Source organism: Rana temporaria, chromosome 1 (assembly GCF_905171775.1).
Source record: "Rana temporaria chromosome 1, aRanTem1.1, whole genome shotgun sequence".
NCBI lineage: Eukaryota > Metazoa > Chordata > Amphibia > Anura > Ranidae > Rana > Rana temporaria.
This window is the reverse complement of record NC_053489.1, coordinates 269007846-269152024: the sequence shown is the minus strand read 5'-3', so window position 1 is coordinate 269152024 and position 144179 is coordinate 269007846. Positions and strand designations below refer to the sequence as shown.

Genomic DNA, 144179 nt, shown 5'->3' with positions numbered 1-144179 from the left:
TCTAATTTTTTATTCTATTTTATTTAAGCCTCATTTAGATTTATCAAATCATGTACTGTGATGACCTGCCTGATTAGATGTAAATGAAATGCCTTGTTTAGGTATGCTCTCACATTCCATACCTGCAAATAAAGCTGACTACACGTCTCAGATTTTATCAGATTCCTTCTGAATAATCTGTTAATATGCGAGGTGTGGGTGATCCTCCAGACCATACTGATAATGTAATATACATCACACTTATCTCTTTCATGTGTATATTGAAAAAAATATTAAATCTTACACACCCCAATGGGCCAAAAATGAGATCTGTGCTATGTTTTCAATGCACCCAATACAAGGTCTTGGCCTTATCGATTTGCTACTCTTGAAGTTATGTACAATGATTTATATTCTCTTGAGCAATGGAGATGTAACTTTCATTAGGGATCATATTCTCTGTTTTTTTTTTTTTTTTTTTTCATTTTTTACTCTTGTTTTTTTTAACAATGTTGAAAATAAAATATTGAAATTGTAATATTTGTGTCATCCCTGGTACCAGTAAAGTCCTATTACATTTTTTGATGTTAGATGTTTTATATTGACTGTGTTACATATGTTGCCAGCAATATTCTCAGAATTGTACTGTACACATGGAACAAAAATTGGACACTTTGTTAACTTAAGGCCCATACACACAATCGGATTTTCCCGACAACAATGGTCCGAAGGACGTGTTTTATCGGACAATCCGACCGTCTGTATGCTCTCTCGGACAATTTTGGTCTGAATTTCCGACAACAGATGTTGGCTGTGCATGCTCTCAAATTGTCTGACAAAACATGTGTTCCGTCGGATCATCTGATCGGGTGTACACAAATCCATCGGACTAAAATCCAAAGTACAAACACGCATGCTCCGACCCAATGATAAACATCAGACAACAATTGCAAAAGTTACCCAAAGTGTGGCGGTAAAGAGCTGAAAAACCATGTGATTTGGTGAGTGTTGGCTGAAAATGTTCTGCCGTGTGTATGCAGAACAAGTTCACGGCCAACGCCCATTCGCACAAAAATCCACAGACAAGTCTGATAGAAGTCTGATCGTGTGTATGAGGCATTACAATAAAAATGTTCTAGCTTGCATCTTTGTTTTTTTTTCATCTGAAATGTTGGAATCGGCTGTGAAAAAGCACTATTCTAAGGAACAGATAATCAACCAATCGTTCGTCCTGCGGAAATTTGTGTCCAATTTTCTTATCGTATGTACTGCCCATTTGAAAGTGTGTTAATCTTTCTAATTAGAATTGGCTCTATACAACGTTTATTTTCTATTTGCAGTAACGAGAATATTGGAAGGAGCAGGATGGAAAGTTTTTCTTGAATGAACAAATGTCTAACAGTTTATGTGGTGTTTGTTTGGTAAAGTCCATTCATTCTAAAACTAAATCTTTTTTTTTTTTTTTCATCCATCAGGCATGACAGTTAGGCCCCGTACACACGACCAAACATGTATGCTGAAACTGGTCTGCGGACCAGTTTCAGCATACATGTTCGGTCGTGTGTAGGCGCGAGCGGGCCGAATTCCAGCAAACATTTGCCCGCCGGGCCTTTTCCCAGCAGACAAATATTCCTGGACGTGTTTTAAAACCGTCCGCTGGAATCCTGCCCGCTCGGACATGTACGGTCGTCAGTACAGACCTACCGTACATGTCCGAGCGCCCGCCGTCCCTCGCATGCGTCGAATGACTTTGACGCATGCGTGGAAGCCTTTAAATGGCAGGCCCGCCCACGTCGCCGCGTCGACGACGTGGACACGCCCCGCGTATTGTTTACGCGCGGACTTCTGTACGATGGTTAGTACAGCCATCGTACAGAAGCCCTCTGGCAGACATGTACGGTGAAAACGGTCCGACGGACCGGTTTCATCGTACATGTTTGCTCGTTAGTACCCGGCCTTACAGTTACAAGAACAATATATAGTAAGCAACAATGTGAAACTCTTGCGGACGCAGCCGCCACAACATATTCAGAGCAGTAGAGGGTAATTGAGAATAAGATAAACATAGTAGACAGAGCGGATGCCAACAGACTATAATGCTATCAAAAGGCAACTAACGCAACTAGCGGAACCGATGGGTAACTTAAAGCCCTTATTTTCCAAGGTGTACCCCCCCAGTGTGACAAAGCATGGAATAAGTCTGGTGGGGTGTGCGGATTCCCGCTTAAGACATCGTGGGTTCTCTAACATGGGAATGGGGTTCCCGGGGTAAACATACAGTTATCCTTGCCAACAGCCCCCAGATAGGTCTGCAGTAACCCCCTGCCGATCCCGGCAACCGGTCCGTTATTCTACGGATTCATGCGATCAGATTCCGGACTTAGGGGTAGGGTGGGGCAGGCGGGGGGAAGAAGGCAAGGGTCTGGACATAAAACTAAATCTTTTTAACAACAAATGTTCTGAGAATTGTCATACAAAGTTTCATAGGACTTTTTCTAAGAATTTTTGCTTGAAATTCTATCCATCTATGGGCAGCTTCAGGGCCTGTGCATTTTTGCTGTGCTAGACACACCTGATCAGTGCAACAAAAGTGCATGAAAAATAGCCCCCATAGCTGTGTTACTGTTCATAGCTGTGCTTTTATAAAGTGTGCTGTCCTTCTGAAAAGTCCTGCTTGCTGCATCTTCAGTACATTTTTTGAAAAATGTGGCAAATACCCATCTCCCATTATACATGTAGCGCCTATGTACTTTATAGTACCGGTGCTAGTTAAATTTAAGGGTAGATCAGAGTGTAGTTAAACTCTGATCCAGATTGTCAAATGCAAAACAGGGTCTCTGTCTCAGCTTGGCTGTGCTGTGGGCTATTTTGTCAAACTAGGGTGTTCTTCCAGCCCCAGTGCTGCAGGTGGCAGCAGTGGAGTCAAGGTTCGGGTGCTCTTTCCCAGCAGCCAATCAGGAGGGTTTGTCCTCGCTGTGTATGCTGGGGAGGGGTATTTATGGGGCAGACGCCATTGGTTCTGGGTCTTCTTCGTCCAGTGTGGCACCCACCTTTAGGTAGGCTATGGCTTACCTGGCCGCGGCGTGCGTGCTACGTGGTGTTCCTGGTTCCGGGACCATGCTGGCCCGGAGAATCTGCGACGGGGGCCCAGTGAGTGACTGGGTTGCCACTTCTAAAGATCCCAAGCTGTACTGCTGCTCGGTTGGTCTGAGGTGCGCCATTGAGGTGGTCTGAGGTGCGCCATTGAGAGGCTGGTGGTCCAAAAGGGCTTGGACGGACCACCGGGGAACAATGTAGCCGGACACCGAGGGATTGATCACCTGTCAGTCGGTACCTGGGCGACAAGTTGAAGGAGATCCAGGCGTAACTCATCTAAGGAGGGATATCTCCAAGAATTCAATCCAGAGAGGACCTGTGGCAGAGGTATCTTTCTGAGGCTCACCGAGGGGAGTCTGTGGCAGAGACTCTTTCTCAAGTTCAAGTTCACCAAGGAGGGTCTGTGGCAGAGACTTTATCCTACAATTGTCCGAGTGATACTCCGGCTGCCAGGTCAGTGAGAGAGGCCTGTCCGGGTACACTAAACCCACTCCGGTGGTAGTGGTGTACAGAAGGGTTACGTTTGGGAGCAGGGCTGTTTCTTATTATAACGCCTGAATCTGCTATTCTCCATTCTTCTTCACCTTTACTTTCCTCACCACAAGTTTACTGTTTTTACCCGGCTGGGTAATAAAGAGCACAGCAAAGAGCACCTGTCGTGGACATTCCTTTACTTCTACTATATGCAATATGCATCATTCACCCCTAGGAATTTTGGAGGAGCCATGAGGTAATACGCCGCCCAAAAATCCAGCAGCTCCTCCGGGGGTAGTGCTACATACACAATAGTAACACACCAAAAATGCATCATGTGTTTTTATTAGCGTGTTTTTGGAGTCGCATGTTCACTTTTTCCTGGTTGCTGGAAAAACACAGTGAGGGTTGTGTTAAAATTCAACGCCATGTATTTTACAACATATAGATGTGAACAGGCTCTAGTAGTCTCCAGAGTATCCTGTTTGATGAATAGCAATTTAAAATGAAATATTTCCCTTTCCTTAGAAGTGTGTCTGACACTTTGGATTAATATTAACCAACTTCACCACCTTTCACACTGCTTTGTCCATACTTCTCTGCCAACACCCTCTGCAACAGGACACCATGACCCCTCAATAGGGCCACCATCAGGGGGGGACAGCCCATAAACATGTATGGGACCTGGGCATCACAGAGGAGCCCGGGATAAATCCCGGAATCTGTGTTGTGGGAAAAGCAGCACTGTCATTGCCAGGCAGTGTATGTATGTAGAAGATCTGAACATCCTTTCCATAGCAATCTCCTGCACTCTGATCCTCCTCTCTTCCAGCCACCTAGTTTTTTTTTTTTTTACATCTGTCCCTGATATGTCCAAAACCGACATGCTTTTGATGTGAAAATCCTGAGATTTTAGCTGCCCCGCATCTGCACTGCCTCCTGGCGTGGTGGCCATCTGTAAGCCCGGGGGGCCCATAGTCTTCTATTACTCGGGGGCCCCATGAGTTGTCAGTCCACCCCTGGGGGCCTTAACCCTGATGTCCAAACTTTGTAAAATGAAAAGTGTAAACTCCTTACATAAACATCTCACTATAACTGTGTCATTGCTGTGTAAGGGGCCATAAAATTGCTTCGTGGCTGCTCTCTCTCACCTATTATGACTACATCGCCGCCTATTCCCGGCGGCTCCGCCCACTGCTCTCTATAACATAACACAGAGTCACGCGCTAGGCAGTCACATGAGGCCGCAGGGTAGAACCCGCCCCGTTTCCGCTGATCGGCCAATGGAAGAGCGCCTGCTTATTTTGTAGGCAGGGCCGCCTGTCCCCTTTATAAGCGCGCCGGCTTCTGGCAATGCCTGTAGTTTCCAGCTGGTGATCCCTTTGTGAGGTTTGTTGGGAAGGGATAATGGCGGAGAAGGGGGCCAGGGAGAGGGGAGCGCTGAGGAATGTATGGAACGTGCTCGGTTTCTTGTTGGTGAGCCATGGCGGCCTCCCTAATGTTGTGTGTGAGTGTTGAGGGAGCGGAGACGGCTGTCGGTATTCCATGCACTGTGCGCGCCCCGGGCTGTGTCCATTCCTGTGTGCTTCGTGTTCATCCTGCTGTATTGTCTCCTCCCTGGTGACTCAGCTGTTCTGTGTACTTGTTTACGCCGGATGTATGTCCTCTCCTTGGGTGGCTGATCTTTCCACACTCTGTAATGCCATGCACTGTGTAGGAATCTTGCATTTCTCCCATAATCCTCAAATTGTGTATGCAGTAGGGAATGACCACAACCCTGTGAGAATTCACACTATAGGGGAAAACATGAACATATGTACTTGGCAACCAATCAGCTTCTAGCTTTTGGGTGTTTTAGATAAGCTTTAGAAACCAAGCTGGAAGCGGATTGGCTACTTTTGCATAGCTGCTCCAGTTTCCTTCTAGTTCAGCTGAATAAAGCTCCATTATGTTCTTTGTCTCCTAGTTGGCATACTTGTGTGATGGTGTTTACACTAGCATGTGGCTGATGTGACCAAACCCTTAGGGTCACACATGGTGTATACATCTATGGCGATAGTTCAAATCTCTACTATGGAAGTGAGATGATCCACCCCCCAACATGGGTCCCAGTTGAGTTTTGCCTTATGTTATGTATAATTCTCCCTATTTTATTCAAAGCTATAATGACGGGGCTGTATGTATGTATGTATGTATGTATGTATGTATGTATCTGGCACTAACCTATTCATCTAGTGTTCTGGGTTTGGGATCTTCAAATATCTTGGGTCCCTTTTCACATGGGTGATCCTATAGGGTACACCTATCATTTTTGAGGCTGACCTGATCAGACCACCCCCGCTGCCATCTGACAAATCCGGTGGATGGTGGATTTTTTTTTTCCCGTCTGTTTTCTTCCAATTGTCCTGTAGAGGATGGCAGTCTGTCTGCAGCGCAAACAGACCTATGATCTGTGGGATCAGCTGAGATCTTCCTCTGAGCAAGCGGATTCTGCTTCACAGATGTCAATGTTAAATGGGCATTTATGAACTGTGTGCATACGTGGGAGTGGTGTCATCACAGGAGTTCATTGCGGTACTGCGGGTAGTGTAGTAAACTGTAATGGACAAATGTTGCATTTAGATGTTTTGCATGTATTTAAAGGGGAGAGTTCACCTTTACAGAACCTGTAAGGTTAAACTAGCACTGTACCCCCCCCCCCCCAGTCCTGTTGTACCTAAAGCTGGCAATCACCCCACACATTGGGTCACTGCTTTACCAGTCCAGGGATTTGCAACCCCCCCCGTAACTTAATCTCCTAAACATAACTTGTATAGGAGACCTTCAGAACCCGCCTAGTGCGTCCTGTCAGCAGGAGAAGCAGAGAAAGCTGTGGGGATTTCATATCCCAGGGCCAACAGGGCAGTTGTACAGAAGTCAATTGGTAGATCAAATTCTGTACAACCTCCTCTGCCTATACATGGATGAATTTGGCTGGTCCCTGCTGAACCAGTTGTGATCCATGTATGCACCTTAACTCAACGTTCACTTTTTTTTTTTTGTGCAGATTGCAGAAATGCACTACAGTCCATTTTACATGGTTTCCTATGGTAAACGTTCACATCTGTTTTTCAGCTGGTGTATTTTTGGAAAAGGTCGGACATTTTCCCACAGCAAATTGTTTTGCATGTAATGGACTTGCACTGCAAGTGTTGCATTTCTTCTTTTTTCTTCATAGCACTGTATAGTTGGTTAAGGAGCAGACTGGGAAGCTGGCTGCCATGTCCTAAAACGATCAAATGAAGCTGAATGTAGAAACAAGCATTCAGGCAATTTAAAAAATAAAATGGGCTTGGTGTCCCCCAATCCATACCAGGCCCCTTGAGTCTGGGATACATTTTGAAGGGGAAACCCCACTCCAAAATGTAAACAAAGCATGGACAAGTGAAAACAGATCTTGTTTTGCTAGATGAAAAAACTATTACTATTGCCCTTATTAGGGGCCTTTTGGGCATTCATTGTCTTGCAAGCATTAAGGGGGGGGGGGGGACCGACTGCTCCTGTTTAAGGGTCCTTTCACACTAGCGGACCGTTAGTCCGTTCATTACAAGTCCGTTAACGGACTTGTAATGAATCCCTATGGGATTGCGTCCGTTAGCGGATGGAGCATCCGCTAGCGTCCGTCGGGATCCGCTTTTGCGAACGGAAGAAACCCTATTTTTCTTCCGTTCGACGGATTGGATGAAGACAGACAGACGGTCTGTCTGCATCCGATCTCCCCCCCCCCCCCCCCCCCATAGGGGAGAGCGGAGCAGAGACAGGGCGGTCTCTGCACTGTGTGCGGGGACCGCCCTATCCGCCGACAGCTCAGCGGGGATCCCCGCTGAGCTTTGGCGGACACAAACGGTCTGCTCCGTGTGAAAGGACCCTAACTCGGTGGTGCGCCTTGCTTTCATGATCCTTTTGCCCTTGTACCTTTTTTTTTTTTTTTTTTGACTAGTACAGTATTCAATAAATGCTGCATAACTTGGGTGTCTTGCGCACTAAACAAGTTTACAACTTCTTGCTCTTTATTTGATCTTCCAAACAAGCACCCAAGGCCCTCTTTTCTAGTCAGAACTATTATTGACTTTGTTATCTATTACCTGTGCCTAACAGATTTATTTTGTACCTGCAGGTTAGAAATCATGATGTGGCTTGTAGTTGCTTCCCTGTGTTTGGCATCAGTATTTGCTCTTCCTGTACACGACCCAGCTTTGGATGAAACGTGGAACTTGTTTACTTCTTTCTATAATAAAAAATATGAAAAGGTACTTTATTTTTTTTCATAAACTGACGTTTTTATAGTGGTAATTATCTAAAGCATTTCTGTAAGATACCTAGACTGGAATCTGCTCCAAGGGCAAATATTTTTTTCTTAAAACTCTGGGGGAGATTTACTAAAACTGACGCAGCTGTGCATAGTAACCAGTTTTACTTCAGCTTGTTCAATTAAGCAGACAAGCAAACTGGTTACTATGCACAGCTGCACCAGTTTTAGTAGCCCCCCCCCCGCCGGAAACAATCCACCCTACCCCTCTAGGTCTGGCTCAGAATCGGTGAAAACATAGACAGAACTCGTTGTCCAATGCATTAACATGGCAAATTTCACCACATGGGGGGGGTTCTATTGGATAAACTTCAAAAGCTCCCCAATACTGCTCTTCTAGTTATTTAATCCTATTCCAGCCACCTCCCTTGTAGACAGTAATTTTATCACTTTTTTTTTTTTATTTATTTTTTTAAAACACTAATGCGGATTTGTTCTGCAGCCTTCATTAAGTGCTAATTATGTTGGTGAATAAAAATTTTGTTTGGGTTTTAACTCAATCATGGTGATTAGAAGTAAAGCATACACAGTATAGGTGAATATTTGCATGTAGCGTGGGTTGCAAAGGCAGGCCTGTTGACTAAGTAGGTTTTCGGTAACCAACCCTCACTATCAAAACCTTTTATATATTGTGTTTTTTTTTTTTTTTTTTTTTTTTTTTCCCCACTCAGCCTAGGTTCACATTGGAGCGATTTGAGAGATCAAGTCGCAGCCTATTGGCGGCAATGGCACTGTTACAATCGGTGCGACACTGATTTTGCGGCGCGGCACTGATTTTCAAAAGTAGTTCCTGCATTACTTTTGCCGATTTCAGGTGCGATTTCTATAGACATCTGTGTATGAAGCCACAGAAAAGTCTCAAGTAGCACCTGAAATCGCGCTGACCTTGCTACTTTGAAATCGCGCTACTTCAAGTAAAGTAGCACGATTTCAAAGTAGCATCGGTGTGAACCAGGGCTTAGGCTAGGTTCACACTGCTGCGAATTCAAAATCGCGATTTCGCGGCCGCGGTTTAAGAGACATCTGTGCAGTGTTCAATGTAAATCGCGGCCCGAAATCGCAAAAAGTAGTACAGGAACTACTTTTTGAAATCGGTGCAGCGGCGTCGCACTGATTAGGACAGTGCCATTGCCGACAATAGCCGGCAAATGCCGCCGATTTGACATGTGAAATCGCATCTCAAATCGTACCCAGTGTGAACCTGGGCTCAATCTGAGAACAAATGGCAACAAACATCAGGTGGTCTTGAGCTCTAGCATTAATGCTGGGTGGGTCCATTATGAAAGCTTGTGTTGGCTGAATCTTGTCTTTAAAATGTCTAACCCTATTTTTTCCCCTCTTTAGGATGACGGTTTGTGGAGGAGGTTGGTATTCGAGGATAATTTCAGGACAATCATGAAACACAATATGCAATATGCTGCAGGAAAACACACTTACAGCCTTGGCATGAACCATTTTGGGGACATGGTAAGTGTACATGGAACCTTTTGAGCATAAGATGGATGGTGGAACAAAGCCTTCAGTTAAATGCAAGACGAGACATGCTGTCTCCAAGAAAACTAACTTCTCAAATGTACACAAAGCTGCCCATGCACAGCATCATTCTGAGCCAGGGTGCTTTGATTCTGCATGTGTAGGCTCAAGCTATACAATACATGGAACATACAACATTCTGGGTGTCAATGGAAAAGCATGTACATGTAGTGTACAAAAGTTAAGCATATCAACATACGTGTTGTACCCAGGTGAAATTCACATCTATAATACAGAATCCTGTTTTTACAAAACAGCTTCACCTAGGAAGCTTGACTCTTTTCAAAAACGCCTTCAGGAGCGCATGTGAACACATGCGGGGGGGGCGTTGGTTTACTAAAACTGTTGCAGCTGTGCATGGTAGCCAGTAAGCTTCTAACCTCAGCTTGTTCAATTAAGCTTTGGCAATGGAAGCTAATCTGTTTCTCTACAGAAGTAAGCCGGACATTTGCACTCCCATCTTTAGTAAATCCCATGATGTCCAGAACAGGGTCAATATATAAACATTGTTAAAAACCTGGTCTTGTACACTAAAGTGCCAGTGAGTCTGCAACATGGTGGGAACAGCAGGGAGCATGTAGTGGATCATGGGTGTATGCATGTGGCACCAGCAGTTACTGACAATCACCCCATATAAATAGAATGTGTATGCAAAAAGTTATCAACTGGCATCCAGATAACACGACCCTCCAACAGTGGTGGCGCACACTGGTCATAGGTGAGAATTGAAGTGTTTTTTTATTTGGTGTCAAACATCCATCATGGCAGCTGCTCATGAAAGAGGTACATGTCATAAAAATTGCTTTCTGTTGGGGTATCTATCACATGTTGCTGCATGTTTACAAAAGTAGTGTTCCTGAACATAGCTTGGATATTAACAGAATGAAATGACAATCTTCTACTTGAATATAGATTGTTTGGTTTCTACAGAGCTTGTTAAAGAGGCACTTCACTTGTGTAGTTAGAAACATGGCTTCCTGTACTGTGGGATTTAATGGGGATATGTAATTCACACAAACCCATTTTGGTTCTAGACTACAGAAGAATTTAAACAACTAATGAACGGATACAAACATAAACAGAAAAAGACACAAGGTGCAACATTCCTGACACCAAATAACTTTGAGGCTCCAAAACAAGTTGACTGGCGTGAAAAAGGCTACGTGACTCCAGTAAAAGATCAGGTATACTACATTTTCTACTTTTTGCAGATGTTGGCATAAAATATCAAGTAGATCTTGACTATGCTTTGCCCAATGGCTCTAATGCTGAAAGCTGCAAATTGTTTATCCTTTCATTTCAGGGTCATTGTGGTTCATGCTGGGCTTTCAGCTCAACTGGTGCTTTGGAAGGTCAACAGTTCAGGAAGACTGGGAAGCTTGTGTCCCTGAGTGAGCAAAATCTTGTGGACTGCTCTGCAGCAGAAGGCAATCAGGGTTGCAATGGAGGATTGATGGATAATGCCTTTCAATACATTCTTGACAATAGTGGCTTAGACTCTGAGGAATCATATCCATATGTTGCTGAGGTAAGACCCTTTCCTGCAGAGTAAAAAGCATAATGGGCTAATATGCATCTCACTATGCCATTTTTGTGGCACTTGCCTGCAAACTAAGCCCATGGTGGCCACATCCATCTTTGCCCCTCTTCCCTCCGGGGCTGTGGACTTTGGCTCTGACTGTCTGTAGTTGCGTGACGTCAGTCACTGCACTTGCTAGTGAAGAAACGGCACAGAGGGCTGTTTACAGCGCATGTGCCAATGACGGCACACTACAAGGTAAATGTCTAACGAGGCACGTTTAGGAGATACTTGCAGTACCTCTAGGTGGGGGTAAACCACTTTTCAAGACAATATCTGCAGACTGACTCAATAGGTGGCCATAATCATGTTTCTGGGGTGGACAACTATTGGGCCCCATATTTTGTATTTGGCAGGGCACCCAGTGCATGTGGATGGATTTTTTTTTTTTATAGGGTGAAACCAATTGAATTTCTTGACACCATGGTTGTATAAGGGTGACATCTGCATCCAATGAGCTTCCTGGCAGTGGATATTGCTTCCTGAAAGATGAGTTCAAAATAATCATATGCATCTAGTGGGAGGCCTAATGGGTAGGGTTTGGGGTCAACTGAGATGAGTTCCCACTTTTTTTTTCATGCAGAAACTGGACTATTTGTGTCCAGTAAGCGTGTATGGTTGGGTTATTTCCCCAGCATATGGAAAAGTGTTCCTTGGGTGGCCTGTTAGATTTTCATGTAGATTGAAGCAATGAGACATATAATCTTCATTACTTGTCTTTTATAGGATCAAGACTGCAAATACGATCCAGCCAACAGGGCTGCCAATGACACAGGCTTCATGGATGTTGAATCTGGTAATGAAAAGGCTCTAATGAAAGCTGTGGCATCAGTTGGTCCAGTCTCTGTAGCCATTGATGCTGCACATCAATCATTCCAGTTCTATCAACATGGTACGTATTGCTCTACTAAATCTGACTTAATTTTTTAAGACAAAACATTGTGTACTAATGTAAAACTACTTGCAGGAATTTACTATGAACCTGAATGCAGCAGTAAAGACCTAGACCATGGTGTGCTGGTTGTTGGCTATGGATTTGAAGGAGAGGATGTAGATGGCAAGAAATACTGGATTGTTAAAAACAGGTATGTTTTCAAAATGTACACTAAAATACAGGTTGGGGAGATAAGGGCTCACACAGCTTTTTGCTGAAACTTTCCTCATTATCTGAGTCGCTGACCTTGGGTGAAGCTGGCACTAGCTTTCTCGACTGTTTTTTTTTTTTCAATGGGGCGGGGGGTTAGAATTGCCAACTTCAAGCCCATGGCATATTGACTACAGTTGCTGTAAGAATTTTGGTGTGTGTGTTTGTTTATATATATATATATATATATATATATATAAACAATCTATCCCCTCCCCAAGGCAGCATAAATGTGTATTTCAAACATTTGCATGTGTGCTTAGCCTTCAGGCATTTGCTACCAATGGGAAGTAGGGGAGGGGATGAGTTTTTTTTTTTTTTTCCCTTGTTAAACCCTATTATACACATCTATTTTAAAAATGGTAGGATTTCTGTGGTTTTACAGGCTCTCACCTTCAAACTATGTGGCCAAAAAAATGCTAAATTCTGCCTTCAAAAAAGCTCATGTGGATTTTTCCTACCACCTAAGTTTTGAGTTTTGCACCCAATGCTCTGGTGTGACTAGAAGGGGCTTACACAGACCATATTGGAGTATCTTCTATAAATTGCCTCATGTTATGGTAAACATGTTTGTACAACATGCAATGGCTTTAACAACTCCTTAAAGCGGTTGTAAACCGCATAAACTTTTTTTTTTTCCCCCCAAACCTGCAATGCAAAAGGCATAATAGGCTAGTATGCATCGCATACTAGCCTATTATGAAATACTTACCTCGGAACGAGGTGTGTACCACTTACCTGGTCCACGCCGAGCAGGATGTCATCTTGCTCCGGCGTGTCTTCCGGGTATCGCCGCTCCAGCGCTGTGATTGGCTGGAGCGGCGATGACGTCACTCCCACGCGGGAGATTTAAAATCGGCAGGGTCCGGCGATGCCGGTCCTTCAGCCGTGGAGTCCCCCCTGCGCATGCGCCGCCCGCATTGCGGGGGTAATATCTCCTAAACCGTGCAGGTTTAGGAGATATTATCCTTACCTACAGGTAAGCCATGTTGTAGGCTTACCTGTAGGTAAAAGTCCAAATAGTGGGTTTACAACCACTTTAATGCACTGGAGGAATAAATGTTGCTATCCAGGGACAGGAAGTGGTGGTTGCAGGTTTACCAGGTGAAAATATGTAGGGGCTAAAACTAATGCAGGCATCCAAGGGCTAGTAAACTGCATATCATTTTGGTTTGTGTGACTTCTACAATAGAAAATGTGTAAACCCTGCTGTGTTAGGTGACTTGTATGCCTGCAGTACTTGTCGCTAATCTGGAACCGTTTTATACTGAAGTTCAGATTAACTGGTATGCTTGTCAAAGTTGGTGACCACTTCAAGCCAGAAGTCAAGATTTCAAGGAAAATATACACATGTGCAAGTCTTATCTGCAATACAATTTTTGTCTTTTTAGCTGGGCTGAGACGTGGGGAGACAAAGGATACATCAAGATTGCCAAAGACAAGAATAATCATTGTGGAATTGCTACAGCTGCCAGCTATCCTTTGGTTTAGGAGCCAATAAAGACTTTTATATTCAAACTAAAAGCTATAGAATATCGACTACTCTGACCTCACATCTAAGCTGGACTGTTAGATTTTATTAATGTAATTTGTTTTAAATGTTGCACTTTTATTGTATTTTTTAAAATAAACCTGTTTTACTCCCAATGTATTGTCGTGTGGCCTGATGAGCTGTGTAATAAGTGACGAATATCCTTTAACATGTAAGTTGCCTAGTTGACACCCACTGCAGTACTTGGCACTACTGAAAATGGAGTTGTGATTTACCCCTTGCATGGGTAAGTGATTCAGGTAGTCACAGGGCCAGCTAACCCTCCATTTAAGGGTTTGCTTGAGTGGGGTGCTGCTGTGCAATCTTTGTCCATGCAGCGCTCTAATGGCTTTTAATCTGACATGGGGTGTTTCCTTTAAGGGCAAGTTCATCTTTTGGAACATGTTTTGGGGTGTAGTATCTGCAGCCTCCTCCATTGCAGCTGATGGCCTGTAGTTGTAAGTGAGCCCCTCACTATAGATTTCAGCAGTGCACATAAAGAACAGCCACTCCTTGTTACAAGGGTGGTCTTCAGGAGGCCATCATTGCGGGTTTGGTTAATCTAGCACTTCTGAGGGACCTCGCTGTGGGGATGGGTACCTGTTAAACAGATAACTGCTTTCTCCCCTGAAAGGTGCTAAATGTGACTGGGGGGAAGCAAACGGCTTTTTATTTTTGTGTGTTTTTTTTTTTTTTTTTGGGTTGGGCTTTGATTTCAAATGGTAATGCACTTGCAATCTGCAGCGATTCCATCCTCCAGATAATTTATGACAAATGGGATTTGCCCCAGAACAGAACCCTAGGGGACCCTGCTTTCTAGGGCTAAAACATCAATGAAAATGGTAATCGCTTTAATCAGCCAGTAACAAAGGAGTTTTTTTTATTTATTTTTTGCCCAAAAGCAAAACTTGTGGCAAAACACACTGCAGAGTCGATTGGAGATTTTTCTCCTTAACCATATACTGGTAGTTGTTTACCACTGCTTAGACTTTATTTTTTTTTTCTCTTTACAGCCTAAATTATACGCCACACTTTTTTAAGGTAATTAAACGGCCAACTAATCGATTATGAAAATTGTTAGTTGCAGCCCCCTACTGCTTTCCAGACCATGCTGTGTACTCGCAATTTATCACTACCCTCAAATTGCCCCTGTAGCCAGTTTTCAATCCATGTACTCACCCTATGGTCTTTGGTTTGTACAGTAAGTGTTTATGGAGAACAGTATAAACGCCTTTTGCAAAATCCATACACCATCTATGGGCCTTTATCTAGGTGGCAGCTCACACAAGGTTAATAGATTGGTTTGGCAAGACCGCCTTTTCATGGATCCATGCTGATTACTGCTAATTTTCACTAGAGAAATCTTTGTGTGTATATAGTACCTTATCCCCCCCCCCCCCTCCAAGCATTTGCATACTATTGATGTTGGGGTAACTGGTCTGTAATTGCCAGGGATGTATCTTGGCTGTTTTGTTAAATATTGGTTCTACATTGGCTTTTCTCCAATCAGCTGGTACAATTCCAGTCAGTTTGTAAAAACATTAGAAACAATGGTCTGGCAATTGCTTGACGGAGTTCCTTAAGTCACCAGGACCAGATGACTTGCACCTGGGGGTCCTTATCAATTCCCCCACCCCAAGTCTATTTCTAATTCTATCCTCTGTTAGCCATGAGGGTGCTTCCTATGAGGTGAAGAATAAATGCAATACCTTCGCCATCTCTCCATCCTTGGTAACCAGATTCCCCTTCATAATTTTTTGTGGGACCAATATGATCTGACCCTTACTATTTATGTACTTAACCACTTGAGACCCGCGCTATAGACAAGACGTCCACAGCGCGGCTTTTAAGTGCATTACCCGTGCGCCACTGGGGGGCGCACAGCGGGTAAACACTGTCCCGGCGCATCGCTGAAGAGCCGATGCGTGTACCTCACGGCCGCGATGTCTGCTGGTTACACGCGATCGGCGGGAACACAGCAGGGACGTGGAGCTCTGTGTGTAAACGCAGAGCTCCACATGCTGTCATCTGTGTCCCTTGTACATAGGGACACAGCATCGGTCAACCCCCCCCCCCCACACAGAACACACCCAGGATACACATTTAACCCCTTCCTCACCCCCTAGTGTTAACCCCTTCCCTGCCAGTCACATTTATACAGTAATTGGTGCATTTTTATAGCACTGATCGCTATGTGAATGGTCCCAAATTTGTCAAGTGTCCAATATGTCCGCCGCAATATCGCAGTCCCAATAAAAATCGCAGATCACCACCATTACTAGTAAAAAATCATTCTGTTCCCCATTTTGTAGGCGCTATAACTTTTGCGCAAACCAGTCGCTTATTGCGATTGTGTGTGTGTGTGTGTGTGTGTGTATGTATGTATGTATGTATGTATGTGTGTATATATATATATATATATATATATATATATATATATATATATATATATATATATATATATAGTGTGTGTGTGTGTGTGTGTGTATATATATATATATATATATATATATATATATATATATATATATATATATACATACATACAATTGTCGCTCTTATTTATAGCGCAAAAAATAAAAACCGCAGAGGTGATCAAATACCACCAAAATAAAGCTCTATTTGTGGGGGGGGGAAAGGACGTCAATTTTGTTTGGGAGCCATGTCGCACGACCGCGCAAATGTCAGTTAAAGCGACAGTGCCGGAAGCTGAAATTTCACCTGGGCACGAAGGGGGGGTTTATGTGCCCAGTAAGCAAGTGGGTTAAACGTTTTTTTTTTTTTTTTTTCCCCCCCTCTCCTCTGCCTTTCGTGTTCTATCTTGGCTGCCCTGATTGCACCCTTACATTTCTTGTTGCATTCTTAGGAAAGCTGATTCCATCAGCCTTCTTTGTTTTTACGTTGGAGTTAGGCCACCCAGGACTTTTATTGGCTTTTTTGCAGTGGCTAATGCCCTTATTTAATATGCTCTTAAAGCAAACCCATTTTTCCTGTGTTCTTTAAGATTTTATCCTATTATGTACCTTCTAGCATGGATCGTAGTTTAGCTGCTTGCCGACCAGCCACCGCAGTTCTACGGTGGCAGGTCGGCTCTGCTGGGTGAGAGCACGTAGCTATACGTCACCTCGCCCAGCAGCCAATAGGGGTGCTCGCCCCCGACTCCCGTGCCCGGCAGGCGTGATCACCACCGGGCACACGCGATTGCTCGTTACAGAGCCAGGACCGGGAGCTGTGTGTATACACACAGCTTCCGGTCCTGTCAGGGAGAGAAATGCCGATCTTCTGTTCATACAATGTATGAACAGAAGATCAGTAATTTCCCCATGTTAGTCCACCCCCCCTCCAGTTAGAACACACCCAGGGAACATACTTAACCCCCTTCCCCGCCCCCTAGTGTTAACCCCTTCACTGGCATTTTTATAGTAATTCAATGCATTTTTATAGCACTGATCACTATAAAAATGCCAATGGTCACAAAAATGTGTCAGAAGTGTCCGCCATAAATGTCGCAGTACCGAAAAAAATCGCTGATCACAGCCATTACTAGTAAAAATACCCCCTATTTTTGTAAACGCTATAACTTTTGCACAAACCAAACGCTTAGTGTGTTATGTATTCTACATTTTTTTTTTTTTTTTTTTTTTAAGAAAAATATCTGCCTAAACTGAGGAGACATTTTTTGTATATATATTTGGGGATATTATAGCAAAACAATTTTATTTTTTTTCCTTCAAAATTGTCGCTCTATTTTTGTCTATAGCGCAAAAACCGCAGAGGTGATCAAATACCACCAAAAGGACGCCAATTTTGTTTGGGAGCCACGTCGCACGACCGCGCAATTGTCAGTTAAAGCGACGCAGTGCCGATTCGCAAAAAGTGCTCTGGTCTTTGACCAGCAATATGGTCCGGGGGTTAAGTGGTTAGGGAAGTTGGCTATTAGGAAACAAGGGGAATATAAAGACACAATTTCAAATTGTGTGATTTATACAGACACTAATTGACCTGTGATCGCTGTTTAATAAATGGGCTCCTTACTTCCACATCCGTGATCAGGTCTGTATTGTTGGTAATCCTTAGGTCTAGTAATGCTTTGTTTCCCGTTGGTGCATTTACCATCTGGCCAATGAAATTGTCCTTCAAGACATTTAGGAATTGGCAAGCTTTAGATGAATGTATGGTTCCTTCCGCCCAGTCTGTATAATTAAAATCCCCCATTATGAATAGGGTTGCCACCTTTTCTTCAAGCCAAACCCGAACATTTTAGCAACACGGGGCACATTTTTTGTACACTGTAGGATTATAAAAGATATGGGACACCTCTGGGTGCCCCAAGGAGAGTGGTAATGCAGTTACGCTTTGAACAGTGGGTGTGGCATTATGTACCGCGCTGACTATCTCTACCTCCTGGTAGATCTGCTCCCTCATTTACCTCCTCCTGCACCCTCCTCATTTTGGTGCAGTCTGTCCTTGCTAAAGAGCTGGTAACTGACTGAGAAGTTGGCCCAGGAACCCAAACCCCTCATTTCTACACCAGTTTCTCAGCCAATGGTTTACTTTCCTAATCTTCCTCTGCTGTTCTGGTGTGACACTCCATCTTCCTCTGACTTTGTCATTGTTCCCAACACACACCATGACAGCCGGGTCTTCCCCAGCCCCTCCCAGTAATTTTGACCACCAGAACCCGAGTGCCCAATAGATAACATAGTTTGGCGCTTCAGGTCTTTGTGACAGATTGCCCTCTGTCCTAAGAATTGAGTCCCCCTGCCACAAGAATCTGTCTTTCCTTTTCCTTGGCTTTACTCCTACCCTCCATTGGAGGAATTATTCCCCTGGCAGCTAGGGGAGTCGCTCGGCTCCAGCAATGCTGGTCCCTGGCACTTCCCCTCTACCCTCCCTGGCACTTCCCCTCTACCCTTCCTGACTGTCACCCATCTACTCTGGTGCCTGCCACTCTTCATCTCCACCTGCCTCTGTGCTGGCACCTGCCAGGAATGATCCCAACTCTCCTTTAGTATGGAGAGTCTTCTCAGTGTTGATAATTGCTTCCCTAGATTCAGAACCTGGGCTTCCAGGGAAACAACGGCCCGGATTCAGAGAGCAATTGCGCCTGCGTAACCATAGTTACGCAGCGCAATTGCTTACTTGCGCCGGCGTAACGAATGCTCCTGATTCAGGAACCTTGTTACGCCGACTGCAGCCTAAGATATGCGTGGCATAAGGCTCTTATGCCCGCATATCTTAGGCTGCATTCTTGCGATGGCCGCTAAGTGGCGTTCCCGTTGTGCTCTGCGTATAGTATGCAAATTGCATACTAACGCCGATTCACAACGTTACGCGAGCCCTGCGTACGCAGTTTATGTCGTTTGCGTACGGCGGTTTTCGCGCAATGTTACGTATACCCGTCGTTCCCGCGTCGCGAAATTTAAAATTTATGTAGTTTGCGTAAGTGAATCATGAATGGCGCCATTCACGTTCACTTTGAAGCAAATTACGTCCTTGCGACGTCATTTGCCGCAATGCACGTCTGGAAAGTTTCCCGACGGAGCATGCGCACTACGCTCGGCGCGGGAACGCGCCTAATTTAAATGATTCCCGCCCCCTATGGGATTATTTAAATTGTGCGCGCTTACGCCGGGCAATTTTAAAGAGCGCACACGCAATTTACGGAGCTACTGCTCCGTGAATCGCGGGTAGCGCAGAAAATTTGCGGGGGGGCAGGGCAAAAACGTTGCCCTGCACCTCCGTAAAAAAAGTGCAAATGTACCTGAATCTAGCCCAACGTGCTTACATTTTGCACAGCAGTATTTGCCCTTGATCGGATTATCAAGGAATGCATATATGCCACAAGATGTACACGAGTCATGTCTCCACACCCGACGGGCATCATACCCACTAATTTAACTGTCAACTAGCTTCCTGACACTAATACTCCACAGTACAATACACAGGTACTTGCAGCACACATGCACTCGCAGTTGCATCCCAAACCCTCTTTCTGCTCACAAGACCAAAGTAGTACAGGGACTTCTTTGAAGTCGTACTACATGCATACTTTAGACACCCCCCAGGTACTAAATTTAAAGGAATATTTAACTTTTATTGTTTCACTTTGAGCATTATTAAAATCACTGCTCCCGAAAAAACGGATGCTTTTTTTTTTGCATTGATACATGTCCCATGGGGCAGGACCCAGGTCCCCAAACACTTTTTATGACAATAACTTGCACACTAACCTTTAAAATTAGCACTTTCGATTTTTTATGTTCGTGTCCCATAGACTTTAACGGTGTTCGCGTGTTCGAATACATTTTTTGCCTGTTCGCATGTTCTGGTGGGGTGTTTGGCTTATCCCTACCCCCTATGCTTATTTAATTCTTTGTAACAGTGTGCCATGTAAACGTATTTACAAACATAATGTAACTGTTTCCCATTATGGCTGATAATGGTTTAACTGACTTTTTCTAACCATTAAACATGCCCCTGGGCTGACCAGTCTTGGAAATAAGGGGAAAGAAGAGGAAGACATAATTGTGCAGAATAGATTTTATATGGATCACTATTATTCCCTTATATAATGGATGTCTACACAGCTGTCGTTGCAGGGGAGTCCATCCAGTCTAAAAAGTTTTTCTAGAACAGTGGGCATTAAAGTGGATGTAAACCCGAATATTTTTTTTTTTTTTTGCTGTCACAATGTAGAGTAAAATATTTCCTATCATCTGTGCCCAGTCTTGCCACAAAGAGTTAATCCAGCTCTGAGCAATCCTCTTTTATTGTTCAGTAAGATAAAACGGACTTACAGAGAAAAACCTTGGTCCGTTCCGCCCCCTTGCTGTGAATGACAGGTTATTTACATATCTCATGCACTAGCCTGGAGACAGGCATTATTTTTTAATTCCCACCCCCACTCCTTTTCTGAAATCATGTGGTTACTTTTCTGGATTTTGACTGGATATTAGTGATCATAGCAGAATTCAGTGTAAGTAATACACAGGACAAAATGCATGTTGACAAGGGGAGTGTAGAGGAGGGTGGGGAGTCTACTGACATCACGACTCCACCCACCGAGCTCCAGACAACAGACCCACCCACAGAATCTGCAGTTTTTCAGTTCTTATAGCAGACAGAGGGGAGACATTTGACAGGTAAGGATACATGCAGGAGACATCTATATCCTTATAGATCAACACTATGGCAGTAGTTTAGAAAGGATGAGAGTGGGTTTACATCCACTTTAATGCCTAAAGACAATTAGGCAGGAAGGATTCTCTTCAACCACTTAAGGACCGCCTCCTGCAGATACGGTATACGTCGGCGGAATGGCACGGCTGGGCACAAGCACGTACCTGTACGTCCTCTTTAAGTGCCCAGACGTGGGTCGCGGGCGCGCGCCGGCGACCCGGTCCGAAGCTCTGTGACCGCGGGACCCGCTGACCCGATCGCCGCTGGAGTCCCGTGATCGGTCCCCGGAGCTGAAGAATGGGGAGAGCTGTGTGTAAACACAGCTTCCCCATTCTTCACAGTGGCAGCTTCATTGATCGTGTGTTGCCTGATATAGGGAAACACGATCAATGACGTCACACGCACAGCCCCGCCCCCCTACAGTTAGAAAAACATATGAGGTCACACATAACCCCTACAGCGCCCCCTAGTGGTTAACTCCCAAACTGCAATTGGCATTTTCACAGTAAACAATGCATTTTTATAGCATTTTTTTGCTGTGAAAATTACAATTGTCCCAAAAATGTGTCAAAATTGTCCGAAGTGTCTGCCATAATGTCGCAGTCACAAAAAAAAATCGCTGATTGCTGCCATTAGTAGTAAAAAAAAAATTAAGAAAAATGCAATAAAACTATCTCCTATTTTGTAAACGCTATAAATTTGATGCAAACCAATCGATAAACGCTTATTGCGTTTTTTCCCCCCAAAAATAGGTAGAAGAATACGTATCGGCCTAAACTGAGGAAAAAAATATATATTTTTTTATATATTTTTGGGGGATATTATAGCAAAAAGTAAAAAATATAGAATTTTTTCAAAATTTTCGCTCTATTTTTGTTCATAGCGCAAAAAATAAAAACCGCAGAGGTGATCAAATACCACCAAAAGAAAGCTCTATTTGTGGGAAAAAAAGGACGCCAATTTTGTTTGGGAGCCACATCGCACGCGCAGTTGTCAGTTAAAGCGACGCAGTGCCGAATCGCAAAAACTGCCCAGGTCCTTTACCTGCATAAAGGTCCGGGTCTTAAGTGGTTAAAGAAAATCTTTTCCAAAGGTTTGTTTGTTTAATTTTGTTACTCTGAAAATTCCTTCATCCTATCTTACAAATGCAACTATTTCCCTTGGTTTTTGAGCAAGATCTAAAGTGGCAACAAGACCAGCTCAGAGGATGCAGGCTTGCCCCACCCATGATCACAACCCAAAAATGGGAAAAAATAGTGGGTAGGGGGGAGAAGAAGGTATTGAAGGTGTAGGAAAACAAAAAGGGCGAGGTGAAAGGAAGGGGGAGGAATGTAAAGAATAGACAAAAAAAAGAGAAAACCTATTCATCATACATACATACATACATAACACCCCAATCAAAAATCAACCCCTTGTCTTAATGCATTTCCTGCATTAAAGCGGTTGTATACCGCTGGACAGTTTTTTTCCCCCCTGCAAGGTAAAGTCATAATGTGCTAGTATGCATCACATACATTATGTGAAACTTACCTGGAAATGAAGCTGTACCAGCACTGCAATGTCAGTAATGCAGCCACTTCCATCTTCACCTGTTTTGCTTACGGGTTCGCGGGCTCCGGCTCCGTGACTGGCCGGAGCTGCGATGACGTCACTCCCACACATGGGCGTTCCTTCAGAGTGCATGTGCAAGTGATTTTACTGGCTGAATGTAAACATCTCCTAAACAGTACCCGTTTAGGAGATAATTACAGAACCTATAGGTAAGCCTGAGGCCTCGTACACACGACCGAGGAACTCGTTGGAAAAGACACATCGTTTTCCTCGACGAGTTCCTTGTTAGGCTTGTGGAGGAACTCGACAAGCTTGCTTTGCGTACACACTGTCAAGACAAAATCTTCTCGTTCTCAAACCCGGTGACATACAACACATACGACGGCAGGGGAAGATCGATTTCACTGGCACAACTCTTGGGGCTGCTTTTGCTAATTTCATGTGTTTGCGTGTTAAATAAAAGTTTGGTAAGAGACGATTTGCACTTTTCAGTCTGGTACAGCTTTAAAAATGTGTTATCTCCATTACAAACGCTACTTTTATCTCATGCTTTATTCTGAGCATGCGCGGGTTTTTTAGCATACACACGCTCGAGTTTCTCGTCGAAAACCAGCCCGACGAGGAACTCGACGAGCAAATTCAGACTCCCGTCGAGGAAAAAGAGAACTTGCCTCGATGAAAAATGTACACGCGACCGTTTTCCTCGGCAAAAAAGCTCTCCCACCAAGTTTCTTGATGGATTCTGCCGAGGAAACCGGTTGTGTGTACGAGGCCTGATTATAGTGTCTGCACTGCAAAAGCACAGTCCACTATTGCTCTTTTTTACAGGTAGTCAGATGTAAACAGACCGCCTGTCTGTTTACATCAAATTGTCATTTGATCGGATCCGCCATCCGTTTGTCTTTAGCCAATAGAATCGGATGTCGACGGGTGTAAATGGATACATGCCCATTTACATCCACCATCCCATAGAGGGCAATGGATGGTCCAATCTGGTCTGCCTAAAAAACTGATGAGCAGAAGAACCAATTGGTTCTTCCATGTAATAGGGGCCTTACCTAAGTCCTCTCACTTTCCAGCATTGTCCTGGTTGCAGCACCACTCTCCTCTCTTCCTAGTCTCACCGGAGACACTGCTGCTGTCAGTAAAATAGTAGTAAGCATATATATTTGGTTAAAGCGGAGGTCTGGCGGTAAAATCTTTTTTTTTTAAAGTCTGCAGCTACAAACTTTTAATAAGCACACTTACCTGTCCAGGTTGCCCGCGATGCCGGCCGCCCGATGCCAATCCGTCCCTCGGACTGGGTCCTGGTGTCGCCATCCTCACTAAGGGAAACAGGCAGTGAAGCCTTGCGGCTTCACTGCCCATTTCCTACTGCGCATGCGCGAGTTGCACGGCTTTTTGTGAATGGGCACACCGTCTTGTGTGTCCCAGAAGGCAGCGCGCCTCTATTTCCCAGGAGGCAATGTGAGGAGAGGAACACAGAACCTCACCGTGGACGAGAAAGAGGCAGCTTAGGACGATCTGCCTAGTAACAGCCTTTTCTGGTAAGTATAACATTTTAATTTTCTTTTTTTTAGCCTTTTTGGCATTTTTTTGAACCTCCACTTTAAGTATTTTGTGGTTACATGCAGTTGGTGCCTTGCTTTTGGTTATTTTAATATTTTGGAGGCCAACGGGTATCAGGCACTTTTCTATTTGGCTGTGAGCCTCGTGTCTCCTGTTTCAGGTAAGCGGTGCCACTCTCTCATCTTCTGTCCTGACAGAATCTTGGAAATGAAGTTAACAGGTAAACATCTTAGGTTCTATGATGTGGCCTTATTTTATAATTGAGGTGCTCTAGATCAGAGATATTTCTTGCTTACATTCTTATATTGAACAATCTTTGTAAGAAAAATCAAGAGTTTCCATGTACAGAAATAGTTATTTGGTCGGGAGTTTTATAGCCATCCCAGCCAATATGAAAACACTGTTTTTATGAGTAATTGATGTCTCAGAGGTCTGTCACACTACACTCTGCGGTATGTAATATTTTAGTGGACGGTGCTGGAGAATACCTGCAGAGTTTCCAGGATTCAGAAAAAAACACATACGTTCATTTCCTTTTGCCTGACAAAGCATTAAGTTAGCTGCTGCTGTTATTGTGGAGTTTCCGCTTGTCACTGTCATATGGTCAGTATGGGCTGCAGGCTTCGAAACCGATTCTCTGTTTTACCATTCTTCAAGCAACCTCAGATCTGAAATAAGCTGTCTTATTAGATAAGTTGTCTGATACTTATACTTTCAATTATTTTTAATTATTGTTAGAAAATTGACAATCAGATCAAGATAAATCACAAGAAACATCAAAACAGCCAGAACCCTGGCACAAGTTTACAAAAACAGCGAATGGTGAACACAAACACTTGTAAGGCATTGCAATATAACCTAATGGAAGAGTAGCAAGAGACATGGCAATCTTCTAAATATAAAAAGAGTAGCAGGGACTCCAACTATAATATCTTACGGGAGAGGAATCCCGTATATCATAGATCTCAGGCATAGCAGGAAAGAAAGAAATAAGAAAAGCAAAGAGTGGAGAGTGAGGAGAGAGGAAGAGGAAACGGAAAAACCAGGAAGAAGGCAAGGAAGTGATTCTCCCTGGAGACAGACTTAAAGTGGTTGTAAAGCCACTTTTTTTTCTTTCTATAGTTCCCTCTGTTAGATAACATGATGTTGCCCAGGGTATGTGATTTATAAAAATATGCTGCCTAATACCTTATTTATGCGAATCGCTCTGCGCTCACGTGACTGCCCGCAGGTCTCCTCTTTTCCGATCTGATAGCTGCAGGGGAGTTGCTGAGTTTCCCCCACTGACGTCAACCGGGAAGAGGAGAGGAGAGGAGGAGACCGGCGGGCAGTCAAGTGAGTGCTGAGCAGCGCTCTGAAATAATGTATTAGGCAGCATATTTTTATAAATCGCATACACTGGGGAACATTATGTTATCTAACAGAGGGAATTATGGAAAGAAAACACAGTTATTTTAGCAGCAGGAGGGGAGTACTGAGGGGTGGACAGAGCTGACAGCAGGGAGGGACGGGGGGAGAGGACAGAGGAGAGCTGTGGATGACGAAGGCACTTAAACTGACCACAGTGTCAAGGCTCAGCAGCCATGATGAACCATGGTCAGTTTACGGGTGGAGGGTGGAACCAGGCAGGATCAGACAGGTATTTCAGGTGATACAAGGGGCCAAATTACACAGCACAAGCACTGTGCTGTATAACAGGCTTTAAAATAACAGGATCTACCACCCCATATATACAGTGGATAGAGTCATGCATAGCGGGTCACCGGACATATGAATTAGATCTGCCAGTTTTTTTTGTTTAAGAACCTGATTAGAGCCATAGGCTCTAATAGGCTTCAAAATAGGGTGGACTTAGGTTGCAGAGCATTGCGTCTGGAGCCCACCCATGCAACAGTGAATACAAATTCACTGTTGCAACACTGATCCTCCTCTCGGCCATTCAGGAAGCAGGTATGAAACCTGTTTCACGATTGGCCAAAACTTTAGGCGATCCGTTTTTGACACCTAGAGCCGGGAGGAGGAGAGAGGAGACACTGCATAAGCTGCTTCTGGAGAGGACATGAAACAGCTTTCCCTGAGCCTGCCACGCTCTTACCACCTGCATCCAGGGTAAGGACAGCGTGTGGTGGTGGGCTGTGTGGCTCCACAGTCAGCCCGAAAGGGGGGTTGTTTCCCACCCACCCCAAAAAAACACCAGCCGCCACTGTTTTGTAGTGTAATTAATTACGCTAGCAATTTGCACATTGAGCATAATCCAAGATACCTTTCATCTGTACAACGACATGCTCACAGAGGCCTTCTTCCATGGATGAGCTATAAAAAAAGCTTAACCGCCCAGCAGGAGGGGAGTACTGAGGGTTGGACAGAGCTGACAGCAGGGAGGGAAGGGGGGAGAAGATAGGGAGAGGACAGAGGAGAGCTGCGGATGATGGAGGCACTTAAACTGACCACAGTGTCAAGGCTCAGCAGCCATGATGAACGTGGTCAGTTTATGGGGGGAGGGCAGAACCAGGCAGGGTCAGACAGGTATTTCAGGTGATACAAGGGGCCAAATTACACAGAACAAGCACTGTGCTGTATAACACGCTTTAAAATAGCAGGATCTACCACCCCTATATACAGTGGATAGAGTCATGCATAGCGGGTCACCGGGCATATGAATTCAGAGCGGACTTTTTTTTTTTATGAACCTTGCGGCTTCACTGCCCATTTCCTACTGCGCATGCGCGAGTTGCACAGCTTTTTGTGAATGGGCACACCGTCTTGTGTGTCCCAGAAGGCAGCGCGCCTCCATTTCCCAGGAGGCAACGCGAGGAGGAGAACACAGAACCTCACCGTGGACGAGGAAGAGGCAGCTTAGGACAATCTGCCTAGTAACAGCCTTTTCTGGTAAGTATAACATTTTAATTTAATTTTTTTTAGCAAATTTTTTTTTTTTTTAGGGTGAACCTCCACTTTAAGTATTTTGTGGTTACATGCAGTTGGTGCCTTTGGTTATTTTTATATTTTGGAGACCAACAGGTATTAGGCACTTTTCTATTTGGCTGTGAGCCTCGTGTCTCCTGTTTCAGGTAAGCAGTGCCACTCTCTCATCTGCTGTCCTGGCAGATTCTTGGAAATTAAGTTAACAGGTAAACATCCTATGTTCTATGATGTGGCCTTCCTTTATAATTGAGGTGCTCTAGATCAGAGATATTTCTTGCTTACATTCTTATATTGAACAATCTTTGTAAGAAAAATCAGGAGTTTCCATGTACAGAAATAGGGGTAGATTTAGAAAGAAGTTACGCTGGCGTATCTATTGATACGCCGCGTAACTTCTAGGATGCTACGGCGTATCTTTTTTCTGTATTCAGAAAACAAGATACGCCAGAATTTTGCTAAGATCCGACTGGCGTAAGTCTCTTACGCCATCGTATCTTAATTGCATATTTACGCTGGCCGCTAGGTGGCGCTTCCGTCGATTTACGCAAGGAATATGCAAATTAGGTAGATACGCCGATTCAGAAACATACGTCCACCCGGCGCATTTTTTTACGTCGTTTACGTTAGGCTTTTTCCGCCGTAAAGTTACCCCTGCTATATAAGGCGTATCCTATGTTAAGTATGGCCGTCGATCCCGCGTCAAATTTTGAACATTTTACGTCGGTTGCGTAAGTCGTCCGTGAATGGGGATGGATGTAATTTACGTTCACGTCGAAACCAATACGTCCTTGCGGCGTACTTTGGAGCAATGCACCCTCGGATATGTCCACGGACAGCGCATGCGCCGTTCGTGAAAAACGTCAATCACGTTGGGTCATGATTCATTAACATAAAACACACCCCCTGTTCCTCATTTGGATTAGGCGCGCTTACGCCGGCCCATTCACGCTACACCGACGTAACTTAGGAGGCAAGTGCTTTGTGAATAGAGTACTTGCCTCACTATCTTACATCAGCGTAGTGCAAATGGGATGCGCTACGCCTGCAGAAAGATACGCCGCCATACGTGAGTCTAGCCCATAGTTTTTTGGTTAGGAGTTTTATAGCCATCCCAGCCAATATGAAAACACTGGTTTTATTAGTAATTGATGTCTCGGAGGTCTGTCACACTACACTCTGCAGTATGTAATATTTTAGTGGACGGTGCTGGAGAATACCTACAGCGTTTCCAGGATTCAGAAAAAAACACATACGTTCATTTCCTTTTGCCTGACAAAGCATTAAGTTAGCTGCTGCTGTTATTGTGGAATTTCCGCTTGTCACTGTCATATGGTCAGTATGGGCTGCAGGCTTCGAAACCGATTCTCTGTTGTTTTACCATTCTTCAAGCAACTTCAGATCTGAAATAAGCTGTCTTATTAGATAAGTTGTCTGATACTTATACTTTCAATTATTTTTAATTATTGTTAGAAAATTGACAATCATATCAAGAGAGATCACAAGAAACATCAAAACAGCCAGAACCCTGGCACAAGTTTACAAAAACAGCAAATAGGCTCTAATAGGCTTCAAAATAGGGTGGACTTAGGATGCAGAGCATTGTGTCTGGAGCCCACCCAGGCAACAGTGAATAAAAATTCACTGTTGCAACACTGATCCTCCTCTCAGCCATTCAGGAAGCATGTATGAAACCTGTTTCCTGATTGGCCAAAACTTTAGGCGATCCTATTGGGCACCTAGAGTCGGGAGGAGGAGAGAGGAGACACCGCGGAAGCTGCCTCCGGAGAGGACACGGAGCAGCTTTCCCTGAGTCCGCCACGCTCTTACCACCTGCATCCAGGCTAATGACAGCGTGTGGTGGTGGACTGTGCGGCTCCACAGTCGGCCGGGAAGGGGGGTTGTTTCCCTGCCCACCCCAAGAAAACACCAGCCGCCACTGTTTTGTAGTGTCATTAATTACGCTAGCAATTTGCATGTTGAGTATGATCCAAGACACCTTTCGTCTGTACAACGACATGCTCACATAGGCCTTCTTCCATGAATGAGCTATAAAAAAGCTTAAACGCCAAAAGCAAAAAAAAAAGATCAATCGCTGTTTAGAGTGAGGCAGGCGTTCAATAGGTTAATTTAACAAAGCAATACGTGGTTGCTGGGGCACTGCAACCTTTGAAACGTTCCATATCAGAGCAAAAACCCTGTTCCAGAATCCTCGTAACTTTGGACACTTATGTGAAACATACTGCCAAGTTCTTGGCATCCTCGAAAGCACAGGGGCAAAGAAGATGGTTAAAGCCTTGATAAGCGAAGAGGGACCAGATACCTTCAGGTCATAACCTTGACATTAGCCTCCATTAGGGAAATGTTCAGCACGCCAAAGAAAAGACAAATGCCAATGGTCAACATCATTATCAGAAGCCACATTCAAGTCGTAAGCCTACATGTAGGCAGTAGTGTATTTAGGATTTGTGCTGCCCTAGGCCTGACGAAACTCGTGCACCCCCTAATTTAAATATGACCCACCCCTTCCTGTCAAGGCCACATCCCTTTCTGTTAAGACCCGTCCTGAAATTTTTGAGTGGATACACTAGTTCTGAGGGCCTGGGGGGGGGGGGGGGGATGGATTCCCTTAATTTGCATAGATTTCCTCTCACTTCCTGTTTGGCTATGGGGCAGGAAGCCGGCGGGGACTCTTTCCGTGCTTCCCCCCCTGCAAAGTGCTTCCCTAGGCCTGGGCCCGGATACAGCGTTGTATGTAGGGGAATTTATCGGGCAGTCGAGCAGCAGCCTGTAGATAATAGATATGCCCTGCCTTAGGTGTACACCATGTCTCATAGGGAGTAACTCTGGGGTCTTTAGTCAGTGACTGGCCTAACATGTGCAAAAAATTTGAGATTTCGGGCATTGGCATTTTAAGCCCAGAGTGACAATGGGCTATTGTGAATGGACTCCGAGAAGGCAAAATATTTCCGATTCTATAAAGGCCTTTATTCAGCCACCAGCGAAAGGCCTGGGGATCCTGGCTGGGGGGGGGAGCAGGATTGCTAAAAAGATGATTTAGTGGATAAAAGAGGGAGTCCTACGCCTTGTTGGTTGCCAAGTTGTCTTATAATAAAAGTGTAACTGGATACATTATCCTATGAACACATTTGCAAGCAGAAGATTTCTGTAGTTTAATATATTAATATTTACGGAAACATTACTTGGAAAGCAGTCATCTGTAGTTTAACAATGCATTTAAATACAAGATAAGGGGCCCATCCTATAACTTAGCTGCTGCATTGCTAAGTGTTGTTTGTCTGTATTTGGCATTTGATTTGATGATACATAATGACACATTTTAATGATACATCATATGATACTATATTATGCCATAGCATGTGTGGGAGGATGCCACCCATGGTTATTCAAACTCTTCCTCTTACTCAATCATATTCTGCATCTAGTGTATTTAGTTATCAGTCAGTCTGTCAGTGTATCTGCGTATTTCTTTCTTTATTTTTTTACTATTCTGCAGCCAGTTACCCTATCCATGTATTTAGCCTATTTAGCCTTTATTGAGTCTGTTGTTTTCTGTTGACTTCTATTATAGTTTACCAATAGGAACATAAAGGTCTGGATTCAAAAAGCAACGCTTAAGAAGTTTTTCCACAATTACTGACAAACCTATGGAACATAGGTGTGCGCAGAGGGTGTGCCAGGTGTGCCTATTCACCCTGTGCAGCACAGATTCCCCCTGCTAATACTGCACAGAAACCCCCCAACAGGGCTCCTAATTAAAAAAAAAATATAATAATAAAAAAATAAAATTGTAAAAAATAATAAAATAAAATTTTTTAAAAAATAATAAAAAAATGTAATTGTAAAAAATAATACAAAAACAATAAATATAAAAAACTACTGACATCATGGCCCGGATTCAGAAAGCACTTACGCCGACGTATCTCGATATGCGCCGCGTAATTGTAAATTAGCGCCGTCGTATCTGTGGGCCATACCCAGAACACAAGATACGCCTGAAAACAGGCTTCTTCCGACCAACGTAAATGTCCTACGCCGGCGTATCGTAGGCGCATATTTACGCTGGACGCATCTGGTGCTCCCATTGATTTCCTATTCAAATATGCAAATGAGTGAGATACGGCGATTCAGAAACGTAGGTTTGACCGGCGCAGGCTACGCGCGGTGCGCGTAAGAGCAACTTCCGGCGTAAAGTTACCCCTCATAAAGCAGGGGTAACTTTGCACCAGAGTTGCACAGGTCAGCTGGAGAGCAGCTACAGCAGCACCGTTACGGACGAGCTGAGCAACCACACTTGCAGGACAACACATCTGTATGCCAACATGCCAGGGGCAGCCGTGGTCATAGCACTACTGCGTCTACGGGCACGTAGGAGGGCACGGGAGAGGATATACCGCACGCGCATAGACGTCTTTGGCATGGGTGATTCGGAGGTGTATCGCATCTTCAGATTCAGCCCTGATGCTATCCTGGAAATAGCCACAACCCTGCATGATGACATCACCAGCAAGACATGCGTACATGCAGTGCAGCCACTGGTCAAGGTGCTGGCAACACTGCATTTCCTTGCCAGTGGCTCCTTTCAGCGTACGAGTGGAGTTGTGGCTGGGATGTCACAATCCACCATGAGCAGATGTGTGCACCAGGTTGTCCCCGCAATCCTCACACGCATGTCCCACCACTTCATCAAACCCACCCCTAAGCATCTGCGGCAGAAGGCAATGGCGGATTTCTTCAGAATTGCCAGATTTCCACACACTCTGGGGGCCATTGATTGTACACATGTGGCACTACGGCCCCCCCCCCCCCCGGCCACAGAGCACATATTCCACAATCGTAAGCATTGGCATTCCATCAACGTACAGGTGATAGCCGATGCCCAATGCCTCATATGGCACGTCCGTGCCAAACACCCAGGGGCCAGCCACGACAGCTACATATACCGTCAAAGCACCATCCCAACAGAATTCGAACTGAACATGTACGGGGACAGCTGGCTGGTTGGTGAGTGACATGGGAGTCAGGCATGACTGTCCGACCCCATGATGCAGACATCATGAGGGGCACATGTACGGCTAACATCCTCCTGTCTTTTCCCTTCCAGGTGACTCTGCATATGCACTTGGGCCCCATCTCATGACTCCATTCTGGAATCCCCAAACCAGAGGAGAGAGAAAATACAATGATGCACACATACGTACCCGTGCAGTGGTGGAACGCACATTTGGCATCCTGAAGTCCCGTTTCCGATGCCTGGATAAGTCCGGGGGGGCCCTGTTGTATTCCCCAAACTTTGTGTGCCAGATCATCGGTGCATGTTGCGTGCTGCACAACTTCGCCATGAGAAAGGGCCTGGAGATTGACATACGTGATGACCTTACCCCCGAACCACACAGTCCCCCCCCTAACCGAGGCTACCCCGTCTGCTGAGGGGACATCAGTCAGGAGATGCCTCGTGGAATGCATATTTGCACGTTAAACACACACATTCATCATGGCACAAGGAGAATGCACGCATGCACACCACTGTGGTCCCTAGCTCTCACACACCACATCCACCTCACATTGGATTAGTCCAAGTCCACCATGCCGGACTTGGGAGCAGCAACGCCACAACAAGGCCCCAATTATGTCGCTGTCCATTCATACCACATTCACACCGTCGTGGGGATAACTTCTCCCCAACGACCCAGGGTGACATCCCTTTGCCCGCAGGAATGTCACCCTCACATTCACACTCCAGTCACACTGTAGCCTGCACTACTCCCCGTGTGCAGGAATTATACAAAAAAATACAACTCATAACCTGAGTTTAAAAAAAAATAAACACTCATCACCTGAGTATACAAATAAAACAAAAAACTCATCACTTGAGCATAAAAGAAAACCAAAAAAAAAATCATCTGCCCTGCCGTGGGCTGCGCCTGGTGCCTAGGCTCCTGGGCCGCAGTTGCCTGGGGGGAGCCTCAGGTCGGGGGGGGTGTTTTGTCTGGTGGAGGTACATCCCCCGGTCTCTCCCTGGCTGCCTGCCTGCCCTCCAATGCCAGGGCTATGCGGTGGAGGAAATTATTTGTCACTGCATGCATCCGCAGCTGGCTGGTGGTTGTGTTGCGCAGGTGGTGCCTTGTCTGCCTCCCCTCCTCTTGTACGGCAGCTGCCAGGCTCCTCCCCTCCACCTGCATGGCAGCTGTATTGGCCTGGACTGCCTCTGCCAGGCTACGGACCTCCGTCACAAGGCCTGATGTGGTGGCCTGCAGTTTCCCCAGACAGGTCACAATTGCTGTGCCGTTTCCAACCACATCCTGCAGGCTGTCATTGATGGCGAAATTCTGATCAGCCTGCTGGGTGAGGGCCTGTTGCACAGCTATTGTACAGGCAGCCTGGGTCTGGGCCGAGGAGGCCAGGCTCTCTGCCACACAGTGCAGGTCCCCCACTAAGGCAGCCATATGGTGGGTTTGGCGGGCCTGGTCCCTCCTCCAATGCCTCCGGATCACCCCTTGTTTTGCGTGTAGCCTTCCTTGGGGCAGGAGAGGCTTGGGGCCGGCTGTATGTGGTGGCCCTTGAGGGGCTATCCCTGATGGGGGGGGGGTGGCCCTTGAGGGGCTATCCCTGATGAGGGAGGAGGTTTGGGAGGGTGCTGGTATGGGGGTCTCCTCCACAATGAAGAAACCTTCCTCCATAGTGACCTGCTCCTCCTCTACTTCCTCTAGAAGATGGCGTGGGTCGCCCAGCAGCTGACGACGGCCCCGCTCCATCCAGCACATCTGTGGATGACACAAAACATTCACATGTTGGTGGACCCACACACTTTTCACATGTTCCCTTGCACCCCCACACATGCTACACACCGGAGAGAAGATAAAACACACTTGCCTGTCCTCAAGGGCTGAACAACTGAATCAAAGCCTTCCAGGCCCTCCACCTGCTCCCTCTCCAGGCACCTGGCAACAACCAGATCATCAGCAGTAAGGGAGATCTTAGAGGCTGGTCCACCTCCTGTGCCACTGGCATGTTTCCTGATATTGGCCAGCTTCTCTTTCACCAGACGCCACAGATCATTAATTTTCTTGCTTATGTCCCTGGGGGTCCTAGCCGCCATGCCAAGGGCATTCACCTGCGTGGTAATCTCCATCAAGATTTAATCTTTTTGGACATTGCTGGTTGTGCCACTCTGTGCCCCATGGAGGCACGCGCCATGTTTGGAGAGGGCATCAATAATTATAGCCTTCTCCTCAGGGCTGAAGTTTTTCTTCCTGCGCTCCTTAGTAGTCCCTGGTGCAGACATACCGCAAGAGACAAAAGAACTAGCAGTAAAAAAAATGCTTGTGTACTTTTGCACTTGACGGGCGCATGTCTGGGCGTATTTATGCACTGGGCGTAGGCAGTGGGCCGGCGTATCTTTGTGGTTACGCCGGGCGTAGTTGTAAGCATGCGCACATGGGCGCAGTCAATGCTTTCACCTCACTGCTAATGCGCCGTTTAAGATACGCCTGACGTAAACCACTGCGACATGATCATCATTTGCATAGGGTGACGCCCACTTACACTTACGCTGGCCTACGCCTGGGAAAATACGTTACGCTGGCGCATCTTGGTGAGTAATTTCTTTCTGAATACACTACATGCCTCTCCGCGCTGCTCCGGCGTAGTGTTAAAAAGATACGCTACGCCGGCATAAATATGCGCCAATGTATCTGAATCCGGGCCCATATGTCTACTTCCCTACTGAAACATCCACTGCCCTACTAACACTCTCCATGTTTAAATACATTTTAAAATGTTTTTTACATTTATTTATAAAAGTGTGTGTGTGTCTATATCTATATCTATATCTATAGATATAGATAGATAGATATATCTATCTATAGATATATCTATAGCTATATATAGATATATCTATATAGATAGATAGATATATCCATCTATCTATATAGATATATATATATATATATATATATATATATATATATATATATATATATATATGTAGATATATACCTCTCTATATACATGCACACGCACGTATGAGTGTTTGAGTTTTGGGGTTGCACACCCTAATGCACACCTATGCTCTGGAACTACAGGAAATCATTTACTCTATATTAATGTATGAATGTTCTTTCCATTTTATCAGGAAATCAGTATAAGCCTATTGTGTGGGTGTCATATATTATGCTTTCAATGCAAAATAAATGTGCATTGTTTAAAAAAAATGCTGAGGCTGCAAACAAGAGCTAAAATGAAAAAGATGCGCCACCACAAAAGACAAACTTGGTGACTGACGTGGTTTCAAAAAACGACATCTCAAGGTTGTACCTCTGTATTAGTCATCTGTTATTGGGTTATTGGCAATTTAAAGAACAGTTAGGATGTGCAAAGTGCAATAACTCATAGCATCCTTAAGTGAATTCTTTCCAACTGACCACCAATGTAAAGAGGCTTCCTCTGGGAAAAAGAAAAGGTTGAGAAAGGCTGCTTTAGGTTATAGAAAAAAGTGAAGTGCAAGGATTAGCACAATACAACTCTTAATTTGGATGCAAAATTTACATGATAAAATGAATGCACTCACATGCTCCAAGTGACGAACATGGCTATGGCATACACTATATTACCAAAAGTATTGGGACGCCTGCCTTTACACGCACATGAACTTTAATGGCTTCCCAGTCTTAGTCCGTAGGATTCAATATTGAGTTGGCCCTCCCTTTGTAGCTATAACAGCTTCAACTCTTCTGGGAAGGCTGTCCACAAGGTTTAGGAGTGTGTCTATGGGAATGTTTGACCATTCTTCCAGAAGCACATTTGTGAGGTCAGGCACTGATGTGGACGAGGTCTGGCTCGTAGTCTCTGCTCTAATTCATCCCAAAGGTATTTTATCGAGTTGAGGTCAGGACTCTGTGCAGGCCAGTCAAGTTCCTCCACCCCAAACTCGCTCATCCGTGTCTTTATGGACCTTGCTTTGTGTACTGATCCAAATCATTTGGTGGAGGGGGTTACGGTGTGGGGTTGTTTTTCACAGGTTGGGCTTGGCCCCTTAGTTCCAGTGAAAGGAACTCTTAAGGCGTCAGCCTACAAAGACATTTTGGACAATTTCATGCTCCCTACTTTGTGGGAACAGTTTGGGGATGGCCCCTTCCTGTTCCAACATGACTGCGAACCAGTGCAGAAAAAAAAGGTTCATAAAGACATGGATGAACGAGTTTGGGGGTGGAGGAACTTGACTGGCCTGCACAGAGTCCTGACCTCAATCCCATAGAACACCTTTAACACTCTCATGTACTATTGAGCGTACTATGCCTATAAACCGGAGGAAGGGAACTGCAGGCGCCCGCAGCATCTGTCAGCTGTGTACACTGAATACTGTGGAGAGCTGTTAATGGCTGAGCTAGTTCACAGAGGACTTCCTGGATCAGCGTTGTGGGTTGCCATGGAAAACAATACGTTTAAATTATAGCAACTTTAAACACTTTGAACTTTGATTTGTCAAATCAAATTATAATTTTTATTAAACAGGAAATGCTTAAAGCAATGTTGATTTGCAAAAATGTAATAACCAGATCAGATTTTACTTGTCATCGATTTATCAGTCCAAACAAAAATACACCTTTGTCAATTGGTTGTTTCAAGTCACTACTTTTTGCTCTTTTTGAAGACACCTTTTTTTCATATATATATGTAGCACTACCCCCGGAGGAGCTGCTGGTTTGTTTTGGGTCTACGCTCTGTGACCAACCCCTTAAAATGGCTCAAAACCCTCCCTTGACAAACCTGGTAATATGGGAGTTGTAGTCCCCAATAAATGGTGGGGAAACACAATATCCTGTTACGCTACCACAGATTTTTTGCAAATAAAAGGGGTTACCTTAAATGGAAGGGATCTTGCAGTATGAAAGATAGGCTGCACACAGACTTCAGATAACCAAAGTAATGCTTTACTTAAAGTGGAAACAAATGAACATAAGTAAAACAGTGATACACTATTTGCAGATCCCTGCAGTGTCAGTAACAACAATAAGGTTTAAGTATGAACTAGACTACAATCTCATGTAGACCTGTGTAAGTACACAGCAAGAGGGACCCCTTCAACGGAACATACACATTGAAACGCCCTCTTGCCAAGCCTCACCCAGCTCTCTACCTCTCTACAATACCATAAGAGGTAACAGAACCGATTACTCGATCAACGAGCAATCAAATAAATATTAACAATATTAACAATATGGGTACTATCAATATAGCTAATTAGTATGGCCTGGCGTCCCAGGCCAAACTTCAACACAGTTTTATGCTAATAGTTCGTTCACTTGTGCGTTGGCATGCGTTGGCGCGCATAAAGCAATTTATAATCCATAAGGGTAATAGTAAACTGTTGAAAGTTTCCTGAATAGTCAAACCGCAAAGATGGATATCAACAATCCGCCCTCCGGAAGACAATCAGTACTCTCGAGGCAAGTGCCCGTCTCACCCAACTGGTTCAGGCCTTGACCTTCTGTCCCTGATCTCCAGTCAGAGTCCTGTTAGCCAGCAGCCTCCGGTTCTCGGACAGGACGCAGGGGGTACTGGAACTCGTCCGATCACTCTGGCAATGGCTCCATCTCTTTTTTTTAAAGGCGCTCCACCCGGGTGTATGTAGGCCCCAGCTGCGGCCTACTCCCTGTGGAGATACTTCTGGCCGTGTCCTCCTGGGTTGAAGAGGCGGTCCCGACAGAGGGCGCCAAAAAAGTTCTCTCCCTTAAATTACCTCCCCTAGCAGGCGGCGCGGAAGGCAAAGCATCTTGGGGTTGTACAGCTGCTCTCTGGGTAATGTAGTTTATTACAGGCCCGGGCAAATTGAGTCTCTTCTCCTCTGAACTCAATCCCCCAACATTCTCTGCGGTACCAGAACAAAATGTAAATAACAGGTGGCTCTAACCCAACTCGGCCACAGGAGGGAGCTGAGATCCTTCACGATCAGCAATGGTAGTCTGTTATATCACGTCGAAAAGGGTAATACCCCGCTACACACTCCCCCCACTCAAAGAATCTTTGGTCCTCCAAAGATAGTAACAGTTTACAACCTGGTACACGCTTTTCAATTACATGTGGAGAAAACTTGGTTAATGCATGCATGACAATAAGCAATCCACATTCCTATATGAGGAGCCTAGATTTAAACAACTAATATAACACAAAGCTGACAGAGGAACCTCCCACCAATTGTCATAGGATGGGGGGTTGTTTTGTCCACAGGCCACCTGAACTCATATGGCCTTACCAGATGTGCCAGGGAGTGGGCTAGGGTTGTCCTCTTTCAAATGTACAGCAGAGAGACCAGGCATGTCAATTGTTCTTTTAGAAGGGTAAAACTACCTCTTCAGAGCATTCTCCCAGCTGACTGTAAGTTAGCTTCTTTGGGGGGTGAATGGTTATTTTTCCCTTCTCTTCTTGCTCAGGCACATAGAGTTCAGCTTCATCTTCTGGAACTTCTTCTTCTGAAGCATCTTCCTCTGGAATACCTTCTTCCGGAACAGCTTCCTCTTCTGGAACATCTTCCTCTGGAACATCTACCTCTGGGACACCTTCCTCGAGGCTCTTTCTTCTGGAACTTCTTCTTCTTCTGGAGCATCTTCCTCTGGAACACCTCCCTCTGGAACAGCTTCCTCTGAAACATCTTCCTCTGGAACATCTTACTCTGGAGCTCTTTCTTCTGGAACTTCTTCTTCTGCAGGGGCATCTGTTTTCTCATCTGAAACTTCTTCGTAAAGCCACAAAATCTACTCAAGAAGCGTAGCACGAGGCACAAATTCAGGAGCTTCAGGGCAAAGAACTCCATTGTCAGCCATGTCATGAGAAGATGGAGAAGGGTCTGTGGTCTCTTGGGACTGAGATGGCCATAACCAGTCTGATTCCATCTCTTCCTCCTCTGAGTCTTCATGTTCGCGATCTTGAGAAAACTGAGATCTGGTTACTGGCCGTGACCCTCGAGAGGTAGACGGGGTCACTTGTGGATCTGACAGGGGGGCAGACGAACTGCTTCGAAAAGAGGTAACAGATGGTTCCGGTGCCAGGTCTTGAGTGGTCCAGTACTCCCTTCTGGCCTAACCTGATATACTGGGAGACCGGGTAACTGCTTACAGATAATGTATGGCTGAGATTTCCAACGGTATGCCAGCTTATGTTTCCCTGGCACACTGGTCTCCTGGTTGCAGGTCTTGGACCCTGACTTTCAGATCATAATTCCGTTTATTCCTCTGTCCCCTTTGATTTGAAGTAGCTCAAGCCTTTTCATAGGCCGTTTTCAGGCTTCTCCTAAGTCTGTCCACATATCCCTTATTGGAGGTGGCTGAAGCATTGTCCAGGGAGACACCAAATGCCAGATCTACTGGTAGCTGAGCTTGTCTTCCAAACATCAGCCGGTAAGGGGAGTATCCTGTTGCATCACTGGTGGTGCTATTGTAGGCATGTACAATAGCAGCTATGTGCTTACTCCACTGTTGCTTCTTCTCTACACTCAAGGTTCCCAGCATGTCCAAGAGAATGTGATTAAAGCGCTCAGGCTGAGCATCCCGCTGGGAGTGATAAGGAGTAGTTCTGGATTTTTTTATACCCAGCAAATCCAACAGCTTCCTAAAGAGTTTACTCTCAAAGTCACTTCCCTGATCGGAATGTATATGTTGGGGCAATCCTTAATGGCTGAAAAAACGTTTCTACTAGCACCTTCACCACTGTGGAAGCTTGCTGATCCTTTGTTGGGAATGCTTGGGCATATCAGGTAAAATGATCAGTTATCATCAAGACATTCCCCAATCCACTTAGATCAGGTTCTAGGCAAAGGAAATTAATGCACACCAGCTCCATGGGTCCTTGGCTTTGCAGATGGCCCATTGGAGCAGTCCGATCTGGCAAGGTCTTCCTTTGGATACACCGCATACAGGATTGGCAGTAACCTTCGACTTCAGCCGGCATTTGGGTCCAGTAAAACCTGTCCCTGACTAACTGGGAGGTTATCTCGGATCCTAGATGGCCATGGTTGTCATAAAGGGCGTTCAAGGCCATCTCTCTGTACTTGGCGGGGAGAAACAGCTGCCATCTCTCTTCTAAACCATCAGAGGGGGCCCCTTCGGTAGACCACCCCCTGATGTAACTGCAACCGGTCCCATTCTCTATGTACTAGTCGAGCCTCCTTATGTGAGTCTGTGAGAAGCACTTCTGGGCATTTCTCTTCCAGAGCTTTTAATATTAATCTTCCCAGGGTGTCTTCCTGTTGGTCCATCCTCAGCTCTTTTTTTGATAGCTTCGGGAGACCCTCTTCTCTCTCCTGTGTTACCTTACAATAACACTTGGGTACTCCAGCAGGTGAGACTCCAATCTCCTCAACCATGGACCCTCCCTTGGCTTTGAGTTCCACCCGTTGGTATAGGGCCCGTATTCCTTCTGGGGTTAATTGAGTCCACTCTTCGGTAGGATCTTCAGGACCATGAGGTCTTCTGGATAGGGCATCTGCATCTCTGTCCCCGGCACCTGGTCGATATTTCAGGCTAAAGGTAAATCCTAAGAGGGCTGCCAGCCACCGATGTCCTGTAGCATCCAGCTTGGCGGTAGTGAGGAGGTAGGTGAGTGGGTTGTTATCAGTTCTCACCACAAATTCGGCCCCATACAGATAGTTCTTCAGCTTATCCACAACCGCCCACTTGAGAGCCAGAAATTCAAGTTTATGTGTAGGGTAATTCTTCTCTGCTGGGACCAGACTCTGACTCACGTATACGACGGGGCGCGGGTGACCATCATATTCTTGGTATAACACCCCACCCAATCCATCTCGGCTGGCATCAACATGCAATTAATACGGTCTCTTGGGATCTGCATAGGCCAGGACAGGAGCCGTGGTCAGGCTTTTTTTAACTGGATAAAAGCCTCTTCACATTTAGGGTCCCACTGATCCTGGACCGATTCCTTGGATTTCCTGAGTCCCGAGGTGAGCTTCACAGGCTTAACTGCCTCCTGGGCTTCATCTTCTCCTTCTATCTTCAGCAACTCATTCAAGGGTCTGGCTATCTTGGCAAACCCCTCCACGAATCTTCTGTAATAGGAGCAAAAACACAGGAATGATCGGAGTTCGGTCACGTTAGTAGGCCTCGACCAGGAGGTAACAGCATCCAACTTCTCTGGATCGGTAGCCACCCCTTCTGCAGACACAATGTGACCCAAGTAGTGGACTGAAGACTGATAAAATTGACACTTCTCTGGGGACAGCTTCAATCCTTCTTCAAGACCTTCTCCAGCCTTTCTTCATGTTCCTCCAGGGATTTTCCAAATACATTGACGTCATCCAAGTACACCAGGACTTCTATCAGATTCATGTCTCCTACTGTCCTCTCCATCAGTCTCTGGAAAGTGGCTGGGGCCCCCGATAGGCCCTGAGGAATGCGATTGAACTCGAAGAATACCACCGGAGTAATAAAAGTTGTCTTCTCCCTGTCTTCAGGATGCATGGGAATTTGGTAATACCCACTTTTCAAGTCCATCACACTGAACCATTTGGCCCCTGATAAACTCTGCATGGCATCTTCTATCCTAAGGGTAGTATACTGATCAGGGAGAGCCCTTCGGTTCAACGTTCGGTAGTCAATGCACAATCTAAGGACCCATTCTTCTTTCGAACTGCCACAATCGGGAGGCATAAGGACTTCTAGATTCCCGGATTATTCCTGTCCTCTTGAGCTCCGCCAGTTCTTCAAGCAAATCTTCCAAGTCTCCTAGAGGAACCCGTCTGACTCTTTCCCTAAATAGTTTGTCTTCCTCTAGGCGCATTGTGTGAGTGGCACTCTTCGCACACCCCACGTCATATTCATCTTTAGAAAAGATTTTCTGCCTTCTGGCCAACTGAACTCTGGCCCTTTTTTTCCATTCTGGTGGGAGGGCCATGTCCCCTGTGCAGAGTTTTTCCAGCATTCCTTCGCCCCCTTCCTCCTTCTTCCAATCAGATGGAGCGATTGGGGTGGCTGAGTTCACTTGACCCAGCAACATCCTGGCTGGTACCTTCACTGGTGCAGTCGTGGTGTTTCTGATGCTCACCGAGACCTTCCCATGATTCCTCTGTAGTGCCTTCAATGGGACCACGTCAGGTACCACTTCTATCCCCTTACTGCTCTGTGGGTCTGTTTCCAGAACAACAAAGGAGCCTGGTTGCCTCAAGCTGAGCTTGACAGAAGCCTTTAAGCAGGTCACCTCTCCTGGCTGCAGCATCCTTTCACTTCTTCCCAGTCTCCAGATCCCGACTCCTTCTGTGGGGGCCTTCTTTTCCAGAACCAGGCACTGGTAAGCCTGCCTCAGCATTGGATGCACCCTTGCGGGTGGAGTATCCTGTTCTTGAGATAGAGGTGCCAGGAGCCTCCGCACTAAGTCGGTGTTAGTCCCTATGATGGGGGAAGACTATTGCCAGAGTGTCGAAAGTTTCGGCTTCTCCTGCCACTGAGGGGTCAAAAGTCAATTTGATTGGCAAGTATCCATCATAAGGGAAGTTTTGGGTGCCGATTCCCCAGATCTCCAGCACTTATAGCTTGCTTAGCGGCAGGTGCTTAAGGTGTTTGTCATAGAAGTCCCTTTATAGGAGAGTCACTTGTGCTCCAGTATCAAGGATGCCCTTGGCAAAGATTCCTTCTATTTGAACGGAAACTATCGTGGAAGGCCCCACTAATTTGTCAGGAAACATTTTTTTTTGGCACCTTCCTATTTGACTCTGCCGTCTGTACCTTTACTTCTTTCTTCTTTGAATCCCCATTGGGTTTGAATCCTTGTTGGGCCTGGCGTGCATTGATCTCCCGCCTTTTAGCAGCTTGGGTCATGGGAGGGAGCTGAGATCCTTCAAGATCAGCAATGGTAGTCTGTTATATCACGTCAAAAAGGGTGATACCCCGCTACATATATATTTGGTTATACTGGGTTGATGCCTGATCATCCAGGTAACGTTTTTTGGAGCCAGTGGCCGACTCTCTTGTAAAAGCAATCCTAGCTGCGAACTAGCCACTCGACTGCTTTGAAAAGCAGTGGAGGCGGACCACCCCCCCTCCCGGATGCCCCTCCAGTTTCAGTGGCTTGCTCAGGCCTTGCAGTCCCACTAGGAGACCAGTGGCTGGCCAGCAGAACAAAGCTGGAATCAGCTTTGATTGGCTGTCTGCTATAGTAACGACAATGACATCACTACCAGTTTGTCTGGATGTCAACTACGCCATTTAAAAAAAAGAAAAGCATTCAAAAACACAGATCTTGATGTCTTCAATGCTTTTAAGGGCAGATGAGGGATTTGGGGTTCTTGAGCAAAGGCTGTAAATACTTATGTACATTAGATTTTTTTTTTCGTTTTGATTTTTAATAAATTTGCAAAGAGTTCAAGAAAACTTCTTTCACATTGTCATTATGGGGTGTTGTTTGTCGAATTTTGAGGAAAATAATACATTTAATCCATTTTGAAATAAGGCTGTTGTAACATAACAAAATGTGGAAAAGCGCTGTGAATACTTTCCAGATGCACTAAAGATCTTGGTTGCCTGTGCCTAAGTACCATGGCAAGTCTTGGTAAAGCAACAGTATAATTTTAAAAAACTTGGTACAGCTTATGAAATGGGTACCAGCTTTATTGGAATATACCATAAGATCTTTCGGTGAACAGGTTCAGATAAGTTTCCCCAGGCACACATTTAGAAAGCATAGTATACACATTTAAAAAGTCTTACTTCATTGTAATTTAATTATCCCAAACTTTTGAAAAAAAATAATATTTCAGAGTTGAATTGCTTTTGTGGTTTACAACACACACATTGGCCCAGATTCTCGTAGAACGGCGTATTTTTGCGGCGGCGTAACGTATCCAATCTACGTTACGCCTCCGCAACTTAGACGGGCAAGTGCTGTATTCTCAAAGCACTTGCTCCATAAGTTGCGGCGGCGTAGCGTAAATCGGCCGGCGCAAGCCCGCCTAATTCAAATGTTGAACAGGGGGGCGTGTTTTATGTTAATGTTCTGTGACCCGACGTGATTGACGTTTTGCACTTACGGCGCATGCGCTGTCTGTGGAATTTCCCAGTGTGCATTGCTCCAAAGTACGCCGCAAGGACGTCATTGGTTTCGACGTGAACGTAAATGACGTCCAGCCCCATTCACGGACGACTTACGCAAACGACGTAACTTTTTCAAATTTCGACACGGGAACGACGGCCATACTAAACATTGTTACGCCGCACTTATGCCACCATAGAGCAGGGGCAACTATACGCCGGGAAAAGCCTAACGTAAACGGCGTAACTTTACTGTGTCGGCCGGGCGTACATTCGGGAATTTGCGTATCTAGCTAATTTGCATACTCAACGCGGAATTCGACGGAAGCGCCACCTAGCGGCCAGCGTAAAAATGCAGTTACGATCCGACGGCGTAAGAGACTTACGCCTGTCGGATCTAACAGATATCTATGCGTAACTGATTCTAAGAATCAGGCGCATAGATACGACTGCACAACGCAGAGATACGATGGCGTATCTGGAGATACGCCGTCGTATCTCGGTTGTGAATCTGGGCCACTGTTTTTCTTCTTTTTTTTTTTTTTTAGCAATGGCGCAATTTCAAAAAGTTCTTTGTGCCCACTATAATTTGGGAACCTTTAATATATGTAGGGAAATGTAGGGAAATATAGGGAAATGTAGGGAAATTGTAGGGGACCATTAATATATGTAGGGAAATGTAGGGAAATTGTAGGGAAGCTTTAACATATGTAGGGAAATGTAGGGAAATTGTAGGGAAGCTTTAAGGCCTCGTACACACGAGGGGACATGTCCGATTAAAACGGTCCGCGGACCGTTTTCATCGGACATGTCCACTCGGAGATTTCGGTCTGATGGTTGTACACACCATCAAAATGAAATCCGCGCGGACACAATACTCGGTGATGTGGCCGCGCCGTCGCCGCGACGATGACGCGGTGATGTACGCGACCCTGGAAGGTCAATGCTTCCACGCATGCGTCAAATCACTTCAACGCATGCGAGGGCTTTTCGGCCGAGCGGACATGTCCGGTAAGTCGTACAGACAACCGAACATATCCGACGGACAGGCTTCCAGCGGACATGTTTCTTAGCGTGCTAAGAAACATTCGTCCGCTGGAAACCTGTCCGATCCGCCAGAAAATTGTCCGGTCGGCCGTACACACGACCGAACATGTCTGCTGAAACTGGTCCACGGACCAGTTTCAGCAGACATGTTCGGTCGTGTGTACGAGGCCTAATATATGTAGGGAAATGTAGGGAAATTGTAGGGGACATTTAATACATGTAGGGAAATTGTAGGGAAGCTTTAATATATGTAGGGAAATGTAGGGAAATTGTAGGGAACCTTTAATATATGTAGGGAAATTGTAGGGGACCTTTAATAAATGTAGGGAAATTGTAGGCAACCTTTAATAAATGTAGGGAAATTGTAGGGGACCTTTAATATATGTAGGGACATTGTAGGGAACCATTAATATATGTAGGGAAATTTAGGGAACCATTAATATATGTAGAGAATAGTAGGGAAATTGTAGGGGACATTTAATATATGTAGGGAAATGTAGGGAAATTGTAGGGGACATTTAATATATGTAGGGAAATGTAAGGAAATTGTAGGGGACATTTAATATATGTAGGGAAATGTAGGGAAATTGTGGGGGACATTTAATATATGTAGGGAAATGTAGGGAAATTGTAGGGGACATTTAATATATGTAGGGAAATGTAGGGAAATTGTAGGGGACATTTAATATATGTAGGGAAATGTAGGGAAATTGTAGGGGACATTTAATATATGTAGGGAAATGTAGGGAAATTGTAGGGGACATTTAATATATGTAGGGAAATGTAGGGAAATTGTAGGGGACATTTAATATATGTAGGGAAATTGTAGGGGACATTTAATATATGTAGGGAACTTGTGGGGGACATTTAATATATGTAGGGAAATTGTAGGGGACATTTAATATATGTAGGGAAATGTAGGGAAGTTGTAGGGGACATTTAATATATGTAGGGAAATGTAGGGAAATCGTAGTGAACATTTAATATATATAGGGAAATTGTAGTGAACCTTTAATATATATAGGGAAATTGTAGTGAACCTTTAATATATATAGGGAAATTGTAGCGAACCTTTAATATATATAGGGAAATTGTAGTGAACCTTTATTATATATAGGGAAATTGTAGGAAACCTTTAATACAGTATATGTAGGGAAATTGTATTGAAATTGTAGGGAAATGTAGGGAAATTGTAGGGAACCTTTAATATATGTAGGGAAATTGTATGGAAATTGTAGGGAAATGTAGGGAAATTGTAGGGAACCTTTAATATATGTAGGGAAATTGTATGGAAATTGTAGGGAAATGTAGGGAAATTTTAGGGAACCTTTAATATATGTAGGGAAATTGTATGGAAATTGTAGGGAAATGTAGGGAAATTGTAGGGAACCTTTAATATATGTAGGGAAATTGTATGGAAATTGTAGGGAAATGTAGGGAAATTGTAGGGAACCTTTAATGTATGTATGGAAATTGTAGGGAAATGTAGGGAAATTGTAGGGAACCTTTAATGTATGTAGGGAAGCTGTAGGGAACCTTTACTATATGTAGGGAAATTGCGCCGGATGAGTTTATACAGTAATCTGAATCAACATGGATATCCTTTAATGAGGTCATTGAGTTTCATGCTAGGATTGTGCCAAGTTTTCGAACCATCTGCACGTGAGCCTTATGTGTTAATATTGCCTTGCGGAGTCAGCACTTCTTTTCCTTTGTGTGTGACAGGATACTTGTGTTGATAATTAACCCAGTCTTTGCCAGGGAGTAAATCCTTCAATTTGTTCACACGCCAGAAGACTCAAGCTATGCTTGGGGCTGAGCTTTGCTTTGCATAGTACTTACTGTCCTATATTTTATTCTGCTGGGTGAAATCAAACATAACAGTGTCTGGCAGGGAACTCAAGCATGAACAGAGGGCTCCTCCCTAGTTTGCAACTAGCTCTGTGTATAGTAGAGATTCTACTAAAGTGTTGTGTTCCAAGTGTCATTTTAAATGCTTCTTCTCAGTAGTCATGCCTGTTGATTAAGGCAGAAATCTTATGAGTTGATGACCTCCTTTGCTCTCTGTCTGTGTACAACATAGGGTTATGGAGACGAGCAGGGGGAGGAGATGAGTCTGTGTTCTTAGTAATGGATCAGAAGTGAAGTAGAAAGGACTGACAACACATGCTCGGAATTCAGAGCTAAAAATACACTGTATTCTCATGTCAAAAGGGGCACATCGACAGGTATTGTTTGTGGAAATGTGCAAATATCGCAGAGATGTACAAAATATATGTTTTTTTTATTTTATTTTGTCTTGAAATTTGTTTTTAAGATAACAAACTAGTATATATATCTTTTTAGGAGAAATATGTTTTTCTTATAATAATATTGTCTTTCAGAAATGTTTTGATTTTTTTGTATGCAATCCATACAGAAAAAACATAAAAGTAAAAACTTTTTTTGAGTTTTAACCACGGGCACGTGTACATTTATGTTGGCAGAATGGCACGGGCAGTAGGGTTGCCACCTCATCCCTTTAAAACAGAACACATATGAATTACACAGGTTCTGAGGCTAATTAAGGTGGTAATTAGACTAATTTGGGGCCTTACCTGCATTAAATTAGCCTCAGAACCTGTGTAATTCATATGTGTTCTGTTTTAAAGGGATGAGGTGGCAACCCTAACGGGCAGGCAAAGCAATGTACCTGTATGTTGCTTTGAAACTGCCGCCTAGTGGGCGGGCACGTGAAGCAAGCTCCGTGATCGTGCCCGCGGGACCTGGGGACTCGTTTTCTGCCGGTGTACCGCAATCGTCTCACGGAACTGCAGAAAAGGGAGATGCCTGTGTAAACTAGGCATTTCCCTGTTCTGCCTTGTGACAGGACAGTGATCTACTGCTCCCTGTCATCGGGAGCAGTAATCACTGTCGTGTCATTTGTAGCCCAGCCCCCACACAGTTATAATCACTCCCTAGGACACACTTAACCCCTTCCTCGCCCCCCAATGTTTAACCCTTTCCTTGCCAGTGTCATTTACACAGTAATCAGTGCATTTTTATAGCACTGATCGCTGTATAAATGACAATGGTACCAAAATAGTGTCAAAAGTGTCCGATGTGTCCACCGCAATATCGCAGTCATGATACAAATCACTGATCGCCGCCATTACTAGTAAAAAAAAAGAATAATAAAAATGCCATAAAATTATCCCCTATTTCTGGCTGGGGGTTAGTCAGCTTGCTCGCCCCCTCCCTTGGGACTATATCCCTGCGGAGAGACGCTGTGAACACGTGCATGTGCAAGCTGCACTGCACTTTGTGAATAGTCTCACAGTCTTCTGGGATCTGTGATGTGTCCCAGAAGGCTGCAGGTAAAGAAAGGGTAAACTTCTGCTGTGCTGCGCTATCACCACAACAATCTGGGCGGAAGTGGGGGTCCTGTACCTGTCAAAATCGGGTTCCTGCCCCCCCCCCCAAAAAAAAGTTCCAAATGTGGCGGAAGAGGAGGGGGGTGGTAAACAAGCAGAACTTACCCTTACCCTTACCCTGGGTGAAGCTCCACTTTAATTTCAGTAATGCATTGAAGTCAAACTCCAGCTAATACTTTATAAGCAGTTACAGCAAACATATTTTTTTTTTCATTTTTCGATAAAGGTTTTACATAAATAAATAAAGTCTGATCACTGTAAGCACGCCTTCCAGTGGTAAATGGTTTGCAACATCCCTGTAACTGCAGGAGAGCTTTCCCATTGAAAATAGTGTTTATAAGCTTTGTCAGAAGGTCATTGCAGGTGCTGTTCTAGCTTCTGTGTTTACACAGCAAAATCTTTATTGTCATTTTGATAGCCAGGAATTGCTGGCAAATGTGGGGGGATGGACAGCTCTCCAGCTGGGGAGAAGGACAGGAAGTACTACGAACCTTATGATGAATATTTCTTGGGCACGCTGCACACCCAATGTACACAATTTCTATATATATGAAATGCAGGCCCATAGAAAAAATTACCCATCAGACTTTTTCTCCCACCTTGTACCCAAGTCGATCCATGCAAATCCTATATTTCAAAGCAGGTTGTGGAGAATTAAACCACTTGACAATTTTTTTTCTTAGAAACATGGATCATGTATTTATTCTTTATAATGGAGAATGCAACATGAGAAGCAACAAGAGAAGCTGGAACATTTGGGCAGGACCACCCAAAACTCCCAGGAGGACAGGAACAAGGATAGGAACCATGGCTCTCACTATAACTAAAGTATCACTATTGGCTGGACTGACCCTTTACAGCAGGGGTCTCAAACTGGCGGCCCTCCAGCTCTTTCAAAACTACAAGACCCATCATGCCTCTGTCTGTGGAAGTCATGCTTGTAACCGTCAGCCTTGCAATGCCTCATGGGACATGGAGCAGGAGGGCGGCCAGTTTGAGACCCCTGCTTTACAGGGTGCAACTAGGAAACATGACATCTGTATGTCGGTTCGCAGGTGCATTGAAAAAAATGCAAAGCAGTACCACCCCAGTATGCCATGAGTATTCACAGCTGTCAGACAGAGATCTTTAATTTATTTAAAAAACAAAACCTTTTGAGAAATCTGAAAGTGTAGAACAATCATAAAACAGAATGTGTATAGAAACAAATGTTTTCCACTTGCTGTATTCCATGAATATCCTCAGGTTGCACGTCCTCTGCCCAGTAGTGTATTTAGATTTTGTGCTGCCCTAGGCCTGACTAAACTCGTGCACCCCCTCATTTAAATATGACCCACCCCTTCCTGTCAATGCCACACCCCTTGCTGTTTAAGACCCGCCCTGAAATTTTCGAGTGGTGACACTAGTTCTGAGGGCCTGGGGGGGGGGGGCAATGATTAATTTGCATAGATTTCCTCTCACTTCCTGTTTGGCTATGGGGCAGTAAGTGAAGGAAAATCTCTGCAATGGACAGGGATGGTAAAAAATAAACTGACAGGGGCTATAACTCTCCCTTACTCCAAAATAAGAAAAAAAGTGTTGCCTATAGTTCTACTTTAAGAACAAATTTCAGATCATTTTACGAAGAGGACTAAGAAGATATAACCATGCCAATGGTGCAGCAGAAACATAGCACAGTGAGGAAGGTTTGTGGTCCAGGATAATAGGACAGTCAAAATTAGAAGCAGCACCCCCTCCCCCAACAGTTGCAGAATTCCGTCCGGGGTGCTAGACTAATTTGCCTAACAGTGTAGCGCATGCTGGCGGGGACTCTTTCCATGCTGCCCCCCTGCAAAGTGCTGCCCTAGGCCTGGGCCTTGTCGGCCTAGACCAGGATACAGCATTGCCTCTGCCCACAGGGGTGTATCAGATATTTTGGGCTGGTGCCATGAGTGGGGATACTTCACCATTCTGAAATAGATGAGAGCATTAACTGGAGGCATCAAAACGTGCAGGCAATGCATAGGTACTAGTAAGCTAGATAGGCCCAGAGCTGCCAACCCCATCATTCGATTATAAAAAGAACTTGGGAGCTTTTCTTATTATGCCTGCATATGCTGGACCTGCTAATGTTCTTTGCTGTATTTAGGGATAATGTGTTACTCTTCAAGGACAGACCCTGGAGCACCTCCTAGGAGCAGTGTGTCCCTTACTGCATATCTGTCCCCAGGAGGGACAGGTCCAGCATCAAGCCCCACTGCAGGCAGCCAGTTAAAGTCCTTTGTTCCTGAACGCACAGGGCCCTAAATGCCAGTACCACTTGCTACAGCGGTCAGCCTTGTCCAGCCACAGCCTATCATAGATTTTGTCAGGCTGTTGGCAGCAGGAATGGGAATGGGCACTGTACTTGTCCCTTCCAGGTACACTAAAACGCCAGCAGGGGGCACGCTGCTTCTAGACGGCCCATGTGTAAAAACCCCATCCTATTGACAAGCTCACTGTGCTTTTGCTGTGATGAAATGATCTGTGAAACAGGATCTGTTTGAAAGATGTGCTTGTGTTTTGTTCCAGCTTGTGTGAAAAAAACAGCACTTCTCAGCCTAGTGTCAGGTGTTAAGTGACTCATGACATTGTGCAACAAAGTAAAAAGAACAGCCGGTAACAGTAGTATGTAAGACCCAATGTAAACAATAGTAAGTCTTAGGCCTCATGCACACAGCTCTTGGCAGGAGAAAAGCAGTTTAAAAAATGCTTGTTTATTAATTTCATTGGACACATTTTTTGTTTTTTCTGGTCTGTTCCAGAGCTCTTCTTTTGAAATGCGTCAGCCATCTGGAAGGTCCTCTGACTTGTTGGGAACAGTCTTGGTGACCTGGTTGCTTTGTGTTCACTATGGACCCTGACATGCTTTTTAGACATGTGCGTTGTGTTTCGAATTAATATTCAGACAAGATTTTCATTATTCGGAGATTCGGATATATCCAAATATACAAATACCTGAATTACAATATAAACAAATTTTACCGAATGCTCCAAATAACGAAGCGAAATTCGTCTGAATTTCAGACTGCAATTAGAATCAAATTTTACATGTACACATTGTGCTGAAATCAAATAGGTAGATTCAGTAAGAGTTAGGCCGGCTTATCAGTAGATAAGCCAACCTAACTCAGAATCTACGCAGACTTATGTTTAAGTGTATTCTCAAACAGAGATACACTTAAACATATCTAAGATAGGATGGCTTGCGCCGTCCTATCTTAGATTGCAATATTTCGGATGGCCGCTAGGTGGCGTTTCCATTGCGGTCAGCGTAGAATATGTAAATGAGTAGATACGCCGATTCACGAACGTACGCCCGGCCGCCGCAGTACATTTACGCCGTTTCCGTAAGCCATTATCAGGCCTAAAGTTATTCCATCTATTAGATGGAATAGCAATGTTAAAGTATGGCCGCCGTTCCCGCTTCGAGATTCGAAATTTTTACGTTGTTTGCGTAAGTCGTCCGCGAATAGCGATTTACGTCGTTTACGTCCACGTCGAAATCAATAGGCCCGTGCGGCGTACTTAGCCGCAATGCACACTGGGAAATGTAGGCGCCCGGCGCATGCGCAGTTCGAAAAAAACGTAAGAAACGTAAGGTCAAGCACTATTAACATAAAACACGCCCCCCTCAAACACATTTTAATTAGGCGCCCTTACGCCCGCCGCTTTAGGCTACGCCGCCGTAACTTAGCAGGCAAGTACATTGTGAATCATGTACTTGCCTCGTTAACTTACGGCGGCATAGCTTAAATTCCTTAAGCTACGCCGCCGCAAAGTTGCCGCAATGTTACTGAATCTACCTAAAAGACTGTCTGTTTTTAGAATACCATTAGAAATAATGCTGTTTTTGTTAAGCCAGAGGTGATTTAAAGAGTCACTGTTATCATTTGATGAAGATTTTTCTTTTGTCTGTTCACTTTGCTGCTTTCAAATGGAAAACAATATAACATTTTTGTTTTGACTGATTCAAAAATGTATAGATTTAAATGTTTCAAATCTAAAAAATCTGTAAATTTGAAGAAAATTCAAAAATTCCAAACAAGAATTCCAAAAACGAATTGCAAATACGAATTGAACAAATCAACTGAATCGAATTAAACAAAATAACTAGATTAACTAATCAAAAGAAACAAAACAAAACAATTTTTTTCCGTCATGCACATGTCTAATGCCTTTATCATTGATTTGTTTGTGAGCATACTTATTATTAAAGTGATTATAAATCATCACTTTGCAAAACAACCCATTCAGTTTAAAATATAAATAAAATGCAAAACATTTTTGTATAGATTTATAAAAAAACACACATTATAATTACCCTTTTTCCCCTTTTTTTTTATAAGTGATCACATCCCCTCTGTTCTCAGCTGCAAAGGAGCTGGGGGGAGTAGAAGCAACAGCATACTGAGCTTCCCAGTGAATAACTGTGCAGTGGGAGCTTGTCAGGACAAGTCTGATCATTGGATAAGAGCACACTAAGTTCCCAGCATAGCTAGAGAACTGACCACAGTGTGCTGTCCTGCTTAGTGTGATCAGTTTTAATAAGAAAGCAGAGGGACTGGCAGGAACACCAGGGATTTCACAAAGAGAACAAAATACTTTCCCATACAAGTACATGGTACAGCAGTCACATATCAGGAATATGAAGTGTTGGGGTAACAAACGCTTTAATTTATTATTAAAGATACCACTTGGGTAATTAGGGGAGAAACAATATCAAGCAAGTGGACATTGATGGTCAGACTTTAAGGCCAAGGAAGTATGGTTTTGTAAAAATATATAATTTAATAGCATATAAATAAATTAAACAGGATATACATAAAATAAATAAGTTCAAGAAAAATTATCACAAATTCATCAACAGCAGATGACCACTGTACATTCCTCCGAAGTCGCCAACGCACGTTTCGCCGTGGGGCTTCTTCAGGGCGAGGATGAGGAATATAGAGTTAGCAGAGAGATAGAAACTTATATGGCTGGTGGTCCCTCGATGGGTGCGTCCACAGGGCATATAAGATATAGATGGAAATATACCAAGTCGGGAGGTAAGCTTTAGGCACAAGCTTCCATATATCGAAAATCTTAGGTGAGTCGAAAGAGTCAAGACTACAAGTCCAAGAGGTGGAAGATATGTACCACAGGAAAAGTTGATACCGTGTGTACACCCTGGGACACAGACGCATTGCTGCAATCAGTTATAGGGCCTGTACAAAAGCCCCATACAAAGGCTGCTACAGAAAGGGTTTCTTTATGTAAGCCCCTACACATTGCTGTTATACTGCCATCTGCTGTCCCAGTGTGCTCAGGACTTCATAAAAATAGTCCGAGTATCAACTTTTCCTGTGGTACATATCTTCCACCTCTTGGACTTGTAGTCTTGACTCTTTCGACTCACCTAAGATTTTCGATATATGGAAGCTTGTGCCTAAAGCTTACCTCCCGACTTGGTATATTTCCATCTATATCTTATATGCCCTGTGGACGCACCCATCGAGGGACCACCAGCCATATAAGTTTCTATCTCTCTGCTAACTCTATATTCCTCATCCTCGCCCTGAAGAAGCCCCACGGCGAAACGTGCGTTGGCGACTTCGGAGGAATGTACAGTGGTCATCTGCTGTTGATGAATTTGTGATAATTTTTCTTGAACTTATTTATTTTATGTATATCCTGTTTAATTTATTTATATGCTATTAAATTATATATTTTTACAAAACCATACTTCCTTGGCCTTAAAGTCTGACCATCAATGTCCACTTGCTTGATATTGTTTCTCCCCTAATATTATTACAGATGTGGCCCATGTGAGTGCTATCCTTGTGTTTCCACTTTAATTTTCTTTTTTCTCCCCCTACGCCCCTTTTTTTCTTCTTCTCTCCCCTTCCTTTTTTCTTTCTTATTTCTTTTCTCTCCTCTTTTCTTCTCTCCTCTCTACTCTTTCCCCAGGTTCTTTAACCAACCCCTCCCCTCTTTGAATCATTACCACTTGGGTAATGCGCAAGGCTGGTGCGCCCTCTTCTCTTTGTTTTACAGTGTTTTTATTGGGTTTTCTCCCAATCCAGAGGACAGCAAAGCCTTTGCTTCCATTGGAACGAAAATGAACCTGTGATATACTCACCATAATTGCATCACCCCTGAGTGCAGGAGATTGTTTTTCTTTCTCCGCTCTTTTCATATGAGGGTTTATGTCAGGTCTTGCATAAATTTGCACATGTTTATACTTCCTGGGCCAGATTCTGAAAGGACTTACGCCCGCGCAGCGCCGTGTACGCCATCGTAAGTCCTAATCCGACCCGTCGTATCTATGCGCCTGATTCTTAGAATCAGTTACGCATAGATATCCATTAGATCCGACAGGCGTAAGTCTCTTACGCCGTCAGATTGTAACTGCATTTTTCCGCTGACCGCTAGGGGCATGTAAGCTGATTTACGCGCCGAAATATGTAAATCAGCTAGATACGCAAATTCACGAACGTACGCCCGACCGACGCAGTAAAGTTACGATGTTTACGTTAGGCTTTTCCCGGCGTATAGTTGCCCCTGCTATATGAGGCAAAAGTGCGGCGTACCAATGTTAAGTATGGCCGTTGTTCCCGCGTCGAAATTTGAAAAAGTTACGTCGTTTGCGTAAGTCGTCCGTGAATGGGGCTGGACGTCATTTACGTTCACGTCGAAACCAATGACGTCCTTGCGGCGTACTTTGGAGCAATGCACACTGGGAAATTCCACGGACGGCGCATGCGCCGTTCGGGAAAAACATCAAACACGTCGGGTCACAGTAGATTTACATAAAACACGCCCCCCTGATCCAAATTTGAATTAGGCGGGCTTACGCCGGCCGATTTACGCTACGCCGCCGCAACTTACGGAGCAAGTGCTTTGAGAATACAGCACTTTCCCGTCTAAGTTGCGGAGGCGTAACGTAAATCAGATACGTTACGCCCGCACAAAATTGCGCGGATGTATGAGAATCTGGCCCCCTATGTACAAGTTTATGCAAAGCAATGGCGTAAACCCTCATATAGCAGCATACAGCAATGTATTGCAATAGGAGGCTGTATACTTTCACTTGTGTCTCCCTTACGCCAGCTATTTACACCCCATGCATGCTATACACCCTCTTGCGACCATATGCCAGAATCCTTAGACTACTTTCACACTGCTCTAAAATGCAATAAAAATGCAATTGCGCCTGTGAAAAAGTACATGCCACTCAAAACCCACACCAATAATGCAACATTGGGTGCCATTTTGATGCATTTTTGACTTGTTTGTTATGCTTTTTTTAGTCCTTTCCATAGGGAGGTATGCACCAAAAATGCAGAATGCAGGACTTTTAAAAAGACAGCTGACCTGCAACTGACTGGTGTGGAGATTTCCATATGATTTAATGGTCATGCATTTTTCTTCCGCTTTTGGTAAGGCAAAAAAGGAAGAAACACTAAGCAGTGTGGAAGGGCCCCTAGACAGTTCTCACTGGAAAAACGACACCCATTGCAAGATTTCTTTATTATACCTGTTCTGGTGGCAACTCGAAATTTTGGATTTACCCTCACATTCATTCCTGGAGACATTGGTGATCATCACTCTATCCAAATCAGAAACAAAAAAAAAGTTTTGCCTTTAGTTTTTGGCTAACATATACTATATTTTGACAAGAAGCAGGGCAATTGCTAGGTGTAGGTTTAAAATGGATAAAATGGTCATTTGTTTCCGTATTGACTATTTACTTACAGTTTGTTTCTAGCGATGTAGAGGAAAAGGCTGTTGTGTGGGAGTCAACTCTTTATAGGTATGAAAAATGGAAGGAAATTACCGCGCTGCCTGGTGAAAAAAGTAAAAAAGCACAAAAGCTGCTAGCACAGACAAATAGAGTTTGTGTATATAAATGGAAGATGAAATGTGCAGCGCTAATGAGGTGAATCAGGTATATTAAGACCAGAGTACATAAACAATGAAACTGTAAATAAGAATAAAGTGATGAAGGTGGAAATATTTCAACTGGGGTTGAAGTCCAATAGGACGAAATGCATAGGATTTCTATACTTGCTGCCAGGGCAGGACTTAAAGTGGTGGGGGCCCCTGGGCTTAAATGTTGATTGAGGGGCCCCCTGGAGACGAGAAGTGGGGGGGGGGTCGAAGTTGTTGAGCATGGGGGGTGCCGCCGAGATTGAAGCAGGGCGGATCCAGAGTCTAATCTCGGGAGGGTCACTGCCAAAATTTCTGCAGGCAATTTGTAGGGGCAATGGTTGGTGTTGGCGCTTCAATCATCACGGCACCGTGGTTAATATGGTGTCAGGATGATTGAAGCACATAATTTCAATTATTACTGTGTGGGAGCAGCCAGGTGGAGGGGGGGACAGGGGGATTGCAGCCAGGTGGAGGGAAGGAAGAGGTGGTTGCAGCCAGGTGGAGGGAAGGAAAAGGTGGTTGCAGCCAGGTGGAGGGAAGGAAAAGGTGGTTGCAGCCAGGTGGAGGGAAGGAAAAGGAGGTTGCAGCCAGGTGGAGGGAAGAAAAGGGTGGTTGCAGCCAGGTGGCAGGAAGGACAGGGTGGTTGCAGCCAGGTGGAGGGGAGGACAGGGTGGTTTCAGCCAGGTGAAGGGGAGGACAGGGTGGTTGCAGCCAGGTGAAGGGGAGGACAGGGTGGTTGCAGCCAGATGAAGGGGAGAACAGTGGGTTTGCAGCCAGGGGGAGGGGAGGAAAGGGTGGTTGCAATCAGATGGAGGGGAGGACAGGGTGGTTGCAGCCAGGTGGAGTGGAGGACATGGTGGTTGCAGCCAGGTGGAGTGGAGGACACGGTGGTTGCAGCCAGGTGGAGTGGAGGACATGGTGGTTGCAGCCAGGTGGAGGGGAGGGGAGTGGGGTTGGAGCCAGGTGGAGGGGAGGAAAGGGGGGTTGCAGTCAGGTGGAGGTGAGGACAGGGGGGTTGCAGCCAGGTGGAAGGGAGGACAGTGAGTTGCAGCCAGGGGAAGGGGAGGACAGAGGGGTTGCAGCCAGGTGGAAGGGAGGACAGGGGGGTTGCAGCCAAGTGGAAGGTAGGACAGAGGGGTTGCAGCCAGGTGGAAGGGAGGACAGGGGGTTGCAGCCAGGTGAAGGGGAGGACAGGGGGGTTGCAGCCAGGTGGAAGGGAGGACAGGGGGGTTGCAGCCAGGTGGAAGGGAGGACAGGGGGTTGCAGCCAGGTGGAAGGGAGGACAGGGGGTTTCAACCAGGTGGAAGGGAGGACAGGGGGTTGTAGCCAGGTGGAAGGGAGGACAGGGGGTTGCAGGCAGGTGGAAGGGAGGACAGGGGGGTTGCAGCCAGGTGAAAGGGAGGACAGGTGGGTTGCAGCCAGGTGAAAAGGAGGACAGGAGGGTTGCAGCCAGGTGGATAGGAGGACAGGGGGTTGCAGCCAGGTGGAAGGGAGGACAGTGAGTTGCAGCCAGGTGAAGGTGAGGACAGAGGGGTTGCAGCCAGGTGGAAGGGAGGACAGGGGGGTTGCAGCCAGGTGGAAGGTAGGACAGAGGGGTTGCAGCCAGGTGGAAGGGAGGACAGGGGGTTGCAACCAGGTGAAGGGGAGGACAGGGGGGTTGCAGCCAGGTGGAAGGGAGGACAGGGGGGTTGCAGCCAGGTGGAAGGGAGGACAGGGGGGCTGCAGCCAGGTGGAAGGAGGACAGGGGGTTGCAGCCAGGTGGAGGGAAGGAAAAGGTGGTTGCAGCCAGGTGGAGGGAAGGAAAAGGTGGTTGCAGCCAGGTGGAGGGAAGGAAAAGAAGGTTGCAGCCAGGTGGAGGGAATAAAAGGGTGGTTGCAGCCAGGTGGCAGGAAGGACAGGGTGGTTGCAGCCAGGTGGAGGGGAGGACAGGGTGGTTGCAGCCAGGTGAAGGGGAGGACAGGGTGGTTGCAGCCAGGTGAAGGGGAGGACAGGGTGGTTGCAGCCAGATGAAGGGGAGAACAGTGGGTTTGCAGCCAGGTGGAGGGGAGGAAAGGGTGGTTGCAATCAGATGGAGGGGAGGACAGGGTGGTTGCAGCCAGGTGGAGTGGAGGACATGGTGGTTGCAGCCAGGTGGAGTGGAGGACACGGTGGTTGCAGCCAGGTGGAGTGGAGGACATGGTGGTTGCAGCCAGGTGGAAGGGAGGACAGGGGGTTGCAGCCAGGTGGAAGGGAGGACAGGGTGTTGCAGCCAGGTGGAAGGGAGGACAGGGGGTTGCAACCAGGTGGAAGGGAGGACAGGGGGTTGCAGCCAGGTGGAAGGGAGGACAGGGGGTTGCAGCCAGGTGGAAGGGAGGACAGGGGGGTTGCAGCCAGGTGGAAGGGAGGACAGGTGGGTTGCAGCCAGGTGGAAAGGAGGACAGGAGGGTTGCAGCCAGGTGGATAGGAGGACAGGGGGTTGCAGCCAGGTGGAAGGGAGGACAGTGAGTTGCAGCCAGGTGAAGGTGAGGACAGAGGGGTTGCAGCCAGGTGGAAGGGAGGACAGGGGGGTTGCAGCCAGGTGGAAGGTAGGACAGAGGGGTTGCAGCCAGGTGGAAGGGAGGACAGGGGGTTGCAGCCAGGTGAAGGGGAGGACAGGGGGGTTGCAGCCAGGTGGAAGGGAGGACAGGGGGGTTGCAGCCAGGTGGAAGGGAGGACAGGGGGGCTGCAGCCAGGTGGAAGGAGGACAGGGGGTTGCAGCCAGGTGGAAGGGAGGACAGGGGGTTGCAGCCAGGTGAAAGGGAGGACAGGGGGTTGCAGTCAGGTGAAGGGGAGGACAGGGGGGTTGCAGCCAGGTGGAAGGGAGGACAGGGGGTTGCAGCCAGGTGGAAGGGAGGACAGGTGGGTTGCAGCCAGGTGGAAAGGAGGACAAGGGGGTTGCAGCCAGGTAGAAGGGAGGACAGGGGAGTTGCAGCCAGGTGGAAGGGAGGACAGGGGGGTTGCATCCAGGTGGAAGGGAGGACAGGGGGTTGCAGCCAGGTGGAAGGGAGGACAGGGGGGTTGCAGCCAGGTGAAACATGGTGTCACCCTCCTCAGTCTAGGCTGCCCAGCACCAAGCAGGCAGCGCACTGGCACGGGGTGCACCCCAAACCAGCCCCTGTAAATGATAGTATAGGGCAGTATAGTGGCAGGTTAGGGAAGTATAGTGGCAGGTTGGTGTAGTGGGGTGGTATAGGACAGGTTAAGGTGGTATAGGGCATGTTGGGGTGATATAGGGTAGTTTGGGTGGTATAGGGCAAGTTAGGGTTGCATAGGGCAGGTTGGGGTGGTATAGGGCAAGTTAGGGGGGCACAGGGCAGGTTGGGGTGGTATAGTGCAAGTTAGGGTGGCATAAGGCAAGTTGGGATGGCATGGGAAAGGTTGGGGTGGTACAGGGCAAGTTAGGGTGGCATTGGGCAGATTGGGGTGGTACAGGGCAAGTTAGGGTGGCACAGGGCAAGTTAGGGTGGCATGGGAAATTTTGGGGTGGTACAGGGTAGGCTGGGGTAGTACAGGGCAGGCTGTTGTGGCACAGGGCAGGCTGAGTGGTACAGGGCAGGCTGGGGTGGTACAGGGCAGGCTGGGGTGGCACAGAGCAGGCTGGGGTGGTACAGGGCAGGCTGGGATTGCACAGGGCAGGCTGGGGTGGTATAGGGTAGGCTGGAGTGGTAGAGGGCAGGCTGGGATTGCACAGGGCAGGCTGGGTGGTACAGGGTAGGCTGGCATTGCACAAGGCAGGCTGGGTGGTACAGGGTAGGCTGGCATTGCACAAGGCAGGCTGGGTGATACAGAGTAGGCTGGCATTGCACAAGGCAGGCTGGGTGGTACAGGGTAGGCTGGGGTGGTACAGGGCAGGCTGGGGTGGTACAGGGCAGGCTGGGATTGCATAGGGCAGGCTGGGTGGTAAAGGGTAGGCTGGCATTGCACAGGGCAGGCTGGGTGGTACATGGTAGGCTGGGGTGGTACAGGGCAGGCTGGGTGGTACAAGGTAGGCTGTGGTGGCACAGTGCATCTTGGAACTCTATGTAGTGACACTGCAGAGTAACTTACTTACATAGCATGAATGCAGATGAAGACCCGGGCTTGTGTGAGGGGCTGCTGTGTCCTCACCTCTAGCTGCTTGAGCTGCAGCATCATCGATGGTGAAGGAGTCTGTGGGAGGAGAAGAGGAGGCAGCCACACCCACAGCTCCGCCCACCAACTCCGGATCACACGGGGATAGCCTGACTGAGGAATGTTACAGGCAGCCTCCCCGCACGGCTAGATGCCCTGCTCGCACCGCTCCAATCAATACAGTATGGTGTTTAGCGGCGCGGCGGCCCCGGTGTCACCCCTCTGGCGGGTGTCACCTGCTAGGCATGTCAGCTAAAAAAAAATAAAAATGGGATGGTGTCACCCCTCTAGCGGGTGTCACCCAGGTGCGGATCGCACCCCCGCACCCCTCTAGCAACGCCTCTGGGACAGGGGGTTGCAGCCAGGTGGTGGGGAGGACAGGGGGGTTGCAGCCAGGTGGTGGGGAGGACAGGGGGGTTGCAGCCAGGTGGTGGGGAGATAAGTTCTTATCTTGGATGATAATAATGGAATCACTGGCTTCCTCCACCCTACAGCCTTGTGGTCCCTCTTCTTCTCTCTTCCCCCTCCTGCTCGGCATGTTGGGGGCTGCAGTCCTCTCAGGGGATCATCCTGGGGCCTGCTGGTACTACATGTCCCATAATCCTCTAGGTTGTATTTTACCAGCCATTGGCTCTGAATGTAGCCAATAGCATCAGGCATTGCCGGGTGAATGAGAGCTACTGGGCTCAAGGAGGAGAGGGAGGGTTGGAAATCCCCCGCAGCTGCAGCTCTGCCTGTGTCCCTTCACAGAGAGCCTGTCAGCAACGCCTGCGGTGCAGTTGTTGAGCGGGGGGGGGGGGGGGTTGCCGCCGAGCTCGAATCTGATCGAAATTTTTGAGCGGGGGGTTGAGGGGGGGTTGCCGATCGTAGTTGTTGAGCGGGGGGTGAAGGGGACTTCTTACCTCTTCATCAGCAGCGGCATGGCTCTTCCTCTTCCTGCCCATAGGCTTGAGCCCAGTCAAGCCCATTGGTAAGTCCGGCCCTGCTTGCTGCCTACACATCGCCCAACCCTTTTTTGTGATCACTTCTATTTTGTAACCATGGCTGGATGTTTGCATGCAGTTTTTATTCTGTCCTTTTTTTTAATAAATCCCATTTTGGTCATTTTGATCTATGCCATGTGAATGAATGAATGAATGAAAAACTTATATAGCGCGGCACATGCAAACCAAATCGCCTCTGGGCGCTTGTTGTTCCTGTCTCCTTTCATATCAAAAGAGATGAGTTTTGATCTTTCTCCTGAACGCCAAGTGAGGCCTCTTTCTCTTTTTACACTTTACATGCTCATTGCATCCATTTACTACCTAATCCCCTGGAGGGGTATTGTCTTTTTTGGCCGACGCCATTAAGCCATTTGGAGTTGTGTACCATCGACCTGGCAATCATTGTGAGGAACGATTGGACGCCGTCTTGAGACGATGGTTCGAGGAAGCCGTGACACCAACACTCTTACCTATGCTGTTCTGATTCACCACTGACAGGTGTGAGTACCTACCTTAATTTCTTGAGTTTCGGATCACAGCTCTCCATTTGATGTTCTCACTTTCATGCAACCAGGACCAATATACACCTTCTTGTCCCATTTTTTCATGTACACTATTTTGCAGTTTGGAGACAGCTAAATCTAGTGTTTTGAGACGTTCCTCATATGCACTAATTTTATCCACATGAGATCTGCCTTTTCAGACTTTATCCTATTTACCTTGCACATGACCATTTGTGCTTACACCATTTTTTGTTTATCACTTTATAACACTGATTTGTCATAATATTAGTGTCTTTTAGTTATATTTCCTTGTGATATATTCACCTATACCACTGAGTCCAATGATCGATTGTTTTTTACATCTTTCATGTTGTGATATTTCCACCTTCATCACTTTATTCTTATTTCCAGTTTCATCGTTTATGTACTCTGGTCTTAATACACCTGATTCACCGCATTAGCGCTGCACATTTCGGCCCCGATTCTCGTACGAGTTACGCCGGCGTATCTCCAGATACGCCTTCGTAACTCTGAGTCCGAGCCGTCGTATCTATGCGCCTGATTCTTAGAATCAGTTACGCATAGATTTGTATTAGATCCGACCGGCGTAAGTCTCTTACGCCGTCGGATCTTAACTGCATATTTACGCTGGCCGCTAGGGGCGTGTACGCTGATTTACGCCTAGAAATATGTAAATCAGCTAGATACGTGAATTCACGAACATACGCCCGGCCGAGGCAGTGCAGATACGCCGTTTACGTTAGGCTTTTCCCGGCGTATAGTTATCCCTGCTATATGAGGCGTACATGAGGCGTACCAATGTTAAGTATGGACGTCGTTCCCGCGTCAAATTTTTTAAATTTTACGTTGTTTGCGTAAGTCGTTTGCGAATAGGGCTGGGCGTCATTTACGTTCACGTAGAAAGCATTGGCTTCTTGAGGGTTAATTTGGAGCAATGCGCACTGGGATACTTTCACGGATGGCGCATGCGCCGTTCGTAAAAAGCGTCATTTACGTGGGGTCACATAACATTTACATAACACACGCCCACATCTATCACATTTAAATTAGGCGGGCTTACGCCGGCCTATTTACGCTACGCCGCCGCAACTTTCGTTTGAGAATACGGCACTTGCCTGTAAAAGTTACGGAGGCGTAACGTAAATAGGATACGTTACGCCCGCACAAAGATACGCGATTCTACGTGAATCCGGGCTTTCATCTTTATAGCTATGTACTGGTCCTGTGGGCGGAAGTAGGTGGGGCTACCACCACATGTATCATACTATCCTGCCATGTAGTGGTGCCTGGAAATGAAACTCAAGTTTTTGAGGCTTTTTTTTTCCATGCATATCCATTTGAGAACAAATATTTAAATATTGTAACTACTGCCTAGGTTGTAATGAAATGCATTTTCAAATTTAGAGGGATATTCTATTAATACAAAATCAGACAGATTAACTGTTGAGGCACTAAAAATTGCTTTCACAGATTTTAAAAACCTAATTTAAACCAATTATATATTCATTTAAGAGCCATTACATGTGTTTTAGAGCCTCATATCAAGTGCAATACAATTCCTCACAATGTACTGTACTTAAAGCAGAAAGCTTTAAGTTATCAAGTGCAATGAAATTCAGATATATGTATTCATACTTTGCCACATATCAACATTGCAGATCTCCTGTAGCCTTTTTCAGCCACCTTCTGTCCACTTGAATGCCCTACAGGCTACAACAACTACTGCACACTATTTCTCAGAGCACATGTCCTTATGACGTATGTTGGCACAACTGCTTGTGGTCAATATAAGTAAATAACCAACCGAGAACATGTGACATGGTGACATTGCAGAAAAACAAATTAAAGAGGACAGAATGTTGTCATCCTACAAGAGGAAGTGACTGAACAAGGACCTTCATGGCAGATCGCTAGATTTTATTTAAATGAAAATTTTATATTTCAAAATATTAAAACTAGTTTTGAAATAGCTTTAATGTGTGGAAGCTTATATGACATTTAACTGATTTGGGTAGCATACACTTTAAAGAAATGCAAGGGTTAGGAGTTGTGGCACTGAAGTGTTGGACATGTGCATGCTGGGTAACCAGCATGCACCTCTCGATCCCGTGTATGCGCTGTTCACAGGCGGCTGATCATAGGACTGCCCAGAGACTAATGGGAAATGATGACACATCATTTCCCAGGAGCACAGGTGAGGGAGGAAGTGACGAGGAGCGCCACGGACCAGGAAGTGGCAGATTAGGAGGACTACATAGCAACATCTCCTCCAAATTTTTTTTTTTAAGTTTAGAGTAATCTAATGCTGATTTGTTTTTCAGGTTGGATCTCTGCTTTAATACAGGGAAAGCTTTAAAGTAAACAATATCTAGTCTTTGCAACCATTTTAAGCCACCTATTGCTGATGGGAAGGATGTAGCTTGTTTATTTTCCATGTTGTCTTTATTATTTTACAACATACAATTTAGAGTCGGTTCACACTAGGGCGACACGACTTCCAGCGCGACTTTCAGAGGCGACTCCGACACGACTTGAACATGAACCACAGGGCGATCTGGGGCGATTTACAACACAACTTGAAGTCGTCTCCAGGACAGGAGACATTCCAGTGGTCAATAAAACAACAATCAGCTCTGGGGGAGGGAGGGGGAGGGGGGCAGGAGAGGTTTGCCTGAGAAATGTATGTTATCTTCCTGGAAAGTCGCTTCAGTTAAGACAGTGATCCGAGGCGACTTCCATTGAAATCAATGGGTACAAATCGCCTACAAGTCGGATTGAAGTAGTACAGGAACTATTTCTGAAGTCGGATCGCCTTGAGTCGTGTGTATTAACACCGCTCCCATTCACTTCCATTGTTTTTCTCTACAGCGCGACTTGGGACGACTTGAGGCGACATAAAGTCGGATCGCAAGTCGCCCCAGTGTGAACTGGCTCTTACGAGAATAAAAATAAGTTTAAATATAAATACGTCTTTGCAAAAACATAGACAATTTGATCAACCAGAAGTTGATACAAAAAGGCAACCCATGTGCCTTGTAGTAGAGATGATACAATCAACATTGGTGAGTTGTTGGTAAGATGTGATTTACATAAGATATAAATAGATCTAAGCAAAACACTCAAACTGGAGAAGACAGGAATTCCAACCAGGAATAAGGAAAGGTCAGTGTGGAAAAAATTTGGCACCAGTCTCAAATATATAATGAGAATCTATGCAATGTTAAGGGTCAGATACACCATTTGCTCCATGAATATTGAAGTTTAACATAACAATCATTCTTTATAGCAATGGATTTTATGTATGCATTGCTGACTCACACCTCTTAGGAAATCTGCAAGTCCTGGAGGGTGGAGACGTTCCATTTCCACATACTTTTAAGTTTATCTGCGTATAGGATATGTATTATAACTGTTGTAAATATAGTGGGTATTTCATCCACATTAATATTAAGAATACTAATTCAATAGAAGGTCTTGGTGGCTGAAGTGTAAATTCAGACATTTATCTAAAAATTTGGTGCCAATTTCATCCCAAGGACTTGCAATGCCATAAGGTGTGGCCAAGGGATCCCGTGTTTCTGCCGTCTCTCATGTGTGTATATGGTGTAAGATACAATCTTTAAAGAACATTTTGCAGAAGTGCCCTGTGGTTAGTGCATTGTGTGCCTTTGTAGGATAAATTAACAGCTGTTCTCCATTTACTATCAAAAACGTTTTACCATGTTCCTGTTCCTATTTTGCCATTGTGGAAGTTTTCGAAAATAACAGTTGTTTCCTATATTGTTATAGAAAAAAGATGTACCTCTAGTTTGTTGAAGTGGCGGGTTCATAAAACTTAAGAGTTCCCTATCCATTTGACATGTTATTTGTACTTGTTGGTGTTGAAAAAGGTGCAGAATCTATATTGTTTCCGTTGCGGAAGATTGTATTCTCTCTGTATTCTCTCTGGAATTCTTGAAAAGGTTTTAATTTAGATTTGACAATTATGGCTTAATGTCCAGATGGGACTAAGTGTGTAGGTTGAGATGAAGAATATAACAACAATAACAACTTGTCAGAGATTCTAACCTTTGCCCCCACTGAAAAAAAAAAAACCAAAATCAAGTTTTGGCTGCTCTATATTTTCCTGGTCGGCTGCTAAGCAACTGGTTGAAAAAAAAGCGTACCCGCAAGGTTGAGACTATGGGAGTTCTCCACCCAGGCACAGGCAGTAAGAGAATGCATTGAACCTAGAGACTAACATTGAGTGACACCCATTCAGTGTTCAAGTAATCCACGGGAGATCAGTTTCCTGCCCGACATGCAGGAGCAGCTAAGCCTCTCCTCCTCCAGGTCAATAACCACTGGCACCAATGACCTCTTCGCTTCAGCTTCCACATACCACCAATGTAAGGGGACACTTCAGTCTCCAACAACGCTGTATCCTGGCCTAGACCAACAAGGCCCAGGCCTAGGGCAGCACCTTGCAGGGGGGCAGCACGAAAAGAGTCCCCACCAGCTTGCGCTACACTGTTAGTGTAACGCAAGCTGCTTCTAATTTTGACTGTCCTGACATCCTGGACCATAAAATGTCCTCACTGTGCTATATGTTTTATGTTGCACCATCGGCATGCTTATATCTTCTTAGTTCTCACCATTAAATTATCAGAAATTTGTGCTTAAAGTAAACTATAGGCAACACTTTTTTTTCCATTTTGGATAGAGTAAGGGAGGATAGATGCCCCCTGTCAGTTAATTTTTTTACCATCCCTGTCCCATTGCAGAGATTTCCCTTCACTTCCTGCCCCATAGCCAAACAGGAAGTGAGAGGAAATCTATGCAAATTCAGAGAATGCAATGTCTCCCCCCCAGCCCTAAGAACTAGTATGCCCACTTGAAAATTTAAATAGAAATGGGTGTGGTCTTGACATGAAGGGGTGGGTCATATTTCAATTAGGGGGTGCACGATTTTAGTCAGGTCTAGGGCAGCACAAAACCTCAATACACTACTGGTCTCCAATGATGGTGTTATTGGCTATGGCAATGTTGATGGCAGGCAATCTATTGATTGTTATCTTTGATACTTAGCAGAAACCATCAGCTTATGTAGCCTTAATATACTGATATAAATGTCAAACACATTTTACCAGGCAAATTATGACCTTTGTCATTTCAAGTCTCCATTAGTGGGTACTGCTGCTAAATGAGTGGCATTGCTGTTTTTTTGGTGCTGGTACAACAACGATGCACCAGGGCAGGGGAAGAGCCAGTTATTTAAAGAAATATATTAGAAATATTCTAATAGTTCCAGAAATTACATTATTGGATGCTTGAGGACTATATCCAAGAAGCTAACACAATGCAATAATTGTGACCAAGACAGGTCTTATATCTCCTTCGGCAGGTGACATTTTCTCTGGTAACATGTTAAAGAGATGCAGCATTGTTTCAAAATTGACATGGTTGGATGCCTGTGGCCAGCTACTCAGCATAAGTCCTGGAGTGTGGCTGAACATATGCTGAAGTTATTTGAAAGGGAATAGTACACTTATTCAATTTATGAACCCTTTTTATAATCCCTAACTTGCTGCTGCATGGCTTTTCTCCAGTGGTTCTTGACACCAATGCAGTAGTAAATGAGAGGTTATTTTTGTCCACCCCTTTGTATCAAACAGGTTAAGGCAAACCTGAAATTGTCTTTTAGTCTCATGACATTTTACACACTTTGGGCCAAATTCTCAAAAGAGATACGCAGGCGGAACTGCTGTTCAGCCTGCGTATCTCTGTGCCTAACTTTGGAAACGATCCTCAAAAGGCTTTTTCCAAAGTTAGGCAGAAGATCTGACATCTGTAAGACACTTACACTGTCAGATCTTAGGATGCAGTACCGCATCCTCCGCTGGGGGCATTTCTCATTGAAATGCCGCTTTGCGTATGCAAATGAGGACTTAAGCAGATCCACAAAGCTTTTAAGCATTGGGATTTCTGCGTAAGTTCCGATTTGCTTGCGCAAAACTAGGGCTGGTTTTACAATGTGGAAAGTTAGTAACACCATGTAAAAGCACATTCAAGCGACGGCATTTGGTATGCATTACTGAGGGATAACTCCACGGCAATTTGTAAAATCAAAACCGACATGGGTTCCCCCCCAGGAACATACCAGGCCCTTAGGTCTGGTATGGGTTGTAAGGAGACCCCCCCTCCGCCGAAAAATCGACGTAGGGGGTCCCCCTACAATCCATACCAGACCCGTATCCAAAGCACGCTACCCGGCCGGCCAGGAATGGGAGTGGGGACGAGCGAGCGCCCCCCCCCTCCTGAGCCGTACCAGGCCGCATGCCCTCAACATGGGGGGGTTGGGTGCTGAGGACAGGACCTCTTCCCGACAACCCTGGCCGTTGGTTGTCGGGGTCTGCGGGCGGGGGCTTATCGGAATCTGGGAGTCCCCTCAAATAAGGGGGCCCCCAGATACCGGCCCCCCACCCTAAGTGAATGGATATGGGGTACATCGTACCCCTACCCATTCACCTGGAGGCAAAGTGATAGTTATTAAACACACAACACAAGGGTTTTTAAAATCATTTATTAGTCTGCTCCGGAGGCCCCCCCTGTCTTCTTTAGCTCTAATACCAGGGGGGGCTTCTTCTTCCACTCTCCGGGGGTCTTCTCCGCTCTCCGGGGGTCTTCTCCGCTCTCCGGGGGGGTCTTCTCCGCTCTCCGGGGGTCTTCTTCTATCTTTGCCGCTCTCCGCTGTTGACTCGGCGCACCCCGGTTCTTCTCCAGGTGTCCGGTGCCTTCTCCTTCAGCGCTGGCTGCCTGCTATCTTCGTGTGTTAGCTCAATTACTAGCAGGCAGCCAGCGCGGTCTTCTGTGACGTCATCTTCTTCTCTTCTTCTCCCTTCTTCCGATGTTGACCCGACGCCTCTTCTCACTGCAATGATGGAAGCGCGCCTTGCATCCCATTTATATAGGCCTCACCGTCCCATCATGCTCCGGTAGGTACCCACGTGGTGGGTGCCTACCCACGTGGGTACCTACCGGAGCATGATGGGACGGTGAGGCCTATATAAATGGGATGCAAGGCACGCTTCCATCATTGCAGTGAGAAGAGGCGTCGGGTCAACATCGGAAGAAGGGAGAAGAAGAGAAGAGAAGAAGATGACGTCACAGAAGACCGCGCTGGCTGCCTGCTAGTAATTGAGCTAACACACGAAGATAGCAGGCAGCCAGCGCTGAAGGAGAAGGCACCGGACACCTGGAGAAGAACCGGGGTGCGCCGAGTCAACAGCGGAGAGCGGCGAAGATAGAAGAAGACCCCCGGAGAGCGGAGAAGACCCCCCCGGAGAGCGGAGAAGACCCCCGGAGAGTGGAATAAGAAGCCCCCCCTGGTATTAGAGCTAAAGAAGACAGGGGGGGCCTCTGGAGCAGACTAATAAATGATTTTAAAAACCCTTGTGTTGTGTGTTTAATAACTATCACTTTGCCTCCAGGTGAATGGGTAGGGGTACGATGTACCCCATATCCATTCACTTAGGGTGGGGGGGCGGTATCTGGGGGCCCCCTTATTTGAGGGGACTCCCAGATTCCGATAAGCCCCCGCCCGCAGACCCCGACAACCAACGGCCAGGGTTGTCGGGAAGAGGTCCTGTCCTCATCAACATGGGGACAGGGTGCTCTGGGGTGGGGGGGCCCGAAGTGCGCCCCCCTGCCCCAGAGCACCCAACCCCCCCATGTTGAGGGCATGCGGCCTGGTACGGCTCAGGAGGGGGGGGCGCTCGCTCGTCCCCACTCCCATTCCTGGCTGGCCGGGTAGCGTGCTTTGGATACGGGTCTGGTATGGATTGTAGGGGGACCCCCTACGTCGATTTTTCGGCATAGGGGGGGTCTCCTTACAACCCATACCAGACCTAAGGGCCTCGTATGCTCCTGGGGGGGGAACCCATGCCGGTTTTTTATTTGAAAATTGGCATGGAGTTCTCCCTCTCAGGAATGCATGCCGAGCGACGCTGTCAATTTTTTTTTTTTTATTTGTTTTCCCGGCGCGTATTTTTTTTTTCACCCGTCGCAACTTTATTGTCCCGTCGCAATCCACAAAGCCCGGCGTAAATTACGTTCGCGCGCTGCACGTCGGGAAAATGACGTCACACGCATGCGCAGTACGGCCGGCGCAGGAGCGCGCCTCATTTAAATTGTAATCGCCCCCCGGAGAGGAGGACCGCCTTGCGACGGAGGCACTTAAGTTACACGGCGTGTAATTTCTAGGTAAGTGCTTTGAAGATCGGGCACTTAGGTAGAAATTTAACGCCTGTGTAACTTAACTGCTGAAAGTTAAGTTAGGCTACGTTTTTGGGAATTTGGCCCTTTGAATATAGTTTTAAACTAGGTCTGATTTTTTTAAAATTCAATTTGCAATGATATAATAGTATTGCTATGCAATTTTACAACATTTAACACCATAAAATTGATAGCTGAAGTAGTGGAATTGTGTATAGAAAACACACAGCAATTTAAATTGTACAACACCAATACTTTTATCAGAGCTAAATTTTGAATTACACGAAAACCCCTAAAAATGTATTAACTGACTGGTATTTAGAATACTTTATTAATCCCAAATAGAAGTACATAAAAGTATACATTAAAAAAACAACAACTGTAGATCGATTCCATGCACTACAAGATCTTTAAATTAGATTTCTAAATTGTGGTTAGATACACACATTTTTTTTTCTTTAATTCAGAAATATATGAATTTAAGCCAGATATATGCTGAAAGAAAGCCACGGAGCAGTGACTTCCTATACACCAGTGGTCATCAAACCTGTCCTCAGGGCCCACTAACAGGCCAGGTTTTATGTATTTCCTTGGGGAGATGCAGAATACTGCAATCACTGAGCAGCAAATGATATCACCTGTGATGTATTGCAGTTATCTTGCAAACCTGGCCAGTTAGTGGGCCCTGAGGATGGGGTTGTTGACCACTGCTGTACACGACAGCTGGGTCCTAGGTTTCAATGATACAAACAGATCTGCAAAGCAAGATGCTCTGTGGTGTTTTCTCTTTAGATAATCATTAGGGGTCTGAAAACCCTTTGTCATGTATACAATGTTTATTTAACAAAGATACTTAAAGGGTAACTCCACTTTCATGGGGTAAAAAAATAGCAAATAAAGAAAAACTAATATAGTGTATACAATTGTGACACAAGTCATATTGTAGCTGAATGTTATTAAAAAGTAACTTTCCTTTTCAATCTGCAGCTCTGTAATTTTTTTAAATGCAATGTAATATGGCTACCTGGAGGTGTTCTGTACACAGAATGTGTACAGAACGCCCCCCAGAAACATCATTTCCTGCTTGTGTAATTGGCTCACTTATTTTTTCAGAAGTCTACACTAAGATACAAGTCAGATACTGATCACACATTCTTGGTCTGCTCTGAGCAGAGAGCAATGACTGTCAGTCACCGCTTTCTACTCTCTGCTGGGGTGCCGGGTTGGGGGGCAGGAATGTCTGGCTCAGGCTCTCAGCGGCATGCTGAGAGCCTGAGCCAGCTGCCGGTCAGGCATCTGGGTGGATCCAGACATTATTGGAGTGGCTCTGTGATGTCAGCTGACTATAGTCTACTGTCATAGGATTCTGGGTCACAGCAGTGCACTTCTGTGATCCACAAAAGAAGTATGGCAAAAAAAAGCTTTGTCCATACTTCTGTTTTAAAGGTCAGAAATGCAACAGCAAATGCTGTGAATGGGGCACGTTTCCAATAAAACATGTGGAAGTGGCAACTGTTTGTGTGTAAAAGGTGAATTGCCCTGTTATCCTATCCTAGTGATAATCACTCAGTCAGTTGATGCTGAGACTGCTCACACCAAGCTGGATTTTTTTGGGGCAGGGTGAGTGTAAATATCACACAAGGTCTACACATCACTCTCTATGAACTCTCCACCTCTCTCTCTGCTTTTATTTCTACTCTTTTCTTGTTCAAACTTTTTGATCCTATAATCCTTGCTAAGCGAGTAGGTTCCTTTGTGTGTTTATAGTCTGTGCAGCAAACCCTGTACTATAGAAAGGTACGCTGGTAATATAATCCCGCTCTGCTAAGGAACATTGCTTTGTTTCTATGTTCTTCTTTTTAATGCAACATGTTGGACTGTCTCTGCAGGATCCTAAAGTTTTACATAAGTAGCTGGCTGATGACTTCAACAAAAGATTTCATCAAAAGCATTCTAGAGAATAAAGCCAGCTATAGACGGAGCAATTTTCTTTCCTGCAACCATGGGTTGCAGGAAAGAAAATTGTTTGATTCCCCCATCAACACAGCAGCCATTGTATTCTCCAGGACAAGGGGGGCATGGGGAGCCATTCCTTGCTGAAAGAACACATTAATTACTGATAGCAGCTATAATAGCCCCTAACAACAATCACATGTAAAATCCAACAGGCTGGTTGTACTCAAGTTGATCGATCAACTTGGGTACATTCAGCCTGCCCATACATAGTTTGAATCTCGGCCGGTCCCTGTTGAATCGGTCGAGATTCTAAACGTCTATGGCCAGCTTAACATAACCTCTGAAGACAAATGCCAAAAGCTTAAAACATTTTCACCTCCAGCATATCAATGCCACAGAGTTTATGTGGGCCAATTGATTTGGTCAATACTAGTGTTTACATTGTGTTTTTCTCCAACATTTTCTCCATTTTATCTACTCCAAATTTGGCTTTATTGATTGTAGCCAAGACTTGTAGTCCATTGATCCCTTCTCCAAAGGGAGAAGCTCTCTAAATGAAAGTCTGTACCGCAGTATGGGCAAGGAGCTGGAGAAAGAATCTTTAGGACCCTGACACTGCACCCACCGACCACTGACTGCAGTTGCAATGCTTTGCAGGCTGATTGGCAAAAAGGTAACAAAAAGGTAACAAATGCACATTTTTCATGCAAAACTTTTTTTTATTGTAAAAGGTGGACTTAGCCCTTACAACAGATGATCTAACTAATTTGCAAAAGTAATTAAAAAAATTATACTGTTTTCAGGAAGCTCCTGCTCACTGGAATTTTCCTTCAATCAGGGTTATCTTATTTTAATCCCTTCATTAATTTATATGATCTTTTAAGAGGAGCTAAAGCAAAAAACAGCAATTAGCAAAACAACCAGACAATTGGAACCAGACAGAAGGAGCAGCCCACTTACTGTATGTATTTTTCATTACTGCCAGTAACCGAAAAACTATGCAAAGGACAGTACTGACTGTTTGTTCTGCAGTGTTTTACCGATAATAAAACAAGACAGGATACTGAGAAAATGCAATATGCCAGGAAAGCAGTCCAGAACACATATTCACGGCATGAAGTGTACAGGAAAGACAAACACTACAGTTGTACACTCAGCAATTAGCTGCTCTTCTGGTGTTTCTTCACACAGGCCAAGTACTCTTGTACATCATCTGGAGAGCCAAGAACTAGCGGTACCCTCTGATGAATTGTCTCAGGCTGTACATCCAGCACTGGCTGGGTTCCAGTTGTTGCCATTCCCCCTGCCTGCTCAATGATAAAGGCCATTGGATTACACTCGTAAAGAAGGCGGAGCTGCAAAGGAAACAATACAAAAAAACGTCAAAATCTTTGTTCACCTTCTACAAGAAAACCATATTATCTTATTGTTTTTTAGACAGACTGAATTTGATCATGTTAACGTAAAAAAAAAAAATTCAGTGTGAATTGCTGTTTCAAAAATCATGCTACTATTAATCTTTTTTTTTTCATGTAGACCATTTAGAATTTCAAGTTTTTATGTTTAAAAGGGTCTGCAAAAACCATCCACCTCCCGATGATACACCATGGAACATGCACAGAGTCTGTAGAATTCCATGAAGCCTCCTGGGATGCATGCTGTCAGTATCCCAGGAGGCTGAAGGTAGCTAGGTTATTCTCACCTAGGCAAGGGTTTTTAACAAAAAAAAATGCAAAAAATGTATCTGCACTCATTAAAGAAGGCTGGTGGTTTTATCCATTCATATGAGGGGTTATATGACATGATCTCTCCTTCTCCAATCACAGAAAGCCTTTCATTCAGTGAAAATAATGAATGCTAGGCTTTTTAAGAATAGAAGAGGTTTAGAATGGCCAGCCTTTCTCTAAACAGTATACTAAGCCAGGAATTACAAGTCTCAGCACCGGATGTTCAATGCTTACAGTACTGTGGGATCAGAATCAAAGTAACATGTTTTACCGAACAGGGCAGTCAGGCCCCATACACACGTCCGAGAAACTCGACGAGCAAAACACATCGTTTTGCTCGTCAAGTTCCTTGTGAAGCCGTCGAGGATCTCGGCGAGCCAAGTTTCCCCATTGACTAACGAGGAAATAGAGAACATGTTCTCTATTTGGCTCGACGAATTCCTCGTCGGTTTCCTCAGCCAAAAGTGTACACACGACCGGGTTTCTCGGCAGAATACGGCTCCGATGTGTACGGGGCCTCAGAGTTTAGCTTCATGAGTTGAAAAAAAAAACAGCGGCTTGTTTCTGTTTCATGCATTTGGGACAGGAAAAGGGGCCTGTTTTTTTAATGCACTGTACACACAACCGGTTTTCCTGACATGCCAAAACCCAACGTTTTTCCCGACGTGATTCCTCTCAAGCCTGCCTTGCATACACACGTTCAGTCAAAAAAAACGCCGGTCATGTGTACGAGGCATAAGAGTAGTAGTTAGCTGCTAATGGATTCTCTGGTAAACAGAAAGAGCCTAGCAAAGTAAACAGGAACATTTATTGATAAGGTTGGTAGTGAAGGAATGGCCTTTTACAAACAGCAACGGTATAAAAAGCAAAACAAACTTTTTCCATGAAATGTGACCAGCTTGGAACACAACAGTCTGATCCTTGAGAAGATCACTGTAGAACAAGGTACAGAGGTCAACTTACGAGTCAGCAAGCAGCTTGTGGCGCTGTCATGCACTGTTAAAGATAGCACTTGCTGATCTGCTTCTTTTCATATCTGAATTTTTGGCAAGAATTTCTAAAACATTGGAGTCAGGTGTCCATGTATTTTCTGGAATCTCCACAGAAACTGTTTCACTAACATGATTAAATATTTGATAGCAATGTTTTAAAGTAAAGTCTTTTTAAAATGGATGGAACTCTTTCAGATTACAAAGCATTACATATTTTCAATTGGCAGAAACTGGATTAAAGACTATGGGCTAGATTCACATAGAACCGCGTATCTTTGCGGCGGCGTAACGTATCCGATTTACGTTACGCCCCCGCAACTTAGACGGGCAAGTGCTGTATTCTCAAAGCACTTGCTCCGTAAGTTGTGGCGGCGTAGCGTAAATCGGCCGGCGTAAGCCCGCCTAATTCAAATTTGGATCAGGGGGGCGTGTTTTATGTAAATGTACTGTGACCCGACGTGATTGACGTTTTTCCCGAACGGCGCATGCGCCATCCGTGGAATTTCCCAGTGTGCATTGCTCCAAAGTACGCCGCAAGGACGTCATTGGTTTCGACGGGAACGTAAATGACATCCAGCCCCATTCATGGACGACTTACGCAAACGACGTAACTTTTTCAAATTTCGACACGGGAATGACGGCCATACTTAACATTGGCACTTACGCCACCATAAAGCAGGGGTAACTATACGCGGGAAAAGCCTTACGTAAACGGCGTAACTTTACTGCGCCGGGCGTACGTTCGGGAATTCGCGTATCTAGCTAATTTGCATACTCAACGCGGAATTCGACGGAAGCGCCAACTAGCGGCCATCGTAAATATGCAGTTACGATCCGACGGCGTAAGAGACTTACGCCTGTCGGATCTAACAGATATCTATGCGTAACTGATTCTAAGAATCAGGCGCATAGATACGACGGCGCAACGCAGAGATACGACAGGGTAACTGGAGATACGCCGTCGTATCTCCACTGAGAATCTGGCCCAAATGATTATAAATTAAATGTGACAAGAAACAACAGGTAATGGCAGTGAGGTTTTATAAATGGGATGCTTATATAAGCATATTATATCGTATAATATATAATATTCAAAATTTGTTTGTTGTCATGAGGGAACAAAAGACTAGGGCTTAGTTTACACAGGCCACAGCTGGTAAACTCTAGAATGAAGAGAAATGTGTATAGATACTATAGAAGGCATTTATTAAAACGTTCATCAAGATTCAAGCTGTTTTCTTGAAGGCATTTTAAGTTAGTCATACACCTTTTTGGGTAGATTTAGACAGATTTCGTCTGAAACACGATTCACATTCAGATCACGCATTCCAAAGCGATGGACAGGCTGTTAAAAAGAGATATGACACATCCATACCGGCATGTCTTTCCAGCAAACGAGGATCACTACATGCCGGGTATATTTTGCCACTGCTGTGATGCTTTGCTTGTGGTATGAAAAATACTCCTATCTGCTGCCTATTGCAGCTTAAAGCGGGAGTTCACCCATTAATCTATTTTTTCAAACAATCCCCTTAGATTAATGCTCGTTTTGTCTAGGGGAATCGGCTAGTTGTTTTAAAATATGAGCTGTACTTACCGTTTTCGAGATGCATCTTCTCCGTCGCTTCCGGGTATGGGTCTTCGGGAGCGGGCGTTCCTCCTTGATTGACAGTCTTCCGAGAGGCTTCCGACGGTCGCATCCATCGCGTCACTAGTAGCCGAAAGAAGCCGAACGTCGGTGCGGCTCTATACTGCGCCTTCGGCTTCTTTCGGAAAATCGTGACGCGATGCATGCGACCGTCGGAAGCCTCTCGGAAGACTGTCAATCAAAATAGGAACGCCCAGTCCCGCAGCCCATACCCGGAAGCGACGGAGAGGATGCATCTCGTAAACCGTAAGTACGGCTCATATTTTAAAACAACTAGCCGATTCCCCTAGACAAAACGAGCATGAAGCTAAGGGGAAAAAGTATATTGTACAGGTGAACCTCCGCTTTAAGGGGGTGGGGATGGCCCCCTCAACTACACATCCAAATGAGGCCTTAGACACCTACTTGTTCAGCCTATAGGCTGAATGAGAGAAATTAGTAAATTCTTCATCCACAGTAAACAGCACGGGTGAAGGAATCTCTTCTGCTGGCTATTGCCACCACTAATTTTCCACCCAACTCCTTCAGCATAAGCTAAATGAAAGATTGACTTTTGTCGAGCCAGGTGGTGTCTAGCTTGAATTTTGCTGGTTGAACGAAAATAAATAAATCAACGTGTATATATTGAGCAAGTGTGCAACCTGTTGTGCCTCAGATCTGACTTGAGGTCACAGTGGGCAAATTGCTAAACACTAGAAGGCCACGTTTCCTGTACCAGGGGTATAAGAGGTTACAAGATGCTGAGAACAAGGAAAATTCAGGTACTTATAATAGTGAAAAAATATGCGGCGCTAAAAATTCTTGTAAAGAACAAATTGTGCATCAATGTGATGAGAACACAGTGACCTGTGAATGAGTGTCCATTTAAAACAACCAACACAAAAGAAAACACAGAAAAAAAGTCCATCAATAGGGGGTGTTTGACCACATCCTCATCATTGGGAGAACTGTCTGTACGGTAAAATCAGAAGTAGATGGAATACTCTTACCAGATGACGTGGATCTGCTTGTCAGCGACAACAGATCATAAAGGCATGTAGGGACTCCGCTCGGCTCTGCTCGGCTGGATGATGGCACAGTAGTAGACTCGCCACGGGGTATCCTGTTGGATGGCTGTAAGCCTGGACTGGAACCTCACCGTAGGTGTACTTGCTCCAACTCCAATTCGTGAACAGGAACAGAGGGTCCACTTCTTTAAACGCCAACTGGTGATGTGAACAGTGGTGTCCACTGATGCAAGGTGCACACTGGTATGGAGTTTGAAAAAAACTTTGCATCCAAGCAAGTCATGCAGGGAAGAGAAAGAAAACAATGCTCCGGATGGTGCAGGTAAAAGAGGGTAGGTTTTAGTGTAATAAAACCAACAACTTAAAAGTGATCACTTCGGTATAAAAAAGAGAGTAAAAGCAATATGGGGTGCAGGTATAGCAAGCCCGACGCGTTTCGTCCAAGTGGACTTCAACTGGGGCATCTTAGATTTATACCGAAGTGATCACTTTTAAGTTGTTGGTTTTATTACACTAAAACCTACCCTCTTTTACCTGCACCATCCGGAGCATTGTTTTCTTTCTCTTCCCTGCATGACTTGCTTGGATGCAAAGTTTTTTTCAAACTCCATACCAGTGTGCACCTTGCATCAGTGGACACCACTGTTCACATCACCAGTTGGCGTTTAAAGAAGTGGACCCTCTGTTCCTGTTCACGAATTGGAGTTGGAGCAAGTACACCTACGGTGAGGTTCCAGTCCAGGCTTACAGCCATCCAACAGGATACCCCGTGGCGAGTCTACTACTGTGCCATCATCCAGCCGAGCAGAGCCGAGCGGAGTCCCTACATGCCTTTATGATCTGTTGTCGCTGACAAGCAGATCCACGTCATCTGGTAAGAGTATTCCATCTACTTCTGATTTTACCGTACAGACAGTTCTCCCAATGATGAGGATGTGGTCAAACACCCCCTATTGATGGACTTTTTTTCTGTGTTTTCTTTTGTGTTGGTTGTTTTAAATGGACACTCATTCACAGGTCACTGTGTTCTCATCACATTGATGCACAATTTGTTCTTTACAAGAATTTTTAGCGCCGCATATTTTTTCACTGTTCCTATTTCAATTTTTGTCATATTGCTTGTGTGGCTGCTCACTTTATATTTTTAGATTAGCGCAGTATTTTCCCCTTTTTTCACAGGTACTTACAATAGTTGCATTTAAATATACATTTATACTATTGCATTGAGATAACATGCGCGGCAACACACGTATTGCACTTTGATGTACTGCAGTGTCATTTATTCTGAAAGGCACCCCAATGCACTTGAGTTGTGGTGCGCTATGTTTTTAAAAATAATACACCTTTTTTTGGTGTGTTTTGCACAGCTCATTCAAATGAATGCACTGACTTAACGCAGTGCACGTTAACACATGACATAACACACACTAACATATGTTCAATAAATGCATCACAAATATTTGAATGGGCCCTTCATTTTTTAGTTATTTTTTTTAATGATTACATAATTGCATTCATTTTTTTTTTATTTGCCTTAAGTTTACCTTTTATAAACACTAAACATTATCCATATAAAGGGGATCTTATGTCTGCAGGGGCCTGGCTGTGTCTACCCCTAGACATGAGATAACAGTGGCCTGATCAGGAAATGTTCCCTATTTCCATACAATTATAGGTCCATCATAGAAAACTCTACATGCGTATAGAGCAGAAGTGACTGTCTGAGGTCTGTTGGCAGCTGAACAGCTTCTCTTCCCTTATCAGTTGTTGTCAGCTGTTTTAGGGAAGATATTTTTACAACTATTGAACAATCTCACCCTAGTCAGTCCCTGACTAATGATCACGTCCAAACTCACAAATACAACAACTTTATCGTCTGGGCACTGGATATTGAGAAATCTGCACAGCGTGGCTGTGACAGACATGGTGCTGTATTCGCATTTGTGGTTTTAAAAAATCAGCAAACTCTCGATCACAAGACTCAAAGCCCAATTCCAGCTAAAACTTGTTTTAGTGTAAAACACACAAATAAAATTGACTGCCAAATTAATTAATGTGTTCCACCGTGTTAATAAATAGTGAATAAAAAAGGACTAAATATCTGTGATATATTGTGCTTCTACTTCAAAACAGGGCCAGACTAGTAGTAAAAACCAGCCCTGGAAAAACTTCATACCAGCCCCATAGCATTATTATACCAGCCCAACAGCATAACGTCATTATTTTCTTGTTAAAAAAATAGAAAGACCAGAGACCACCTTTCGCAGAAAGAATACATTATGGTAAAGAGGTGGGGGGAGTTACTGATATAAGGGGGAAACTTTTATATCAATGCCCTGCAAATCTGCCACCATGTGGTGAGAGTGAGCCCTTCTCCCTTAAGAGTAAACACTCACCAGACAAACATGCCTCCCATTCTCATGAGAAGGGACTGAGGCCTCGTACACATGTGAAGCTGTCGAGAAACTCGACAAGCCAATTTTCTCCATTCCCGTCAAGGAAATAGAGAACATGCTCTCTTTTTGGCTCGTCGAGTTTCTCGACAGTTTACTCGACGAAAATGTACACACAACCGGTTTCCTCAGCAAAAAAATATCTCCCAGCAAGTTTCTTGCTGGTTTTTGCCGGGAAACTCGGTCGTGTGTACGAGGCCTGTTTAATCTCTGCTTGACACTATCCCACTCTGCTTGTACCGATAGATTTAAGGTTGGAGTTGGGCTTTACATATAGTGACTGGCATGTGCTGCTGAACAACACCATTTACAGTATAAGTATAGTATAATACACAAGTCATTTTTTTATTTATTTATAAAACTGCACCCCCACTTTTGTAATAACACAAATTATTCTAAACAGTGACGATTCAAAAAACCATCAGGAGTGTGCTTGCAAAGACTGGGATGGATAGCACTAAGTGCAGTCCAAAACCTAAAGCAAGAAGTTACTGGCACTCTAGTAAGTCTATTACACCAATTTATTATGAATAGTAGGGTCATATAGGTTCGATAGCCAACATTTTGGGGCCACACAGCTCCCTTCCTGAGGGTGACCCATCACTTGCTGTGTACTTTTGTGATTACTTATGTTCCATAGCATACTGAAATGGGCTTCTACAGGGATTGGTCCACACCCTCCTGCTCAGAAGCAACAGTTCAAATGATAAATAAGAAATCCAGCTGGTTTTATACTCCAACATTTATGTGAAGGTGGTTAATCAGGTTTAGGTGGAATGTCCCATTATATTTATGTGTTTGTATGCTGACCATTAAAAGTAACACATTAAGTGTACATCTGCAATGACACTGGCACACACTATATACTGAGACCAGGGGCAGACTGACAACTCATGGGGCCCCCGGGCAATAGAAGATTATGGGGCCCCTGGGCTTACAGATGGCCACCACGCCAGGAGGCAGTGCAGAGGCGGGGCAGCTAAAATCTCGGGATTTTCACATCAAAAGCATGTCGGTTTCGGACATATCAGGGACAGATCTAAAAAAAAACATAGATTTTTACATACTGTCCCTGGTTTTACTGAGCCTGGCAACCCTGATGGGGGCCCCCTAGTGGCATGGGGCCCTCGGGCAGTGCCCGAGTGACTCAATGTTCAGTCCGCCCCTGACTGAGACATTTATAGCTGTGAGAAGACTGAACCATGAACCCATTTAGTCAATATGGTAGAAAGCCAACAATTAAGTTATATACAATCTGTTTTGTAGGTGCATGCACATCACATAATAAAGGATGGGTGTTCCTGTCCAGCTTGTCACCTTCAATCAGGAATGTGTGCAGTCAGCAGTAATAGGAGACAGCTTCCTGCTACAGTACTGATAAGTTCACAAGATAAGTAAGGCAACAAACACAGTTAATCTCAAAACTTTGCTATACTAAATCCTCACAATTGTATGTCTAGTTTTACTTATGTTACAGAAAAACATTCTTACAAAGACGTAATAGGCATGTGAGTACATGCTGGGATTGAAAGTTCAAAATAATATAGGATATACAAAAGCCCCACATTAGTGCGATATTCCATAAGAGACTTTAAAGGGGTTGTAAAGGTTTGTTTTTTATTTTCTAAATATATTCCTTTAACCTGCCTGGCGGTATTCCCGAGTCTGACTCGGGGTTAGATTTTCCTGCTGCGATCGGTAACCCTGAGTCAGACTCGGGCTTGCCTCGCTAGATCCACAGACACTGTTTACTTACCTTGTCCCTGGATCCAGCGATGCCACCGCGCTGTGCGAGCGAGCGGGACCTCGCTCGATTCACACAGTGTCCTCCTGTGCCGCCGATCTCCGTTCCCTGCAACGTTACGACGCACGGGGACGGAGAACGGCGCCAAATTCAAAAAAGTAAACAAACACATTACATACAGTATACTGTAATCTTATAGATTACAGTACTGTATGTAAAAAAAACACACACCCCTTGTCCCTAGTGGTCTGCCCTGTGTCCTACATGTTCTTTTGTATAATAAAAATTGTTCTTTCTGTCTGCAAACTGTAGATTGTCCATAGCAACCAAAAGTGTCTTTTTATGTCAAAAATGGTTTTAGAGCAGCTAGAAAACAGCGATAATAAATTATAATCACTTGCAGAATTGTGCGATAGCGATTTGTGGGGAAATTCGTCATAAAAAAAAAATAAATAATGACAGCGACAATTCTGCAACTGAGCAAATTTCAGTGATTTTGAGTTGATTACATTATTGAATAATTTTTATTTTAATTATATTATTATTTGTTATAATTATTTATAATTATTTATTATATTATAATTTATAATTTTATTTTTAAAAAAATGTCATACCCGGGATGCCTATTAGAATCTTGTTTGGTCAGATTTAAGTGAGTTATTCCTAAGGATTACAGGCCTACAATATAAAACACCAAATTTCCTTGCAAATAATGGTACCGCTTTCAGCATGTTTTTTCTGAAAGAATCATACCGCCAGGGAGGTTAAGCTAGAGCATTGTTGGTTCACTTACCTTTTCTTTCGATTTCCCTTCTAAATGTTTTTTTTTTTTGTCTGAACTTCTTACTTCCTGTTTCTCCTCAGTAAGCTTTCCCCCATCATCCGAGACATTCTGGTTGGGGGTTAGTCAGCGTGCTCGCCCCCTCCCTTGTGGTTGTAGTCCCAAGAGAGGGGGCGAGCACGCTGACTAACCCCCAACCAGAACGGCTTGGATGATGGGGACAAGCTTACTGAGGAAAAACAGGAAGTGAGAAATTCAGACAAAGACATTTTTTTTTAGAAGGGAAATCGAAGGAAAAGATAAGTGAACCAACAATGCATTAGCTTAACTACTTGCTTACTGGGCACATATACCCCCTTCCTGATCAGAGGACTTTTTGCGATTCGGCACTGCGTCGCTTTAACTGACAATTGCACGGTCGTGAGACGTGGCTCCCAAACAAAATTGACGTCCTTTTTTTCCAACAAATAGAGCTTTCTTTTGGTGTTATTTGATCACCTCTGCGGTTTTTATTTTTTGCGCTATAAACAAAAATAGAGCGACAATTTTGGGAAAAAAATAATATGTTTTACTTGTTGCTATAATAAATAGCTCAATTTAAAAAAAAAAAAAACATTTTCTCAGTCTAGGCCGATACATATTCTACATATTTTTTGTAACAAAATACAAAAAAAAACGCAATAAGCGACTGGTTTGCGCAAAAGTTATAGCGCCTACAAAATAGGGGACAGAATTATTATTATTATTTTTTTTACTAGTAATGGCGGCGATCTGCGATTTTTATCGGTACTGCGACATTATGGCGGACACATCGGACACTTTTGACACATTTTTGGCACCATTCACATTTATACTGCGATCAGTGCTATAAATATGCACTAATTACTGTATAAATGTGACTGGCATTGAAGGGGTTAACACTAGGGGGTGAGGAAGGGGTTAAATGTGTACCCTGCCTAGTGTTACTAACTGTGGGGAGGGGGACTGACTGGGGGAGGTGACCGATCTGTGTCCCTATGTACAAGAGACACAGATCGGTCTCCTCTCCCTGACAGGACGTGGATCTGTGTGTTTACACACACAGATCCACGTCCTTGTCTCTGTAAACGCCGATCGCGGAAGCCTGGCGGACATCGCGGCCGCCAGGCACGCGCATCGGCATCCCAGTGATGCGGCGGGCAGGAGGATCGGAGGCCGTAAAAAGACGGCGACTCAGAGAATTAGAACCACCCTGCGGCCGTATAAAGTCGTACGGCCGTCGGGAAGTGGTTAAAGGAACCTATTTAGAAAATAAAAAACAAACCTTTACAACCCCTTTAAAGCCCCTCTATACTATTGTGCATGCATTACTGCACACACTACAACAAGCAATAAATGTTCATTGCGTTCATTCCAAGCAATCTGTTTTTCTACATTCTCATTCTGAATGGTACCACAACTCACATAAAAAGGTCCACACAAATGTGAGCATATTGTGCATTGCGGTGTACTGCATTGGCCAAAAAAAGTTGAGTTTGAGTAGTTCACTGGTCCATTCAAAGTGAATGGACAGCTTTAACAAAATGTGTTTAACACACAAAATGTATGCATAAAGCCGTCCATAGACAAGTAAAAAACCGAACGTTCTGTCAATCGAAAAACAAAAATTACACATACGATTGTGTCATCATTTAAAAAAAAAAATCCAGCATGTTTGATCAAGCACGTTTAATTGCAGCACAAAAATCACGTCATAGCTGGCACACTAATGATGGGGGGAAAAAAACAGACGATCAACGTGGATTTTCATTTCGTTTTTGACTCATCTATGGCCGGCTTGAGTGTGAAGGGTACCTCAAAGCAGAGGTTGCAAAAAGAAAAATCAAAACTAAGTGCTGTAAGAGAAGTGATCGCCCTACCAGATAATCCTAATACTTATTGGTAAAAAATGAGAATTACCCAAGACTGAACACATCCTGTCTCGAACCTTGTGCAATTATGGGAAAGTCTGTGATCACTGACTAGAAACATGAGGAAATGACTACAATAAAGTGAGAAGTAGACTCCCATTATACCTCATTATTATTATTGCTTTTTGTAAAACAGTTATGGTCAGTATTTGGGCTTCCCAACATGGAACCATGGTAGAGTGGTGTTCTGCTTTTGTAACATGAAACTCATTATAACATGAAAGTATGTTGTATATACTTATATAATTCTCTGTACTAACTTATATACCTTATAAGCCCTCCTTCATTTTATATTGAAATACAGTCTAAAAAGATATATCTACATTTATAGAGAACCTTAAGCCAGACCCAAGATCATATCTGAATGCTAACTAAAGATGAAATCCAGGTAGTATATTATATACAGTCCATAGCTTGGACCAAAAGTAACTATGAATATACCATTAAACAGTAGGTGCTCAGGTATGTATAGAAAAAATTAAGGGTACCATTGCCAACATCCCAATATACTTGATTCTAGAAAAAGGGTAAGGTTAGGGCAAGTGGGATTTTCCTGGTACTGTTACAAGACATTACAACATAATACTTTAAAATAAAGTTTATTTACAGTCAACATACATATTAAAACATAGGATATTACAAATCCTTTTCATTCTAAGTGGTCATACCACCTCTGTTGGAGTCCCACTCACAATGATAAGTGTCTCTCCAGTTACCATTAACCACTAAAGTTCAAGCTCCAATAGACCATTGAAGGTCCAGCTTCCAACATGTTTTGTAGATTTCCAGATTTTTCAGGAGAGCAAGATGGAGGAACAGGAGAACTGGATAATGGAGAAAGTAATACAATACGTAAATATACAAACAACATAATTTAGGAACAATAGTAAGTAGACCATATCTTCTATGGGTTTTAATAAACATTGAATATAGAATAGTCCTATCTATTCTATCTCCAATGTTTATTAAAACCCATAGAAGATATGGTATACTTACCATTGTTGCTAAATGATGTTGTTTGTATATTTACATATTTTATTACTTTCTCCATTATCCAGTTCTCCTGTTCCTCCATCTTGCTCTCCTGAATTCCAGGCATGGTATGTTTTGCATTGTTAAATTGATCCAGTTTAGGCCAATGTAACTACATATATACCATACCTGACCTATGCCCCTGGAAGCTGGAAATCAACTCAGTCCTGTCAAGAAGATTTAATTTCCCGTCTGAGTTAAAAAAAACTAGTAAAATAATTTTCCAAAGTAAGGGGAAATCCTGTCTTAAACAGCTGTTACTAGAACAGGTCCCCCCACCAGAAGATTTCCTCGTACCTCCTTTTCCAATGACAGCTCTAAAATGTTGGATTTCCCCTCACTTTCTATACCAAGGATAGTGGTCACCAGAACAAATGGAGAGGGTTAAACCACACTCATGTTTAGCCAATCCCATTTCTAGATAAAGTACCACAAAGCACCATCTAGAAAAAGATGACTTTAGATAAAGAAATATGGACTAGGACTGAGGAATTGGAACAGGGATAGGGTTAGGGATTAGGGTTAGGGTTTCCCATTGAAGAATATGGCTAGGACTCAGGAATTGGAACAGGGACCTCCCCCAAAGGTCAGAAGGCGGGTTCCCAGAGGTCAAAGGTCAAATGGCGTGGCTAACCCACCCCCACCAAAGTGTACCGCCTACCCCAACTAAGTCGGAGAATGAACAAGTCGGGGAATGAACAAGTCGGGGAAAGCGACATTGAAAATAATGTTAGAGCCACAAGTATTACACAGTGGCCTATGGGCTTGTGAGCCCCTAACACGCCTTTTTAAAATTAAATAAGGCCTGTTTTTGTTGTAATAGGGTTGTTGTACTGGGCAGTTTGCTGTCTCTCTTTTTGTCTGTATCCAATCAGGATTTCAGCTACCAACTGTTGATAGGTAGATCAACTAAATGCTTTTTACCCTCTGATTTGCTACAGACTTTCTGATCTAAACCTGAGGTGCTTGTCAATAGTTAGATCTTTAATCAAACAAGCTGCCCTGCCCTCCCTTCCCTTTGTTGCGGTTATCCTTTTTGAGGGTATTGTCGCCCACTATTGTGGGTGGACAGTGTGGTTGAAGACTTTGATGGACTGTTATGTTCAGCTTGAGTCCTTGGTGTTTGATATTAATGTCAAAATAATTATTGGTTTGTTTATGATTATAAAGTTCAAAGAAAGTTTAAAGATTTTACTTATATGCTTTTAACCCCAATAAAGGGCCGCAACCTATTTTCCAAGATGGTTGTTTTTTGTTGTTTAACTAACTTTTCTATTTCGGAAGGTTTACTTATTATTTGGTTAAGGGGGTGCATGTGGGGTTTGCAATCCCTTGATCAAACCATTGTTTGTAGACAATTATTATGAAAATATTACAATATGGAACATCTAATTTCTTTAATCCAGTTTGTGCAAAAACAAGTAAATTAATGATGTTCACTATTATTATTATTATTATTATTATTATTATTATTATTATACAGGATTTAATAATAATAATAATAGTGAACATCATGAATTCACTATGCAAACAATTAGAGATATGCATATTCAGAATAACATAATCAAGTTTCGCTTACAGATAAGTTTGTAGTAAAAAAAGGTTAAACTTACCTTTCCTTTTGGGCTCTTTTCATTGGCTGGGTACATGAAGATCCCACCATACACTAAAGTCCTGTGAACATCTGCAACCATGGAGCCAACATATCTGGAGCTATATGGAGAGCTTCCATCCTAGACAAGACAGAGGAAACATTTATCCAACTTGATGTGCATGGCAAGCTGAATCATACTTCTATTATAGCTGATCATCAAGGATATTTAGTATAAATTTGAGGCCATTAGGCCTCAATAGAGTTGTTTCCTTTTTTATTTACTAGCTGTGAAATTATACACAAATATAAAGATTTCCATTTTACTGGTATGTTATTTTTGACTTGAGTAGTAGGCTTTTTTGACAATGAAAACTAGATCCAAAAATGATCAGTTTAAAGAATGAATGATATCCTTAAAGTTTTTATACGTTGTAATAATATAAATGAGCTATAAAGACTCCATTTTGTAAAAAGCCACCATTTTATATATATTGCCTGTTTAGAAGTATTTTCCCTTGCTGTTTATCTTATATATCTGTATAAGAATGTTTGTATTGCAACACACCCCCTATTGTGTTTGTTTACGGTCAAGACTAAATTCTGTTTACCTTATTTATGACTAAATTATTAGGTTGTCATCTGCTTATTGATAGCAAAACTTGTTTTCGGAGCTAAACAGCCCCTCCGCTTGTCTTTTGTTGTATTTCCCATATAAACCACATTTATTCTAAGCCCTCGTACACACGACCGAGTTTCTCTGCAAAAACCAGCAAGAAACTTGCTGGGAGATATTTTTTTGCCGAGGAAACCGGTCGTGTGTACATTTCGTTGAGGAAACTGTCGAGAAACTCGACGAGCCAAAAAGAAAGCAAGTTCTCTATTTCCTTGACGGGAATGGAGAAAATTGGCTTGTCGAGTTTCGAAGGCTTCACAAGGAACTCGACGAGCAAAACGATGTGTCTCGCCCGTCAAGTTTCTCGGTCGTGTGTATGAGGCCTAAGTAAAATCAGATACCTTACTGCACACACTGCCTTTTCGTGTCTCAGTTATTTAGGTATCTCCAGATCTGAAAGGGCGCTGTTGGTAGACCTACAAAGAAGGATGGTTTGTCCAGAATAACTAATATTCCTTTACAGTAATGAGACGCCCTTAATTTGTTTTTAGTAGCCAGGTAGGCCTGAGAGATTTTAGTTATGCCTGATAATGAATAATAGGATATACAAGGACATCCAGGGTATATTCTGGAACCTCTCCACTATCTCAGTGTGCTGAACATATTAAGGCAGAGCAGGGGTAGGCAACCTTAAAAAGGTGGAGATCTACGTGAACAACATGGGAGAAGTCAACGATCACGGGGCACGGTGTCGGCTCCTCACACCTAATTGCCGTACTACTGTGCTGCAATCACATGCATTGCACGGCAATCATGGATTTAAATCAGGTGGAAAGAAGGCAACATATCGCCTCCTCACCACCTGTCAAACACACTCGGGTCACTTTTCAAATGAGCAGCAGTGCCTGCTGCACTTGTGAATGAACCCTTAGATGCATTCGGCAGCAGCACCCTTAGGGCTCATACAAAGGTAAAGTTTGGGGGGTGGGGTGGTAAAACCCTGCGGTTGAGTTGTGGTTTTACTGACCCCAATCTCTACCCCGTTTAGCTGCTAAAGGTGTACACATGCCGCAGCAGAAATTAAGACCCATGTTGCTTTTGGTGGATGCTACCACCTGCCAATCGTGACCCATTCAAGTAAATGGAACTACTCTGCAAATACCCCACAACTGCAAGCTTCTGCAGGGTCCAAGCAGGTGGTGAGAAAGCAACAGAACACTGCCTGCTTTACCCCTTGTTTGCTGTACTGCACACGGTTGTAGGGCACTTACAGAGTGGCTTCATTCACTTGAATGGGTCATGCTTGGCAGGTGCTACACCGACCAACCATGACAGGGCGTATAACTCCTGCTGCAGCTGTGACATGTGTATACCCCTGTGCGTTTGGGGCGATGGTAAACAAAACAGATCATAACTATGGCATTTGCCACCCCCCAAACTGTAAATGTAAATGAACTCTTTCTGAGCTGCTTTCACACTGATGTGCTGTGGTTTACCTGTACCTCGGGTGCAGCACAGTGCATCTACAGCTTTCCTGCAAGATTGCTACGCTTAGCCATAAACTTTTGGGACAGGAGTCAGCACTATAGAGAAAGCATCAACTTTTGCGGCTCTTGCAGCTTTTGCTCTCTACTACAGCTCCAACTTTACAAGTAGTCGCTCTGCATTGCACTATGTTTGATGCTCTGGGGTGGCGGGTCAGCAAGCCCAGTCCGTGATCTACCAGTGACTTGACTGCGATCTACAGGTTGCTGACCCCCCACCATAGAGGATGTGAATTTTTTTCCTGCTACCACTGGTTTCAGGAAAGAAATTTGCATGATTCCCCCATCAACATAGACAGTGCTGACAGGGGAATCTCTCCTGCCGAGCAATTGTCTGCACCCATCAGGGGGTGGGCAGGGTGTTAAGCCGTCCCAGCCGAGAGAAGATGGTGACTATAGCAGCCGCTAGCGGTATTCGCAAGTGAATCTGGCAGGCTGGTTGTACCCAAGCTTAACAATCAATGAACTTGGCACATTCAGCCTGCCCACACATGTTTGAATCTCAAACCATCAAGCATAACTTCAGTATCCAACTACTATTTTATTTTACATATAATTTTTTAAATAGGTCCACTAAATGCAGTCAAAATAAATAGTATTTATTTTTCTGCTTAGTCACGCTTTCATTTCCCTTTTTATGAATAGAAATAAACAGTACAAATAGTTTCACTTTGCAATATGAACCAGGCACGCTTCTGGCAGAGAGCCCAGGGTTCCCTTTCTGATTAAACACACATAAACTTCCACTAGGGTTTTCCCCTGATCCAGGTTACAAGTAGGACTGAAGTAACACAAGGAGATCATATCCAATTTACAAGGCAGATTTAATAAACACTTTGTCCTTATAATTCAAATACATATTGCTATTTATATATTAATTTAAATGAAAGACTTTGACAGCATGGACTATTAATAAATATGGTAAGTAGTAAGGCTCCATTAAGATCTGTGCAACCTGTGTTCTGCAGGCAGGGCAGCCCATTCATTTCAATGGGCTGCCCTACCCTTAGAAACACAGGGAAAAAAATCTGACCCTTTGTTAAAATCGCACCCCTTGAAACTGCAAAATCGCAGGTGTTTTGCTGATGCGTGGAGGTGCCATTAAGAATTAGTGGCACCCCCATGCGTCTGCTTTAGAGCCCAACACACATTAGCAATTATCGCACATGATCTGTCAAGAAACGATTACTGTATTTATTGGCGTATAACACTCACTTTTTTACCCTGAAAATAGAGGGTAAACTGTGCCTGCGTGTTATACGCAGGGGACCATGGAACATTTTTTTTCCTGAAACTTCCCTCTTAAAGTTAGGGTGCGTGTTATACACCTGTGCGTGTTATACGCCGATAAATACGGGTACTTGCGGATATACTTGTGTAATTAGGAATTTAAAGTGTATACATATTTATTGACAATAAAGTGTATCTAATATCAAAAACAAAAATGTAATATAATGCAGTTTACATGTCCTTAGATAAGGTGATTGCAATTGTTTTCTTTTTTCCCAGACCTGATAATCCTGTTATGAACACATTTTCTGTTCCTGGGTTTAATGTTTAATCATTTACTGTGTATCCAGAGACAGTCATGATTGCCACACAGGCTGGACTTTAAACATGTCTGCTTTTGTTCATCTCTATTACATTAGGGCGGATGGTAATAGTAGTTAACACATGAAAAAATGTATGTTTGTGCTTTATTTTCAGCTTACAGGAAGTAACAATGCCTTTTTGGTAAGCATAACCTCTTGACCGTGTCACGAGGATATACGTCGGCAGAAGTGGGCTGGGCAAAGTGACGTATATCTACACGTCACTTTGAATTTCCCGCCGTGCGGGTGCGCCCCTTCCACGTGCTCCATGACCGTGCCCGTGGGACCCGCGGACTCGATGTCCACCGGTGTCCCACGATTGGGTCACAGAGCTGCAGAACGGGGAGAGGCCAGTGTAAACAAGGCATCTCCCTGTTCTGCCTAGTGACACAACACTGATCGTCTGCTCCCTCTCATAGGGAGCAGTGATCAGTGATGTGTCACAGTAAGCCATGCCCCCTAAAGCCCTGTACACACGAACAGTCCATCTGATGAGAACGGTCTGAAGGACCATTGTCATCGGTTAACCGATGAAGCTGACTGATGGTCTGATGTGCCTACAAACCATAGGTTAAATAACCGATCGTGTCAGAACACGGTGATGTAAAACACAGCGACATGCAGAAAAAAACGAAGTTCAATGCTTCCAAGCATGCGTCGACTTGATTCTGAGCATGCGCAGGTTTTTAACCAATGTTTTTGCATACTAACCATCAGTTTTGACCTATCGGTTATCAGTCCATCGGTTACATTTTAAAGCAAGTTCTAAATTTTTTGACCGAAGGATAACTGACCGATGGGGCCCACACACGATCGGTTTGGACCGATGAAAAGGTAATTCAGTCTGTTTTTGACCGATCGTGTGTATGCGGCCGAACAGTTAGAATCATTCCCTAGGACACACTTAACCCCTTCCTAGCCTGCTAGTGGTTATGAATGGTCCCAAAATAGCGTCAAAAGTGTCCGATTTGCCATAAAACTATCCCCTATTTTCTAGACACTATGGCCCGGATTCTCGTAGCACTTACGCCGACGTATCTACAGATACGCCGCGTAAGTGTCAATGTGCGCAGTCGTATTTATGCGCCGTGCCCATAGAACTAGATACGCCTGAAAATAGGCTTCCTACGACCGACGTAAGTTTCCTACACCGTCGTATCCTGGGCGCATATTTACGCTGGCCGCAATGGGCGCTCCCATTGATTTACGATTCGAATATGCAAATGAGTGAGATACGCCGATTCACGAACGTACTTGCGCCCGGCGCATTAATATACGTGGTTTACGTAAGGCTTACGTCCGGCATAAAGTTAAGCCTCATAAAGCAGGTGTAAGTCATGTTAAGGTATGGACCAGGGAACAGCCGTCGTATTTTACGTCGTTTACGTAGTAGTACGTGAATAAGGCTGGGCATAGGTTGAGTTCACGTCGTAGGCAGTGATTCGATGTATCTTAGGGAGTATTTCCGACGTGATTCTGAGCATGCGCACTGGGAAGCGTCCACGGGACGGCGCATTCGCCGGTCGTTCGGCCCATCATTTGCATGGGGTCACGCTTCATTTAAATGGATCACGCCCACTTCCACCTACTTTGAATTAGGCCGCCTTACGCCGAAGAATTTACGTTACGCTGGCGCAACGTTGGGAGCAAGTGCTTTGTGAATACTGTGCTCGCTGCTCTGCGCTACGTCGGCGTAGCGTATATTCGATACGCTACGCCGGCATAACTAAGCGCCGAGGTACGAGAATCCGGGCCTATAACTTTTGCACAAACCAATTAATATACGCTTATTCCATTTTTTTTTATTATACCAAAAATATGTAGAAGAATACATATCGGCCTAAACTGAGGGAAAAAAACTTTTTTTTAAATATTTTTGGGGGATATTTATTATAGCAAAAAGTTAAAAATATTGCTTTTTTTTCAAAATTGTCGCTCTATTTTTGTTTATAGCGCAAAAAAATAAAACCGCAGAGGTGATCAAATACCAACAAAAGAAATCTCTATTTGTGGGAAAAAAAGGACATCAATTTTTCTTGGGAGCCACGTCGCACGACCACGTAATTGTCAGTTAAAGTGACGCAGTGCCGAATCTCAAAAAGTGGCCCGGTCATTTGGCAGCCAAATGGTCCGGGGCGGAAGTGGTTAACAGGTATTTTGTCTACGGTCACACCACCCTGAATGTGCCCAATCTCATCTGATCTCAGAAGATTACCATGTATTTTCTATACTTGCTGAAAATTTTAACCTGAAAAAAATAAGTAATGCAGCAACCACATCTTAGGCCCCGTACACACGACCGAGTTTCTCGGCAGAATTCAGCCAGAAACTCGGTTCAGAGCTGAATTCTGCCGAGAAACCCGGCCGTGTGTACACTTTCGGCCGAGGAAGCCGACGAGGACCTCGGCGAGGAAATAGAGAACATGTTCTCTATTTCCTCGTTGTTCAATGGCAAAAGTCGGCTCGCCGAGTTCCTCGGCGGCTTCCACACTGAACTTGACGAGGAACTCGATGTATTTGGCACGTCGAGTTCCTCGGTCGTGTGTACGGGGCCTAAGAATCAGTAAGGTGCACCATATTATATCTTTGTTTTTGCATTTAAATATGTTTTAAATCTGTCATTTAGATCTCCAAATGGCAAAAAAAATACATTGGCCCAGATTCATAGAGCAATTGCGTCTGCATAACCATAGTTACGCAGCGCAATTCCTTACTTGCCCTGGCGTATCGAATGCTCCTGATTCAGGAACCTCGATACGCCGACTGCAGCCTAAGAAATGACTGGCATAAGGCTCCTTATGCCGTCATATCTTAGGCTGCATTCTTACGCAGGCCGCTAGGTGGCGTTCCCGTTGTGGTCAGCGTATAGTATGCAAATTGCATACTAACGCCGATTCACAACCCTACGCGAGCCCTGCGTACGCAGTTTACGTCGTTTGCTATTAGCAGGGGCAGCCAATGCTACGTATACCCGTCGTTCCCGCGTCGCAAATTAAAAATTTAACGTCGTTTGCGTAAGTGAATCGTGAATGGCGCTGGACGCCATTCACGTTCACTTTGAAGCAAATTACGTCCTTGCGACGTCATTTGCCACAATGCACGTCGGGAAAGTTTCCCGACGGAGCATGCGCACTACGTTCGGCGTGGAAACGCGCCTAATTTAAATGATCCACGCCCCCTGCGGGATCATTTAAATTACGCGCCCTTACGCCGGGCATTTTTGAGGAGCGCCCACGCAAATTACGTGGCTACTGCTTCGTGAATGAAGCGTAGCGCAAATAATTTGCGGGGGCGCAGGGCAAAAACGGGATGCTGCGCCTCCGTAAGAAGTGCGCAGCGGTACCTGAATCTGCCCCAGTGCCTTGAAAAAGTATTCACACCCCTTGAAATTTTCCATATTTTGTCATGTTACAATCAAAAATGTAAATGTATTTTAATGGGATTTTAATGTGATAGACCAACACAAAGTGGCAAATAAAAGTGGAAGGAAAATGATAAATGGTTTTCAACATTTTTTTTACAAATAAATATGTGAAAAGTGTGACGTGCATTTGTATTCAGCCACTCTGAGTCAATACTTTGTAGAACCACCTTTCGCTGCAATTACAGCTGCAAGTATTTTTGGGTATGTCACTACCAGATTTACACATCTAGGGCCAGATCCACAAAGAAGTTACGCTGGCGTATCTATTGGTACGCCGCGTAACTTCTAGGTTGCTCCGGCGTATCTTAGTTTTGTATCCACAAAACAAGATACGCCTGAAGCTGGGCTAGATCCGACTGGCGTACGTCTTAGTACGCCGTCGGATCTAAGGTGCATATTTACACTGGCCGCTAGGTGGCGCTTCCGTCGATTTCCGCGTCGAGTATGCAAATTAGCTAGATACGCCAATCCACAAACGTACGTCCGGCCGGTGCATTTTTTTACGTAGTTTCCGTGAGGCTTTTTTCGGCATAACGTTACCCCTGCTATATGAGGCGTAGCCAATGTTAAGTATGGACGTCGGGCCAGCGTCGAATTTTCCGTCGTGTTTGCGAATAGGGCTTTGCGTAGAATGACGTTCACGTCGAAAGCATTGGCTTGTTGCGGATTAATTTGGAGCATGCGTACTGGGATACCCCCACGGACGGCGCATGCGCCGTTCCGAAAAAAATTAATTTACGTCGGGTCAAGACGTATTAACATAAAACAGGCCCACATCTTATCTATTTGAATTGCGCGCCCTTACGCCGACACTGTTTCACCACGCCACCGTAACTTACGGCGCAAATTCTTTCAGGATACGGAAAATACGCTGAAAGTTACGGCGTCGTAGTGTATCTGAGATACGCTACGCCGGACGGAAAAATGCGCGGCGGTACGTGGATCTGGCCCCTAGAGAGTAAAACTTCTGCCCATTCTTCTTTGCAAAATAGCTTAAGCTCTGTCAGATTGGATGGAGAGCGTCTGCGAACAGCAATTTTCAAGTCTTGCCACAGAGTCTCATTTGGATTTAGGTCTGAACTTTGACTGGGTAATTCGAATATGCTTTGATCTAAACCATTCCATTGTAGCTTTCGATGTATGTTTAGGGTCGTTGTCCTGCTGGAAGGTGACTTTTGCAGACAGGTTTTCTTCTAAGATTGCCCTATATTGTGGACTCCACACAATCTGCTTTCTTCACTTCTAAAGCAGCCCATGGATCCGGGACGAGGACTACAGGATGTTACAGATGAGCCTTCTTTCCTTACCTTCTTGTAAGTGTGTTTTTTACAATGTGTCATTAAAAGAACCTCTTTAATACTGCACTTAGGTGGCGCTTCCTTTCTCTACCCCCTCAACTCTGACCAGCTTCCCTGTCCCTGCTGAAGCAAGGCAGAACATGAAAGCAGAACATGATGCTGCCACCACCATGTTTCACAGTGATGAGGTGCAGTGTTAGTTTTCCACTACACAAAGCTCAATTTTGGTCTCATCTGAGCGTGGCACCTTCTTCCACATGTTTGCTGTGTATCCCACATGGCTTCTCGCAAACTGCAAACAGAACTTCTTATGGCTTTCTTTCAACAATGCCTTTCTTCTTGCCATGCTTCTATATAGTTGTAATGGGGACAGATTCTCCCACCTGAGCTGTGGATCTCTGCAGTTCCTCCAGAGTTACCATGGGTCTCTTGGCTGCTTCTCTGATTAATGCTCTCCTTGCCAGCCGGTCAGTTTAGGTGGATGGCCATGTCTTGGTAGGTTTGCAGTTGTGCCATACTCGTTCCATTTTCGGATGATGGATCGAACAGTGCTCCGTGTTCAAAGCTTGGGATATTTTTTATAACCTAACCCTGCTTTAAACTTCTCCACAACTTTATCCCTGACCTGTCTGGTGTGTTCCTTGGCCTTCATGATGCTGTTGTTCATAAAGGTTCTCTAAAAAACCTCTGAAGCCTCGTACACACGACCGAGAAACTCGACGGGCGAAACACATCGTTTTGCTCGTCGAGTTCCTTGTTAGGCTGTCGAGGATCTCGACGAGCCAAATTTCCCCATTCCCGTCGAGGAAAAAGAAGACATGCTCTCTTTTTGGCTCGACGAGATCCTCGACAGTTTCCTCATCGAAAAGTGTACACACGACCGGTTTCCTCGGCAAAAAAAAAATACTAGCAAGTTTCTTGCTGGTTTTTGCCGAGAAACTCGGTCGTGTGTACGAGGCCTAAGGGCTTCACAGAAAAGCTGTATTTATGCTGAGATTAAATTACACACAGGTGGACTCTATTTACTAATTAGGTGACTTCTGAAGGCAATTGGTTCCAATGGATTTTAGTTAGGGGTATCAGAGTAAAGGGGGCTGAATACAAATGCACGCCACACTTTTCACATTATTATCATGAGCAGGATTGACGTCAAGCCGCGATCCCGTAAAAAACACTGAGGGAACATGTTGGCTTTCTCAGCGGTGACCGGGAGCCGATGCAGACGATTCGTTCTAAGGTAAGTATTTCATATGCGGTGCATACTAGCTCATTATGCCTTTGCATTACAGGTTGTTTTTTGTTTTTTTTGCGGGCATACAACCGCTTTTAGATTAAGATCCCTGTTGGGTTTTATTTTTTTATTTTGCTCCCTCTCCTGTCAATGAGATTTCATTTCCTGTCCAAGAGACAAAACGGCTAGTAAAGCTCTTTCCAGTGGGGAAATCTTATTTTACACAGCTGTCATTAGAACAGGTTTCCTCTCCAAGATTTCATCTCACTTCCTTTTACTGTGACAGCTGCAAAATGTTGGATTTCCCCTCACTTCCCATGCGAAGGACAATGGTCGCCAAAACAAATAGAAAGAGGGAATGTCTCCAAATGGAACACAGAGAACAAAAAGTCTCAAGGTCCTCTTCCCCCCTTTACCCTTGTAACCCCACCCCCAGGGGCGGACTGACCATTGAGTCACTCGGGCACTGCCCGAGGGCCCCATGCCACTAGGGGGCCCCATCAGGGATGCCAGGCTCCGTAAAACCAGGGACAGTATGTAAAAATCTATGTTTTTTTTACATCTGTCCCTCATTTGTCCGAAACCGACATGCTTTTGATGTGAAAATCCCGCGATTTTAGCTGCCCCGCCTCTGCACTGCCTCCTGGCGTGGTGGCCATCTGTAAGCCCAGGGGCCCCATAATCTTCTATTGCCCGGGGGCCCCATGAGTTGTCAGTCCGCCCCTGCCCACCCCTACTCTTTTCCATCCCTACTTCCGGTCTTGTCCCAAGATTCAAACTCTTCTGTGCCTTTGGTACTCATCAAGATGACAATGACTTGGCAGTTGAGTCGCCTCAATTAATCTGTCCATACATGGATTAAAATTCAGCCGCATTGAATTTCGATTCATGTGTAAGCAGGTTGATTGTATACAAGTCGATCTACTGATCAACTTCTGTACAACCAGCCTGTCCGATTTTCCCTGCTCAATCAGTGCTGCAAGCTATAGCCAGCATCACTAATCAGTGTATTTCGATTGCAGGGAAATCTTTCCACGATCAGAATACAATAGCCCAGCCAGGAGGATTCCACTGTTCACATCGAATGTGTGGATAGGTAAATCAGACAGGTTGTTTTCTGTTCAACACGCTGGTTTTACAAAAAAATTACTAATCTATGGGCTGCCTAACTTGTTAATATATCACATACTGTATTGTATATGGGTAATATTTGGGAAGTAAAGCTCCTGGCTTCTGATTGGTACAATGCCAGGGCTCTCACTGTTTTTGTATTCAGCTATCATTTTGTAACTTGTAAAATTTCAATAAAAAAATGTATATAAACAGAAAAACATGACAAATGTTCTAAATTTCACCCATTATCCAAAACTAAAAATCTATCCAAAACTAAAATACACTTAAAGGGGTCGTAAAGGTTCGTGTTTTTTCACCTTAAAGTGGAGGTTCACCTGCAAATAACATTTTTTTACCCTTAGATTCCTGCTGATTTTGTCTAGGGGAATCGGCTATTTTTTTTTAAAAATCGAAGCAGTACTTACCGTTGTAGAGAGCGATCTTCTCCGCCGCTTCCGGGTATGGGCTGCGGGACTGGGCGTTCCTATTTTGATTGTCTTCCGACAGGCTTCCGACGGTCGCATCCATCGCATCACGATTTTCCGAAAGTAGCCGAACGTCGGTGCGCAGGCGCAGTATAGAGCCGCACCGACGTTCGGCTTCTTTCGGCTACTCGTGACGCGATGGATGCGACCGTCGGAAGCCTGTCGGAAGACTGTCAATCAAGAAGGAACGCCCAGTCCCGAAGACCCATACCCGGAAGCGGCGGAGAAGATCGCTCTACAACGGTAAGTACTGCTCGGATTTTAAAACAACTAGCCGATTCCCCTAGACAAAATGAGCATCAATCTAAGGGTAAATTTTTTTTTATGGGTGAACTCCCGCTTTAATGCATTTTATGCATTAAGGTGAAAAAATACCTCATTGTCATGAGCCTGCTCACCTGCTGTGCTCTTCCCCTGGTGTCCTCTTCTCCACAGAGTCTGGCCGTTGATTGTATAGATTGATAGCAGCGCAGCCATTGGCTCCCGCTGCTCTCAATCACATCCAATGACGCGGCCACCGGGGGCGAGACCTAGTCAAACACTCGGCGTCTATGGACGCCAACTGTATGTCACATGAGCGCGCCCGCAAGCTAACCCCCTCAGGAAAGAGCTTCCCAGAGGGGGTTAGCTTTAGCGAAGAGGAGCCGAGACAGCCGTCGTGGGACCCCAGAACAGCAGGATCGGGGCCACTCTGTGCAAAACGAACTGCACAGTGGAGGTAAGTATGACATGTTTGTTATTTAAAAAAAAAAAAAATCGAACCTTTACAACCCCTTTAATGTTGGATAGCTCAGATGTCAGGTTGTATTGTGGAAATGTTTACTTTAAATCTATGAATGTACACCTGTTTCTTAGGACCAGTCTGTATTTCCCAAGCCAATCTCTACTTAATTACACTTTATCATACATAAATATACTAGATTATGAGTTGGTATCTTTATCATACTGTCAAAGTGGGGACACAGGCAATTTTCTGCGCATTGTTATTTATATCATATCGGGACACAGGCAATGTTTACTTTAAATCTGCAAATGCACACCTTTTTTTCTAGGAATATTCTGTATTTCTCAAGCCAATCTCTACCTAATGATACTTTATCATACACAAATATACTAGATCATGAGTTGGTATCTTTATTATAGTGTTAAGGTGGGGACACAGGCACAAAAAAGGCACTTGCTTTTTTTCCAGGAGCTTTGTGAACTTTGCAAGTATCCCCACTATGACTTCATACAGCTTGTCTGATACCACAACAAGGTCATAGAAGGCCATGGTCACAGAAGGTCGTGGAACAAGATAACTGTTATCTCCCAATTCAGATCTGTAGCTGACACCTACCTCTTTCACAAGCTCACCCTTTTTACAGAAGCGATAAAGAAAACTTTATTGACATAAGGCCAGGGCTGACCTGCCCCACCTGTCTCCTGACACCAGATTGTTATTTTTTATTTTTTCAATGAAAAACAAGGTTTGCTATGCCTCATGCAACCTCCATGCAAATTGGCAGTAGCCAGAATAGAATTCATGTTTGATGTTTTTGACATTTGTGCCATTTGGTCTACAATTCTAGTTGAAATCTAAAAATGATGCAATCGTCATGGATCAAATGCGCCATGTGACAGAATTCGATTACTTACCGCAGGGAACTTCTTGTTTTGTAAATACTCTGTTATTGCCGGATCAAAGTGCTTGGCATATCCCTCATTGAGACTGTAAATCTTTCCCTTCTTTTTAATTTTCACGTTTTTTTCAACTAAAATGAATTCTCCTAGAGCCTGAAAGAAAATATTATTATAGAAATAAAGTTGTGTGTATAGTCATGGTTTTTGTTCCGTAATCCCTGCATAACTTTAAAAATAATGATGTTGTGTATGCTGCAATCTTAGCACCTGGGCACCTGCGTCTGTATCACAGCAAGCATGACTTGAAACAAACTATGTTCTTATTTACTATAAAAAGTAAGTAGAAACAAGAAACCTTGGCGACCAATCAGACTTCAGCTTCATAGGAAGAAAAGCTAATGAATACTGCTTTCTGCCATCAATGTCCTACGATATGTTAAAAATGTTGCAGGTTCTCTAAACTGTATCTATCTAAGTGAAGTCTATACCAGAATATACACAGTTGCATTTAACCCTTTCTTCAAACGCTAGCGGGGGTTAAAAGCTAGCGACCGAATAGCGCAGCTAAAACGATCGTAAAGCGCCGCTTTACCGATAATACGGCCAGCTGGCAGTGTGAAATAGCTCTTGAGATAATTCAGCTTCACTCCATGCCCATATAAATATAGCCTAGAGAATGTACAGACCCCCCTTCAGCACAGATGGACCCCCCCCTTTAGCACAGACCCCTCCATTCAGCACAGATGGACCCACCTTCAGCACAGACCCCCCATTCTGCACAAACCCTTCCATTCAGCACATATGGACCCCCCTTCAGCACAGACCCCCTCATTCTGCACAGACCGATCCATTCAGCACAGACCCCCTTAAGCACAGATAGACCCCCTTTAAGCACAGACCCCCTTCAGCACAAACCCCCCCTCCCCCATCCCATTCAGTACCTCAGATCAGCCATCAGCGCTGCACAGGCACAGCAGGTTCCCTCCCTCTGTGTACACAAAGCCCATAACCCCAATCGCATTCTGCGATCCACCAATCAAAACCTACTCCAGATACCCAAAGCCAGATACAAGTCCAAAGGAGATCGAAGATTTGCAGTCCAGGGACCTCAGCTGTGGAATGCACTACCAACCACCATCCGACTGGAGTCGGACCACTTGGCCTTCAGGAGAAAGATTAAAACCCATCTCTTCTGAGGTCAAGGGGTTCCTTACTCATGAAATGGATACAGCGCCCAGAGGCGATTCAGTTCGCATGTGTTGCGCTTTACAAGTTTCTCACTCACTCACAAACACTGGAGGAGGAGGCGGCTTCACTCTGCTCGCTGTGCCTGTGTGACATCCCACCCAGGACCGCTCAGACAGCCCGCGGCCGCAAAACCTTCTCGATTTTCCAGGGGGAGGTCAATTGCCCCCCCTTGCCCTATGGAGCGGACGCCCATGATCATAAGACAAACTGTAACCTGCCTATGTTTCTTACTAATAAAAATATTCAACAAGACCTTGTTCCCCCTGAGAATCTCAGGGCCATCCCAACCCAGTCCTTCAAGTATTTTTAGGGATATCAGCTTGGCGGCTCCTTTAAACACAGGGTGGGAATATCCTAAAGTGAGGAGGTTTTGGATAAGGGTCGATCAAATGCTCTACACCAGGGGTGCCCAACCTTTTGAAGGCCGAGGGCCACTTAAGCGACTTAGTAACCAGTTGTGTGCCACAATGAGTGGAGTGGGCAGATGACAGGTCTGTGTCCAGTCTGCATATGCAAAACAGACACAGCCCAATCTACTCTATGGGCCCTCTGATCCAATCAGATGGAAGAGGAGGGATCGCCTTCTGTTTTTTTTTTTTTTTTTTACAGATCGGATTGGAGGTAGGCAGTTGTAAACGGATAAAAGTCTGTTTACATCTGCCGCTCCATAGAGGTGAATAGAGGGTCTGATTGGGTTGGACCAATTGTGTGAAAGGGGCCTAAAGTCGTGTACACACGATCGGATTTCTGATGGAATAAAATCAGATGGAATTTTTAGTCGGAATTCCGATGAAACTGACTTTCATCAGTCTTGCATACACACTATCAAACTAAATTCTGACCGTGCCAAAACGCGGTGACGTAAAACACTATGACGAGCCGGAAAAAAAAAATGAAGTTCAATGCATGGATTTTTCTCCAGTGGAGTTCCACACAGACGATCGGAATTTACTATCATTTTTTTTTCGATGGGGTCCACATATGATCGGTTTCTCCGATGAAAAAAGTCCATCTGACTTTTTTCATCGGAAAAACTGATCGTGTGTGTACACGGCATAAGGCTGCTTTTACACTGATGGTCTGTGATCTTCTCACAATTTGGGTGTAGCGCAGTGTACCTGTGGTTAGCTGCACTTTGCCATAGACGTCTATTATTATCCTGCAGGTGTGGTGCAATGTCTGCAAGGTAGACAGACAGAATAGTGTAATGATTCTGTTAAAAAAAACGAGTAAATACCTATTCAATTCCTTCATCTATATCACCTCCGGCATTCTAGTTTATATTCTCTCATTCACTTCCTGGTTTGCATCGCTCGTTCATGTAAGAACTACATTTCCCAGTATCCATTGCGGCACGCCCAGTAATTCACACCTCCTTGAAGTCTCTAACACGTAGAGAGCGTCCTGCCGCACAGATGTAGTTCCCAGGAGGGGGTGAGCACAATACTGACCACCGCAGTAAAGCCTCCCTTCACGGTGGTCAGTAAAATCAGACAAGCAGGAAGTGAACAGAACAGAGAAAAAATAGAGCAACTTCTGAGCAAAAACAAACAATGAGGAAGTGAAAAGAGAAATGTCTGCAGGTAAAGGATGCTTATTATGAATTTTTTTTTTACCTTTACAACCCCTTTAATGTGCCTTAAACTTACATAACCCTGATTTACGTGAGTTCTAAATTTGCACTGCTTTAGTATAGTCTTTCAATTATTTATTTGTTCATGTCAGTGTATTGACCTTTTTTTCCCTATTTGGAATATTGTGATTACGATGGTTACATTTACCTTTGGACATCCAAGATAATAAATAAATTAAACCTATTCAACAAGAAAAAAAAAGCCTGCAAATTATAAAAGTATCCTAACTGAACTTGTAGGATAGCTATAGACGTGTTAGGAAACGTCATTAGTAAATACGTTCTATTTGCAGTTCTGTTCTAAAATAACAAGCAAGCTTCTATGATTGATAAAAACAGACTTACTTACAGCAATATAAACTGTACAATCATGTTTATGCTTGGCCCAGTCATTCAAGTGATTGTAAACCTTTTTTTCATTTTTTTTTTATATCAAACATGTTATACTTACCTGCTCTGTGTAATAGAATTGCAGAGAGTGGCTCCAATCCTCTTCTTCTTCTTCTTGGTTCACCCCGATGGCACTCCTGGCTCTTCTGCTTTTTATTGTGACACCATTGTGGTACACCTACGGTTTGATACTGAGCCACGCTGCTTCCGTCTATAGACACAGACAGTCTGGCTCGGCCCGCCCACCAATCCCTTATCACAGAGTTTGAATGACAGTAGCAGAAGCCAAAAGCCGATCTGCCCTCGGAGACAAGAGAGAGAGGAGGGAGCCACTGTTCTCTGGCACAGTGTTGGATCAAGATCAGGCTCAGGCAAGTATAAGACCCCTTTCACACTGAGGTGTTTTGCAGGCGCTATAACGCTAAAAATAGCACCTGCAAAGCGCCCTGAAAGAGCCCCTGCTGTCTCTCCAATGTGAAACCCCTGAGGGCTTTCACACCAGAGCGGTGCGCGAGCAGGACTGTAAAAAAAAGTCCTCCTAGCAGCATCTGTGGAGCGGTGAAGGAGCGCTGTGTATACCGTTACTCCACCGCTCCAGCCCATTGAAATCAATGGGCAACATAGCTATACCGCTGGCAAATCGCTGCTGCAGCAGCGCTTTGTGGTGTTTTTAACCCTTTCTTGGGCGCTAGTGGGGGTTAAATACGATGGTAAAGCGCCTCTTTACCACTGACGCCCCAGTGTGAAAGGGGGCGGGGTAAGGGGGATACTGCAGCACAGAAGGGTTTTTACCTTGATGCAGAGAATGCGTTAAGGTAAAAATCCTTAAGCCTTTAGAACCACTTAAATGTGTGAAAACATTTAGAAATACCTAGAGACCACAGAGGCCAAGAAATGTTGTTGTCATACTTACAGGATCCAACATGAAACAATCCACTCCTTGACCAGTAGACAGTGCTACAAGTGTTGCACTTCCATATAGCGCATAGCCTGCTGCTACAATGTCACGTCCAGGTTGTAGGGCATCTTGCTCGCATGGTTCTGTTTCCGTTGTCTATGGTAAAAAGAACTCTGTAAGTGAGCAGTACATACTAATAGTATCTACAAAAACAACATTGGCTGAAAGGCAGATCAATGTAAATAAAATATATACTGGTAACTAGTGATGAGAAAATCGCCATGGGTTTGGTTTGATAAGAGTGTAGCAAATCTTGCTCAAAGTTTACAAACCCTGTGTTAAACTTCTTTGAATTCTATGGGGAAGTGAATGTTGTTTCCAAATTCTGGTCATTTGTAGTATTATTAAGCAAGCAATTGTCAAACAAAAAACATGGGAATCTGAACACTGCCATGAAAGACATGGCACAATTAGGAACAACATTGGGGTGGATTCAGAAAGCAATTGCGTCTGCGTAACCATAGTTACGCAGCGCAATTGCTTAGTTGCGCCGGCGTATCGAGTGCTCCTGATTCAGAGAGCTCGATACGCCGACTGCAGCCTAAGATATGACTGGCATAAGGCTCTTATGCCATCGTATCGTAGGCTGCATTCTTACGCTGGCCGCTAGGTGGCGTTCCCGTAGTGGTCAGCGTATAGTATGCAAATTGCATACTAACGCCGATTCACAACCCTACGCGAGCCCTGCGTACGCAGTTTACGTTGTTTCCGTTCGTCGGGTTCCGCGTAAGGCTGCTCCTGCTATTAGCAGGGGCAGCCAATGCTACGTATACCCGTCGTTCCCGCGTCGCGAATTTAAAATTTAACGTCGTTTGCGTAAGTGAATCGTGAATGGCGCTGGACGCCATTTACGTTCACTTTGAAGCAAATGACGTCCTTGCGACGTCATTTGCCGCAATGCACGTCGGGAAAGTTTCCAGATGGAGCATGCGCACTACGTTCGGCGCGGGAACGCGCCTAATTTAAATGATCCACGCCCCCTATGGGATCATTTAAATTACGCACCCTTACGCCGGGCATTTTTAAGGAGCGCCCGCGCAAATTACGTAGCTACTGCTTCATGAATGAAGCGTAGCGCAGATAATTTGCGTAGGTGCAGGGTAAAACCGGTACGCTGCGCCTCCGTAAGAAGTGCGCAGCGGTACCTGAATCTACCCCATTATCTCTCAATACACAGAATTGTCAGCTTTCCCTATCAGCTCTAACACACACACTAACAATATGGTTGCTGTGAGAACACCCTTTCACAGTGGGCTGGGTCATAAATGCCTTCAATTTATTGGCACTTGGGACCCAGCTGTGCAGAAGAAAAACATGTGCACTGCACGAATCTGAAGGATTTGCTAGTGGATAGACTTGGGTACAACCAGCCTGCCTATACATGGATCGAATCTCGAGCGGTCCCTGCTGAACCGGACGCATTTTCATCTATGCATGGCCAGCTTTAGGCTGCTGCTGGGCTTTACCGCTAACGCACCGGCGGCCCCAGTGAGCAAGGGGTATTAGTATCCTCCTTTGCTACTCCCCTGCCAGCTACTTGAAACGTTATGTTGGGAGGCGAGGGGGACGGGTGGAGATTATGGGCCTGCACAGACAGTAATTAGACACTTCCAGATAAGGAGAGGACCATGATGCGCAAAGAGAGCCGGGAGCTAAGGAATTTACACTTTCTGGAATAGTCTCATTTTATAGCAAGTTCACATTGGGCACATTGCATAGTAATAATCAAAGCAATTAATGGAGATGAAAATCACTACATTTATGCATTTAAAAGAGTTGATTTTGCTGTGCCTTTCATCGCAATTTTCAGGCTAATGACAGGCTCCCTTTTGAAAGAATTGAAAGCCAGGAAAAAACAGACAACTAGTAGGTCAACAATGACAAACTACAAATTTATCTTTGTATAGCTCCTTTGAGTTAACATAGTTGGCCTAGAAAGCCTATTAGGCAGGCCAGGGTGCAAATTTACATCCGTGGTTGCAGGAAAGAAATTTGTACGATTCCCCTATCAACACTGACAGGACTGATAGGGGAATCCCTCCTGTTGAGCCATTGTCTGCTCCCGACTTGGTACATTACTGTTCGAACCTCGAAAATATGCTGAGACTCAAACCATGTATGGTTGGCCTTATTCAGTTTGCGTTGAATTTTATTTTTTCCCTGTTCCCACTTAGGATCCATGGGCCAGATTCACAAATGAGATACAACGGCGTTTCTCCTGATACGCCGTCGTATCTCTGTTTCTATCTAAGCGAATCAGTTACGCATAGATATCCATAAGATCCGACAGGTGTAATTGATTTACACTGTCGGATCTTAGGATGCAGTACCACGGCCGCCGCTGGGGGGAGTTCGCGTCGTAAACCAGCGTCGGGTATGCAAATTAGGAGTTACGGCGGATCCACGACGGTTTTTCGCGTTCGCTACGTCGCCGCTAGTCAAGTTTCCCGTCGCAAAGTTAGTCGTTTTTTTTGGTGCCCTAACTTTATTCAGCAAGTGTATTGCTGTCTAAAGTATGGCCGTCCTTCCTGCGTCTAAATCAAAAATTTAACGTTGTTTGCGTAAGCCGTCCGGGAATACGGAAGTACGCTACGCGCGTCGCTGTTCAAAAAAATTACGTCACGGCGCGCAAAGCACGGCGGGAGTTAGGAAACGGAGCATGCGCAGTAGGTCCGGCGCGGGAGCGCGCCTAATTTAAATGGCACACGCCCATTTGAATTGGCCCGCCTTGCGCCGGAGGCCGCGGGCGTAGTTTTCATCGCAAGTGCTTGGTGAATCAGGCACTTGTGATGAAAAATTGCGGCGGTGTAACCTATCTAGGATAAGTTACGCTGCCGCGATTCTACGTGAATCTGGCCCCATGTGTTTACTGTTTGTACATTTGACCATGGACCATGTCTAAAGGGAAAATGTAGGGGAATTGCCAGTGTAAGCAGTGTGCCTAGCCATGACTGCCAGGACAAAACTGCTTCTTTACTTCCCCATTTGTCATTGAAATACCAGGCCAGCCTGTTTGGTGGGTGTAGAAGCCATTCTAAAGCTTCCTAGAAAGGCAGAGAGCTACCCTGCTACCACAAAATCCAGATTACTTATCTAACTACACTGCAAACAGAACTAAAATACATTTGTATACAGCCACACCTTTCACTGTGGAATTCTAATAGGAAATGATGATGACACTTGTTTTTCAGGTCACACTCACTCTAGTAAATATTTAAACCGGTTATTCCATGACTAAGGACATCATTGCACAAAAATAGACATACTTCCCTAAACCCGAATGCACACATGTATGCATTAAATTAAACAATTGTGGGTTGAGCGAACTCAATGTCCGCTGGCGACCCGCAATCGCCTAGTACAGAGACAGAACGGACATCTGCATTTGTAAACAAGGCAAATCCCTGTTCTGACAGAGATCTACTGTTCCGTAATCAGGAACAGTGATCTCTGTTATGTCCCAGGCAACCCGTCCCCCCTACAATTAGAACACGCTGTGGGAACACACTTTTTATAGCACTTTTATAGCATTTTTATAGCACTGATCAATGTAATAATGTCACTGGTCCCCAAAAAGTGTAATACGGGTCTGATTTGTCCGCTGCAATGTTGCAGTCCCGCTAAAAATTGCAGGCGCCACCATTACTAGTAAAAACAATAAGAATAAATAAAAGTCCCTAAATCTATCCCATAGATGTAAAAACATTTGGGCAAACCAATCAATAAAGCCTATTGTTTTTTTTTTTTTTATACCAAAATAAAATGTAGAAGAATATATATTGGCCTAAACCGATGAATATGTTTTTTTTGGATATGTATTATAGCAGAAAGTAAACAAAATAGTTTGGGGCGATAAAACTGACACCAACAATGGGGCAATGTTCCTCCCATTGATACCAAAAATGGGGCATTATTTACTCCCATTGATGCTGGGCATTTCTTACTCTCCCCTTAAAGTTTGAATGACAGTAAACTGGCCCTTTGTTTTATGTTGCAGCAAAAAAGCTCACATGACAGCAGTGGTGTGGTGTGACCAGGGCACATAGAAAACAATGGTGTTCTTTCAGTCCTCGCAGAGACATACATAATAAATAAGCATGTCTCTGCATGCTGTGTGAACAAGACCAAAATATTCTATGCAAGTTAAATCTGCACGGTTTTCCCATCTGTTTGTCTGCACTAATGGCATGAACAAGGCCTCGCTGCTAGAAATATATTTGAAAAATCTTTTCATCCCGCCCTTCGAATTTTCTCATCGAATGACTCCACTAACCAGTTATACACATAATTAGAATTTCGGACAAATGTTTTTTTTTTTTGCATGCTAGTTTCATATTGAAAACCATAGGTTACTAAAGTTACGAAAATTCTCATAAGACAGAATACAGCTTCGAAAGTGATGTAATGTATTGTATTGTATTCTTTCGTTTCAGAGTATGCGCGGTCTTGGTCACACCATTTTTTTCATACAAATACTATATCAGACCTCAAATTTTGCACTCGCATACTTGCATTTTGCGAGTGAAAAACGAGGTCTGGCGAGGAGCTGGGCTGCCTGGGAGTGGGAGGGGGGGCAAGCACTGCGGCGGACGGGGTTAGGAGCTGTTCTCCCAGCGGTCCTCCCGATGGCAGAGAACACGGAGGAAGAGGAGAGCCACGGATCGCAGAGCGGTATAGCCCGCTGTTAGAACTTACAGTTCCTCTGCTCTGCTCGTTCACACAGCCCTGCCTCCTCCTGACCCTGCACCTGTGATAGACAGAATGCGGGTCCAATGCTGTGATGTGTTGTTTATCACAGGTGTGGAGTCAGGAGGAGGCGGGGCTGTGTGAACGAGCAGAGCGGAGGAACTGTAAGATCTAACAGCGGGCTATACCGCTCTGCGATCCGCGGCTCTCCTCTTCATTCTCCCATGAACTGGCCACCGGGGGGCGCACAATGACTCTGCAATCACGGGGGGCCACACAATGACTCTGCAATCGCGGGGGGGACGCACAATGACTCTGCAATCGCGGGGGGATGCACAATGACTCTGCAATCGCGGGGGGCCGCACAATGACTCTGCAATTGCGGGGGGGGGCCCGCACACTGACTTTGAAATCTGGGGGGGTCGCACAATGACTCTGCAATCGCGGGGGGGGGCGCACAATGACTCTGCAATCTGGTGGGGGGCCGCACAATGACTCTGCAATCTGGGGGGGCCGCACAATAACTCTGCAATAGCGGGGGGCCGCACAATGACTCTGCAATCGGGGGGCACAGTGAGGCTGCAATGTGGGGCACAGTGAGGCTGCAATGTGGAAGGGAACTGATAAAATTGTTGTTAATATTTATTTCTGTAACTTAATTCTGCATAAAACCTTTAAGTGTCATTTCATGAGATTATTTATGAGGGTGTGATTAGCGGCAGAATTGGGGGCGGAGAAGGGTAGGGGTTGGGTGGGGCAACTGGTGGCGAGTAACCCTTGAGGCCTGGCTAGTGGCTCAAGACTTGAAATTTTGAGCCCTGCTATATTAAGTACGGATGTTTCTGCATAAGCTGTTGTGATCGGCTCTAAAAAGCTGTGTATTAATTATTAGATTTTCGGACAATCGCTCTGAATGAGTTTTGTTTTTTTACGGCAGATATTCTCATTGTTTTTACGGGCCTTTCGACGATTTAACAAGAATTCTTACGATTACAATTTTGAAAGAGAGTCTGTGACCAGCTAAATACACACACTGGGAAGGGGGTAGGGTTACCCAAATTCTAAACAAGGTTTTGTTTTCACTCACATTGAGCTGGTGACATCATGAAAATACTTTATGTTTATTTAGCAAGGTATGGAGCAATGTGCACAGTACAGGGACCCTTAACAACCAGCCAGCAATAATTTTTTATCATTCTGACTTCTCCAAATTGATTAAGTTTGTTATCTTCCTATCATTGTTAGCCTTTGTACTGCCCTAAATGTAAGCCTCCTTGTCTCTACACAGAATTCAGTAAGAAAAAAAAACAAAAAACAGCAAGAGTAGCAGCTGCCCCAAAGAGTACGCCTCCCTCTCATATTGCCCAGAACACAGGAGCACTGGCTTTAGCATGGTGTAACTTGTGTGTCACATTGCAGTTAAACCTGCCTTCACAAAAACAACAGAACATGTACAGTTCTGTGGAGTTTTTTCATTGTATTTCACCTGCTTGGGTACTGTGTACAAATAATGGCGGCAATATATCTAAAGGCCCAGCCTTAAAGATGAAAGGTTCCATTGTACGTAATTTTGAAAACACATAATTACTAGGATATTCATTATGACCAGAACAGTATGTTATTTTCCTTCTAATGAACAATAGATTCAGTGAAGGCACGCTTTCCTTCTCTTGGCCAAGGGCTGTTTTGCAGTTTTTCTCAGAAACATGACCGGTGTGTTGCACAGCATCCACAGAAAATGCTATAGATGTTTCCACTTCATAATCCTCATCGTCACCTGCTGGATGCACTGAATATCCATGTTTCTCCCCCATAAAAAATTGCCAAAAAATGTTTTCTGTGTTCCCTTACTTTATTGTTTGTTTTTTTGGCCGCCCTACACGCTGACTGCCATTTTCGCCTAGGTGACAATGACGCTGTCATGGACTTTGGGCTGCAGGAGAACCATTGCCTAGAGAACTCTGTTTTTAATGTGTTCTGAAGTTATCACAGATCACAGGTGAGGATGGTTACCTTTAATAGCCATTAAAATCCCTTTGCCCTGGTTCACACTGGGCTGCGGGAGTGAAGCCGTGCGAGTTCAGCTGAACTCGCACGGCTTCACTCCCGCTGGCAGTCCCGATTTCGGCTGCGATTTAAGATACATCTGTGCAGGTTTCTGCACAGATGTCTATGTAAATCGCGGCCCGAAATCGCAAAAAGTAGTACAGGAACTACTTTTTGAAATCGGTGCAGCGCCGCACCGATTAGGACAGTGTCATTGCCGACAATTGCCGGCAAATGCCGCCGATTTGAGATGTGATTTCACATGTGAAATCGCATCTCAAATCGAAGCAAATCGTACCCAGTGTGAACCTGGGCTTTGTGTCAACTTGTGTGCATGTTATCAGGCCGAAATCACCAGGGTATGTAAACTTTTGATCGAGTCATTTGGGTAGTTTCTGTTGCCATTATTTAAAAGGAGTAAACACAGTTGATTGATAATAAATTGCCAAACCATGAGTGAAATAAATATATATATATATATATATATATATACTGTATATTGTGTAGAGCAGGGGTGCCCAACCTTTTGAAAAGTGAGGGCCACTTAAGCGACTTGGTAACCGGTCGCAGGCCACAATGAGCGGAGCGGGCGGATTGCAGGTCTATGTCTACTCTGTATATGCAGAGCGGACACATATACAGCCCACTATACTCTATACTTTTTTTCTGGTTTGGATTGAAGGTAGGACACAAGTCGGTTTACATCTGCCACTCCTTAGAGGTGAATGGAGGGTCCAATTGGGTCAGACTGACCATGTGAAAGGGGCCGAAGGCTGCTTTCACACAGATGCCCTGCAGTTTACCCGCACCGCTGGTGCAACCCAGTGTACCTTTGGCTTTCCTGCACTTTGCAAAAGACTTCTATTATATTCTGCAGGTTTGGTGCACTTTCAGAAAGCTCACCAAAGTTGCAGGTAATAACAGAAGTCTATGGCTCAGTGCAGGTAACCCCCAGGTGCGCTGCTCTGAACCTGCAGATCAATTTGAAAGAAGCCCAGTAACCACGGGAGAACAGATATGCACATAAATACACTGTCATTTTAGTAATAAAACTGACATTTAATAACAGTATTCTATTCCATCCCAGTGCAAGAGACCACGGGCCACATCAGAAGGCTCCGCGGGCCACATCAGAGGGCTCCGCGGGCCACATCAGAGGGCTCCGCGGGCCACATCAGAAGGCTCCACGGGCCACATCAGAAGGCTTCGCGGGCCACATCAGAGGGCTCCGTGGGCCACATCAGAAGGCTCCACGGGCCACATCAGAAGGCTTCGCGGGCCACATCAGAGGGCTCCGTGGGCCACTGGTTGGGCACCCCTGGTGTAGAGGGACTTTAACTTTTTTATATATCATTATTGCTTTGTCAAGTGCAGGGTACTGAGGAGAAACGTCTCCTTTCTTAAATGCCCGTGTACTCAGAAGCGGTAGTACGCCAATATTTAATAAACGGACACCTCTGTGTTTCACTGGTTTTCTGTAACTGTAATCTCGTGAGACATGGCGAGATTACTGTAACAGGAGACGTTCTCCACAGTTCAAATCATTTGTAGATCACTTCACTCCTCAAATAAAAATGTTCTGAAATGCACTGGATGGCACTGCATGTCACTGCACAGCAGAACAATGCGTCACACTGCTGTGCAGTGACATGAACAAAGTTTTACTGTGGGACACTTTAAATAAAGTTTAAATAAGAAAAAAGCAAGTAATGCAATACATTAAAATGATTATTGCAGATGTCATGGCCCTGGGCCTCGCGAAAACTGTTTCATTTTGGTCACTTAGTAGACCCCAGGTCCCGCACCCTGCACTCCTTTACTGAGCTCCAAGCCAAACATGACATCCCACGACAAGCATTTCTCAGCTACTTGCAGATTCGTCACTACGCCCACACAATAGCCCCCCGGCTCCTGTTCTCAAAGCCAACCCCATTTGAGCGTATCATACTCGAGGGCTCAGCCCGAAGGGGCCTCATAACAGACATATACCGAATCCTAAACGAATACCCCTTACAAACTAAAGGCAAACACGCCTATATGCTCCGATGGGAGAGGGAGCTGGGGGGGGTGCTCTCAGAGGATGAGTGAGGGGCGGTCTGGAGGCTGGCGGCCAAGAGCTCGATTTGCACCCTTTATAGGGAAAACACGTATAAAGTACTGTTCTTTTGGTACCTGACCCCGGACGTCCTCCACAGGATTTATCCTTCCACCTCTGACCGATGCTGGCGCTGCAATCAGGCCAAGGGCACACTGTTCCATATTTACTGGACCTGCCCCTTGATCGTCCCGTTCTGGACTAGGATACAGGAGCTCCTGACCCGCCTCCTGGAGGCGCCCATACCCCTCTCCCCGAAGCTATTCCTACTGGGCCTATCCCAACCCCGCATAGCTAAACCCTACAAGAAACTGCTGAGACACATAACCACAGCTGCGAGGTGCCTGATAGCACTTCATTGGAAGAAACCAATGCCCCCATCCCAAGAAGCCCTTTATGCTAGGGTCAAGGATGTAGAGCTTATGGAAAAGATGACAGCTAGGATCAGGGATAGGTTGGAGGACCATGACCTGGTCTGGGAGAGGTGGCATGTGGAGGAGGACCCGCCGTGAGCTGACGACTGGTCACCAAGGTACATGACCTCCCCCGATATTCCTGCCTGCCCCCCCCCCCTCTCTGTCCCCTCCCCTCTTATCCTTTTTTTTCCCTTTTTTTTCCTCTTTCCCCCACCTTTCCTTCTTTCTAATTTCCTCCTCCTTACCCTATCCCCTCCTTCCTCTTCCCCTCTTCTTTGATCTCTAGTTGTTTTACATGTTACTGAACGTATAACCAAGTATGAAGCCGGTGTGTAAGTACATTCAGCTGGAATTCTGAACCACCTCTTTTCTATTACACCTGAAATATTTTGTATTTGATCTTTTATAAAAATAAAAAAAACTGTTATTTGGAAAAAAAAAAATGATTATTGCACCAATTCCTACTGCAGCTGGCACTGACAATATCCGCTATGGTAAAACTCTGTGTTTTTCTATTTCCGCTAGTGTGAACGTAGCCTTAATTTTGTAGTGTATTGTTGGTGTGTGTAATTACTAGATATGATTGGTGTGCCTGGCAGTATTTTTTTCTGTTTTTCGAAGGCAAAATTAAAGCAGCAGTGTATGTCTGTTTCTGGTAGTTTTCAGTCACAAGTGAGGTCTCATTCTACAGTCCACTAGAATGTATAGAGCGCAACACTGAGCGTAACATAAAACACATAGACTTACCTTTCGATAAATAGCAAATATTGTGCCAATTGAGGCTAAGCAATCAATGTTGGATGAACCATCAAGGGGATCGAAGCAAACAATGTATTTCCCCTGTAAGAAGCAACAGTTCAAAAGATAAAATTTCAGACAGAAGCAATGTTGTACATAAATGATATATAAACACATTGTCATAGTCCTCTGTATTTTAGAGTAAGGCCTCATTTACACTGGCACAGAAAGCTATATATCATGAAAAACTAGCATATCTCAGCCACCTGTACAACCAATGACAGGCTGCACCTGCACGTTGGTAACCACACATACGTGTGTTTACTTGCGTACACGGACAGATGTGTGCATTTTGCATTCAGGGCTGCTCCGGGAAGCCCATTAAAGTCTATTAGGAAATTAAGCCACTTGTCCTAATGTAAAAGGTGTGCAGATGTGGGTGAGCGCCCCTAAAGGTAAACTTCTGCATTCGGGGCCGCTCATCGGCACCTGCACGTTTGGCACATTAGGACAAGTGTATCTGTCTATATAGCCGCATGTCCTAATAGACTTCAATGGGCTGCCTGCATGCAGCACCTGGTACAAAAAAGACGTCACACAACAAAACGGACGTAGAGCAGGGCCAGGACGCTAAGGATATTGCAATTGCCAGTTCACCCTTGCAGCCATGGCAGGTCTGGAGGCGAACGGCTATACACAACTGAAAGTGTTACTCCCTAGTGTCGGGCAGGCACTCTCCAAATGTGAGTGGAATGAAAAATTTTTTTTTTTAAAAGCCTGTGAGATATTTTTTATGCTATGGAGGCCTCCTTTTTTCTTTGTCTTTCCCATGATATGCTGTAATCATTGAGAGAAAAACTGTGATTGATGAGCATTTGTGGAGAGTGCGTTCCTCCAGTTGATATATCCAATTTATTTATCTGGTGAGTCTAATTGAGAAAGAGCAGGAGGAAGGATTCACATATTGGTGAAGTTTGCTTTTTGTGTTTTTTTTTAAATGATAATCACATATAGAAAGACTGTTTATTCATTTGGCATACTTTGTAATTTTTGTTTATTTTTTCAATATTGATATTTGTCATTGCATTTTTTGATTTTTTTCTGCACCTTATCTCAGCAACTTTATAGTACGTTGCATATAGTTTGCATTATGCACCAGTACTTTATAGACATTGCATATTGAATTGGTTTAACGTATAGTACAGTTGAACCTTGGATTACGAGCATAATCCATTCCAGGAGTATGCTCATAATCCAAAGTACTCGCATATCAAAGTAAGTTTTCCCATTGAAGTCAATGAAAACGAATATAATTAGTTCTGCATCGATTTCAATGGGATGCAATACCGAATGCTGCCAGAGGTGGGGGGGCGCCAGAGAGCGCCAAAAACTGCTGAAAAGGCCCGAGGACACTTCGGCTCATTTCCTGCGCCCCCGTACCTCAGGCCAAATGAGGTACTGCTGGTCAATGTTTGGCTTTTCTCGCCTCCTGCGCCCCCGTACCTCAGGCCAAATGAGGTACTACAGGCCTATTTTCGGGTCTGCTCGGGTTCTGCGCCCCCATACCTCAGGCCAAATGAGGTTCTGAAGGCCTATTTAGCTTGAATTCTGCTCATCTTATGAGTCAACACTCACAAACCGAGTCAGAATTTTAAACAAAAGTTGCTCGCAAATCAAAACGCTCTCAAACCAAGTTACTCTTAAAACGAGGTTCGACCTTAAGCCAACCTCAATGCTCTGTCTAATTGGGCGACTAAGTGGCAGATGAGGTTTAATGTAGATAAATGTAAAGTTATGCACTTGGGGGCTAAGAATATGCATGCATCATACATACTAGGGGGAGTACAACTGGGGGGATCTGTAGTGGAGAAGGATCTGGGGGTTTTAGTTGATCATAAGCTCAATAATGGCATGCAATGCCAAGCTGCGGTTTCCAAAGCGAGCAAAGTCCTTTCTTGTATTAAGAGAGGTATGGACTCCAGAGACAGAGATATAATTTTGCCCCTGTACAAATCATTAGTAAGACCTCATCTGGAATATGCAGTTCAGTTTTGGGCACCAGTTCTCAAAAAGGACATCGGAGAACTGGAGAAAGTGCAGAGAAGGGCAACCAAACTGATATGAGGCATGGAGGAGCTCAGCTATGAGGAAAGATTAGAGGAACTGAATTTATTCACTCTTGAGAAGAGGAGAATAAGGGGGGATATGATCAACATGTAAAAATATATAAGAGGTCCATACAGTGAACTTGGTGTTGAGTTATTCACTTTACGGTCATCACTGAGGACAAGGGGGCACTCTTTACGTCTAGAGGAAAAGAGATTTCACCTCCAAATACGGAAAGGTTTTTTCACAGTAAGAGCTGTGAAAATGTGGAACAGACTCCCTCCAGAGGTGGTTCTGGCCAGCTCAGTAGATTGCTTTAAGAAAGGCCTGGATTCTTTCCTAAATGTACAGAATATAACTGAGTACTAAGATCTGTAGGTAAAGTTGATCCAGGGTAAATCCGATTGCCTCTCGGGGGATCAGGAAGGAATTTTTTCCCCTGCTGTAGCAAATTGGATCATGCTCTGCTGGGGTTTTTTGCCTTCCTCTGGATCAACTGTGGGTATGGAGTTGGGTGTATAGGATTTTACTGTGTTTTTTATTTTGTTTTTTTGTTTTTTGTGGTTGAACTGGATGGACTTGTGTCTTTTTTCAACCTGACTAACTATGTAACTATGTAACTATGTAACTGTGTATATATATATATATATATATATATATATATATATATATATACACATGTAAATGTTGCATAATTGGTTTAAACATACATACACATGTTATAATTTGTAGTATTCACTATTTTAGATTGTAAAGTTTTTTTGTGTGGGGATTAGCGCTATTCTTATCACTTTACACACTTCGCTGTTACTACTTACAAAAAAATAATGGCCTTGTCACGCTATACAGGCAACTTTTGTCCCACTTGCCCTTCCCTATTATATTGTAAGCTCTCAGAAACAGGGCCCTTGTATTGAATTATATTATATTGTAATCTCTTCTGAGCAGGGCCCTCGTATTCCTCTTGTATTTTATTGTATTGTACCTGTATTGTTTTCCTTTTATATTGTAAAGCGCTGCGTAAACTGTTGACGCTATATAAATTCTGTATAATAATATTGTAACTGTACTGTCTCCCTTTATAATGTAAAGCGCTGTGCAAACCACTGGCACTACACAACTCCTGTATTATTATAATACATAAAAAACAAAACATTTGAAAATAATTTGAAATAAAATAAATGTATATATTCAAGCCAGATTTATTTCATTACCATTAAAGCAAATAATGTGCATTAGTGTTTTTACCTGTGTGATATGTAAATAATGAAAATGCAGCTACTACACAAATACCATATTGTTTGCTCTTATCTCCTAAATTCCCTTTATTTCCTCAATGATCCACCAGTGAAGCCCCAGGAAAAATGCATTGTATCTGGGCACTGGGCACACACTCCTGCCCCCACAATTCACTGCTTGCTGCCAGAACAACAAAGAGCAAGGCCCAAGCAATGTCATATGGAAAGCAAGGGGTGTCCTTTGAATCATCAAAGTCGGTATTTGCATAGGAAATGTTAATTTGAATTCTGCATATAAATGTTCACTTTAAAATGCACAAGACTACCCTAGATGATAGAAAAAAGTAGTTTTACATCTCTAGTGGTGTACACACTTAAAGCAAATATTAGAGGAAATTATAGTTTTCAGATTACATTAGGCTTCATTCACATGGCTTTACATAAGGATAGGGAGTCCTTTCAGCCATGTGACTTATTTTGAAATTTCACTGGACTCAGTAACTTTTTTTTAAACCATGAATCCTCATCCTATGTAAACTCAGCCTATTACCTGCTAAAGCAATGGCGCCACCTTCTGGTTTTGTTCAGTAAAATGTATTGGCAAAACATGAATATGTAATTAATTATTCCCCAGAAGTGAAGTTTCAGATTTAACAACTGGAGCCATTATTATTATTATTATTATACACGATTTATATAGCGCCAACAGTTTACGCAGCGCTTTATAATGTTAATGGGGGACAGCACAATTACAGTACAGTTCAAACCAGAAGGTACAGGATGGCCCTCCTCGTAGAGCTTACATTATAAAGGGAGGAGGTGGTGGTACAAAAGGTAATAGCTACAGAGAATGATTTAATTGGGGCAGCTCTGGGACAATTGTTAGGTGGGTGTGGGATAGGCTTCCCTGAAAAAAATAAGTTTTCAGGGATCTCCTAAAGGTGGAGAGGTTAGGGGCTGATCAGACATAGCAGGACAGGGAGTTCCAGAGGATGGGAGAGGCTCGGGAGAAGTCCTGAAGGTGAGCATGGGAGGAGGTAACAAGTGAGCTAGAGAGCAGGAGGTCCTGGGAGAAGTGGAGGGGACGATTTGGGCGATATTTGCAGATGAGGTTGGTGATGTAGCTGGGGGCGATGTTGTGAATGGCCTTGTATATTGTGGTTAGCATTTTGAATTTTACACGGTGGGTAGGGGAAGCCAGTGAAGGGATTGGCAGAGAGGAGAAGCAGTCACGGAGCCATTAAAAAATAACCTTCAAGGCTCTGCCCATTCTGGTTACATCAGGAACAAGACCCTTGTTTGGATTTATGCTTCCCAAAAGTGAAAATAATCAATTATCTCTGTATCTGTAGGTATTATGGAGAAACGAATCTTCAAAGTTTACAGAGGCACCAAAATCTTATTTTATTTGTTTTCTATTACAGAATCTCCTGATGTAAACAAACAGCAAGTGCTTGTAAATTGTTACAAACTGACAGAAGCTAGATTTTAGTTTTGATGTGGACTTTGAGAATGAATTCATTAATTTCATATTACAAGCATCTAGAGAGGACAAGGACAACTTGTTTTAAAGCTCTTTTGTTGATTTATAAGTATATGTGAATACTTTAATGGCCATAGTTTTGGGCAGAGGTGGACTTTTAAAAAACTATTTTCATATGTATATACAGATATACAGTATATATAATATACAGCGGCTTTATATTTAATTAATGAAATACAAAATCCTCTTATTAATAAGGGAAAATCTACTACCTTTTATACTGTAATAGCATTAGTATTCACTATTTTGTGAACTGTCAGTGTGGTTTTGTGGTTTTCTGACAAAAATGGCATCTAAAAACTGATAGTGAATGCAGAGTTGTAAAAAAAATTTTTTATGACTTAAACATTATTAAAGACCCTTACATATATAGTTACATAGTTACATAGTAGGTGAGGTTGCAAAAAGACACAAGTCCATCAAGTACAACCTATGTGTGTGATTATATGTCAGTATTACATTGTATATCCCTGTATGTTGTGGTGGTTCAGGTGCTTCTATAATAGTTTTTTTTAACTATCGATGCTCCATGCTGAAACAACCACCTGTGGAGAAGAATTCCACATCCTTATCGCTCTTACAGTAAAGAAGTTTAAGGTTAAACCGCTTCTCATCTAATTTTAGTGAATGGCCACATGTCTTTTTAAATCCCCTTTCGCGGAAAAGATTTATCCCTATTGTGGGGTCACCAGTACGGTATTTGTACATTGAAATCATATCACCTCTCAAGCGTCTCTTCTCCAGAGAGAATAAGTTCAGTGCTCGCAACCTTTCTTCATAACTAAGGACCTCCAGTCCCTTTATTTGCTTTGTTGCCCTTCTCTGGACTCTCTCCAGTTGCAGCACATCCTTCCTGAGGACTGGTGCCCAGAACTGAACAGCATACTCCAGGTGCAGCCGGACCAGAGTCTTGTAGAGTGGGACAATTATCGCTTTATCTCTGGAGTTAATACCCTTTTTAATGCAATCCCCTTACAACCCAATGTTACCTCACAACACGGCCCCTGCAAGTATAGATTGGATAGTTCTGATTAAATAGGTCAAAGAAATGAAGGCTTTTTAACTAGCCTTGCAGGACAAATGTCATTTTTGCATGTGTGCGCTATAATCTGTTTTGTAGTTTATATTGTGAGCAATGACTATCCAGTGACTGTCTGCATTCTACAGACTTAGGGCCAGATTCTCGTAGATCGGCGTATCTTTGTTCCGGCGTAGCGTATCCTATTTACGCTATGCCTCCGCAACTTAGACGGGCAGTTGCTGTATTCTCAAAGCACTTGCTCCGTAAGTTGCGGCGGCGTAGCGTAAATAGGCCGGCGTAAGCCCGCCTAATTCAAATGTGGAACAGGGGGGCGTGTTTTATGTAAATGTTATGTGACCCGACGTGATTGACGTTTTTCACGAACGGCGCATGCGCCGTCTGTGGAATATCCCAGTGTGCATTGCTCCAAAGTACGCCGCAAGGACGTATTGGTTTCGACGTGAACGTAAATGACGTCCAGCCCCATTCATGGACGACTTACGCAAACAACGTAAAATATTCAAAATTCGACGCGGGAACGACGTCCATACTGGTACGCCGCATGTACGCCACCATATAGCAGGGGTAACTTTACGCCGGGAAATGCCTAACATAAACGGCGTATCTGTACTGCGTCGGCCGGGCGTACGTTCGTGAATTCGCGTATCTAGCTGATTTACATATTTCTAGGCTTAAATCAGCGTACACGCCCCTAGCGGCCAGCGTAAATATGCAGTTAAGATCCGACGGCGTAAGAGACTTACGCCGGTCGGATCTAATAGAAAGCTACGCGTAACTGATTCTATGAATCAGGTGCATAGATACGACCACGCAACTCAGAGTTACGACGGCGTATCCGGAGATACGCCATCGTAACTCCGTTGTGAATCCGGGCCTTAATGTGCATATAGCCAAAACCTTTTCTATTCGTTTTGGATAGAATGGGGAAACGTTAGATCCCCTGTTAGATTTTACTGCTGTCTGGGACTCCGTTAGACCCTTTTCACATTGAGGGCATTTTGCAGGCACTATAGCGTTAAAAATAGCGTCTGCAATCCACCCTTAAACTGCTGCTTTATTCACTCCAGTGCGAAAGCCCGAGGGTTTTCACACTGGAGCGGTGCGCTGGCAGGCCGTCCGAAAAAGTCCTGCCAGCAGCTTCTTTGGAGCGCATTAGCAGCGGTGAACTCATCGCTGTTAATACGCTACTGCCCATTGAAATTAATGGGCAGTGCCACGGTACAAACCATGATAGGAGTTCTAATTCTTCTATGCTAGCGAAAACAACAATTCAGAAGGGTCGACTACAGATACTTTTAAAATTTGATCTACCAATACATTTTATTGTGTTGATTGTATTGCCCTTCCCCAGCCCACAAAGAATAGCTTAGAACAGCTGCATCACATTGAAGACCGGAAATTGAGCGTGAAAAAATGCCATTTCATATGGAAATGATGCCTTCCTGTTGTGGAAGAGACACAAGGGGATCTGCTACCAAAAGCTTGTGGCTACAACATGAACTGCTGTTGTTTCTGATGAGTGAATGGTTCAGCTAGCAGTTACAAGCCTTTGGATTGGATATGCAGGCCTGTTATAGGTGTAAATATTCCTTATAAGAGGTAAGTGGCTACCTCAGGAGCCAATGTCTAAACTTGGCTCTGGCTACTACAACCAGTTCCTGTGACTCAGTTAAATAGGACTCCAATCTTGCCATGCAATAAGCACAGGGCCCTTCTGTTCCTCTGAGTCAAAGCAGGTGTTAACCTATGGTTCTAGGTGTGGTTTTCACATTGTTTAAAAGCCTGGGAGCATGTTGCACCAATATATTAAAAATGTATTGCTCAGTAACGTGATTGTAATTAAAGGGAATCTGCCTTGAAAGAAAACTCCTGTCCAAGAAACGTTAATGTTCTATTGGCATTGGCAATGATCTGACTATCAGACCGCATATAAGATCAAGGGTGGTGATGACATTTCAGTGACAAAAAATACGTCACACAGGCATGGCCTGGAATTCAGAAAATGGCAGCTCCCTGTGAGGATGCTGGTAATCAAGCTAGCGTGTTTTCCTAGAAAAAATTCCTGTCAGGAAACCTGTCATGAGAGCACTATGTAGGCTTTCATTCTGACCTCTCATTGATTGTTAGTTGCTTGTCTGTTATGCTAATGCTTTGGCTTCAGTATTTGGTGAGTAACCAACCGATCCATACAGAGCGCAGAAATAAGGGATTTGAGACATTTCTTTGAATTTTAATCTGAATGCTTGTTTTTTTACAGTGACTCCAAAATGTAGAAGCCAGGTACAACCAAAAAAAGCAGCATTTTCAGAAGGCCAGTAATGGCGACCCCAATGAGCATGTATTCAAAATTATATTCAGGCTTTATTTGTGATAATTATATACTGTAGTGTATGGTGTGCTGGAAAATCGTTTGAGGCTGGATTCACACCATTGTGAATTGGATGCTGGTTCACGCATCCAATTCGCAATTAACCGGCTCTCTATGGAGCTGGTTCACATATCTGAACTGTGGCTCCAGTGCGAATTTGCACAGGAGCCCTGTGCATCTCTTGGTCCATTTCAGGACCAAATTCAGCCCCGGACCGGACCCTTGCTGGGAGCCGCATGCGGCGATGGTGTGAACCCAGCCTAAATGTTCTATTTTCTATGCTTGGTTTTTAGCAAAAGTATGTCGGGAGTCTAAAGTCTAGTACAGACAGACCAAATGTCAGGCCTCATTGGCCGGGTTCAATAAAAATTGTCCGAAATTCGGCCCATGTTCTTCCAGCTTCTGTCAGATGAGCATGCTGGAAAACCAGCACCCAACTGGCTCCCGATCAGCGCTCTCAGCCAATGGCAGAGAGCACTAAACGGAGTGTTCTGGTGGGGGGGGGCATGCCTTTGTCAGAACACAATAGCTCAGCAGGGGAGATATCTGTACTGACCGAAATTGTTAGTACATCGCCCCCCGACCAAAGCTGATAGATTTTTATCGTTCAACCCTCTAGGTTAAATAAAAAAAACTAGTGGTGTGTTCCCGGCTATAGTCTGCATTAACACACAATAATCTCCTCCAGTCGGCCTATCAGACTCAGCCATTTAGGTTAATGGGGCCATACTGCAACCACAAGCCTAATGATTGGCTTATGGTTACAGCACATTAGTACCATTCTAAGCTGCCATTCGGCAAACGAGAAAAAAAAGGCTTTCATGAGGCGGCAGGATCACTAGTGATGGGCTAGTGTGAAATGGGCATCTTTCTTTGCAACCTCTGTTGCGATGTTGTGATACATTAACATACCTCCCAAATTTTGGAGGTGAGAACGAGGAACAGCTATTAGCAAAAGTATGTAGGCATAGGACACACACCCCTGCTACACCCCCATAAAGGAGAATTCTACAAACAAATGATTGGTTAAACCCACAAGTACCTTTTTTTACCACTACTATTCCTTTATACTGGCTTTTGAAATTTAGCACTTCAAAAATTGGAATTAAAGGTTTAGCACTGTTGAACACTATTTGATAGATAAGTAGTGCCTTTTATTTACAACTATATAGCTCAGACCAAAATGAGGGACAAATGAGGAGGAAATAGGAATAGAGGAACTTTGTTCCAAATTAGGGACAGTACCTCAAAATCAGGGACAATGGGAGCTATGAATTAATGCTAACCTCTCCGGTATTCTGTACCATCTAGAAAGCGGCTTGTAACATGTCAACTGTATCTTTGTGTTTATAGATGACGAATGAGTGAGTTTAGTGATCTTACACTTTTGGCTATGGGTATGGCGATTTCAATTCCCCTTTTCCTCATGGGAAGAGCGTCAGGAATAGACAGTTTCAAGTTCCCCCTGGGAGCCCGTGGCTTTCAGGGAGATCTTCTGGTACTCACGTGGCTTAGGAGAGGAATCAGGGCCGATCCTAGGCAGGGTGCATATGGTGCTTTGCACCCAGGCGCCTGCAGAGGTGGGGGCGCCCGAAAAGCCAGAGTTCTCCCCTCCTTCTGGCTGTCCTCGGGGGAGGGAACGCTCCTCTTCCTGACATGAAGGGTTCTAGTTTTCAGTGGCTGCTGAGTGCTGATGTGCAGGAATGACCTCCTCACACTGGGAGTCTGGGATCCCGCACTGTCTCTACCAACTCCAGTTGGAATGCCTCCCCCTCCCATCTCTATCTCGGGCTGCAAAGAGAACTAGGTGAGTCACAGTGTTCAGTGTGCTGGAGGATGCCATCCCCAGCATCCCTTTACACGTGCCCTGGGCGGCTGCCCCTGCTCTAGATGTTTTATGGCATGATAGAATGCATAGGATACACAGCCCCTGTCCCGTTCTGTGCCTCAGTAGTCCATCTACAGATGTGATGTATAATGAGATGTACTAAGAGCCCTTTCACACTGACAGTGCAGGGGCGTCGGGGGCAAAGCGCCGCTAGTTTTAGCACAGCTTTACTGTAGTTTTAGAGGTACTTTTAACCCCCACTAGCGGCCAACTAAAGGGTTCAAAGCGCCACTGCCAAGGTGCTTTGCAGGCACCATTGATTTTAATGGGCAGGGGCGCTTTAGGAGCGGTGTATACACACACTAAAGCGCCTCAAAGAAGCTACTTGCAGGAAATTTTTGGACGTCCTGCAAACGCAGCGCTCCAGTGTGAAAGCACTCGGCCTCTCACGCCGGGATTGCAGATGAGGCTTTCAGTGTGAAAGGGGTCTAATGGACCATCTCCTGTACTATTGCCTGCAGTCTCTGAGCATCTCCTGTACTATTGTATGCAGTCTCTGACCATCTCCTGTACTATGTCTGCAGTCTCTGACCATCTCCTGTATCATGTCTGCAGTCTCTGACCATCTCCTGTACTATGTCTGCAGTCTCTACTCATCTCCTATATCATGTCTGCAGTCTCTGATCATCTCCTGTACTATGTCTGCAGTCTCTGATCATCTCCTGTACTATGTCTGTAGTCTCTGATCATCTCCTGTACTATGTCTGCAGTCTCTGATCAGCTCCTGTACTATGTCTGCAGTCTCTGATCAGCTCCTGTACTATGTCTGCAGTCTCTGACCGTCTCCTGTATCATGTCTGCAGTCTCTAACCATATCCTGTATCATGTCTGTAGTATGTCTGGGGGTCTTTCTAACAGACTCTCTAACAGAAGCCCTCTCTGTGTCCATCAGAGAGGACCCCCTCCAAGTACCCTGCTTCTCTTCCTGTATTTTGTTTATTGTTAAGAGATCATGTAAGGATCCCAGGGTAATAAACACTTTGTTGCGGAGCATTTCTGTGGTTGAGTCGTTGCCATAGAAACATTTGTAAAGGGGAGGAGTTAGTAAAATGACCACGCCCATGTGGGGCACCAGAAATATTTCTGCACTCAGGCTCCTGTGACCCTAGGATCGGCCCTGAGAGGAATACAGGTGATGTCTCCTGGGTCTCGTGTGCCAGCCCGGGAAAATCCAGTTGAATCTGGACGAAACCGGCCTCCAAAAGGGCTAAATAAAGGGGGTTCTGTCCCATTAGGCTCAATCGTCTCAGAAGACGGAGCTGTGGTGTTCTAGGAGGTAATCTCCATTGGACAAACACTGTCTTATGAGACTGGAAGTTGAGCCTGATGCGGAGGCTGATCGAGCGGGGCGGGAGAAGGTGGCGGGTAAGCTTGGATTCGGCAGTGTCTAGACATACTTTGGTCATCAGATCAAGAGGCTCCGGTAGAAGCCGGAACAGCCACCGACAAAACCTGGAATGCTGCGGCCAAAGCTGAACTAACTGTGGGAGAAATCTCCATCTGGGAGCCTGTGCCGCATCAGGAAGTTCTGAGTCATAGGGAGTGAGTCAGCGAAGAGGAGGTGCATTCCGCACAGAAGACACTTCCCCTCTTCACCTCATTCATCAGTGTTTAGAAGAAATGGAGGCGGTCAGAACGGAACAGAGCGGCGGGAGGCGTGGGGTGGCGGCAGGACGAGAGGAGGGGCGCAGAACTCGGTCGTGGAATCGGCTGGAGGCGTGTCTGAAGTCGGGACTGAAGGCATGACAAGAGGCGGAGCAATGGCACAAGGGCCGTCATTGCAGCAAGAAGAGTCGTTGGAGCCAGAGCGTGGTCAGCTACTATGGCCGCTAATGAAACATCTCCTATCACACCAGTAAGCGGTAGGAACGAAGGAGCTAGCCAGGTTTTGTCTACATCCCTGCAGCACCCACAGCAACAAGTAGTTGGTGAGTTATCTTCATTTAATATTCTATATAATACAGCTGAGCTATTGGCTAAGCTGGCCAAGGATTTGGCCAAGCTCAGGCTCCGACAGATTATGCTAATAAAACAAGTGATCTTTCTGCTATAGGAATCTGGACGCCATCTAGTGGAAATTCAGCTAATTGCGTTTAGTCTTCTCAAGCTATTTTAAATACAGATTTTTCCTCTTCATATTTAGCAGCTAAAGCTCAAAATGTACCTGAAACTTGTTTACAGGAATCTATGACATGTGAAATTACTCCACTAGGATTCCATTTATCTAGTGTAATTAAAGAAAAAATTTGGCGCGGAGAGTTTATTGATATCTTGTTACCTCCGTCTGCCAAAGATTTAATTAGTAAATCGGATAAGAAAAGAGGATGAGGATAGACGAAGACTGGTATCCAAATCATGTAACAACTGTTACAGGCTTTTTTGTATGTTTTCGGGAATTTTGTGCGAAAAATTTCCGGACAAAAGCGCTGGGCTTTTCCAGCATTTAGATATTGTCTTTGAAGCATTCAGGAATTTTGGAGGTTCAGCTTGGTATAATTATGCTAAGGATTTTCATCAAAAATTGTCGGTACATCCTACCTTAAAATGGGGAGTGAAGGATGTTGGCCTCTCGCCAAGCAGAACACGAATTGCCAGCTTTCAAGCAATTCTGTATATAAAAAAGGAATTTGCTTTAATTTTAACGATAGCCAATGCAAGTGGCCGAACTCATGTAAGTAGCGGCATTAGTGTGCCTTTTGCACAGGAACACATCCAGTGTCAAAATGTTTTAAAAAAAATGTCCGCAGCGAATCAACAACCAGGGAATTTTTCCAAAAGCAAGCCTTCAAGTGTCTAAGTTTGAATATTTGGATGAAAGCAATTCATGTGGCTGGAAAGGACAATGACTTGGCGTATTCATTATCTCACCTACAGATGGATCGCTTCTTTCAGCTGTTTCCGGATGTGGACCAAGTGGGAATGCCGTGTCCACCCAATTTATGGGACCTTGTTTAAGGCCCATATCTGAGTTTATTAAGAATTCTGGGGCACCCTCGACCTGGGCTGGATATCAATCGGCCTAGTTGCTCTTGCTTTCCTTTTTGAATTCCATCCAGTTAAACAAGCTTTGAAAGGTTATAAGAAAAATTATTTTAAAACGGATCCTTGTAAACCTATTACTCAAAATTTTTAGGGTAAACTTTGTTCAGTTACTGATCGGGTTTGTTTTTCTTTACTTGAGTCAGTGCTCTTTCAAGCGGTATTTTCTGTTTCATTTTATGCTGCACTTAGAATTTCTGAGATGATTTCTATATCTTCTGATATGTTTATTTCTAATACAAATGTAAAAAAAATATTAGTAGGTCAAAAACAGATCAAATGGGAAGAGGTAATTGGATCAATCTATATGCTTGTAGTGGTTCATCCGTTTGTCTAGTAAAATTATAAAAAAATTATTAACAGATTAGACCATTAGCAAGTTCAAGTTTTTTCATACATGAGTCAGGTTTACCTCTTAATAAATATCAATTCATATGCGTCTTTAAAAAATGCTTAATGTTGAACTTACAGAATTCTCATCTCACATTCCATTCATTCAGAATCAGAGCGACAACTGAAGCTTCAAGGTTAGGGTTAGATGCTAACATAATAAAGAAAGTAGGTAGATGGAAATCCGATAGCTATTTGTTATATATTCGCCCTAATCAATTTTTTTTGATCGTTACAGTTAAATGCTGGGTAATATGGGTTATTGGACACTCCTACTTTTTTGGGCACAACTAAGAGCTAAGCAAAGAGTTTATACCGGCAATTTAGGTTTGGATCCAAAGAAGTTTAGTTTTTTTGGAGTGGTAAGAGAGGTATGGTGTGGGGTGATTTGGTTTTAGAGATAGGAAAACTGCTACAGCATATTCCCCCACCAGATGTATTGATTGTACATATTGGGGGGAATGATATTGGAAAACGGAAAACATTAGATATCATTTTTGGAATTAGGGATGATTTATACAGGATTCAGTTGTCCCTGCCTCACACTGTTATCTTTTTTTTCGAGGTAGTGCAAAGGTTGAGTTGGCTTTATCCTCCTTCAATGCCCCCAAAATTAGAAAATGGGTGAATAGAGCGGTGGCCAAGTTACTTAAAGTATTAGGCATTTTATCATTCAGACATGTGGAGTTAGAGAGTGGTATAAAGGGTTTATATAGAAAGGATGAGATCCATTTATCCGACATTGGTTTGGATATTTTTAATGCAGACTTGAATTCTTGTGTTGAAATGGCTGCGGTGCGGGGTTTTGGGGACTGGCGGTTTTAAAACCACCTGTCTTTTGGATAGGTATGAAGTCAGGAATATATTATATGCATCCTGGGTCGTAGTTGCTAGGTTGCTTAAAGTTTATATATTTGTTTTTTTATATGTTGAATAAAAATATTGTTTTTGAAACCAATAATAAACAGCCGCGGTCCACGAGAGAGAGCGGCGTTAATGGAGGTATGCAGAAGCTCTGATCCACATTGAGAGTGACATATGAGGAGTCGTGTATAATAAGGGGCTGAGGCTGACAGTGTGAAGTTGTCTCAACTTTAGAGTATTCTGGCAGCGCTGTCCCTGTCCCAGCGGTGGGAGTGCAGGGCTGTGCTTGCAGCCCTTTATGTTACTGTGCCATGACTATTGTTCTTGCTGCCGTAAGGCTCCATTCACACCTTGGCGACAAAACGCCAGACGCCCGACGCTCGATACGCTGGAGGGGCGAATTTCCATTGCTGTCTATGAGATGGTTCACATCTCACGCCGAACGCCGAAACGCCGTACGCCTGCCGCCTGAAAACAAGTCCCGGGCCCTTTTTTTCAGGCGGCATTGGCGTTCGGCCATAGACAGCAATGGAAATGATTTGTTAAAAAAAAAAAAAAAAGTTAAACGAATCGCGGCAAAATACGCCGCGTACGCGGCGTTACCTGTCGCCTAGGTGTGAATGCAGCCTAAAGGTGACAAAAAAGACAGCTGGTAATTATGTTGCGTGGTATCAAAGGACCATGTTGCTCCTTTTGTTTTAAAAAAAAACAGAAAATGGTTTTATGTCAGTTTTATTTAATTGTTTTTCTCAGTTTACAGTATCTCACAAAAGTGAGTACACCCCTCGCATCTTTATAATGAAAGAGGGCTGTGGGTTGTACAGGGGTCTGTGTACTGTGCAGGGGGTCCGTGTATTGTGTATTATGCCGGGGGCCTGTGTAAAGATTTTTCCCGAAACTTTCCTCTTAAAGTTGGAGTGCGTGTTATACGCCGGTGCGTGTTATATGCTGATAAATACAGTATTTGTTTTTTTAAATGTTGAATAAAAATATTGTTTTTGAAACCAATAATAAACAGCCGCGGCCTTATAAAATCCAACACTTGTCTGCGTTTCTTTCTTTTAAAGCGGGGGTTCACCCTATCGACGGGAAAAAAAAAATAAAATATTTATTTTACCTTAAAATCAGGCATTGTAGCGCGAGCTACAGTATGCCTGTCCCGAATTTTTTACCGCCGTACTCACCTTGTAGTCGTCCATCGAAGATTCCGGGGAATGGGCGTGCCTATGGAGACGGAGGATGATTGACGGCCGGCTCTGGCGCGTCACGCTTCTCCGGAAATAGCCGAAATAGGCTTGGTCTTCACGACGCGTGCGCATAGCCTGTGCGCAGGCGCCGTGAAGAGCCGAGACCTACTCCGGCTGTCTTCGGGGAGAGTGACGTGCCAGGGCCGGCCGTCAATCATCCTCCCTCTCCATAGGCACGCCCATTCCCCGCGGGAGCCGGAATCTACGATGGACGACTACAAGGTGAGTACGGGGTTAAAAAAATCGGGACAGGCATACTGTAGCTCGCGCTACAATGCCTGTCTCGATGGTAAAATGTGTCGGGGGGGGGGGGTGAACTACCGCTTTAAGTTAATTTTGTTATTTAGGGCTCCTGCCTGCTGTCCCATAACGTTTCCCTAATTCCTTCTTTCCTTTCAGATGTTAATACAAGTCCTTTTTAGGTTTGCCCTACTCTAGTTCTAGGTGTGCTGACACGGAGTGAAAACCCTGTCTCTTCCCAACCTCATCATGCCTTGGGTGTCTGGAACATCTGTTCTTGTTATTGTGGTACTAAGGTTAACCAGCTGAATGGAGGGGTGTGGAGGTGTTAAGACAGTTTGCTTGGGGGGGTATATATCTAGTTGTGGTTGAACTTAACTGGCTGACAGTTCCTTCCATATCAGACACATACAGAAACTAGCATTTTCAGATGGTCAGCATTAGCAGCCCATACTTTTCCTTAGCATGGGTTTCCTTTTATATTGATCAATAATAATCTCAGAAAGTAACAAGTCATCCCAGTGCTCTATGTTGTTGAACAACTTGAATTTTATATATGCATTTTATACATGAAAATTATAACTGACCCTCATATCTTTTGGAGTTATAATAACTTCCTTGTTTTCTTCCGAAACCATAGCACAAGTTGAATATGAGGATATCAGCATATTAATCACAAGATCATTGGATAGCACATCCAGTTTCTTCACCTCATCCCCAGTCACATTGACACTTCCCGAAATGCCAAACCTAAGTGCGAAACAACATCAATCATATCATTAAGCCGCAAACTTGACAAAATTACTGCTTCCTACAGAAGAATCTTAGTTAGATGGTATACATAAGCAGATAAACAACTTGAAAAAACATCATATTTTATCACACAGTAGATTCCAACACACTAATATTTAAGATTATACATTTTATATATTTAATTTTTTTTTTTTATAATTATTGCTTCATTTTTCATGGGCAATTTTGGAAATGAGAAGAGCCAGTTTGGTTCCTATTTGTACCACAGGCTGTTACTTCAAACGCCTTCTTACTGTTTCTATGTACGGTTTGTAATTTTGTACAGTAGCCATATTACATCATTACACATGCCTTGCAGTATTTTATAATGGCCTGGGAATTCTAGCAGCAAAACACTGTGTTCCACATACTGTATAATGTGCCATGGTTTTCTATGTATTATTCTATTTAGAATATTGCAACTCAAGGTGTTTAAACTCTGCTTTCTTTGTTTTATTCACAGAGTGTTTGTTTGTCTTTATACTGCGCCTTAAAACCATGACCTTTCTCCTAGATTACTACTAGCTGCCTTGTATACCATGTAGAGTAATTCCAGCTGTGTGCAGGCTGTCATTGGATCCCTAAAGAGGAATGCAAAATGGAAGATGTGTTCAGGCTAAAAAGTGATGTATTGCTTTGCTAATTTCAATAAATCAGATAAGCTTCTCCAGGGAGGGCAGGGACTGATGTGAATGTATATTAAATACGGTATGTAAAGTGCTACGTAAATTGACAACGCTATGTATGTACCTGTAAAAAAAAATAATAATAATAATAATAATAATAGTGCTCTTTTTTGTTAGCAAATTTAATTTTATAGCGCTGATGTATAGGCAGAGGCGTATCTAGTGAAAATGGTGCCTATGGCAAGCACTTTAAACTGCGCCCTTGTCAAAACATTTAAACCCATCTTTCAGATAACCAGGCACACGGCGGGGACAGAGAGGGGACCACTGGTGGCTGGTACTAAAAATTTTTGGGGGGGCGCAAACAAACTGAAAAAAAAACCCTAAAAATTTAAGCCACTGTGCCCATCAAACGCAGCCACTACCCTATGTGGATCCGGTCTGGCCAGTCATCGGCCGTCTTGGGTGCACCTGTCACTCCCCTCCCCAGGCAGAAGGAGAAAATATTAGCAATTGTTGTGCCGGCGTTGCGCTTCAGCAGGGTGGGCGCGGCGCCGGGAGCTACATTAGTGTGGGAGGGGGCCGTGGGAGGACAGGTGGGGGTAAAGGTAAGTGAACCAACAATGCACTAGCTTTAAGGAACCTATTCAGGAATTAAAAAACAAACCTTTACAATCCCTTTAAGTGCACTAGTAGTTTTTCGTAAACTTGTAGTACAGGAGCAGAACGGCATTATAGACTTTAAAATGGGAGCGCCTAAAACAATGCACGTAAACACACGTTTTTCAGGTGCTCCTAATAAAGTCTATGAGCTCAAACGCACGCAGTTCTTCATGCAGCAGGTTGACAGACTACTCAATGCTCGGGTGTGAATGGGCCCATTAAAAATAAAGGGATTCTTCATCTTGAGCATTGTCTCGCCTTGAGAACCCCACAGCAAAACGCCCAGGTGTGATTTGGGGCTTGTATCTCAGAGCATTTTTTTCCTAACTGCATACAGCTGTTTCAAGTTTGTTGGTCATCATCAGGCCTCGTACACACGACCGAACATGTCTGCTGAAACTGGTCCGCAGACCAGTTTCCGCGGACATGTTTAGTCGTCTGTACGGCCGACCGGACAATTTTCCGGCGGATCGGACAGGTTTCCAGCGGACAAATGTTTCTTAGCATGCTAAGAAACATGTCCGCTGGAAGCTTGTCCGTCGGACATGTTCGGTCGTCTGTACGACTCACCGGACATGTCCGCTCGGCCGAATGCGTCAAAGTGATTCGACACATGCGTGGAAGCATTGACCTTCCAGGGTCACGCACGTCACAGCGTCATCGTCGCAGGGACGGCGCGGCCACGTCACCGCGTTCGCTGTCCGCGGGAAATTTGGTCTGATGGTGTGTACAGCCATCAGACCAAAATCCGCCAGCGGACATGTCCGATGAAAACGGTCCGTGGACCGCTTTCATCGGACATGTCTCGTTGTGTGTACGAGGCCTTAGTGTAAAGCATGGAAACCACTGCTTCTGCAGAGTAAGGCTTGGGGTGTAACAAGAAAGTATAACCAGACATTTTATAATGAGGTCTAAAAGGGACCAAAATCCTTCCATTACTCCACTTACACGCATTCCCAACTGCATTGCAAATGTGTGTAAATCTAAAAATCCAACTGTTGGCTTTCAGATGGAAGCAATCAGGCAGCTGTACAGACACTTGATTGCAACCACTGATCCCCAGGAAGTACTGCTTTTCCCCCACGTGACCCTCCCTGCTATGTATGCCAGGCTGCAATAGCCAAACTGTAGCCCAAGACTCCCATGGTGGGTGTCACTGGGTAGAACTGAGGGAGGACTGCTGTGGTCAGAGAAGAAGCTAATGGAGCAAGATCTGCACTCTATTTGCTTCAGTAAAGTGCAGGGGAGACTTTGGAGGTCTAAAAAAACTCCAATGTCTCGGTAAAGAGAAAGAGATTCTGTCTTGGTCCCCCATGTGCTAACAAAAAAGTAAAGTGAAAAGTTAAAACTGGAAAAAGTAAAGGTACAACCATGCCACAAAAAATGTTGAGCCCCCGTCCTCATTTATACTCAATATATACAGTACATAAATGCACATATCAGGGGGCCTAGATACAAAAATGTCAGTTGTGCTACACTTGTAACATATTGTCGCACACACCGGGGTAAGAACTAATATTTCTAGGGCGATTACTCACAGTCAACTCTAAACTGATAACCTGTAAATGCTTTTAAAGCTTTGCATATGGAAATGTTGGGGTACCAAAGTTTGTTGTTGTTTCATGAACATGCACAATTTTAAGGCTTCACATGTGAGGTATCTGCTGTATTTAGTCAACAAAGCCTCATCTTTAGATAATTACCAATAATTGGGTAATATATTATGTTTTTGTGCACCAAAATTGACTTTAGTGTTTTTTTTACTTAAAATTTGCGCCTGTTAAACCGATGCAATAAAATCATGTGACATAAAATATAGGAACTATCAGCATTTTAATCTTCAGGGTCTCTGCTTTCGGAAAATATAGTCTAAAATGTTTTTTTTTTAACATATGCAAAAACAAAAAAGGTTAAGCCACTGCAAAAGCACTATTACATTTAATATTGAAATTAAAAAAGATTTTACTTCCAATTAGAAAAATATTTTCTAGCCTGTGTTTCTAAATGGAGCTTCTCACGCACAGTATTTTCTCTTATTCATACCATGAGAGTTGCCACAATCATTAAATCGTCTATAGGCAAGTGTGAATAGATAAGAATTGCATATTCACAAAATAACAAATTACTGTTCTGTAATTGCTACTTGGACTTTCAATTTAAGAATAAATTCCTAACCCATGTAGCTGCTCCATCTCAGAGACAAGGAGCCATAATTTCTTTGTATGTAAACTGAATAAGGCACGAAAACTGAGCTTGCTCTACCAGTCAATCAAATTGATGCTGGAAATTGATATGGCTCATTTACACCACTGCACTGAGTTAATAGGTTGCCCTAGCGAAAATGCTGCAGGAGTGATTTTCGGTCTGACGTGGTATGTTAGACAGCTCATACAAGTAAATGGACTACCTTAATACCATGCATGTTAACATGCATATGAATAGGGGAGTAACTAGATGTTGTTCCCCTACCTGCGCAAAAGTGTAATTTAGATTAATTTTAATTTAGGGGCTGCTCGTTGTGAGGGTAAACCTATTAAGTGAAAATATGTGATGAACCGTGCGCCCTATAAATAAATATACGATAAAGTGCAATATCCTAGACAACCACTAGGTGTCCTTAGTGGATGAATTGTGCAAATGTGTTATACAAAACTTGCACAATTGAAATTGCAACACATTTGTATAACACATTTGCACAATTCATCCACTAAGGAGACCTAGTGGTTGTCTACGATATTGCACTTTGCACTTTATTGTATATTTATTTACAGGGTGCGCGGTTCATCACATATTTCCATGTTACCATGCAACCTGAACCACAGAGCATACCTGTATAAAATTAACTTGCCTTTTAGGGATAAGCAAAAGGTTTACTTATAGCGTGCTTATACTAAACTTCCCTGCCCATAAGAGCCAAATGTAATGGGGCAACATGTGACTCTCTCCATATCTACCAGTACTGGTTGCCTAAGTGGTCATTTGCCATCCCTAAATGCTGTTGTGTGGAGAGAGAGGGAAGACATAAGGTCTGTGTGATAGTGCTGTGCTCCTTTAGCTTCAGTGGAGGGCAAGGGAGACATCGGTGGTCTAATCAGGGGCACTGCCCACCTATCCATGCATCCGGTCCCTGATCTACATTCAGGGCGCTGGATGCATAGATCTCAATGGGAGGGGGGGGGGTTGAAGCACTGAGGCTCTAATAGGCTTCAAAAAAGGGTGGACTTGGGTCACCCGTCAAGGACGGAGGAGACGTGGAGGTCACTGGAGGAGACACAGGGGACAATGCCACCGCCCGGAGGGAAGCGCTGCCTGGGTTTCACAGGTATGTGCAATTTTGAGGCTTGTTGGGTATGTTGGGTCTCTATTTACTCATTGCTACCTCATCTTTTACATGTTGCCAAAACCTGGGTAATGTATTGTGGTGGTGTTTACTAAAATTAACGTATGTGTGTTTTTTTTTTTTTACAAAAGAATTGCGTGTGATAAACATGCTGCATATGTTCTAATTGCACGTAACATAAAAAAGTGGAACTATCACCATTTCATTCTCCAGTGTCTTTGCTTTCAAAAAATATTTGGGGGTTTAACTAATCTTCAGGCCAAAAATGTGCAAAAATAATGTAGCGCCCTGCTCCCAAAGATGGGGGCGCTATTTTAAATTTAGGGGATATCTGGGTCAATAGTTGGGCCCAGACTTGCTGAATTATATGTAAATTTGCCTCTGTTCTGGCTGTAATACTTTCCAGGGATATAGCTATATCCCTGCGGAATGTGGTCCCCTACCCTTGGTCTGATCATGCAATTTTACTGTTTGATATAGATCTTCCAGGTGGGGGCGATAATGAAGGAGTTCAGCATAAAGATGCTACCTTCCAAAGTTTTAAAGACTTCCCCCAAGAGCTATTTAATCAACATTTAGCAACAGAGTTAGCTAATAACTCAGAAGGTAAAACAAAGACTGATGAGTTTTTTCAGATGCTGCATTATGGTATAACAGCAGCCCTGGATATAGTAGCCCCAGTACAGTACAGAAAAGCAAAAAAAGGTAGAAAACTGGGCTCAGCAGACTGGTTCTCTCTTGATCTGGCTGACTTAAGGAAAAAGGGACGAGCCCTGGAAAGAATGTGGCGGAAAAACCAGTCCAAACCTAACCTTATAAAATGGAGAATCTTCATGCGCGGTTATAAAGCGGCAATTGTACGTGTAAAAAGATCTTATATATCATCAAAGATTGAGGCTGCAGGTAACAACCCTCAGGAGTTGTTTAGGATAGTGAGGAATTTCGCCAGTCCACAGGCAGCCCAGATGGAGGTGAAGGCTTCTAAAGAGAAAGCCCAAGAGTTTGCAGACTTTTTTGTGAATAAAATAATTAAAATATATAAGGGCCTTGAAGGCCAGGTAAGTGCCGAACTGGAGATGACAAGGTCACCCCCGTCGGCGGTAAGGGTACCAGAAATTCTGGTTTCAGAATTTGATTTTAGGACAGTTTCCGCCATAGAAGTCTTGGATTTAATTGCGAAATCTAAGGCCTTAGCTCCTCCTTCCTTCCCGTGTCCAGGCCAGGTGTTTAAAGAAGCCTGTGTGATTTTAGCCCCAGTTTTGGCTGACCTTATCAATTGCTCTCTAGTGGACGGTACCGTTCCTAGATTTTTTAAACGGGCAATTGTTACCCCTATCTTAAAAAAAGGTGGTACCGATCCCTCTGACCCGGAGAAGTCCAGGCCTATCACAGGGCTATCCTTTCCAGCCAAGATAATGGAGAAGGTTGTCTGTGGTCAGCTGCAGCTTTTCATGGAGGAGGGCAATCTGTTCGATAAGTGGCAGTCCGGTTTCCGGCCCAAACATGGGACGGAGACGGCGTTGCTGGATGTCATGGACCATCTACTGGTCGACGCGGACCGGGGGGCCCACTCAATCCTTATTCTCTTGGACCTGTCAGCCGCATTCGACACAGTAAATCACCAGATCTTGCTGACACGGCTTCAGGAGGTGGTGAGGGTGAGTGACCAGGCCTTGAAATGGTTTAAGTAATTTTTAGAGGAGAGGGGGTATAGGGTGAAACTGGGGGACTTCTACTCGGAGCCTATCAAGGTGACGTGTGGGGTCCCACAGGGGTCCCCGCTTTCCCCTCTTCTCTTTAACATCTATCTTAGCCCTCTGGCGGTGATCGCAAGTCTGGGACTTCGATTTCAGTCCTATGCGGATGACACCCAGTTGTTCTCCGGAATCTCGACCAATGAGCCAGAGGCGGAGGCCAAGTTGGTAGTAGGTTTGGAGATCATAAAAAACTGGATGGCAGCTAACTACCTGCAGCTAAACCAGGCCAAAACCGAGGTTCTGAGATCAGGGAATATTCCTGAGGGACACTGGGTGTTATCATGGCCCGATGGGGCAGGGGTGTGCCCGCGGACGGCCGACACTGTGGGGACACTAGGGGTCCTAATTGACAGCGACTTGACGCTAATCCCCTATGTCGGTCAGGTTGTCAAGACCTGCCATTTTAAGATGCGGCTTTTTTACCGCATTTTGCCTTTTCTGTCAGATCTGGAAAGGATCTCGGTAGTGCGCGCTCTGGTCCTTCCACATCTGGACTATTGTAATGGTCTCCTGGCTGGACTGCCTCAAGTCCAGATTAGGAGACTTCAAAAAGTCCAGAATCAGGCGGTAAGGCTTGCATTAAATCTCAGAGACCACTGCCCCACCGCGAGACATCAGGCTGCCCTGCATTGGCTGCCAGTTGGTCAGAGGGTGTGTTTTAAAATTCTAACACTTGTTTTTAAAGCGTTTCACTGGCTAGGACCCGCCTATCTCTGTGAGAAATTGAATAGACATGTTACTGGCCGCTCCCTTAGATGGAGCTGCCAATTCTGTTTGGAACAGCCAAAGAGTCGGCTGAAAAAATGGGGGGCAGGGCTTTTTCTGTCCTTGGCCCGAGAGAATGGAATCTACTTCCCCTAAGTCTTAGACAGAGTCCTGGCCTACCCACATTCAGGAGGGATCTAAAAACCTATCTGTGGGCAGAGGCAGATTGATAGGAAGAGTGAGGTTAGGGTCATTCTGGCGGGAAGCACTGCTAGATCTGTGTGTTGTCTCTCCTACGGGGGTAGCGCTACAATAAAAAAAAGAAAAGTGGTTAAAGAGAAGCTTCTTCTCCCATACATTTTTTCCTTTCCCTTCTTGTTTACTGGGTTGTACTCATGTGCCCATAGAGTCCAGCATTGTCCTGCTGTGGCAATCTGCTGAGGCACACTGGGCCACATGCTACTATCTTTGTTTCTGACCCCATCGGGAGCCTGCTGTCTCTCCCTGATACAGCCAGGCCATTCTCCTCCAGCAGCTGCTGTGTTCTAGCTCTTGCCACCAGGGGTATGTGATGTAGGCATCCCAGGTAGGGTTGCCACCTCATCCCTTTAAAACCGAACACATATTAATTACACAGGTTTTGGAGCTAATTGAATGCAGATAAGACACTAAGTAAATTTAATTACCACTTTAATCAGCCACAGAACCTGTGCAATTGATATGTGTTCAGTTTTAAAGTGATGAGGTGGCAGAATGAGAGAAGACATCATTAAAATCCGGGGGCAGATGGCAGAGTTCATAGATTTAAAAAAAAATAATTAAAAAAAAATAATCTTTAAACTGGCCATAGACGGTTAGTTAGTTTTTTTCGTTCCACCAGGCAGGTGGATGTAGGAAGCCCCATGACCCCCCCCAGGGGCACTGTCCAAATTCACTGAGCTACTGATCAACACATATTTTCCAGCATGTCCAAGGGATGGCCCTTGCTCAATCCTCCAAATTTCCATCTGTCTATGGTCAGCTTTCCTTTCTACATTAGCAAAATTGTGTAAAAGTATTTAGCGCAATTCTGTTGGCCATATCAACAAGTCAACTAGGCTGTAGCAAACATGTTTCTGTTAGGCTCTCTGACACTTCTCCATATAAGGCCTGATGCTTAAAGCGGGGGGTCACCCTAAAACATCAATAGACCGTTACATCCAGCATACTGCTGACATCTACAGTATGCTGGATTTTTTTTTATCCGCTGTACTTACGGTCTCATGGTTGTTTTCACCGGGCTTCCGGGTTCTCGCTCCCCCCGGGGAGTAGGCGTTCCTAAGACGAGGCATAGATGATTGACGTGCGGGTAAAGCGCGTCATCGCCTTCCGAAAATATCCGAGGGGGACACGGCACTTTACGGCGCCTGCGCAGTCAGCTCTACACGGCAGGCGCAGGCGCCGTATATCGCCGTAAAGAGCCGAGTCCCCGTCGGATATTTTCAGAAGGCGATGACGCGCTTTACCCGCATGTCAATCGTCTCCTGGGAGGATCAACACTCACTCCCAGGAGACATTGCGCAGAGCTTCCCGTCGGGGAAAAGGAGCGACACGCCCACTCCCCGCAAGGAAAAAGACCTGGAAGTGAGGCTGAAGACAGGTAAGTGTACACATTTAAAAAAAAATTACAATGCTACAAGCCTTTATTAAGGCTGGAGATAGGTTAGCTAAAAAGTTAATTTTGAGGGTGAACCTCCGCTTTAATGATTACAAATCGTACACATTTTTGTGCAACATATCTTCTACAGAAACCAAGCTAACATCTGTATATGTTTTTCAGATTATTACATACCTCCCAACATTTTGAGATGGGAATGAGGGACACCTATCAGAAAAAATATGCAGGCATAGGACACAGCCCCTGCCACACCCCCTTAAAGGAGAATTGTAAAAAAAAAAAACAAGATTGGTTAAACCCACAAGTGCCTTTTTACCATTACTATTCGTTTAAATTGGTTTTTGAAATTTACAAATGCTACAATTTAAAAATCAGATGAAAGGTTTAGCACTGGAAAACACTTTTTGATAGATAAAAAGTACATTTTATATACATCTATTTAGATCAGACCAAAATGAGGGACAAATGAGGAGAATGAGGGACAGAGGGACATTGCTCGAAATCAGGGACAGTCCCTCTAAATCAGGGACAGTTGGGAGCTATGTTATTACACAGTACCCATTGCATACCTCCCAACTTTCTGAGATGGGAATAAGGGACACCTATCAGCAAAAGTATGCAGGCATAGGACACACCCCTTGCCACCCCCCTTAAAGGAGAATTGTACAAAAAAATAAGATTGGTTAAACCCACAAGTGCTTTTTTTTACCACTACTATTCCTTTATATTGGCTTTTGGAATTTACAAATGCAGCAATTTAGAAATCAGATGAAAGGTTTAGCACTGGGAAACACTTTTTGATAGATAAAAAGTGCATTTTATATACATCTTTATAGATCAGACCAAAATGAGGGACAAATGAGGAGAATGAGGGACAGAGGGACATTGCTCCAAATCAGGGACTGCCCCTCGAAATCAGGGACAGTTGGGAGCTATGTTATTACACAGTACCCATTGCATGTTGCATGTATTAAATACGCTATAAACAAGTACATAGACTTACATGTGAGCCAATCCAGCCTTCCTCACAGCAGATGAAATGGCCTTTATTGCAGTCAGCATGGAGTTTAGCAGTTGTGTCAGCTCCCCTGTACCCTTGGCCTGTCGTCCCTTTTCCATGACATACCGGGTAAGGGTGAGCATGTCAGTCTCAAAGGGGCTCCTGTCAGACATTTTGCTTGAATAAAAAGTTCCTTGTGCTACCCAAAAACGACAGTACACCAAAATGAAAATACTGGTTCCTCTGTGCAGCAGCTTTAGCAGCCTACAACCCTGTGAGTGCTTGTCCAGTTGTATCTAATAAAATGCTGCTGAGACTGTGTGATCCTAAGGTCTTAAATATCAAGACAGGAATCCACAGCCTGGTCACTGACAAGGACAGCACACATGGAGTGTGGCTTCTCACCCAGACACATTTCTCAAAGGGAATGTATAATGGTTATAGATATACATGTAACAAGATCAGATGATGAATTTGTTCATTTATTACAAATCTTATTTCTATGTGTAGGGTGTAATTATATATAGGGGGCAGCCATATTTGCTCATTACTTTTTCTGGCTTTGCATCCTATTTTGCAGTGCTACACAATGGTTGTGCCTTAGGGCCCATTCGGTCCAGTGAGTGTTCATTATGCTCTGTATAACCAATGCCTGCTGGTGAGTGTTGTGTAGGTACAGTACAATACACCTGTTACAAAGCATCACATTATTTATCTTTTTTTTTTTTAAACTATATTTTATCTATCAAAAAATGACATTTCATTCCATGTTATGCACCACAGCCTATTGCCATGGGATGTAGGGGGTTATTTACAAAAGGCAAATCCACTTTGCACTACAAGTGCAAACTACAAGAGCAAAGTGCCCTTGAAATTGCATGTCCCCCTCGGATCAACAGCGACTGCACTTCCAAGTGCACTTTCAGCGTAATTTCAAGTCCACTTTGCACTTGTAGTTTGCACTTGTAGTGCAAAGTGGATTTGCCTTTAGTAAACAGCCCCCGTAGTGTGTCATAACACAATGTACTGGGTAAAAATGCAACCTGTCCTACTTTTGTTCTGTGCACACCAATGCCGTGCATTTATGTAAGCTGAAACAACAGGATTTAAAGAGGAAGTAAACCCTGATGAGTTTTACTTCCTCGTTATTCCCCAGCAAAGTAAAAGCATAATGGGCTAGAATGCATCACATACTAGCCCATTATGTTGCGCTTACTTGCAAATGGCCGCTGGTGGCCATGTCCATCTTCACACATCTTCCTACCTGGGGGCCATGGACTCTGGCTCTGTGACTGGCGTGTGGGTGCCGACGGTCACGGCATGGGCCCTATACAAACGTCTCGTGCCCTTTCTTTCCAGTACCTACAGGTAAAACCTTATTATAGGCTTACCTGTAGGTAAAAGTGGTATGTAAGTGTTTACAACCACTTTAAGGTCTTGTCTATGTATTTGTGCTGTGTTGAGAAATGCTGCCAAATGGCAAACAGGCCCTTAAGCTGTCCATTGACTACTTGACTTTTGGCCTGTTCGTGACGAACCAACCAAAATGTGAGCCATGGGTGGCCTTGTCAGCAGTATCCGTCTAAACAAACTCTGAATGGAAAATTTAAGGAGATGGGTGGAAGGGTGCATCACATTCAGTCACTGTATGGGTATTCCGATAGCCTTAGCCAATTAGTTTGAATACAACAGTTGGCAGCAGTGTTATTTTGACGTCATATTTCAAAATTTAGTTTTAATCATAGTCTTTTGACTAAAATGCAGTTTTAGTCGTATTTTAGTCATCTGAATTGTTTTAGTTGTATTTTAGTTGACTAAAATCTCCAGTACATTTTAGTCAACGAATAGGTTTAGTTAAATTGCAATGCATTATTTAAGCATTTCTCTAGAATTGCCAAACTCATTACATATCCCTGGAGTAAAAATAGAAGCCTTTTTCTTATTATTTTTTTCTTCAGCTAAGTAGATGCCCCCTACTTATTGTTATGTGGTAGTGCCATACATGTTTAAATATAAATATGCTATTATTTAGGCCAATATGTATTCTGCTACATGTTTTTGGTAAAAAAAATCCCAATAAGTGTACAGTAAAACCTGGGATGCTGAGTAAAGCGGTTAACGAGCGTTTCGCAACATGAGCACTGTTTTTTTTTTTTAAATCCTGACTCGGTTTGCAAATGTTGTTTTGCAGTGTGCGGCAGCCGCGATTGCCACCGGGCACCCGTGATTGCCGGTGATCACGGCAGGAGTGTGGATCTGTGTGTGTAAACACACAGATCCACCTCCTGTCAGAGGTGAGAAGACCAATGCTGTGTTCCCAGTACAGAGGAACACACATCGGTCTCCTCCCCTTGTGAGCCCCCTTCCCCCTACAGTTAGGACACACTTTAGGGAACATATTTAACCCCTTCAGCGCCCCCTAGCGTTAACCCTTTCCCTGCCAGTCACATTTATACAGTAATCAGTGCATATTTATAGCACTAATCGCTGTATAAATGTGAAAGGTCACAAAAACGTGTCAAAAGTGTCCGATGTGTTCGCCGCAATGTCACGGTCACAATAAAAAATCACAGATCGCTGCCATTACTAATAAAAAAAAATTAAAAATAAAAATGCCATAAATCTATCACCTATTTTGTAGACGCTATAATTTTTGCGCAGACCAATCAATATACGATTATTGCGATTTTTTTTTTTACAAAAATATGTAGAAGAATACGTATCGGCCTAAACTGAGGAAAAATTAAAAAAATAAATTGTGATATTTATTAAAAAAATAGAAAATATTGTGTTTTTTTAAATAAATTTCGCTCTTTTGTTTATAACGCAAAAAATAAAAACCGCAGAGATGATCAAATACCACCAAACCAAAGCTCTATTTGTGGGGGGGGGGGGGAAACATAAAGATTTAGTTTGGGTACAGTGTTGCATGACCATGCAATTGTCATTCAAAGTGCAACAGCGCTGAAAACTAAACATTGGTCTGGGCAGGAAAGGGGTGAAAATGCCCTGTATGGAAGGGGTTAAAGTCAGCAGCTACAAAAAGTGTAGCGGCTGACTTTTAATAAACAGCCACTCACCTGCCCACGATCCATCAGTGCACTCACCCACGCTGTGTTCTCCCCATGTCCTCCCTCTGCGGCGACGGCATCTCTATTATGGGCACCCGGCTGTGACAGCTTGTGGCTTCACAGCCAGGTGCCCACTGCACATGCGCGAGCGGTGCTGCGCTCTGTGACTGGCCCCAAAGTCTTCTAGGACCTGTCATGTGTCTCAGAAGACTTCAGGAGGGAGAACGTCTGCTTCTGATCGCCTAAGGGGGACGGAACAAAAGTGGGAGCAGGTACCTGTCAAAACAAACAAGAGTTGGGGAGGAGGCCTTAAAGCAGAAGTTCCACTTTTGGGTGGAGCTC

General features: G+C 44.4%; 2 protein-coding genes across 2 annotated transcripts; one reads left to right on the top strand and one right to left on the bottom strand.

Moving 5' to 3' along the window:
* The first annotated feature begins 4835 nt into the window (after nucleotides 1–4835).
* Nucleotides 4836–13800, top strand: LOC120942037 (procathepsin L-like). Its single transcript, XM_040355492.1, has 8 exons — nucleotides 4836–4938; nucleotides 7706–7838; nucleotides 9242–9364; nucleotides 10465–10614; nucleotides 10734–10958; nucleotides 11736–11901; nucleotides 11977–12094; nucleotides 13545–13800. The coding sequence occupies exons 2-8, from the start codon at nucleotides 7716–7718 to the stop codon at nucleotides 13642–13644; spliced, it is 1005 nt and encodes a 334-aa protein (XP_040211426.1). The 5' UTR covers nucleotides 4836–4938; nucleotides 7706–7715; the 3' UTR covers nucleotides 13645–13800.
* Nucleotides 13801–72899: 59099 nt separating this feature from the next.
* On the bottom strand, nucleotides 72900–141096 carry LOC120941989 (fructose-1,6-bisphosphatase isozyme 2). The gene is made up of 7 exons (XM_040355489.1): nucleotides 140770–141096; nucleotides 130814–130976; nucleotides 114271–114363; nucleotides 104236–104376; nucleotides 100067–100204; nucleotides 87148–87267; nucleotides 72900–73556 (listed from the first exon to the last, which is right to left on the bottom strand). The coding sequence occupies exons 1-7, from the start codon at nucleotides 140937–140939 to the stop codon at nucleotides 73362–73364; spliced, it is 1020 nt and encodes a 339-aa protein (XP_040211423.1). The 5' UTR covers nucleotides 140940–141096; the 3' UTR covers nucleotides 72900–73361.
* Nucleotides 141097–144179: the final 3083 nt, after the last annotated feature.

What these genes read in the sequence shown, in the direction of transcription:
- LOC120942037 (XM_040355492.1), top strand. Translation starts at nt 7,716, where the DNA reads ATGATGTGGCTTGTAGTTGCTTCCCTGTGTTTGGCATCAGTATTTGCT. An exon ending in TGACTCCAGTAAAAGATCAG is followed by an intron (nt 10,615 to 10,733) that starts GTATACTACATT and finishes CTTTCATTTCAG; the next exon opens with GGTCATTGTGGTTCATGCTG. An exon ending in ATTCCAGTTCTATCAACATG is followed by an intron (nt 11,902 to 11,976) that starts GTACGTATTGCT and finishes AACTACTTGCAG; the next exon opens with GAATTTACTATGAACCTGAA.
- LOC120941989 (XM_040355489.1), bottom strand. Translation starts at nt 140,939, where the DNA reads ATGTCTGACAGGAGCCCCTTTGAGACTGACATGCTCACCCTTACCCGG. An exon ending in AAGGCTGGATTGGCTCACAT is followed by an intron (nt 130,977 to 140,769) that starts GTAAGTCTATGT and finishes TTTCGCACTTAG; the next exon opens with GTTTGGCATTTCGGGAAGTG. An exon ending in TATTTGCTATTTATCGAAAG is followed by an intron (nt 104,377 to 114,270) that starts GTAAGTCTATGT and finishes TTTTTACCATAG; the next exon opens with ACAACGGAAACAGAACCATG.